The 143,250-nt window shown below is 43.8% G+C and overlaps 4 protein-coding genes and 1 pseudogene across 9 annotated transcripts; 1 reads left to right on the forward strand and 4 right to left on the reverse strand.

The window, feature by feature from the left end:
* Positions 1-17,510: 17,510 nt before the first annotated feature.
* On the reverse strand, positions 17,511-46,751 carry Mob4 (MOB family member 4, phocein). Of its 3 annotated transcripts, none has more exons than XM_076550380.1 (9): positions 45,959-46,205; positions 39,303-39,365; positions 30,058-30,158; positions 24,532-24,574; positions 24,263-24,349; positions 22,608-22,687; positions 20,458-20,569; positions 19,337-19,488; positions 17,784-17,979 (listed from the first exon to the last, which is right to left on the reverse strand). In XM_076550380.1, exons 2-8 carry the CDS (start codon positions 39,327-39,329, stop codon positions 19,357-19,359), a joined length of 582 nt encoding a protein of 193 aa, XP_076406495.1. In that variant the 5' UTR covers positions 39,330-39,365; positions 45,959-46,205; the 3' UTR covers positions 17,784-17,979; positions 19,337-19,356. The 3 variants fall into 3 exon arrangements, with proteins under 3 accessions (XP_076406493.1, XP_076406495.1, XP_076406494.1); XM_076550379.1 differs by lacking the exon at positions 45,959-46,205 and adding an exon at positions 46,591-46,744 and having other exon boundaries at positions 17,841-17,979; XM_076550378.1 differs by lacking the exon at positions 45,959-46,205 and adding an exon at positions 46,591-46,751 and having other exon boundaries at positions 17,511-19,488.
* A 5,483-nt stretch (positions 46,752-52,234) lies between these two features.
* On the reverse strand, positions 52,235-52,495 carry LOC102923984 (MICOS complex subunit Mic10 pseudogene; annotated as a pseudogene).
* Positions 52,496-75,068: 22,573 nt separating this feature from the next.
* Hspe1 (heat shock protein family E (Hsp10) member 1) lies at positions 75,069-77,647 on the reverse strand. The gene is made up of 4 exons (XM_076550381.1): positions 77,523-77,647; positions 76,746-76,910; positions 75,487-75,576; positions 75,069-75,237 (listed from the first exon to the last, which is right to left on the reverse strand). Exons 1-4 carry the CDS (start codon positions 77,523-77,525, stop codon positions 75,187-75,189), a joined length of 309 nt encoding a protein of 102 aa, XP_076406496.1. The 5' UTR covers positions 77,526-77,647; the 3' UTR covers positions 75,069-75,186.
* Positions 77,648-77,724: 77 nt separating this feature from the next.
* Positions 77,725-87,074, forward strand: Hspd1 (heat shock protein family D (Hsp60) member 1). Of its 3 annotated transcripts, none has more exons than XM_076550376.1 (12): positions 77,725-77,798; positions 79,236-79,411; positions 80,575-80,827; positions 81,608-81,690; positions 82,399-82,494; positions 82,999-83,092; positions 83,311-83,479; positions 83,907-84,006; positions 84,539-84,784; positions 85,596-85,770; positions 86,196-86,374; positions 86,463-87,074. In XM_076550376.1, the coding sequence occupies exons 2-12, from the start codon at positions 79,238-79,240 to the stop codon at positions 86,613-86,615; spliced, it is 1,722 nt and encodes a 573-aa protein (XP_076406491.1). In that variant the 5' UTR covers positions 77,725-77,798; positions 79,236-79,237; the 3' UTR covers positions 86,616-87,074. The 3 variants fall into 3 exon arrangements, with proteins under 3 accessions (XP_076406491.1, XP_076406492.1, XP_076406490.1); XM_076550377.1 differs by having other exon boundaries at positions 77,759-77,985; XM_076550375.1 differs by lacking the exon at positions 77,725-77,798 and adding an exon at positions 78,151-78,297.
* A 17,914-nt stretch (positions 87,075-104,988) lies between these two features.
* Positions 104,989-122,802, reverse strand: Coq10b (coenzyme Q10B). Of its 2 annotated transcripts, none has more exons than XM_006974875.4 (5): positions 122,526-122,802; positions 113,300-113,449; positions 111,631-111,823; positions 109,576-109,677; positions 104,989-106,033 (listed from the first exon to the last, which is right to left on the reverse strand). In XM_006974875.4, exons 1-5 carry the CDS (start codon positions 122,633-122,635, stop codon positions 105,866-105,868), a joined length of 723 nt encoding a protein of 240 aa, XP_006974937.1. In that variant the 5' UTR covers positions 122,636-122,802; the 3' UTR covers positions 104,989-105,865. The 2 variants fall into 2 exon arrangements, with proteins under 2 accessions (XP_006974937.1, XP_042116301.1); XM_042260367.2 differs by lacking the exon at positions 122,526-122,802 and adding an exon at positions 117,840-118,116.
* Positions 122,803-143,250: the final 20,448 nt, after the last annotated feature.

Raw genomic sequence — 143,250 nt, forward strand, 5'->3', positions numbered from 1 at the left:
AGCCTGACTGTACACAGGGCTATGTGTACATTGGACATGACATCTGTCAGTGCTATGTGTATGGGGTTGCCTTCTTTTTCGGATGAACCCGGGTTACATATCCAGATTGGCAGGTAGGGTACAGTGGTGCACACCTGCAATCTGAGCACTTGGGAAGCAGACACAGGAGGAGCCAAGCTTCTGGTTGTGTTTGTTTGTGAGGCTTGCCTGCGCTATAATGAACAGCTGGTGGGCTTCTGAGGAAAACGCTCATTACTTCAAAACTCTGCAACGTATCTGGAACTCTGAAACATAGGGACATGCTCAGAAAGACAACGTGGCGAGAGAGAGGCTTTTATACTTCTGTTGGTGTACAGACACGATCCGAAGCATTAAGAACAGAACATGCAGCAAGCAGTGTGGACGGTGGAAGTGGAGGGCAGGAGAATAAGAATAAATAAACCGGGCAGTGGTGGCGCACGCCTTTAATCCCAGCACTCAGGAGGCAGAGGCAGGTGGATCTATGAGTTCCGGGCCAGCCTGGTCTACAGAGAGAGTTCCAGGACAGGCAGAGCTGCTCAGAGAAACCCTGTCTTGGGATTGTCGGGCAGGCATTCCCCAGCACTGGGAAAGTAAGAGACAGCAAGATCCTAAGTTTAAGGTCATCTTCTGCTACATAGCAAGTTAGAGGCTAGCCTAAACTACATCGGTCCCTGTCTCAAAAAAAGAAAAGAAAAAAGAAAAAGACCCAGGTGTAATTGGTGGCATACCTGTAATTCCAGAACTCCAAAGACAGAGACAGGGATTCAGGAATCCAAGGTTATCTTTAATTATTTGCTAAATTCAAGGCTGGCCAGCCTGGGCTACATAGCCTTGTCTTTAAAAAAAAAAAAAGGAACAGAGAGATAGAAATTTACATATAACTGAAGGAAAACTTAGAAATGTGTCAATTACTTTAAATTTTTTTTTAATTTGTTCAAGCAGCCAGCAGAGTGGCTCATGCCTTTAGTCCCAGAACTCAGAAGACCAAGGGAGGCAAGATCTCTGTGAGTTGGGGGGTAGCCTGGTCTACTCAGTGTAACCCTATCTTGAAAAGAAAACTGTACAAACACACTTTGTTACTTTTAAATTAAACTCAGGATCTTGCTTCTTAGCCCAGGGTGTCCTTTAACTTAAAATCCTCCTGCCTCTACTTCCAGATTTCTGGGACGACGGGAGGGCTCCATCACACCAGGCTTGCACACTTTCTTTTCTAATTTGCTTTAAGGGCCAACAGGATGGCTCAGCACGGAAAGGCGCTTGCTGGTGACCTTGACAGCCTGAGTTCAGTTCACAGGACCCATGTAGCGGAAGCAGAGAACTGACTCTTGCAAGCTGTCCTCTGACTTGCACGCATGTGTGCACATGCAAAAACACATGAAGTAAATGATACAGTCATTGCTTTTATTTTTGAACTGCCAATCTTCCCAACTGCATCTCCCAAGTGTTGGGATTCTTTTTTTTTTTTTAAGACTTATTTACTTATTATATATACAGTATTCTGCCTAGGGCACCAGATCAAATTACAGATGGTTATGAGCCACCATGTGGTTGCCTGGGAATTGAACTCAGGACCTCGGGAAGAGCAGCTAGTGCTCTTAACCTCTGAGCCATCTCTCCAGCCCAAGGATTCTTTTCTTTTCTTTTTCAAGACAGGGTTTCTCTGCAGCTTTGGAGCCTGTCCTGGAACTCACTCTGTAGACCAGGCTGGCCTCAAACCCACAGAGATCCGCCTGCCTCTGCCTCTGGAGTATTGGGATTAAAGGCGTGCGCCACCACCACCTGGCAGCCATTGCTTTTAATCTAAGGGTTAAAAATTCCCTCCCCAAACACTGTGGTCTCAGCTACTTGAAAGGTTGAGATGGGAAGTTCACTTATGCCCAGAAGTTCCAGACCAAGCTGGACAACTTTCTCTGTAAGTGTGCATGTGTGTGTGCATGTGCGTGTGCATGTGCGTGTATGTGTGTGTGTATTTAGACCTTTTTTATTGAAATAAACTTGGTACTCTGTTGTGTTCACTGAATTGATCTCGTATGTATTTATTCCTGCAGTTATCCTCATCTGAGTGCTAAATATGTATGAATAAATCATGGCCTTGCCAATCTAAGGCATTTAATTATACCTAAGGAGCTTTAAATCTATTTATTTTAAAAAAGAAATTTTTTTACTGTGTCTCCTTTAGCCAAGCTGGCCTCACACTAATGTGGAGCCAAGGCTGACCTTGAACCCCTGATCCTCTACCTCCACCTTATAATAGGGGTGTACCTCTACACCCAGCTTGAGCCTACTTTTTAACAAACGTTTGTTTTAAAGCTGCGCCTGTGAGCCCGGTTACTAAAGAGAACCGCAAGTTCAAAGCCTGCCCACACTACAGTGAGCACCTAGGAGCAGGCTGGAACTCCGCAAGACCGCCCAGGTGTACTGGAGAGTGGATGTTACTAAGAAGCTCCAGCATTGCTCTGCCAGTGGATCAGGCAATTCACAGGTCCTCTGGAGCTGCCAGGGACCTGACTGGATGCTAAATAGCCAAGAATAAAAGACAGTGAAGTGTCTACAGAAGACTGTGCTACCACACTCGTTATAGGCACTCTTGATTATCTTTCCCCCAGTACCAAGGACCTGGGGTTTCAACCAAGGGTTATTTATTTATTTATTTATTTATTTATTTATTTATTTATTTATTTATTTATTATGTATACAGTGTTCTGCCTGCATGTATGCCTGCAGGCCAGAAAGAGGGCGCCAGATCTCATTACAGATGGTTGTGAGCCACCATGTGGTTGCTGGGAATTGAACTCAGGACCTCTGGAAGAGCATTCAGTGCTCCTAACCTCTGAGCCATCTCTCCAGCCCCCAACCAAGGGTCTTTTGCATGCAAGTCAAGAACTGTACCACTGAGCTATATCCCAGGCCCCTAGCAACCCCCACCCCACATACCCTTTTTTTTTTTTTTAGACAGGGTTTACTATAGTCCAGGCTGGCCTTGAACTATGTAACTGAACCCCTGATCCTCCTGCCTCTACCTCCCATGTAATAATCCTCTTTTAGTTTTTGAGACAGTTGCTAAGTGGCCCAGGCTGGCTTTGAACTTGCTACACAGACCAGGCTGGCCTTCTACTTGGTAACTCCTTACCTGAGCCTCCTGAGCACGAGATTAAAGTCTTTCACCACCAGGCTCAGGCTTAATAAGAGACGGAGGAGGCTATGCCTGAAGCACATTCTTTATTCTCCAAGGCTCTGGCCCTTGTCAGGGATCAGCCTGAATCCCCGAGACAGGATGCATGTCCACACTCTCACAGACTCACTTATGTAACACACGCTAATGGATTCATGGCCAGGTGCGTTGCCAGACACTTTTGCCCTTGCAGAGTCAATAGGTTGACTACCAGGAGAGAAAATATAGTGAATAACAATTACACAAGGCCGGGTGTCCTGGTGCACGCCGATAATCTCAGAACTAGGCAGACAGATGATTGTGCTGCACATAGGAGGCCAGCCTGGTCTACATAGCAAGTTCCAGACCAGCCAGGGATACATAGTGAGATCTTGTCTTTAAAATAATAATAATAATACAAGCCTGGCATGGTGGTGGCGGCACATGCCTTTAATCTCAGCATTCGGAAGGCAAAGGTAGGCAGATCCCTGAGTTTGAGGCCAGCCTAGTCTACAGAGTGAGCTCCAGGACAGCCAGGGCTATACAGAGAAACCTCGACTTGAAATTAATAAAACAAGCAGTTACGCCACTTCAGGTGATAAAGACAAGCTAAAACGTTTAAGCACAGATCACAACAGAGCCTTGCATGCTCGGGCTTAGGGAAACTTCTGGAAGCAAACAGCGTTTGATACCTGAAGCCTCTGATGAATGTAGTTGTGTTGCAGGGTGAACAGCTGAGAGCTTTCTTGTTCATCCCAGGGCTGTGGCTGGTACCCTCACAACAGGCAGAAGAGCAAGAGAAAAGCAAAAGCAACCTCTTCAGTAAAGCTTTCTGTGACCCAGAAGCATCCAGAAGTGAAGGCTCAAATACGCAGGGAAAACTGGGGTGCACCCTAAAGCTGATGAAGGAAGTGGAGAACGTTTTATGGACTACGATCGATCAGCAGGTGACAAACCGGTGAGGTCTTAGCAGGACCCACTTGTTTGGATCCTTCCTTCCTGTGCGGTGTGGTGCAGGCTGGCTTTCAGGAAGGCAGGTCAGAGCTATCCTTCTAGGTCTCATGGCTGCTTTAGGGGACAGGGATTGTGACTTCTAGATCACAGTAGTTGGGGAAGGAAAGGAAAAAACAGAAAACAGAGGTTAAGAAGTAAGAGAAGCCTTGCTTCTGAGGCCCTCCAAGTCTCCTGCAGTTCAAAGCGTTTAGCATGCTATCGTTTGATGAGCCCACAGTGTTACGAAATTACAGGGCATTTTAAACACAAGCACCAATGGGATTTTCAGGACCCCCAATGCTTTTAGACATGAGAAAATATCTATGTTGGCTTTCAGATAAGACAACCATAAAACTGAACATTTTAATTATATACATTTAAAAAATACAGCTTTAAAGCCAGACATAGTGGTTCAGAACCTGTAATCCCTGCACTCAGGACACTGAGGCAGGAGGATTACCACGTGTTGGAGGCCAGCATGGGCTACATAGTAAGTTCTAGGCCAACCCAGATTATAGAGACTCTATGTAATAAGAAAGGAAGTAAGGAAGAGAGAGAGAGAGAGAGAGAGAGAGAGAGAGAGAGAGAGAGAGAAAGCTGGGCACAATGCCTCACACCTGTTATTCAACTACTTTGGTAGTGGAATCAGAAGCATCTGGAGTTCAAGATTAACCTTCCCTACACAAAGAGTTCAAGGCCAGACTGTGCTACATGAAATGCTCTCTCACAAAACAAAACAGAAAAAGCACACCATGTGCCAAGTTTTTTTGAAATGGACATAGTGGCCTAGGCCTGTAATCCCAGCTAGAAGAAGGCTGAATTGGAGAGACAATGAATTCCAGGTCAATCTGGGCTGCAGACAAAAACCTCCTTTTTTTAAAAGAAAATCTGCCATATTAATTAGAATGTCAATAATTTTGAAAACAAGTTGTTGAGCTTTTCTCATTTTAAAGGAACTTCCAAGAATATGTTATGATCAATGTCTGTAACAGAGTCCAATTCTTTCTTTCTTTCTTTTTTTTGGGGGGAGCAGTAAATTTATTTATTTGTTTGTTTGTTTGTTTGTTTGTTTGAGACAGGGTTTCTCTGGTAGTTTTGGTGCCTGTCCTGGATCTCACTCTGTAGGCCAAGCTGTCCTCAGACTCACAGAGATCCGCCTGCCTCTGCCACCCGAGTGCTGGGATTAAGGATGTGTGCCACCACCACCCGGCTTAAATTTATTTATTTATTTATTTATTTATTTATTTATTTATTTATTTATTTATTCATTCATTCATTCATTCACTCATTTATTTTTATTTTCCCAGAGCTGAGGACTGAACCCAGGTCCTTGCGCTTGCTAGGCAAGCACTCTTACCACTGAGCTAAATCCCCAACCTCTTAAATGTATTTTTATGTGCATTGACATTTTTGTCTGCATGTATGTCTGTGCAAGGGTGCCAGATCCTTTGGAACTGGAGTCACAGACATTTGTGAGCTGCCATGAGGGTGCTGGGAATTGAACCTGGATCCTGTGGAAGAGTAGCCAGTATTCTTAACTGATAAGCCATCTCTCCAGCTCAATTCTTTTTTTGTTTGCTTGGTTGTTTTTGTTTTGTTTTGTGACAGAGTCTCACTATGTAGCCCTGGCTGACCTAGAACTCACTATGTAGACCAGGCTGGTCTCAAACTCACAGAGATCCGCCTACTTCTGCCTCTCTAGTGCTGGGATTAAAGATGTGAGCCACCAGAGATGGTTTAACATACAAAAATCTGTCCATGTAATCCACCATATAAACAAACTGAAAGAAAAAAACCACATGATCATCTCATTAGATGCTGAAAAATCCTTTGACAAATTCCAACACCCTTTCATGATAAAGGTGTTGGAGAGATGAGGGATACAGGGAACATACCTAAACAAGAAAAGCAATATACAGCAAGCTGACAGCCAATACCAAATTAAATGGAGAGAAACTCAAAGCAGTTCCACTAAAATCAGGAACAAGACAAAGCTGTCCACTCTCTCCACAGCTATTCAATGTATTATTTGAAGTTCTAGCTAGAGCAATAAGACAACTAAAGAAGATCAAGGGAACAGAAATTGGAAAGGAAAAAGTCGACGTATTCACAGATGATATGGTAGTATACATAAGCAACCCAAAAAAATCTACCAGGGAACTCCTACAGCTGATAAACACCTTTAGTCAAATGACTATGTATTAAAAAAAAAAAAAACAAAAACAGTAGCTTTCTTATATACAAACGATAAATGGGCTGAGAAAGAAATCAGGAAATCAACACCCTTCACAATAGCTCAAATAATATAACTCTAACAAGCAATTTAAAGACCTGTATTGCCAGGCGGTGGTGGCGCACGCCTTTAATCCCAGCACTCAGGAGGCAGAGGCAGGCGGATCTCTGTGAGTTCGAGGCCAGCCTGGGCTACCAAGTGAGCTCCAGGAAAGGCGCAAAGTACGCAGAGAAACCCTGTCTCGAAAAACCTAAATAAATAAATAAATAAATAAATAAATAAATAAATAAATATCTGTATGACAAGAACTTTAAGACTTTGAAGGAAGAAATTGAAGAAGATATCAGAAGATGGAAAGATCGTCCATGCTCTTGGATAGGTAGGATTAACATAGTAAAAATGGCAGTCTTACCAAAAGCAATCTACAGATTCAATGCAATCTCCATCAAAATGGCAACACAATTCTTCACAGACCTTGAAAGAACAATAAACTTCATATGGAAAAACAAAAAACCCAGGATAGCTAAAACAATCCTGTACAATAAAAGAACTTCCAGAGTTATCAACATCCCACTGTCCTGTTGCCTTCTGGACTGACACCTTCTTACCATGGTGTCTCCATATCTGAGAACTGATATTCAGTTAAAATAATGACTCAGTCTCTCCCCTGCCCTAAAAGTTGACATCTTATTCAGAAGCAGCAAACCCCGTTCATTCCATGCAAAATTCCCAGACCAATTTCTTTTCTTTTTTTTTTTTCTTTTTTTTTTTGGTTTTTCGAGACAGGGTTTCTCTGTGTAGCTTTGCGCCTTTCCTGGAACTCACTTGGTAGCCCAGGCTGGCCTCAAACTCACAGAGATCCACCTGCCTCTGCCTCCCGAGTGCTGGGATTAAAGGCGTGCGCCGCCGCCGCCGCCGCCGCCGCCGCCGCCGCCGCCCGGCCCCAGACCAATTTCTAACGACTGAATGTCCCACACTCTAAAGCAGTGATTCTCTATCTGTGGGTTGTGATCCCCTCAAAGAGCATTGGAAAACACAGATGTTTATATTACGATTTATAACAGTAGGAAAATTACAGTTATGAAGTAGCAACGAAAATAATTTTATGGCCGGGGTCACCACATAAGGGACCGTGTTAAAGGATCACAGCATTAGGAAGGTTGATAACCACTGCTCTAAAACAACACTTGAAGAACCTCTTCAGCCAGGCAAATGCCTATACCCCTTGTGCCCTGGTGGTGAGGCAGGAAGTTCTGATGTTCAACGCCAGCCCAGGCTACATAGCAGAGGCCTCGCTCAGGAAAAGAAGAGGAAAAAGGGAGGAGGGGAATGGGGGGTTAGAGGAAGGGAAGAAAGGAAGAACAAAGGAAAAACATCTCTCCTCCCGACTCCTCCAATCACTGTTAATGACTTGAAATCATATTGTATTAACATATTTAACTGTGTTCAATTATACAAAATAACCACACATAAATACAGTATTGAGCCAGGTGTGGTGGTGCTAGCCTGCAATCCAGTACTTGAGAGGCTAAGGAAGGATTGCCTCAAATTCAAGGCAACCTGGGCTGCAGTCGGGGACTGTCTTCAAAAAAACAAAACCCAAAACACCAGGCATTAATCCCAGCACTCAGGAGGCTGAGGCAAGTGGATCTCTATGAGTTTAAGGCCAGCCTGCTCTATACATGGAGCTCCAGGACAGCCAGAGTTACATAGTAAGACCTTTCTAAAAACAAACAAACACACTGTAGGAAGATCTTCATTGACTTCTCAATAGTCAAGTTGTGAAGACATCCATGGAAAGCCTTGACTTGAGTCAGGGTCTCCCAGCATTGCTGCTTAACTCACCGTCTTCCTTCTCAGCTTCTGAGCAGACAGAACTAGAGGCCCTCCAGGCAAATGCAGCACCAGGCTGGAAAACACCTTTATTTTGTTGATCAAGACAGTCTCACTAGGTAGCCCAGGCTGGCCTCAGACACAATCCTCTTGCGTGCTGGGATTCCAACATGGGCTTTCTGTGGAGAGAAAGACCTAACCCAGGGCGTTGCTCACGCTAGGTAAATACTGCCTTGAGCTATGGCCCCAGCCCTGAAAAGGCTTTATTACAGATTATTGCCTAGAATTACAGCTTCTTTGTATCTTGGCACAAGATACCAACATAAGCTACCATTGTAAAATACAACTTACAAGCCATTCAGTGAAACATCTTTATGGACAAAAGTAACTAATCTGATGGGGGGGGGAGTTGTGGGGGGCTGGAGAGATGACTCGGATGCCTCTAGTTCAAAATCAACAAGACTTGGAGGGAGGGAAGGAGGGAAGGAATCAGAGGAATCATGACTCGGTGGGAAAAGGCACTTACCACCAAGCCTGATGGCCTGAGTTCAGTCCCCAAGACTCACATGGAAGAAAGAATCGACTCTTGCAAGTTAACCTCTGACCTCTCCATGTGCGCCCATGGCATGTGTATACCCTCCCTCCACATGCATTAAGTAAATAAATACATATTCTTCTTGGGGTGGTGGGGTGGGGTTGTGTGCACATGTGAGCACAGGCACCCAGAGTCCAGAGGAGGGCATCAGACCCTGGGAGCTGGCGTGGCGGGTGGATGTGCGTCACCTGAAGTGCTCACTGGAATCTCCCTCTGGAAGAGAAGCAGACATTCCTAAACCCTTTGAGCCATCTCTCTAGCCCTTCTTCTTCTTCTTCTTCTTCTTCTTCTTCTTCTTCTTCTTCTTCTTCTTCTTCTTCTTCTTCTTCTCCTCCTCCTCCTCCTCCTCCTCCTCCTCCTCCTCCTCCTCCTCCTCCTCCTTCTTCTTCTTCTTGCTTTTTAATAACTATTATTTCGGGAGTGTGTGCGTGCATGTGTGCACATGCGTGTGCATCGAAGTCAGAAGATAAGTCACTGGAGTTCTCTTCTTCCATCGTATGAATCTTAGGGATTGAACTCAGGTCACCAGGCTTGGCCACAGGTGCCTCCAGCCACTGAGTCACTGTTCTTTTTTAAAAAGGGCCCCACTGACTTGAACTTGAGGGCCTTCCGCTTTGTTCTCCAGTGCAGGGATAAGAGGCACTCACCATCACACCTGACCCTTCTGTATCCTTTGGAAGTCACAGGCATCCTGTCCTATTTCTTCCCCGTGAGTCACAGCTGTGGCTTCAAGACTGCCGGGTCATTTGCATAGCTGTTCTCTGACACTTATTTTCAGATTTGGTTCCGAAGCCACAAATGTGGTCTTTAAGGTGTTTTGCATTCATTTACCTATCCTGATGGATGCAAATATGTTCCTAGCGAGGGAAAAGCTTCTACCGTGAGAAATCATTCACAGAATACAATGCTCCCGCACTGAAATTACAATGGCTGATTCATTCCCTCGGTCGGATCCGGACCATTACAGACTGGATTTCTTTGGGGCAGTGAACTGAGGCTTCATCTTCATATGAAATCACTTGAGGCATAAACAGAAGGCCAAGTGATGAACAACTTCCATGCCCAGCTCTGACTCAGAAGCACATTTGGGTCCAACTTAAGGAATCACCCAGTCAGGGCTTGCCTGTGTAGGAAGCTCGGCGAAGAATGGCTACATTGTGAAGCTTCTGGCATCGTTAGAAACCAGCCAGTGTGAGCTAAAGGCAGATGGGACCACCGCCAGTTGAGGACTGGACTATTTTTAATTTAGAATTGTAAGCAAGAGAATGGAGCTGTTTATAATCAGCCAAAATCACAGTATGATTCAGATAGGCCCTGGAAGCAAATCAGGAGCTTTGGAAGTCCGGGACACCCTGGACACCCTAGCGCACTTCACTCTGCTGGACCGACCGCCGCGGCCACCGCCAAACTCTCACCTACTCCCGACTCAGAGTGACCCAATGTTACACTTTGGAACACACGGGGTCCAACTGGAGGATCATGTTGTTTCCTGTTGGGATTGCAGCATCTGGTAGAAATGCAAATTAGCTGGGGCTGTTTAAGATTTGAGACCACCTTGATTTGTCTTTGCACTACTGAGAGAGGTGAGGTCAGACCCTGCATTCTCAGTGTGGAACCCCTCCGAGTTCATGTCCATGCCTTGCAGGGATCTGCAGATCCAGCTCTGCTGCCTGTGCAGGGAAACTTGGTCTACACAGGGAGTTCCAGTCCAGCCAGGGCTACAGACACAGCGTGGCCCTGTCTCAAATAATAAGCAGATAAATAAATAAAATAATTTCCACAAAGATGAGAAGAGGGAGGCTGAAGGGGCTGAGGCATGAGCCACCACCTTTTTGCTCTATATTTTTATTTCATTTTTTTGGGATGGTGTCTCCTGTAGCCCAGGCTGGCCTAGATAATGATGACTTTGAACCGTTGGTCCTTGTGATCTACTTCCTGAATGCTGAGGTTATTCTAACTTCCCAATTTACATGGTGCTGGGATTGAATCAGGGTTCTGTGCATTCAGGAAATGGTGGCTCATGCCTTTAATCCCAGCAGGCAAGAGGCAGAGGCAGGCAGATCTCTGGAAGTTCAAGACCAGCCTGATTTACAGAGTGAGATTCTGAACAGCTAGAGTGACACAGAGAAATCCTGTCTCCAAAAAACAAAAGAAAAAGAGAGAAAAATTCACTGAACACACACACACACACACACACACACACACACACACACACACACACACACAGTTTTCTTATCCTGCCATTAGGATTACTGAATACCAGCCGAACTAAGCCCTTTTAGCTACACCGAAAGTTACCAACACACAAGTGAATGCCTGTTCAGGTTTTTTGTTTTGTTTTGTTTCTGAGACAAGGTGAGGTCTCCCCACGCTGCTAAAGCTAGTCTCAGACTCCCAGACTCCCAAGCAGCTGGACTACAGGAGTGAGCCTCCACTCCCAGTACTGACTTCTGTTTGAGGTTCAGTTCCTCCCAAATAGGTAAATCTGGGAATTCAGTCAGTAATGGTGCTTGCTGCCAAGCCTGGTGACCTGAGTTCTAACCCCGGGAGCCTCACGGTAGGAGGGAACCACTCCCAAAAGTTGTTTCTGAACTGCCCGAGTGCACCGTGGCACGCATCCATTCACACACACAAACTAGCACCTTTTGTTTAAAGACTTATTTTGTGTGTATTTGGGTGTTTTGTTGACATGTGTTTCTGTGCCCCACGTGCATACCTGGTGCCCACACAGTCCAGAAGAGGGTGTTGGGTTCCCTGGGACTGCAGCTATGGATAGTGGAGTCATCATGTGGGTGCTGGGAATCAAACCCAGGTCCTCTCAAAGAGCAATCAGTGTTCTGAGTCAGTTCTCTAGCCCCACAAAAACTTTTTTTTAAAGAAAGACTTCTGCACAGCAAAGGAAGATAAAAAGACAACCCACAGAATGGCAAAAATATTGGCAAACACACACAGCTGATAAAAGGTTAATCTCCAAAATAGATAAACATTTGTCTATAACCCAATGGCTTTTTTTTTTTCATTAATAAGCTAAGGAATTGAATAGAATTTATCCAAAAACAACATAGAAACAACCAACAGGTATGTGAAAAATCGTTCAGTGTCATCAGGGAAATGCACCCTCACACTTGCCGGGGTGGCTGCTGTCCCCAGAATGGAGATGATGTGGAGACATTGGAGTCTCTGCCCAGACACTCTAGTATCTATGAAAACAGTATGGGGAGGAGATGCCTCAAAAGTTAAAAATAGAGCCAGGTATGGTGGAATCCGAGCACTCAGAAGGCAGAAGGGCCAGTCTGGTCTACAAAGTGAGTTCTAGGACAGCCAGGGTTACATAGAGCAACTCTATCTCGAAAAACTACCAAAAAACATTTAAAAAAAAAAAAAAATAGAAGAGCCACAGGATTCAACATTCCCACTCTGGCACTTTTGTAAAATAAAATAACTGAAATGGGGACTGGAGAGATGGCTCAGTAGTTAAGAGCACTGGTTGCTCTTCTAAAGGACCCAGGTTCAATTCTCAGCACCCCCATGACGATTCACAACTGTCTGTAACTCCAGTTCCAGGGGATCTGGCATCCTTACACAGACATCATGCAGGCAAAACCCCAATGCACATAAAAATAAATAAATAAGTAAATAAATCTTAGGGGGAAAAAAACCTGAAATGAAGATCTTGAAGAGAAGGACTGAAGAGATGGCTCAGGAGTTAAGGGAACTCTGCTCTTCTAGAAGACTGGGTTGTGTTCACACATTCACACGGTTTCTAACAACCACCCCTAACTCCAGGCCGAGGGATTGGGCACCCTCTTCTGGCCCTCACAGGCACACGAAATACCCATACACATAAAAATAAAGTGTGTGTGTGGGACTAAAGGGAAAAGGGGGTTCCCCAGTGTACAGTAACATGGATGAGCCTGAAGGAGGCAATGTTGGCTGAAATGAACTAGTCCCAAATGCTGCATGGTTTCACTAAATGAGACACTGCTGTGGAGTCATCCTCTTGTACCCTGTAAAGCTCTGTCACTCAAATCTGTTTAATAAAACGCTGTAGCCAGGCAGGAAGTATAGGCGGGGAGACCAAACTAAGAATGCTGGCAAGAGGAAGGGCAGAGTCAGGAGTCACCAGCCAGATGCAGAGGAAGCAAGATGAGAATGCTGTACTGAGAAAAGGTAACAAGTCACTAGATAAGAATTATGGGTAAAGTGTAAGAGCTAGTTAGTAATAAGCCTGAGCTACGGCCAAGCATTTATAATTAATGTAAGCCTCTGTGTGGTCATTTGGGAAGTGGCTGCTGGGTGTTTGGGAGTGCTGGAAGGACAGAAACTTCTGTCTACCAGACACCTCGCTCTGGTATGAGGTATCTAAAACTTGATAGACTCTGAGCAGGACAGCAGTTACCAAGAGCCAGAGAAGGGGAACTGTGCAGTTACTCATCAATAGACAAAGTTCCAGACACATGAGATGAATATGCTCTGGAGGTCTGTTAACCTACAATGCACCTACAATCATCACGTTGTAGATTTGCTGCGGGCCGCAGGAATATATCATAAGAACTCAGCTGGTTATGGCAAAGTCACTACCTGGAGGGATCAGGGAATTCCTCCAGAGGAAGCCAAATCCCAAGGAGTTTTTGGTGTTACTTGGCTTGTTATAGATCAGCTGTCTTCTGTTATGAAAATCATGTGTGCCTTCATAGCTTTCCCAATTGACTTTTCCCTAAGAAGGGCTAACAGTGTAGACTGATCACTCTCTGGACATACACATTCCAGGTATTTGGAGAACAGCCTCAGGAAAGGCTTTCTCTGGAATCAGATTATCTCCCTTGGCCACTTTCAAGAACTACAGGAAACACCACCCAGGTGGGCGCCCATTGTTAGTCCCAGGTGGACTAACAAGGATAACAGCCCACATGCAAGTCTTCTGATTTATGGTAAATTCTACAAGGAGACACCGCCTAGGAGAGGTGGACGTTAAGTAATAGCTTTACACAATTTAGCTCGGACCCTCCCTTTATATACCGAGACTTCCAGGAGGCAGGGGCAGAGGAGAAGAGAAAAGAGAATGGAAGAACTATATGGGTAAGAACTTGAGAGGAACGAACTGAGATGGGGAAGAACTAGATTGAAGGGCTAAAAGAGAGGACAAGAGGGACAAGATGGAAGATGAGGAAGAGCCAGATGGGGAAGAACAAGATGAGGAAGAACCAGATGAGAGAGGAGACGAGAGAGGAGCTGATAGGGGAAAGAACCAGATAGATGAGAACCTAGAAGGGACAGAACTAGATGAAGGAATTAAGATAGAACCTAGAGGGGACAGTAGATAAATATAGAGAGAAATCAGGCAAGAAAGGAGCTAGACATGAGAACAGAACTGAAGCTGTGTATAAAGGATGTTATGCCAGAGGAATTAAAGCAAGTGGACTATAGAACTCGGTGTGCTGAGATTATATTTCCTGATAATAGTCCTCACCGTTAGTAGTTCTCTCTCCTGAGCCCCTGGGATGTATAATATTAAGGCTGGTCCCTTTAATATTATACAAGATAGACTTTGAAGTTTAAGTGTTTCTTCTCACTGAACTGGGAATGCCCAAACTGTTCTGAGCTGGGGTCAGTTGGGATTCCACAATGCCAGGCCCACCTGTTGTGGAATATTAATTGAAGACTTGTTAGATTTTTTTTTTTATGCTCTGGAACATTTGTTTAATGATGCAAAGATGTGTTGCATTCTTTTTTGTTGCATTTGTTAAACTCTGTGAAGCTGTGTTACTGTGCCTGTCTAAAACACCTAACTGGTCTAATAAAGAGCTGAATGGCCAATAGCTAGGCAGGAGAAAGAATAGGCAGGGCTGGTAGGCAGAGACGCTAAATAGGAGGAGAAATCTGGGGAGAGAAGATGGGGGGGAGGGAGTGGGGAGGAGGAGGCCAGGGGCCAGCCACCCAGCTACACAGCAAGCCACAGAATAAGAAGTAAAGAAAGATATACAGAAATAGAAAAGGTAAAGGCCCAGAGGCAAAAGGTAGATGCTATAATTTAAGAAAAGCTTATTAGAAACAAGTCAAGCTAAGGCCAGGCATTCATAAAAAAGAGTCTCTGTGTGATTATCCGGGAGCTGGGTGGCAGGCCCCACAAAGTAAAGAGGAAAAAAACAAAACAAAAAACACCACCACCCATCAGTCCACAGCATTTCTTATGGAAAGAGACTGCATGCAGTCAGTCCTCTGGACAGAGGTCAAGAAAGAATGGATGCCCCACTGAGGTCTGTCTACAGCTGAGAGTCAAGTTATCAAGCTCCACTGACAGTTTGCAGGATGTGGCTGATTCCTTTCACCATTTTGGGAAGTAACTTAAATGTTGCTCTCAGTGTCTGGGAATGCCCACGGACCAGGCTGGAGTTCAGACCTGCATCTGGCTGGGTTACAATGCAGACTAGGCATGCTGACTTTGGGTCAGAAAGCAAAAGGGGAGCAGCTGTGTATGTGACAACAGTCAATAGCAATACAATCATGGATTTCTACTTCTATTTAGACATTAAAATGTTAAGTCACTAAGAATTTAACTGACAAAGCTGGGCATGGTGGTGTAAGCCCCTCATCCCAGCACTTGGAGGCAGAGGCAGACAGATCTCTGTAAGTTCAAAGCCAGTGTGGTCTAAATAGCAAGTTCCAAGACTGCCAGGGCTAGAGACCATTTCAAAAAGAGAGAGAGAGAGAGAGAGAGAGAGAGAGAGAGAGAGAGAGAGAGAGAGAGAGAGAGAGAGAGAGAGAGAGAACTGAGAATAGGAGAAAGAAACATGGAATTGCTAAATAGTGCTGTCATACAATCCCAGCACGTGGGAGGTGGAGGGCAGACGAAAGGAACTCAAGGCCAGCCTGGGCTACATGAAATCATTCTCCAACTCCACCCCACCCTCCAAATAATTTAACCAAGAAACTGTTCTAGCCAGTTAAAACAAAATGGACACACCCAAGTGTGTGCTGCTTATGGGAACACAAATGGTTAAACGAGCGGCTTTCCCAGAGGAGGGAGGGTGAGTTGTCTTTCTTATGCCTGTTTTGCCTGCATGTATGTATGTGCACCGTGTGCAGATTGGAAGAGGGCTCAGACCCCTCAGAATGGAACTCTGGATGCTTTTGAGCTAAATGGGTGCTGGGAATCAACTTGGGTCCTCTTCAAGAACAAGTGTTTTTTCCTAACTCTCTCCTGCCCCATCAATATGGTCTATATAAAAAGAATATACAAAGCTTCTTTTCTCACTCTGTAAGCCGGGCTGGCCTAGAGCACACTATATATAGCCCAGGTTGGACTTGGATTTTCAGCTACCTTCCTGCCTCAGCTTCTCAAGTTTCAACATTAGAGGCATTGAGCCATCATACCCAGCAGGAGAATCCAACCTTCGGGATCTCTACATAGATCATTAAAACACAACGAGCCTGACTTCCCTTGCACACGTAACCGTGACTTTGTACTTCTTTGTAAGATCCATGTTTGCCAGAGCCAGGCTTGATAACCTTGTGTGTGCACATGAAGGCCAGAGGACATCTCAGTAATGTTCCTCAGCAGCACTTCAGTGTGTGTGTGTGTGTGGGGGGGGGGGGGGGGTGCTGTTTGTAGGCGTCACCTGCCAGCAAGCCCATGCTGTGTCTGTTCTACCTCCTCCACTAGAGGATTGCAAGCATACCATGTGTGCAGGGGACCCAACGCCCGTCCTCACGGTTGCAAGGCGTGGTATTTTATCAACTCAGCTATCTCCTCAATAATCTTTTCAAAAGTTTACATTTCCTTTCATTTATTTTGGGGCTAGCCCATGCCAACGTCTGTAGAAGGTGGAGAACAACCCACAGGAGTCCGTTTTCTCCTACTGCCTAACATGTGGCTTCTGGGGACTGAATCGAGGCCATGAGGCCGGCAGAAGATCCTTTACCCACTGAGCCATCTCCTCCGCCTCCCCTCCCATCCTAACTTTTCTTTCTTTCTGACATTTACTTAGCTTCATTAATCATTTACTTTTTAAAAACTTGCGTTGGGGGATATAGGTGCACGTACACCATGGCAAGCACTGAGGTTTGAGGACAACTTGCAGGAGCTGGATCTCTCCTTCATACACCCGGGTTCTGGGAACCCAACAGGTCACCAGGCTTGGCAGCAATCACTTTTACCAGCTCAGCTATCCTACCAGCCCTGTATTCTTGTTTTTAACGATTTATTTATTTGCATTGATGTTTCCCTACAGGTCACCTGTGTGAGGGCATCGGATCCCCTGGAACTGGAGTTAGAGACAGTTGTAAGCTGCCATGTGGGTGCTGGGAACTGAACCCAGGTCCTCTGGGAAAGCAGCCACCTCTCCAGACCTGTATTTTTGAGACAGGATCTCATGTAACCCAGGCTGACCTTAAGCTCAGAAACCTACCTGCCTCTGCCACCTAAATGCTGGGATTAAAAACGGGCCCCACCACTCTGGATCTAGCCACTTTAAAAATACTACTCATGTACATGTGCATTTTCAAAATTATGCAAACAGTATCAAAACACAGCTGTTTCCCTGAGATCTTACCTACTGTAATAATCAACAGTGCAATAATAGTGAGTGTCCAAATGAACACAAAAGCAAGACTACAAACTGACGCTTTTGGAGATTATTTTTTCTTTTATGATCAGTTTCAAAACACACTACAGGGAAGGGGAATGAGTAGGAAAAAAACCATACTTTATTTTCCTGTTAACACTAAGCCATATATTCACAAAGTGTTCCAATTACTCAGTCAGATCTACAGCCCAGTCACTACCTTAAATGTTCACTGAGAAATAGTCAAGTGACAGAAATCACTATGAGGCTCCCAACTGGAGAACAGCAACATTGCTACATATAATTTATGACCTTATCCAGTCTCTCAGATATTTACCCCGTTTTTTTAAAAATTACTAACCCCAGTGGTTATGGTAACAGTAATATAAACACCTGATTTCAGTCGATGTTCTAGTCACTGTGAACATAAAACTTCAAGGACAGTTGCAGACTACGGTGCAGTGGTGACCGTGACCGCAGGCACAGGGCAGGCTGGGACAGGCATCAACTGTACACTCTCAGTATGCTGTCATTTCCCACACTGTTCTGTGCACACTTGTCTCATAATATAAACCATTTCTTCAAATAACTAGAAAAACAAACAAGATGAATGCATTTTTCAATTTCATTTGAAAATAACTTAAAAAAAGAAGTTCCTCGTTGTCAAGTCAGTAGAAATGGCTGGCTCCAACTGTCCCAACTGAGGCCCAGTCCCATCCCGTCTTACTGCCATCACAGCGTGGCACTGAGACCCCAGCATGTTAGGAGAACTTCACCAAATACGTTGCACTAAATCTGCACTTAAATTTTTAAGACAGAAGAAATCAAAAAGTATGACAATTCATCAACACCACTGGAACCTGTGAATTATTATAAATAATCTTATATGTGCATATAGTTCAAACAATAAGCTTCTGGAGGGAGAATAAAATAAATACACTCTTTTCCATATGTATTTAATGCTGCCTAGAGTTAGATGAAAAGATTAATATTACTAACAGGAAGAACCAAACTATATTCAGGACTATTTTCTAAGTAGTTACAACAATTTCCCAAAACAAAGGTAGGCAGGAGCCTCTGCAGTACAGACTTCCTGTAGTGTAACGTCACTTGCTAGTATGAGGTATGCTCTGTAAGCAATTAATACGAATATAAATAGGGAGAAGCCACCACTAACCATAGGTTGGTAAATAAATGTCTTGACTAATATAGTTTAGGGAAAGGACCAAGGGAAACAAGAAGGGGTAGGTAACCATGGGAACATCATGTATGTGCCTTATTATCACCAGGGGCAGGTGTCCATGGGAACATCATGTATGTGCCTTATCATCATCACCAGCTATTCGACAATCTACTGTCACAAAAAAAGATAATGTTTCCAAGTACACTGACCTAGAATATACTTTATGTAGCAGAGTGAGATTATTTAAGTATTACTAACACCTCCTTGCATTTCTCTGAACATATACATAATTGGTTATGCATATCAAAAATTATAAATAGACCTTTTAAACACTTTTATCTCATTTTGGAAAAGTTAGCAGTACAGATGGAATACTACTGAATTTTCTAAAATATCAAAACTTACAGGGTGAAACTAAAGAAAATATCTCTTTAGTAAATGGCTTGTGTGAAACCCAAGCTCACTCTTATAGATTTGAAAGGATTGTGATCCAATGATTGTTTAGCAGCAATTTTACCAAACTGTAAATTCTTTTATTAACAAGCATTATAAACAGATAATACTAAACTTATTTAAAAACCATGAGTGCCACACCAGTGAATATACAGCTCATGAATAACTTAAAATGTATTTCCCATTTTAAAAGGCAACACATAGCATACAAAAACCTATCCTAAACAAATAAGCTATACTATGGATACATGATTGACGTGTCTAAAATGATATATATACAGTACATAATTGTTAATTATGTGATCAGTACATTGTTCTACACAACTCCCTTCATGCTTCACTTTCTCCAGAAACTGAATTCTGAACTTCCTCTTCTAAAATTGGTACAATCAGGTTATCCTTTGACATCAAATTATATTTCATCACAAATTTAGTAAACCGATGACATAAAAATGTTTCATTCTGTAGAAAGAAAAAGAAAAAAGACATTTTACTATCAAAAAACAAAAGGCTAGAAATAGTACCAATACACTATCATCGTCTTGACAAGAATGTATTAAGATAATTACTGACATACTGTGCTGCTGGTTAGTTTTCGGTCAACTTGACCCAAGCTAGGGTAATTTTTTTTTTTTTTTTCGAGACAGGGTTTCTCTGTGTAGCTTTGCGCCTTTCCTGGAACTCACTTGGTAGCCCAGGCTGGCCTCGAACTCAGAGAGATCCGCCTGCCTCTGCCTCCCGAGTGCTGGGATTAAAGGCGTGCGCCACCACCGCCCGGCGCTAGGGTCATTTTTGAAGAGGGAACCTCAACTGAGAAAATGCCCCACCAGATTAGCCTATAGGCAGGCCTGTGGCGCATGTGTATGTATATATATATATATATATATATATATATATATATATATATATATTTTTTTTTTTTTCCCTTGATTTATGTGCACAAATCCCAGCCCTTGGGATTTCTAAGAATTCAAAGCCATCCTGGCCTACATAACGAGCTCCATGTCAGTCAAGGCTATATACAGTCCCAAAACAACAAACAAGCAGCGTAAGGCGTGGTGGGCACACCTTTGATCTTAGCGCTCAGGAGACAGAGGCAGGCAGATCTTTGTGAGTTTGAGGCCAGCCTGGACTACAGAGAGAGTTCCAGCACATCCAAGGCTACACAGTGAAACCCTGTCTCAAACCAAAAGAAATAAATAAAGAGAAAGAAAGCAGGCAGAGCAAGCCATGAGGAGCAAGCCAATAAGCCGTGTTCCTCCATGGCCTCTGCTCCAGTCCCCCTCCTACCCCACCCCCACCCCGTGAGTTCCCTCAGGGATGAAATGTAACCCAAGAGTTGTAAGCAGAACTAAACCTTTTCCTATTCAAGTTGCTTTTGGTCATGATCTTTATTGCAGCAATGTAAAGCAAGCTAAGATTTATACTTACTTCATATTCATCAAATATCTGCCGGTGATGAAAATAGGCATGTGAAAATATTCTATAAATCCTACGGCACACTGACCCTAGTTTTGCTACAGATGATTCTTTTATGCTAACCCTAAAAAGAGAAGAGAAACCAGAAGTTCACAGGCTGAATAAAACGTTAGACATATATAGTCCAATCTTCTCAATTCCCACGTGTGGAGACCAACACCCAGAGAGAAGAGTGTCTGGACCAAGGCTACAGCGCTGTAAGTGGGAAGAGCGGGCCGCTCCTTGGTCCTGGCCAGTGCCCTCTCCACTCAGCCACAGCACCTTAGTTAAACGCAGGGTTACACTTCTGAAACGTTGTTAAAGGATAACGCACTTAAAACGCATCATTGACACCTCAAAACTTACTAAAACAAACCCAAAACAACCAGACTTTAAAAAATATTTTACACTACACTATTAATATTTTGTCTAATGCAGGTAATTGAACTACTAAGAGGACTCATTATTTTATCCATAGAACCTGCTTTTGCTTCCTTTGTATTTTTAAAAATCAAAATATGCATATTTCTAATTCTCTTTTAAAATATGATAGAGAAAAATCAGATGTTTTCTGTGTTTTTTTACTCCCCCATATTTTAGATGAGGTTTTTGCAGCTAATCATATTTTAAAGGGGGAAAAAACTCGAATTCCGTCTACTTTGTAACAAATACCCAATTCCTTAGTAGAATAAAAGACCAAGCATGAGCCAGGCATGGTGCAGACACTTGTAACCCCCAGTCCTTACAAGAATTGGCAGGATGAACCAAGAACAGCTTAGGCTAGTTCAAGGCTAGCCTGGGCTACACAAACCCTGTCTCAAAACACCAGTCATGCTGGGTATGGTTGCACATGTCTTTAGTCCCAGGACTGGGGAGAAAGAAGCAGGAGGATCTGTGAGTTCAAGGTCAGCCTGATCTACAGAGTGAGTTGGATGCCACCCAAGGCTATAGAGTGGGACTCAAGTCTCAAAAACAATAATTTTTTTAAGAACTCATAAACCATGGGAGAAAAAAATCCATTTTCAGTTTTTAAAAAGTGGGGGAAGGGAGAACTCATAACCTCACCAGTAACACAATACACGCAGTTTCCCCCCAGATCTTAGAAAAATCTACAAAACAAGGCATGATATGATATGCCTGTCAAGTTGCCTTCTAAATAACCGTTTATACTGCCAAATCTGGTTTTGCAGAACTCAGGAGTAACTAGAGACTCACAGTGGTCAGAACACTGAGAAGAAATGACTGCTGATTGCTCAGTCATAAGTGGTGCCTCTCTCACCGCCCCCTCAAAGCTCAGGGACTATGGCGGAGGGGAAGTAGTAATACAAGTCAGAGGAAGGAGGAGAGGTGCAGATGCTGACTCCAGGCGTGCGGTGGGCGATGCACTCTCGAACTCACAGCTCTGTGGCTCCCTGTCGTAATGGAGGAGGGAAGCCCCACGCCTCCCTGAGAACCCCATCCACTCTGTTGATTGTTGTTGGGGAGAACACACTAGGGTAAAGTGCACATGCTCTTGTAAACACACTCCTCCACATCCCTAATGAAACTCTCTGGGGGACACACAGGAGGGGGGGCAGGGGCAATAGAGGGAGAGGGAGAGAAATGAGGAGAGAGGGAGAAGAAAGCAAGGAAAGAGAGGGGGGATGGTTGGGGAAAAAAGGGACGAGAGAAGAGAGGGGCATGGAGTGAAGAGCATCAAAATATATTACGTATATAATAAAACACATGCTCTACTTGTATGTCATAATATGTCCATTATTATGTGTAATTAAATATATGTTAAAACTTTGCTTAAAACTGCTACAGGCGAAAATAAGCAAAAACAAGCAGCCTCCCTTAAGAAAGTCTGCTCTTGATCTCTCAGAGCTCATCCAACCGCTGGTGCAGAGGCCTGGAGAAGGAACAGCACGCAGCAGCAGCAGGGACCAGCACTGACTAGACTGCTCTCTGAGCGCTGGGAAACAAGGCCTGACATTTAACCACAACCTTCACTGCAAACTCAAAATAATCGGAGCAAGTCAACTTACACTTATAAAAAATTATAACCAAAACACTATTTTCAAACCTCAATCTTGTAAACGAAACCCCAAAAGCTCAATATCATGTTTAAAAGTTTTGATTACCTGCTGGGAAAATATTTATTGCTATTCAGAAGACATGCAGCACCATCAAGCGTGTGTCTTGTGTAATCTATAGCAGGACACTAGAAAAGAGACAATTTTAATGCATTAACCAAGAGGTCTCCTCTTTTATTATGTCTATATTCTAGCTTCCTTCCTATTGTAACCAAATTCCTGAAGAAGCAATATAAAGGAGGGTTGCTTCTAGCTCACTATGGTGGGAAGACTGGGTACAGAGGACCATCACCTCATGGCAGCCAGGAATCACAGAAACAGCAGGAAGGGAGCAGGTAAGAAAATGCCCCTCAGAGATGAATTTCCAGTGTTCCGTTTCTTCTCACCAAATTCAAGCCTCCAGTTCCCACGGTCTCTCATCAAGGTATTAAGCCATTTACTGGGCCTGGGCTCTCATGCTTTCAGCCTCTGTGAACGCCCTCCACTACACCTGCTTACACTCTATTGTCTCCTACCTCTCTTCCAGGACAGCCAGGGCTGCTACACAGAGAAACCCTGCCTTGAAAAACCAAAAAAGAAAAAGCCCCTTCTGATTTCAGAATGAAATACAGCACTTGGGAGGCAGAGGCAGGCAGATCTCTGTGTGTTCGAGGCCAGCCTGGTCTACAGAGTAAGTTCCAGGACAGCCAAGGCTAGGATACACAGAAAAAGCAGTTTCTGTCTAAAAAAAATAAAAATTAAAAAAATAAAAAAGCTTGGTTATTGGTGAATTATATTGTCAGGCTTCTAGAAGACAAATTAACTACTTTCCCAATTTCATTCCCAACACTGAACCTAATGAACACATTTAGGAACAGAAGAACACTGGATTATCTACTCTAGTGCTCAGCAGAACTGGAGAACCAGAGGCTTTGAATGATCAGTAACTTACATGGGTTATAGTTAACATACAGAGAGAAGTCTGATCTCCAGACAGGTACACACATATACACACACACACACACACACACAAATGAATAAATATATTTTTTAATTATGGTCAGTAGTTCTGGATGTCTGGGGAGATGATCAGTGGCTAAGTGTAAGTATGAGGACCTGAGTTCGAATCCCAAGCACCCAGGTAAAATGCCAACATGACCAGATACCTAGAACCTAAGTATTGTTTGGGGGGCAAGGGGGAGGGAAGTGGGGAGGGGAGGGGGGGAGGGAAGAGAAAGAGGATCTCTGGGGCTTGCTGGTTGCCAGCCTAGCTCCAGGTTCAAGAGACCCTGCCTCGTAGAAGTAGGGTTATAGCATCCTCTGGTTTCCACAGACACACGTACACACCTGCATACACATATTAAATTCAGCAGTGTTACATATACTCATAAAATTATACAACTATGTCCACTGTATTCTACAATGTCTCTGTCCCAATATGGATATGAAATGTCCCCCAAAGGCTCATCGGTTGAAGGTTTGGTTCCCATATGGTCTCTCAGGGGAGTGGTAGAAACTTTGGAGGTGGGGCCTAGATGGAGGAAGCAGCCATGGGGCAGGGTCCTTGAAGGGAATGCTGGGACCCTGGCCCCTTACTCTCTGTTCTCAGACGCCATGTAAGCAGACTTGCTTCACCAAATGCTCCCTTCTGAGAGCTCTGGCCTCACCTCAGGCCCAGAGCGGTGGTGTCAAGTGACCAGGTACTAAAACCTCCCAATCCTCACCTCTTTTGGAGTTTTATGAGCTGCACAAAGAAAAATCCACTGTTCAGTTGCTGTCATTTGAGTACACGTATCTGGATGGCATTCACTCTGTTAAAAATAATTGTGTTGTTTAATATGTAGAATAATGAAAGGATTTGTCATTTGGGTTACTACATTTCTATATAAAAGGTAAAAAAAATAGTTAGAAACTTTGGGTAAATCTAAGCAATACGAAATTACTTTCAAAAATCAGAACTTGAAACTATAGTTCTAACAATAACAAAAATTACCTGAAGTTTGACAGCAAGTCCATTTAGTTCAAGACAGAATTGCCTAAAAATGCAAAAATCACATTTATTATCCAGGCTTTGTTTATTTTCTTGTTTTATTTCATAAGGCTGCCAAGCTGGTTACCCTCTAGGAATTGGTTTAATTTTTTTGGAAAGTAGCTTAGAAATTTCACCAAGATTCTAGGAAAGCATGTACTTTTTGAGCAGTCAGTCCTCTGAGATTCAATCTACTGTAATGCAATTGTCAGCACTGTGCACAGTTCTGTTACAAAGACGCTCACATTACCTGTGTACACATGAGAAAACTTCTGACTATGACTGACAACTGGAAGGTAGTAAGTTGTTGATATGCGTGATGAGACATGAAAGAAGTTTCATTTATGTAAAAAATGTATTTATTTTTATATACAGTTACACACACAAAAAGACTAAACATTTCTGCAAACTAAAATTTCTTTTTTTGTTTTTGGGCTTTTTCATTTGTTTGTTTTTTAGAGAGGGTTTCCCTGTGTTGCCCTGGCTATCCTGGAACTCGCTCTGTAGACCAGACTAGCCTCAAACTCAGAGATTCTCCTGCTTCTGCTGAGTGCTGGAATTAAAGGCATGAGCTACCACCACTGGGCTTAAACTAAAATTTTTAAACTTAGCCAGACATGATGGTCCATGCCTTTAATTTCAGTATTCCACACTGCTGTGGAATGTCGTTCTGTATGCTGTGAATGTGTGTTGCTCTGATTGGTTGATAAATAAAGCTGTTTGGCCAGTGGTGAGGCAGAATAAGGTTAGGCGGGACATTCCAACTAGAGAGAAGGGCAGAACAGAAGAGATGCTGCCAGCCACAGCCGTAAGAAGCAAGATGTAAAGTACCAGTAAGCCACAAGCCACGTGGCAAAGTATAGATTTATAGAAATGGTGAGGCACATCTTTAGTCCCAGCTCTCGGGAGACAGAGCTAGGAGGATCTCTGTGAGTTTGAGGCCAGCCTGGTCTACAGAATGAGATCCAGGACAGGCACCAAAACTACACAGAGAAACCTTTTCTCAAAAAACTGAAAAAGATAAAAATAAAATAAGAAATGGGTTAATTTAAGATGTAAGAGCTAGGTAGTGAGAAGCCTGAGCCATGAGGCCATATAGTTTGAAAATAATATAAGCCTCTGTGTGTTTATTTGGGTCTGAGTGGTTGCAGGACCAGGCAGGACACAGGAAAATTTCCAGCTACACTACACCTTTAATCTCTGTACTCAGAAGGCAGAGGCAGGTGGATACCTGAGTTTTAGGCTACCCTGGCCTACAAAGTGAGTTCCAGGACAGCCTGGGCTACACAGAAAACCAAAAGTGAATCTTTATACATACATACAGTTTCCTTGTTTTATTTTGTTTTGATTTTTTAAATGAATTATTTATTTTTTTAAAGATTATTTACTTAGTTTATGTTATGAGTGCTCTGTCTGCATGCACAACTTTATGCCAGAAGAAGGCATCAGCTCCCACTACAGATGATTGTGGGCCACCATGCGGGTGCTGGGAATTGACATGACCTCTGGAAGAAAAGCCAGTGCTCTTAACCACTGAGCCATCTCTCCAGCCCCTACATTAGTTATTTATTTTATGTACATTGGTGTTCTGCCTGTATGCATGTCTGTGTGAGGGTGTCAGGTCCCCTGGAACTGAAGTTACAGTTGTGAGCTGCCATGTGGGTGCTGGGAATCAAATCGGGGCCCTGTGAAAGAGCAGCCAATGCTCTTAACAGCTGAGCCCTCTCTCCAGACCTTTGTTTTGTTTCTTGAGATAAAGTTTTGCTCTGTAGTCTGGAGTAGCCTGAAAATCAGTCTTCCTGCATCAAGCTCCCAAGTGCTGGGACAATAAGCAGGCACCTCAAGGTCTACCACCAGCTTGTCCTAACTACAATCGTACACTTTTTTTTTTCAAGACAGGGTTTCTCTGTGTAGTTTTGGTGCCTGTTCTGGAACTTACTCTGTAGCCCAGGCTGGCCTCAAACTCACAGAGATCTACCTGGCTCTGCCTCCCGAGTGCTGGGATTAAAGGTGTGTGCCACCGCTGCCCAGCCTTACACTTTTTCTTAAAAAACAACAACAACAACAAAAAAAAAAACCCACTTATTTTTATTTATGAGTATGTAAATAAATATGAGCAAAGTGCCTGCTATGAAGTGTGAAGACCTGAGTTGCAATCCCCAAAGCCCATGTAAATGCCAGGTGAGCATGGCAGCCCACGTGCACTTCTAGCACTCAGAAGGTGGACGACAAAGGGATCTCCTGAGCAAGGTCCAATTGAGAGACTCGGCCTCAACAAAGAAGGTGGAGAGAAATTCTTGATATCAACTTCAGCTCTCCACATGAATATGCACATCCAAACTCAAATACACATAAACATGCAAACAGGCATACACACATGAATGCAAAAAAAGGTAACAATAGATGGTTCCGTGTGTGTGTGTGTGTGTGTGTGTGTGTGTGTGTGTGTGTGTGTATACACACCCACAAGGGAACATACACCACTACACAGAAAATAAACAGTCCAGTGGCCCCAGCAAGAATGAAACCTGGTCTGAGACAGTAACTCAGAGGTAGAGCACTAGTGAACCTAGTGTGTGCGAGGCCCTCAGTTCAACTCCCCGCACAACAAACACAGAAAGAGCAGAGGAGCCTCAAGAGCTACCTGACACAGTGTACAAAATTTAAATTCTCCATTTCATACCTCCTCCAAAAAGACACTGTTCTACATGAACAAATTAACATATGCTAGGATCACAGCCCATGTAATTTCCTAACTTTTCTTAGAATTTGGTGATTTTTTTCATGATATTCTCTTCTCTGAAACTAAAAATTATAAGGTCTATACAATGCCTGAAATCCAATAAGTACTCTTTTTAAAAAACAATGCTTTTTGAGATCGTCTCATATAGCCCTTAAACTCGATATAGCTGAGGGTGACCTTGAGCTCTTCATCTCCTGTCTTCACTTCCCAAGTTCTGGGACTAATGATGTGCCAACTATGCCCAATTCTCAATGTTTTTAATAGAGTGAAAATAAAGGAAATTATAATGACTGCCATACAGTTTTAGACAGACATGTGATATAAGACAATCCTTTGCAATAAAAATAAATTTATTTTACAGTTGTTAAAATATTGAATGGGTTCACTCTAAAAATCCTACCTGGGGGGGGGGGGGGGCACGGTGGCGCACACCTTTATTCTCAGCACTGGGAGGCAGAGGCAGGGGGATCTCTGTAAATTCAAGGCTGGCCTGGTCTACAGAGTGTGATCCAGGACAGCCAAGACTACACAGAGAAACCCTGTCTTGAAAACAGCAACAACAACAACAAAAAGAATTTAAAAAAGATAAAAATCCTGCCTAGTGATATGTATTCCACTATATCAAGGTAGATAACCCTGTTTCCTCATCAAACAGAAACACCTTGGTTCCCCCAAAAATACAGTACTAAAAAAAGCCTTATGTTTAGGAGATGAAACAGGTACCAGAAAGAAATAAAAAGGAAAAGGACACATATGAAACTAATTAACTAAAGACACTATTTATTGAAGTACACTTTCATTTACTGCTTTGCTGAGATAGATTCCTACTATGTAGTCCCAGCTGGCCTCAAACTCACAGAAACCTGGCTTTGCCAGCACAGAAGAAAACAAAAGGCAAAGGATAAACTTTCATTTTCCTGTGATCTACTTCCTTTCCACATGCTGGAGTACCACCACAACAGAGGAACTATTTCTGAATCACCTGCCACCTCCATTGCTCCAGGTCAGTAAACTATTTTATGCAATTCTGAGTGACTGTTCACAGAGAATAAAGGCTGGCGATGATAAGCAATGGCTTACCTATCCAACTAACTCATCTGACAGTGAGTGCTGCAGTTATAACATGGCAACTTCAAGTTCATCTACTACAGAGCTGCATGTTGTGGAATAATATTTTAACTGTGCAGACATGTTACATTTGTTTTGTGTGGAATAGTACTTTAACTATGTGAATATGTGTTACACTTGTTTCTTCTGCCTTTGTTAACAATGTAAAGGTGTTCTATTTGTTCTGCATGTGTTAGTTATGTAAAGATGGGTTGCATTTGTTTCACCTTGCCTGCCTAAGGCACCTGATTGGTCTAATAAAAAGCTGAAGAGCCAGTATCTATGCAGGAGAGGGAAAGGTGGAGCTGGTGGGCAGAGATAAGGAGGAGGAGAAATTCAGGAGCGGGGTAGGGAAAGGAGAGAGAACAAGGGAGAAAAAGATGTCTGAGGCCAGCTAGCCAGGCAGGTGCCAGCCTGTCTACTCATGGAGTAGGACATACAGAAGAAAGGTAAAAACCCCAAGAAAAAACGTAGATAAAAAGAAACAGGTTAAGTTATAAGAGCTAGGAAGAAATGAGCATTCATAACATAAGAAGTCTCCATGTCATGACTTGGGAGCTGGTTGGTGACCTAAAAGAAAAAGCCTGGTACAGCTATACAGTGAACAGACAATCCAGAGCTAAAATCCACACATCCCGCCATGGGATCCAGCCTTTCAAAGGGGCACTTTATCTCCTAATCCCAAAGATTCAGTAGGAGCTATCAGAGATTTGAATCAACTTATGACTAAGTCAGAATGAACAGTATTTTCATTTATTTATTTATTTATTTATTTATTTATTTATTTATTTATTTATTTATGTATTTATGTATTTATTTATTTATTTTTTAAATTACACTCATGATATTCATTAATTACACTCATGATATTAATCACATTTGTGGTATTCATATATTACATTGGCAGTATTCATTCAATTTTATATATATATATATAAATTTTAAATGCCTAATGTCATTTCTTGAAGAGGGGAGGAGGTCTTAAATACAGGCTTAGAACACAATGGGAGGACCCCAGAGGGCAGAAGTTCACTACTGATGTTTTACAATCTTGCATCTAAGCTGTTAACACCCATTATTCAGGATACACAGACAAGGAACTTCCCTTAAGCATTCAGGAGGGTGAAACCTGGCAAGGAATTAGCATAGGGAGGATATCAAGGTCAAGGTCCCCAAGCAAGGCAACAGTTACCCAAAACAGGGGCCAGGGCCCTACAGGTTCCCCTTTTTTTTAAAAAAATGAGCTTCTGACTTGGGTTGCGTGGGACGTCAGCAGGTCACCTTACCCGTCATGGAGACGCCTACCCAGTGAACAGTATTTTCTAATCAATTGCACGCTTGTTAGTCTAGTTCTCAGGAGGCTGATGCAGGAGAACTGAGAGCTTGAGATCAACGCTAGCTCTGATAATGCTTATCTCAACCCCAGCATTTAGGAGGTGGAGACAGGTGGATCAGGAATTGAAAGCGTGACCTACTACATAAGACCTCTTCTCAAAATAACCAAAAGACACAAAAGCTGTAAAACCTGGCATTCTGCTTTACCCAAATTTAATTTGACTCATAATTATCATTAGGAGGTACTTATTAGTATATTCTTACTAGAACTGTTAGTACTATTCTGAAATTTCATAAAGACCTACCTTAAATGTTCATACTTCCATACACCTTCATCTTGGCCTTCAGGTGGTTCAAGAATTTTGTCAATATTGGAGCAGTCTGCCCTTATATTCTGCTGAATATACTATAAAGAAAGAAATCTTATGGTTACTTAAATTTTACTGGATGCTAAATATTTCTAATATTTTTGGTTTTTTTGAGACTATGTAGCTCTCTGGCTGCCCTGGCCTCCAATTCACAGAGATCAGTCTGCCTCTGCCTTTTGAGTGCTGGAATTAAAGGCATGCACCACCAAGGCTAGTTCAAACATCAATTCTTGGCCTTCTTAGTGATGGAATTATAGGCATGTGCCAAAACATTGGACTTGAATTCCTATTTAAGCCTCTTGTATTATGGTGGTTTCGGGGAAGGGAACGGGTTCTCACTGTGTTGCCCAAACTGGTCTGGCAATCAAGTCATCCCATCTACCCCAGCCTCTCAAGAGACTCTAATATAAGCACAAGATGACTGAAATTTTCTCACATTTTTTTTCCCCACCTCATCCTAATGATCTTAAGTTTTGATGTTCCCAAATAAATGCAACTAATCCTGAACCACTTCAAATTCCACATAACACATAACAATTCTTTCCAAATCACTCCCTCCACCAACATATTTATAACACATTTATTTTTTATTTTTTGATATTATAATAAAATTATACCATTTCCCCCATCCCTTTCCACCCTCTAAGCCCTCCCATATGCCCCTCCTTGATCTCTTTCAATTTCATGGCTTCTTTTTTTAACTAATTGTTGTTATATACATACATGTATATTCATATATATTCCTAAATACACACATTCTGAATAACTCATTTTATTGTACTTTACATTATTACACTTTTCAGTCCTGTGGGTTTATTGCTGCTGCTGCTGCTCCTGCTGCTGTTCTAACAAGTGAATGTGGCTAGCCTCACAGTGTATTGGCATCCTTTCTCTAACAGTAGTTATATACTTTACGTCTTGTCTCTGCATCCTGTTTTCATAGTCTCATATTTCAAATTTTTTCATTATTATGTCTGTTGCACTGACCTGTGATCAATGATCTTTTGGTGTTACTATTTTAATTGTTTGGGGAGACACAATGAATTATGCTCATATAAGATGGCAACTAAAATTAACAAATGTTTTATGTTCTGAATATTTCATTGGCCAGCCATTCCCCTATATCTCCCTCTCCTCAGGTCCCTAAAAGATAACAATATTAAAAATGGAACAATTAATAATAGCCTCTAACTATTCAAGTAAAAGAGGAGCCAACGGTCCATCACTTTTAAATCTAAAGCTAGAAATTACTGAGTTTCCTGAGGAAATCTTTTGAGAAAGCTGAGGCAGACTAGATGTCAGGCCTCCTGTGCTGGTCGGAGCCCCAAGAATGGAAGGAAAAGCTCTTGAAGGACTACAATGCTGCCCAAGTGACTACACAGTGACAGCAGTAAAATAAGCTGGGCATGCAGTCAGTGGTAGGATGCTTGCACATCTAAGGCCGTTCTAGAGTACACGACCACAGCCTATAGCATTCTAATGCATCTCTATTTAAATATATATCTATATATGTTCATTCTACCAGTCTGTTCTTTGGAAAACCTTGACTAATACAGTAGGTGATGGCTAGTTTTACCTCGACTTGATATACCCTAGAGTCTTCAGAGAAGAAGCCTCAATTGAGAAAATGCCTCCATAAGATCAGGTTGTCAGCAAATTTGTAGGGTATTTTCTTAATCAGTGATTGATGGGGAGGGCCCAGCCCATTGTGGGTGGTGCCACCCTTGGGCTGGTGGTCCTGGGTTCTGTAAGAAAGCAGGCTGAGCAAGCCATTAGGAGCAAGCCTTATGAAAGCAGCTCCCCTCCATGGCCTCTGCATCAGCTCCTGCCTCCAGGTTCCTGCCCTGGTTGAGTTCCTGTCCTGATTTCCTTCTTCGGTGATGTACTACAGATATGGAAGCATAAGCCAAATAAACCCTTTCCTCCCCAACTTCTGAATACGGTGTTTCATCACTGCAACAGTAACTATAGTTAGGACAGTGACTGAGGGGGCTGAAGAGAGTATCAGGTTCCCTGGAACTAGAGTTACAGCAGGTGGTTGAGCTACCTGATGTGGGTCCTGGAAACTGCACTCTGATCATCTGCAAGAACAGCAACTCTTAACCTCTAAGCCAGCTCTCCAACCCCAGGATTTAATACTCATTAAATATGCTACCAAAACGTTGATTATTCTTGGTAAGCCACAAAGTCATTTGTTACTAATTCTTAAAGTTTATTATATTAATACTATGTAATTAATATAAGAAATTTATCTGCAATCAATAAAACCACTATTCTTAGTATCAAGACAAAAACAGTCATCACAGCCAGGCATGATGGTATACACATGTAAACCTAGTACCCTGGAGGTAGAGTCAGGAGGATCAGAAGCTCAAGATCTTCCTCAGCTGTGTATCAAGTTTGAAGACAGCCTAGGCTACAGTGAGACCCTTACCCCCCCCCCCCAAAAAAAAGCAGGATGTGGTGGTAGTGTGTTCCCCAAAATATTGTGTACCTTAATAAACTTATCTGGTGTCAGAGAACAGAAAAGCCATTAGATACTTAAGATAGGCAGTGATAGCACACGCCTTTAATCCTAGCATTCCAGAGGCAGAAATCCATCTGTTCAAGGATACAGCCAAGCATCTCAAGAAAGCCTTTAATTTCAAGAAAGCGAGCCTTCAATCCCAGGGAGTGGTGATAGAAAGCAGAAAGGTATATAAGGCGTAAGGACCAGAAACTAGAAGCATTTGGCCTGGTTAAGCTTTTAGCTGGTTAAGCTTCAGGCTTTCGAGCAGCACAGTTCAGCTGAGAGCCATTCTGGATGAGGACACAGAAGCTTCCAGTCTGAGGAAACAAGACCAGCTGAGGATGTGGCGAGGTGAGGTAGCTGTGGCTTGTTCTCGTTCTCTGATCTTCCAGTTCACCCCAATACCTGGCCTCAGGTTTGATTTTATTGATAAGAACTTTGTAAGATTCCTGCTACAAGGACCTGAAGATGTGACTGGACTGCTACAACATCATGATTAGAGATGAGTTTTGCTTCTTATGAATGAGCAAAGAAAACTGCTGGGGATCTTTACATTTTTCCCATTTACTAATGTACCATGGGTATGTGGAGGTCAGAGGACAATCTGTGGGAGTCAGTCTCTACTTCCACCACCACCAGGCAGGCTCGATGACAAGTGCCTTTACCCAGTGAGTCATCTCACCTGCCCTATTAATCTGTTTTGAGACAGTTTCTCCCTGCCTCCACCTCCTGAGATGCCGGATACCCTGAGGTCAGAAGACAGCATCCAATCCCCTGGAACCGTACTTTCAGACTGTTGCGACATGTGGGTGCTGGAAACTGAACCCAGGTCCTCTGCAAGAGCAGCAAGTGCTCTTGACTACTGAGCAATCTCTCCAGCACCAAGAGTTTTGGATTTTTTAAAAATTATTTTCATGTGTATGTGCCTAATTTATACAAACCATATGTGTGGAGGGGCTCTTGGAAGCCAGTGTCATAGATACCCAGGAACTGAATTACAGGTGGTTGTGAGCTCACACATGGGTCCTGGGAACCTAACCTGGGTCCCCCTACAAGAGCAGTAAATGGTCTTTTCTTTTTTTTCTTTTTTTCTTTTTTTTTAGTTTTTTCGAAACTAGCTTTGGAGCCTGTTCTGGATCTCACTCTGTAGATCTCACTCTGGCTTCAAACTCACATAGATCCACCTGCCTCTGCCTCCCGAGTGCTGGGATTAAAGGCGTGCGCCACCACCGCCTGGCCATTAAGTGGTCTTAACCACTGAGTCATCTTTCCAGTCTCTATTGAGAGCTCTTTAAATGATGTAGTGGGAGCAGGGAGATGTGGTTAAGAGCACTGTCTGCTTTTTCAAAGGACCCAGGTTAAATTCCCAGTACCCACGTGGCAGCTCACAACTATCTGTAACTTCAGTTCCACTCTCACATACACACAGGCAAAACACCAATACAGATTTTTAAAAACACAGTAGAAAAAGGGGTAATGAGTAGGTCAGTTAGGTAGTATTTAGGTAATAATTTTATTCAGGTAGTAGTTTGGGTATTATTTATTTACGTAGTAATTTAGGATAAGAATGAGTAGGTTACTTAGTATTTAGGTAGTAATTTAGGGTATATAAATGACAAATTTGGTAGGAAATCAAATGGAGTTTTGTCTTTTTTTTTAAAGGCAGAACATCTTTCTTCTTGTTATATTTAACCCTCGAGCTATAATTATAATGACCTATACTCTATGTGAGAATTTCTAAAGCAGTTTTTAGAAGTAATGAGGCCACTAAGCACATAATCTAACTCAGACAAAATTATTTTTACTGTTTCCAGTTGGGTGACGATGGAATGAAGGCGTACCACCTTCTCCCACTGAATGAAAATTAACTGGACAGACTAACTGGCTCTGCATCTGAGTTCTCTGAAACATGAAGAGCAGAAGGAACAGAGCACCACTGAGCTGCAGTAAGCTTGCCAATGACTGCTCTTTCCAGCATCCCTCCCCAAAAACTGACAAACCCCAAAGGGAATACTACGATGCTGAAATCAGTCTAAGACAGCAGTTCTCAACCTGTGGGTCGTGACCCCTTTGGAGGTTGAATGACCCTTTCAGAGGGGTCACTTGAGACTGTCAGAAAACACAAATATTTACATTATAATTCATACCAGTAGCAAAATTGTAGTTATGAAGTTTTATAGTTTGGAGTCACCACACATGAGGAACTCTATTAAAGGGTCACACACAGTATAAGGAAGGCTGAGAACCACTAGTCTAAGGACTATTTCCAGTTCTGGCACAGGAGTGAAAAAAGCACTCTTTCCATGTGGGGGTAAATTCTCTTCTGGCTTGAATAGGAATAATGTCCCCAAGAAACTGAGTGGTGGGGTTGGGGATTTAGCTCAGAGGTAGAGTGCTTGCCTAGCAAGTGCAAGGCCCTGGGTTCGGTCCTCAGCTCTGGAAAGAAAAAAGAAGAAGAAGAAACCGAGTGGTTTGGTGACCCAGCTGTCATCCAACACCTTCACTGAGGCACAAAGCAACAGGACCCTCCAATCTCAGACTCAAACCTGCAGAACCCCCGGGCGGTGGAGGCGCACGCCTTTGATCCCAGCACTCGGGAGGCAGAGGCAGGTGGATCTCTGTGAGTTCGAGGCCAACTTAGTCTACAAATTGAGCTTCAGGACAGTGAGGACTACACAGAGAAAAGCTGTCTGGAGAAAAAAATAAAAAATAAAGTAAGACCTCCAGAATTATGACCTAAATAAACCTTTTAGACTCTGAAGCATTTCATTGTGGCAATGTTGAGTAATAGAAAAACTAAAGGAAAAAAGACACATGACCTATAGGATTCAATTAGCCACTTCTTCCTCATCAAAAACTATAGAAGCGGACCAGAAAGATGGCTCATCCACCTGCCAAAACTGAGTCTGATCTCTAGGATCAACAAGTTGGAAAGAAAGAAACAATACCCTTCAAGCTATCCTCTGACCTCCACGTGTACCCACACATCTCCCCCAATAAATGTGATTTTACAAAATGAACGGAGTACTAAGAGAACTGTCAACCCAGAATTCTCTATCTATCAAAATACAAATAAAGATATTTTCAAATTAAAGAAAACTAAAGGCTGAGGCCACAGTGTTTGATGGTATGTACAAAGTTCTGGATCCCTCCCAACATCAAAAGGCAAACAAGCAAGCAAAAAAAAAAAAAAAAAAAAAAAAAAACCTAAGAGAACCCCTAGAGAGCAAACTCTGCTAAAACAAAAAATCACTAAAAAGTTTTTCAGAGAGAGAAAGACAGAAATTTGAAACATCAGAAATAACAGAAATACAAGGCAGGGTGGTGAAAACCTTTAATCCAGAACTTAGAAGGCAGAGCAGGATGATGTCTTGTTTGAGATCAGCCTGGTCTACACAGTAAGCTCCAGACCAGCAAGGACTACATAGTGAGAACACATCTCATCTCAATAAAACAAAAGTAACACTGAAGTTGGGTATGGTGCCTCATGCCCCCAATTCTAGCACCTGGGAGTCAAGGCCAGACTACGCTACAGGATGAAACTGTCTCAACAAGCCAAAACAAAAGACACACTGTGTCAGTGAAATGGGTCCTGGGTAAAGGTGCCTGCTTCACAAATCTATACCATGAGTTCAATCCCTGAAACCAAAAGAAGGTCAAAGGGGAGAACCAACTGTGTAAATGTGTCCTTCTGACCTCCATACATGAACCATGGCCTACATTACCTTTACCCACACACATATACACACACAGTAAAATCATAATCTTTAAAAAAGAGTGAGTTAGGGATATACAGTTAAACGGTAGGGAAATGGCCTAGCATCTGTGAGGTCTTAAATTCAATGTTCAGTGTTACCAAAAGAAAATATCACTGTCTGACTGGGTTTCAATGACTGTCTACAGTTATATAAGGCAACAAGGAGGAAGTAAAATGGTAAGGGTCTTTCAACTCTAACAACAAAATACTGATTCTGCTTAAGTAGACTATGTAACATAAGACTTTAGTAATCTCTGCAATCACCAAAAAATCATAGATACAGTCAAAACTATAATTAAAACACAATGCTAAAATGTTCCAACAACCCTTCAAAGGGAACAAAGGACTGACTAGAACAGAAAGACAGACACAACATCATGCATGTAACAGTTCAGAACCTAGCACTATGTAAACCAGACAGAGTTGCTGCATACCTCTAATGCTAGTACTAGGAAGGTGGAGGGTTGGTCATCCTCGGCTATATTTCAAGTTTGAGATCAGCCAGGCAAATGTGAGAGCGTACCTCAAAAAAGGGCCCCTAGTTCCCAACTCCAGCCCCATTAGGGAGTAGACTCAGTGGCTAAGAGCACTGGCTGCTCTTGCAGAAGAATGGTTCAGTTCCCAGCACCCCCATGTGGCTGACAAGTGCCTATAACCCCATTTCCAGGGGATCTAATGTCCTCTTAAGACCTCTGCAGGCTGCTACACAACGTACAATCACACACCCTCAGGCACACAAACACATACACACAAATAAATTAAAATTTTTAAAAGAGAGAACAAAAACAAGTAATAAAAACTAACCTAAGTCTATTATAATAATCTTATATAACGTAATAGAGAAGTAGACAGAGACGAGTAAAATAAAAATGACCTGATTCTACGTTGGTTACAAGACATTTACTTCAGCTATGATGATGTGAGGAGGTTAGCTAGAAGTCTGGGCACAGCTCAGTAGAGAGTGCTTACTTAGCATGTGTGAGGCCCTGGGTTTCAACCCAACACAGTGACCTACCCAGGCCCCTAAAAAATAGTACAATAAAAATGTTACTTACCCCATACCTAATCTAATCTACTATTTTACACCAACCTCTTTGGGTTTTGTTGCTGTGACTTTACACACATCTTTTTCTGTTTTTACTGCAGTGCTAGGGAATCAAATAGTTCCTCAGGCATACGACCCAAGTGCTCTACCCCTGAGCCACACCTCTTCCTCCTCTATATCCCAATTTCTGCCATTCTTTTATTATTTATTTTATTAACTGAGAACTTCATACAGTATGTTTTGATTTTATTCACCCCAACTCTTCCCAGATACAACCCACCTCCTTACACCCCCCACTTCATGGCCTCTTTTTAATTTAATAACCCATTAACTCCAATTTGTGCAGTCCATATACTTCTGGGTATAGGGCCATTCACTGGATACTGGCTGAACTACCTGAAGCCACAGCCTTAAAGAAAACTACAGCCTTAAAGAAAACTAACTTTTCTTCCCTAGAAGCTATCAATTATCAATAACACTTAAGTTAGGGGTAGGGTGCTCATGAACCCCTTCCCACTCCATGCTAGAGTACTGACTGGCTTGAACTTGTACCAGGCAAACACAAAACAATTAACCCCTCAATATTGTTGTGGTTTGTTTTTGCTCTTTTTTGGGGGGCCGCCACCCAGCTTCCAAATAAATCACACATGGAAACTCATTCTTAATTATAAATGCTCAGCCGGGCTGGAGAGATGACTCAGAGGTTAAGAGCACTGACTGCTCTTCCAGAGGTCCTGAGTTCAATTCCCAGCAACCGCATGGTGGCTCACAACCATCTGTAATGAGATCTGGTGCCCTCTTCTGGCCTGCAGGTGTACATGCAGGTAGAATACTGTATCCATAATAAATAAATAAATCTTTTAATAATAATAATAATAATAATAATAATAATAATAATAAATGCTCAACCTTAGCCTGACTTATTTCTTGCCAGCTTTCCTTAACTTAAATTATCTTGTCTCTCTTTGGCTCCTGGGCTTTTCCTTTTCTATTCCTGTATATCTTTATTTGTGTCTTACTCCATTGCTTGCTGTGTAGCTGGGTGGCTGCCCCTGGGTCCTCCTCCTTCTCGGGCTCTATATCTCTCCTCCCAGATTTCTCCTTCTATTTATCCTCTCTGCCTGCCAGCCCCACCTATCCTTTCTCCTGCCTCACTACTGGCCGTTCAGATCTTTATTAGACAATCAAGTGTTTTAGACAGGCACAGTAACACAGCTTCACAGAGTTCACTTCACAAATGCAGCATAAACAAAAGTAACACACCTTATTTCGATCTTTAACAATTAACCATGAGTATTATTACTTTCACCAAGTTCCTGACTCTGTTCAATAGGAAAGCACCACCATTTTTTCACTGGGGTTGGAGCGTTGAACCTAACACAGTGTATTACGTGATTCTCAGCACTGTGTCTGACAACCTCCTAATATGCTGTCTCACACACACGCCATGCTATGGAAGCCCTCCTTGGAAATCCAGTGCTGTCTGTAGTGAATTATGTGATAGCAGTAATGAGCTAAAGGGAAGCATCTCAGTTTTCACATGTACTGAGGGTGTGAGTTATGAACTAAAATCATTATAAAGACATAACTCTCAAAAGCATGTTATCAAAGATTTAGTCACCAAATTAGCATTTTATTTCTATTTAGTTATTCTAAATTTGTCATTCAATTAATTTTAATTTTTAATTCATTATACATTCAAATTCCATAACATACTAAAATAAAATAAGGTTTGATTACAATGTTAAACGAACATTCCATTAACCCAGGGGAATCTGGTTTGTGCTCCCCACACACATAAAATGGGACTATTTAATACACTAAAGATATAGAATGCTTGTTATGAGGGTTGTAAAAGAAATTGTTATTACCTGTTGAACAGCAAGTGTACTGTCCATTTCATCAAATGATTCATCAGGCCAATTATAGAAATCCTATAAAAGTAAACTCATGGTTAAAGCACATACAAAGTTACAAGGATATAGTAATGCTACTATAAACATCAATCTTAATAAAGATCCAAAGCTTACACGAGAGTAGGAGAAAGACTTTACAATGTGATTACCAGCAAAATAATCTTAGCCAATATTCTTAAATAGATCCCAAGATTGTATTTAATTGAACTATACATTATTTTTTTTGCAACCACAAATCCCTCAAATACATTTCTCATTAATCTTTCATGGATTATTTAACTGGAAAGAAAAGTTCATCACCTTTTTTTGTTTGTTTGTTTACAATTGTGAGATAATACCCCTAAAAGTTGCACTGGAAAAATATGTCCAAACATAAAAAAAACTAAATCAAATTTTTGAAGAGCTAGCATTATTAGTAAGCAATTTCTAACTCCATAATATTATTTTAAACAAACAGCATAAATTACTATTCCAATTACAAATAAAGTTTTAAATTTCTAAATAGAAATATGACTCCCATCAAAAAGAATGTATCTAGGGGTTGGAGAGATGCTCAATGGTTAACAGCAACAACTGCTCTTCCAGAGGTCCTGGGTTCTATTCCAAGCACCAACATGGCAGCTCACAACCGTCTAGTCCTCGAGGACCCAGTGCCCTCTTCTGGCCTCTGTGAGTACCACATGCACATGGTGCAGGCAGCTGCCCAAACACACAAAACTAATTAAAACTGTAAATGTTTCTATGCAGAACTGAATGAAATGGAACAGCAGGCATGTACAGAGCCCTGGGAGTCATTCAATGTTTTCTTGTTGTTGTTTGTTTGTTTGCAGTTTGTTTTTCAATACAGGGTTGGTGTGTGTGTGTGTGTGTGTGTGTGTGTGTGTGTGTCTGTGTCTGTGTCTGTGTCTGTGTGTGTGTCTGTGTGTGTGTGTCCGTGTCCTAGCCGTCCTGGAACTCAGAGACCTGCCTGCCTCCTCCATCAAGTGCTGGGATTAAAGGTGTGATTAACCGGGAATATTTCTGTGGAGCACCTTGCAATGGTCTCGAATCCCCTTCTATCTGAAGCAGCAAGGTTTACTTACATATCCCACACCTTCCTTTTCCTTGTCAGTACTGGAATGAACCTAGGGTCTTACATATGCTAGGGAAACACTCTACCATTGAGCTGTATTTCTGGCCTTTTTTATACTTTTCATGTTCATTAAATGTTACTGACTGACCTTGAACTTGCAATCTTCCTACCTCAGACTCCTCCATAGCTGGAATTACAGGCCTGTGCCCAGACATGGCTCCTATGTATCTTTAATAAGCAGCACAGTTTCTGGCATAGAACTGTTCCTCAACCAATGTCTCTAGGCTAAAATGCAGGGGAGGGGGGAGTGTTATTAAGCCAATGACCTATTATAAACCTTTACTAACTAACAAAAGTTAGCGGAGGTTGGGGAAAAAAAGAAAACTCTAAGAATGCAGTGTATAACACCATGTGATTAAAGCTTAAGAAAATGAAAAGTGGCTAGGTAGCTCATGTCTGTAATCCCAGAACTCAGGAGGCTAAGGCAGGAGAACCACTGTTCAAGTTCAAGGCCAGCCTGGGCTACAAAGTGAATTCCAGGCCAGCCAGGACTACAGTGTGAAACCCTGTTTCAATTCCCTCCCTCCCTTCCTACCTACCCCTCAAAACAGGGAGAAAGAAGGATGGAGAAAATGACTTAGTCGTTAAGAGTACTGGCTGCTCTTTCAGAGGACCCAGGTCAGATTCCCAGCACCCACATGGTGGCTCACAACTGGCTGTGATTCCAATTCCAAAGGACCCGATGCCCTCTTCGGGCCTCCTCAAGCCAGTACGGGAATGTGGTGTACAGGCAGAACACTCATCTACCTAAAATAATTAACTTTTCTAAACTTAAGGAAGGGCCACTTGGTGGTGGCACATACCTTTGATCCCAGCACTCAGGGAGGCAGAGGCAGGCGGATCTCTGTAAATTCAAGGCCAGCCTGGTCTACAGAGCTAGTTCTAGGACAGCCAAGGCTACATGAAGAAACCCTGTGTGTTGGGGGAAGAGGGGAGATTAAGGAAGGAAGCACATTTATGGATATAATGCATATATTAAGCCATGTGTGGTAGTGAACATCTAAAATCCCTATACAGAAGAGGCTGAGACAAGAGACTGCCTCAAGTTGGAAAGCCAGCGTAATCTAGATCAAATACCAGGCCAGCTGGGGCTACACAGCAAGACCCTGTCTCAAAAAAACAAACAATTCAGGCATGGTGGTACATGACATAATCCCAGCACTTGGAAGGTGGAGGGCAGACGACCAGGAGTTCAAAATAATCTTCAGCTACACAGATAGTTCAAAGCCAGTCTGAGCTATGTAAGACTCCATCTCAAAAATGAGTTGGGGGATGAGGGAACACATATAGTAAAAAAACAAAAAGAACAAGTAAAAAAACAAAACAAAACAATTGCAACACGCAGGAGTAATGGCAGAGACCCCTAAGTGATAAGAATAAACTGAATGTTCAGCCATAAATGGACATCTATCTATATAGACCCTCCAGTGCCATAAGTGGATACCTCTATCCTCCCTCCAGTGCCATAAGTGAACACCTCTATCCTCCCTCCAGTGCCATAAGTGGGCATCTCTCCGTATCTCCCCCAATGCTGAGAAAACTTCATGGAAGAGGGAACAAAAAGAATCATAACAACTAGCCAGGGGGTGGTAGCGCACACCTTTAATCACAATACTCAGAAGGAAGAGGCAGGTGGATCTCTGAGTTCTAGGATCTAAGAACTGGAGGAAGGAGTAGACTGTTGTGGGACACTGTCCTGGGCATGATATGGCCACTGCTCTCTTAAACTCAAAGCATACTGGGTCTGTCATGGTGAAGGCTTCCAAGATTCTTCCTCAACCAAGCCCCAAGTCTACAGGCAGTTGTTGGGTGAAGAGACATCATTATCTCAGTAGTATAACAACTGTTAAAGGTGTCCCCAACCAGTAAACAACCCTAATGAAACTCATCTCACACACACACACAAAGAATACGACTGAAAACTGAAGGTATGAAAGTAGAGGGGGGCTACTTGGGAATTAGAGTGGATGGAAGGCGAATAGGGAAATACATTATACATGTACGAAAATGTCATCAAGAAACACATTATTATGTACAATTAATATTTACTAATAAAAATGTAAGAGCTAGGGAGATGGTTCACTTGATAAAGTGCTTGTCATGAAATCATCACAGAGTGAGTTCAGATCCCCAGTTCCCGTGTAATAAAACTGTGCACACTGCTTATAAGTGTGCATGTGCTAGGGACAGTAACATGAAGATCTCTGTAGACTGGTGGCCAGGCATTCCAGGTTTAATGACAGACTCTGTCTCAAAAAGGACGGGAGAAAGTGACTGAGGATCACAACGGAAGTTAGCACTCTGGCCTCAACACACACATACACTCTCAAATCTTAAAATAACTTGAAGCAAATTAAGAATGTTACCATAATTTAAAGCAAATAAAAATCATTTTAAACATTCTAAAGGTTCTAGGGGCTGGAGAGGCTCAGTGCTAAGAGCCCTTACTGATCTTACAGAGGACCTGGGTTCAGTTCTGGCATCCCATGAGGTGGCTCACAACTGCCTCTGACGACAGTCCAAGGGATCAAATATTCTCTTCTGGCTTTCATGGGCACCTGCGTTCATGTGGTACACAAAAACTCACACACACATACACATAAATAAAGAATAATTTTTAAAATTTAAAGATTATAGAGGACTTGAGTTGGAATCCCCAGCACCCAATTAAAAGGGGGGGGGGGCATGATGGTACTGGAGGAAGGCAGAGGCAGGAAGATAGATCTGTGAGTTCAAGGCCAGTCTGATCTGCATACCAAGTTCTGAGTAAGCCAAGACTACATAAAAAGACCCAATCTAAAAGCCACAAAACACTAGGCTTGATGGCTCACATCTTTAATCCCAACCCTGAGGAGGCAGAAGCAGGTAGAACTCTGTGAGTTCCAGGTCAGCCTGGTCTACACGTGACCTGTCAAAGAAGACAGAGAGAGACCACCAAAGACAGAAAGAGAGCAGAGAGCACATGGGCTAGCCAGCCAGCCACAAATGCCTGTAGTTCCAGCATGGGCAGAGGGAGGCAGTTCTGGGAGCTTCCTAGCTAGTCAGTCAGCCTTTCTAATGAAACCATAAGCTTTGGGTTCAGAGAGACCCTGTCAAAAGCAATAGGCAGAGAGGGAGAGATAGCTTTCTCTGGTCTCCATGAACACATACAGAAGACACCCACTCATGCACACACAAAAAACTTTTAAAGGTTAAAATTATTAGCGAAAATGAAAATATTAGCAAACCAGGAGTGATGATACATGCCTGTAATCCCTTCATTGTGGAAGCTGGGGTAGGATTATCAAGAGTTCAAGGCTTACAGGAACTATATGGTGGTTTCCAGGACAACCAGGCTTCTTTCTATCTAAGGCCCTGCCTCAAAACAAAGTCAATAGTGTTGGCCCATAGAGGAAGGAGGACAGGGAATTCAAGGTCATCCTTGGATATACAGAGTTTCAGGCCAGCCAGGACCACATGAGACCCTAAATAAATAAATAAATAAATAAGCAAGCAAGCATGCATGGTGTGTTTTTATATAGATAAGATAGATAGATAGATAGATAGATAGATAGATAGATAGATAGATAGATAGATAGATAAAAAATGGTGGGGAAGCTATGGCAGAAGAATCAAGAATTCAAAGCCAATATAGACTCCACAGAAAGTTTAGGCTGGCCCAAGATATAAAGCAAAATTATCTCAAAAATAAAAATAAATTAGCTCATAATTAAATGTTTTGACACATAACTGTACATTCATTAGACACTTAGGGGGAAAACAAAATCTACCTTAATAAATGGACTCATTTAATTCAGTCAATGCATGCTAAAAACCAACCATGTATTGTCTATATTCTAGTCTAACCAATTTTAAAACGTTCCACAGCACACGCCTATGACTAGCACTCAGGAAATGCAGGCAGGATGAAAAGTTCAAGGTCATTCTCAGCCACTTAACTCTGTTCAACACAATATACATCATTTTAGAACAGATCTATTTCTTTTTTTTTTTTTTTTTTTTTTGGTTTTTCGAGACAGGGTTTCTCTGCGTAGCTTTGCGCCTTTCCTGGAGCTCACTTGGTAGCCCAGGCTGGCCTCGAACTCACAGAGATCCGCCTGGCTCTGCCTCCCGAGTGCTGGGATTAAAGGCGTGCGCCACCAACGCCCGGCAGAACAGATCTATTTCAATGAAGAAGAGTTGTGTGATAAACAGGGAAGGCTGCTTAAAAGCAGGGTTTTTTTTCCTTTTAACCTCATTTTTCCTATTACATTTTACTTAATCTTAACTTATAATAAAGTGGGGAAATGTAAAATTGTTCACATGTGACCTACTCATAAAAGCATAGCCAAAGGACATGTTGCATTATTTATTCTAAATAATTTTTCAAATTTTTAAACTTTCATCTAAAGATAAAGCTGAGAGACAATGTGCATGCTTAATTTACCACAGGCAAAGTCCTGGATTTAATCCCAAGCACCAAGAATTTTTTTTTTTTAAGGAAGTGATCACTTAAGAATTAGAAAAAAAAATGTTGCCTATGTACAATAATAGTTATTTGAAAAAATAACTCTTAGAAAGAAAAGCTGTCAAATAGTAAAAAGTATACATAGTATACAAATTTCCAACAAAACGAAGACAAAATGTCAACAGAAGGAACTGACAATTCATGACTCCATAAAGGCTTCCAAAGCAATTCTCTAGGGCTAGGGATGTAGCTCAGTTGGTGGAGAGCTTGTCTAGCAGGCACAAGGTCCTGGGTTCACCATTCCCCAACACTGCATAAGCCCTGCACGGTGGTATGTATGCACTGTGGAATTCCAGCCCTGGAGTGGTGCCAACAGGACGACCTACGAGTCCAAAGTTATCTTCAACTACATAGTCAATTCGAGGGGAGCCTGATTTTGAGACCCTTCTCCCAAACAAAAAAGAACAACTCTCTAAACCAGACGTGGTGGCCGGCCGCAGAGGCAGGCGGATCTCAGGTTCAAGCCAGCCTAGTCTACAGAGCTCCTACCAGGACAGCCAGAGTTACACAGGGAAACCCTGTCTTGAAAAACAAACAAACAAAGGGCATAATTATCTAAAACTCAGTAGCATGAAGTACCTTGATTTTCACTTTTCTTAAAAATTACGTTTTCAACAGAAAAGGTTTACTCAGTACACGGTAAGAGGCAGCAGGCTAGGCAGCAAGAAGGCTGCTAAAATTACATTTTAAACGCATCTCTTCTGATTTTAGAACATCAACACTCCGTGACAGGCCGTTTCCGCTGGCCGATTAATCCTATCAAGTTCCAACGTCAATTCGTTGTTATACCGGGAAGCAGCCCACGTTTGCACTTCCTAAGCAGCACCAATTGACTCCCCAATACTGCCCTACTAAAAGGGCTATTAGGGTTTTGTTTTTTTTTTTTTTGTGGGGGGAGGGTTCGGTATATTATCATCAGCTCGCTCCGACGACTGTCCACACGCATTAGCAGGGAAATTCGCAAGGACGGACCTGTAACAAGTCGCAACCTGGTCGGTGAAAAAACTTGCTGGACCAGTGCAGGGGGAGCAGGAGGGAGTGGTGGAAAAGACGAACCCCGGGAGGAGAAAGCAAACCCTCGCCACCTGCATCCGGCTAGACCAACTGGATGGAGCCGATCGGCAGGTACGTCACCGGGCAGTGTTTACAGCCCTCGACGCCGGCGGTCGGGACGCGGGCGCGGGCACGGCCCCCCGCCGCCGCCGCCGCCACCGCCACCGCCACCACCACCACCACCCCCCGGTCCCCAGCTGGCCCACTTGACGCCCCGGCGCCGTCAGCTGCCACTCACAGCAGGCAGCGCCGCCAGCGCCGCCGCCGCCGCCGGTGACAGGCTTCGGCCCTGGGCCTCGGCGGGCACGCCAGGGCCCGGCTCCTTGCAGGCCTCCCCCCACCCCCCAACCAAATCCCGGGGAGGCCGCCGCCGGGGCCGCGCGGCTCCGGAAGCGCAGGCCGGGCCACCAACCACGGCCCCGGGCCACCAACCACGGCCCCGGGCCGCCCCGAGCCCGGCCTCTCCCGGGCCCGGCCTCCCGCCAGCAAGGAGCGCCTCGGCTCGGCCCCCGCGCGGAGCCGCGGGGCAGGGAGGCCCCGGGAGACGATACCTGCGCCTTCGTGCCTGGCCTGTTCCGCCTCAGCACTGCCGTCCCCTCCGCCATGACCATAGTGCCAGCAGCGTCTGGGCGGCTGGCGTCGGGACCCGGATGTGGGGGGGGGGCCGGCGGCTTGCGCGGGGGGCGGGGCGCTCCGGGCGGCGGCGGCGGCGGTGGCGGGGAGGGGCGGCGGCCTGCGCAACAGCCGCCGCGCACGCGCACGCGCGGGGCACGACGGGAGGAGTCACCCAGCAGGCCTCCGGTGGCGGCGGCGGCGGTGGGAGGGGCCCAGCAGGGAACGGCCGGGGAGTTTCCGCCCGCCCCTGGGGCTGAAAAGGAAGGTGCGACCGGAAGCTGGGGTCCAGAGCCGCTGGCGAGGTCTGGGTCGCCGCCGGGTGGCCGGAGCGGGCGTCACCCGTGGGCGTTTGTCCTCCCCACGGCCTGGACGCTGGAAGGGCCGTGGGCACCGCAGTGGAAAAGCTGGCCATCTCGGGAAACGCTGTGTGGGAGCCAGGGCCTCCCCGGAGCACCGGGGCTGCGACACCACCCCGGAAGTTCAGGGACAGCAGCCCATGCCAGACGGTCTGGGATGTTTGCACGGAGCCTTGGTGGAGTTAACCCCAAATCAGATGGGCTGGGGCCCGTTAAAGCGAGGGGAAAGACAGGAGGCACTGATAAGCGTTGCTTCTGTGGGCCTCTCGCTTAAAAGCCAAGGACTCTCTCAATGACAAGTTGGTGTCCGTAGATAAAAGACCCAGATTCTAAATTTAAAAAAAATAAAATAAAAAGATGCCCATCATGAGCTAGAAAGTGCACATTTGTTATTGTGCTTTAGAAAGGGTTCAAGTCAGCTCGGAAGCAGGAGGCAATGGCTAGTCCGGCTTGATGGGTGTTATAAATTTTTATAAACAAAATTCCAATTCTGTTTTTAAGCATTGTGGGTTTTTTGTTTACTTGTTTTTGTTGTTGTTTGCTTTTTCTTTTTTGGGACACACGGGCTCATTATGTAGCCCTGCTGTTCTCTGAGATCTGCCTGCCTCTTCCTTGAGTGCTGTCCCACCACACACAGGCTTAAAGGTTCACACCTGTAGTCCACCTCTGGAGTTCCAGGTGATCTGACACCTTTTTCTGAACTCCTTGACACATGCAGATAATAAAAAAACTTGTACACATAAAATTAAATAAATAAGCAAGAAAAAGTTAAAAGAATTCTTTAGAATTCAAAACCAGCATGGTCTACATAGAGTTCTAGACCAGGCTGAAGAACCTCTGTCTTCTCTCACTCCTCTCCAAAATAATGAAAATAAAAAATCCACAGCACTTTTTACCAGAATCTTTTTTTTTTTTTTTTTTTTTTTTTTTCCCAGAGAAGAAAGGTTTTGGCTTACAGTAGCAGGGGATTTCATTTAATCGTGCTGGGGAAGTTGTGGGCACTGGGGAGACTCCCTTTATAACTGCGAGAGCCTGAGGTAGGCAGACCCTCACATGGCAGCTCGGAAGCACAGGGCTGGAGCTGGAGCCAGAAGTTGGTATCACCACCAAGGCCCACCCAAAGTGACCCACTCATTACACAACCTCCAAATAGCATCTCAAGCTGAAGACCAAGGGTTCAAACACAGGAACTGGCCAGGCATTATGGTGCACACCTTTAATCCCAACAGATGCAGGCAGATCTCTGTGAGTTCAAGGTAAGCCTGTTCTACAGAGAAGACACTATCTTTTAAAAATAAGACAAATCAGTGGAGGAACTGCCTCTCAGACTGTCCTATGGGCATGTCTGTGGAGCAGTGTCTTAATTAATGACTGGTGTGGTGAAAGGACCAAGCAGACACCATAACAGACTGCTCAGTCCTCTCTCGGAGACCAGGCCTCAATTTCAGTTTCCTGAGACTTGAGCAAGCGGTTTCTGGGAGGGCTATGAACAAAAGACATAGTCCTTGCAGTAGCTCCCTTTCTGCACGTACTCTGACCGCTCAAGGTTCAGTCAGTTGTTTACTGTCTGGGATCCCTCACCAACTTAGAGCTACATGCATGAGTCAATGTGAATTTGCTAGGCCAACCAGCCCCCATGGCAGCTCAAGGACAAAGCCTGGGACTTGTCCAGGCCTGCTCAAAAATGATAACTGTAACCCCCCAACCAGTAAATTCAAAGGTTACACACCCTCACCCAATCATATGACACCAAGGCTTGTACTACCCTGATTGCGGTTTTTCCCTTTGAAAACCCCTCACCCTGAGAGCTCAGGGCCGTCCTCCTCCACCTGCTGTGTCAAGTGTTGGACGAGGACCAAGCCCGAACTTGCTTGTTATCAATAAACCCCTGTGTGTTTTGCATCAGATATCAGCTCTGTGGTGGTCTTGCTTGGGGGTCTTAAGATGTGGCCACAACAGTAGGAGGGCCCAGCCCACTGTGGATAGTACTAGCCCTGGGCAAGTGGCCCAACATTGTTTGAGAAATTTTATAAGCTGAGCAAGCCATGGGAAGTGGCCAGAAAGCACTGTTCTTTCATGGGCTCTGCTTCAGTTCCTTCCTCCAGGTTCTCACCTTGAGTTCCTGCCCTGCCCTCCCTCAGTGATGGATTGTTACCTGGAAGTGTAATATGAAACAAATCCTTTCCTCTTCTAAGTTGGTGTTGGTCACAGCAACAGAAAAGCAAGCTAGGAAGTGTGTCTGTGTGTGTGCCATGTGTGTGCATACAGGTGTCCTTGGAGGCCAGAGAGGGTGTCAGATCCTCTGGAGCTACAGTTGCAGGTGGTTGTGAGCTGCCTGGTGTGGATGCTGAGAACCAAACCCAGGTGCTCCAGAAGAACCAGGAATCACCAATTCTTACCACTGGTGCTTACACTAATGCACTGGGAACTTCGGGCAAATAAAACTTAAATATCGTCTCTCTACCAGAGACAGAGGAGGGATCTATAAGACAGCAGAGGGCTGCAGATGTCTTCCATCTTTAGGCAATTCCATTTCACTCCTAGTATTAAGTTTAAAATTTCAGGATTTATCTGTACGTTCCCTGAGTATAGATAGCAATTAATTTACAATTGAAGATCATCTTAATGTTTTCTCTCTCTCCCTCCCCCTCTATCTGTGTTTGTTTCTGTTTGTTTGTTTTATTTTGAGAAAAGGTTTCTCTGTGTAGCCCTGGCTATCTTTGAACTCACTCTGTAGACTAGGCTGGCCTCAAACTCACAGAGATCCATCTGCCTGCCTCTGCCTCTAAGTGCTGGAATTAAAGGCGTGAGCCACCACCGCCCAGCATCTAAATGTTCTCTTAATTCCAAGTTTGTTAAATTATTTCAGTCCATTTAAAGACAGAAAGAGAAAGGAAGGAAGGAAGGAAGGAAGGAGGGAGGGAGGGAGGGAGGGAGGGAGGGAGGGAGGGAAGGAAGGAAGGAAGGAGAGAGAGAAAGAAAGAAAAAGAAAGACAAAGAGAGAGAGAGAGAAAGGAAGGAAGGAAGGAAGGAAGGAAGGAAGGAAGGAAGGAAGGAAGGAAGGAAGGAAGGAAGGAAGGAAGGAAGAAAAAGAAAGAAAGGTATATAGCAAATGTTAAATTCTGGAGCACATGCTATTTGGGAGGAAGAGGCAGGAAGATCAGGAGAAGTGCAAGGCCACCCTGGGCTAAAAGAGACTGTCTCAAGACAATAAATTCAGTTCATTCCCTTTGAAAAGTCCAACAAGTTTGCATGGTGATGTCAACTGTGACCTTTCTCACAGAGAGAGCCTTGCTCTTTGGAGTGGGCTGAAATGTTTCTACTTCATAACCTTCACATTTTCATTCCTGTCAGTCTACAGATAAGATCTCCACACAGGAAAAGTTGACAGCAGAGTAACTTGAGGGAAGGAGAGGAGAGAACTATAAAAAGAATGAAGTCAAGGGTACAGGTACAGCTCAGTGGAAAACCTGGGAGGCTGACTTGGGGTTGATCCTCAGCAATGAAGAGAGAGACAGGGAGACAGAGGAGAGAAGGGAGAGTGGGGGAGATAAAGAAAAATTATCTTAATCATCAAGCTAGAGAGACAGCTTAGTAGTTAAAAGTACTTACTGCTCTTACAGAAGACTCAGCTTCAGTTCCCAGCACCCACAAGATGGCTCACAAGTGCTCATAACTCCAGCTCCAGAGGATCCAGTGCCCTCTTCTGGCCTTTATGAGCACCTGCACAAGCATGCCCATACACATACACACAGACACGCCCCATACACACTATCTTAGTGTTATTATTGCTATGATGAAATACAATGACCAAAAACAATACAGGCAGGAAAGGGTTTATTTGGCTTACATATCCTGAATCACAATCTACTGGGGGAAGCCAAGGCCAGAACTCAAACAGAGCAGAAACCTGGAGGCGGGAGCTGATGCAGAGGCCATGGAGGGGTGCTGCTTACTGACATGCTCCTTATGGCTTGCTCCGCCTGTTTTCTTATGGAACCCAGGACCACCAGCCCAGGGGTGGCAGCAACCACAATGGGCTTGGCCCTCCTACATCAGTCACCAAAAAACAAAATTCCCTACAGATGTGCCTACAGCCCATCTTATGGAGGCATTTTCTCAATTGAGAGTCCCTTCTCTCAGATGACTCTAACTTGTGTGAAGTTGGCATAAAAACTATCCGGAACATGCACACACACATGAATAAAAATAAAATAAAATCTCTAAAAAAAATCCTGATGTTTGCCAGGCGGTGGTGGCCCACGCCTTTAATCTCAGCACTCAGGAGGCAGAGCCAGGCCGATCTCTGTGAGTTCGAGGCCAGCCTGGACTACAGAGTGAGTTCCAGGAAAGGCACAAAGCTAAACAAACAGGGAAACCCTGTCTCGAAGAAACAAAAACAAACAAAAAAAATCCTGGTGTTCATGCCTGTTAATAATAGTTTGAAGAAACTATTAAGTGTTTCTTCATTTGAAATGAAGATTGTGTTCAGCAGTTCTCTTCCTCGTCTTGTGGAGTATGAAAGCAATAATTAAACATTAACAGAAATTTAGAAATGTTTATAACAAACCATGCCTGCCAGAAAACCAGGGAGGCTGCCTATAGACCTCTCTCTGTTCCCCCAGATCCAACCCCCCTATTTCATCCCCTACTCTGCTGCCGAACACCCTTGGCATCATTCCCTGCCCCTCTGTTCCTATTTCCTGTTGTCTTAGGATTTTCATTGCTGTGAAGAGAAATCATGACCACAGCAACTCCTACAAAGAAAACATTTAATTGAGGTGGCTCACTTACAGTTTCAGACGTTTAGTCCATTGTCATCATGAAGGGGACATGGCAGTGTGCAGACAGACAGATGGTAGCTGAGAGTCCTACATCTTGAAGGCAACAGGAAGTTGACTGAAACACTGGGTGGTATCCTGAGCACAGGAAACCTCAAAACCTGCCCCCACCGAGACATACTTCCTCCGTCAAGGCCATACCTGTTTCTTTTGGGGGGTGGGGGACTTCCCATTTTTAATTTATTTAAGATTACCTCCTTGCAATTTCCAAAGAGAAAATACAAAAGAAACAGACCTGGTTTCAAACACATAAACAGTGGCTTGAGTGGAAAGCATTCCTGGTGACACTGTCATCGGAGGTCAGCACACTCCAGGGCACGTCGGCGTTCCTGAGGAATAAACTTGGTTTCTCTTTCCTCCCACTGGGAGGTTCTCAGCGTGCGTCACTGCCCTTTGACATAGTTTCCACGTAGAAGATACGGGGCCTGCACGTCATCCTGACGGTGGGATAGGCCATCCCCAGTCCCACGCCGGAACCGAAGGCTAATGGCCACATTCTTCTTTTAAAGGAGGTGAGAGAGAAAACAACTCCTAATCCAAAGCCAGTACCGAGCTTCACCTCCACATCGGCCATGCAATGGTCCCACTTTCTGGCGAGGTCGGACTCGGACATGTTCCCCACCAGCAACTCCAGAGCTCCTCATGCCCACGCCCCCCCCCCAGCTGATCTCTTGGCCACACCTATTTCAACAAAGCCACACCTCCTAACAGTGCCACTCCCAATGAGATTATGGGGGCCAATGACATTCGAACTACCACACCTGTGGATCCCGTAGCTCTTCCCCCCAACCTTCCTCTCCTCACTTGCTGCTTTGTCCCAGACCTGAACCAAAGCAGGCACCCCCTGCTAACCCAGTGGATGCTCCTCCCAGGACAACAAGTAGGCTGGAGATGGACCTACACCTCTCCGACTGCTCCTGAGATCCAGTCCCCCCAGCTCTGGCACAGAAATTTGCTGTGGTCTTCCTTCCCTCTCTGACCGCATCCCCAAGGGATCACAAAGACCTTCTCCAACCTTCCCTCCCCCAACTCATCCCAGGACCCCAGCCCCCAACATCAGCAGTCGGTTCCTGTTAACACACTAGATAAGCAGGCCAGAAAACGGGCAACACACAGACATTACACTCTCCAAAAATCCAGAGAGAAAACAGAAACCAAGGAACAAAATACCCACCCAACAAAGACAATCCAGAAATCAGCATCTACACCAATAATCATCCCAAACCCAGTTGCCTAGACACCAGTGTAAAAACACAATCAATAACAGTCAAGGCAATGTCTCCTTCATAGAGCCCAGCTGTCCTACCACAGAAGACCCTAAATATTCCAACATAACTGAAGCAAAAGCAAAAGACCTTAACACCAACTATATGAAGATGATAGAGGTCCTTAAAGAGGAAATTAATAAATCCAAGAAAATTACAAATAGTTGAAGGAATTGAATAAAACTGTTCAAAACCTAAAAATGGAAATAGAATCAATAAAGAAAACACAGAGAGAATTCTAGAAATGAGAAATTTCGAAATTCAAACAGGAACTATAGAAGATACAATAGATAGAAGAGAGATCCTCAGGAGTTGAAGACACTGTCTTCACTGGGCGTGACTTGAGCATGTATGAGACCGCAAAGCTCACCCCCACAGTGACACACTTCCTCCAACAAGACCACACCTCCTAATAGTGCCATTCCATATGAGCTTATGGGGGCCAATTACATTCAAACTACCACAGATACAATAGGAAGAAGTGGATACATTGGTCAAAGAAAATGTTAAATCTAAAAACTCCTAACACAAAACATCCAGAAAATCTGGACACTATGAAAAGATGAAACCTAAGAATAATAGGAATAGAGGAAGGAGAAGAATCCCAGCTCAAAGGCCCAGAAAATATTAATAAAATCATAGAAGAAAAATTTTCTAACCTAAAGGAGATGCCTATCAAGGTACAAGAAGCATACAGAACACCAAACAGACTGGACCAAAAAAGAAAGTCCCCTACCACATAATAATCAAAACACTAAACATTCAGAACAAAGGAAGAATATTAAAAGCTACCAGGGAAAAAGACCAAGTAACACATAAAGGCAGACCCTGTTAGGATTATACCTGACTTCTCAATGGAGACTCTAAAACCCAGGAGAACCTAGAAAGATAAGCTGCAGATTCTAAAGACCACAGATGCCAGCCCAAACTACTATACCCAGCAAAACTTTCAATCACCATAGATGGAAAAAAAACAAGATATTCCATGATAAAGTCAAATTTTAACAATATCTATCTACAAATCCAACCCTAGAAAAGGTGCTCAAAGGAAAACTCCAACCTAAGGAGGTTAACTGCATCCGTGAAAAAACAGGGAATATATAATCTCACACCAGCAAAATCAAAAGTAGGGACACACACACTACCAACCACCACCAACCAGCAGTAACAACAACAAAATAACAAGAATCAACAATCATTGGTCATTGATTTCTCTCAATACCAATGGTCTCAATTCCCTAATAAGAAGACACAGACTAACAGAATGGATGTGAAAACAGGATCCATCCTTCTGCTGCATCCAAGAAACACCTTAAACCAAGGATAGACATTACCTCAGGTTGGAAAAATGTAGCAGGAATCCTAATTGGTCTTAATAAAAACCCAGAGCCGGATATCAGGGTAAATGCTGAAAGACCAGAGAGACAAAGGAACAAGCCACAGCCACTTCTCACCTCACCAACTCCTCAGCCAAAAAGATTGAGCTCCTTTCTTCTCCTGCCTTATATTCCTTTCTCCATCCAGCCATATCACTTCCTGTCTCAACCTCCCTACTTCTGGGATTAGGCATGTGTGCCTCCCGAGCACTGGGATCAAAGGTGTGCACCACCACATCTGGCTGACATTTCAATTTTTAGCATCTATGCCTCAAATACAAGGGCTCCCAACTTTGTAAAAGAAACACTTTTACAGCCTAAATCATATATTGACCCTCACACGCTGATAGTGGGAGACTTTAATACCCCACTCTCACCCATGCAGAGGTCATCCAGAGAAAAACTAAACAGAGAAATGCTTCAGCTGACTTTATAAACCCAATGGACCTAACAGTTATTTATAGAACATTTCACCGAAACACAAAAGAATATACCCTCTCTTCTGCACCTCTGCATGAAACGTTCTCAAAACTTGACCACATGCTTAGACACAAAGAAAGATCCAACAGATAAAAGAAAATTGAAATAACTTCCTGCATCCTATCAGACCATCATGGATTAAAGATGGATATCAGAAACAACAGAAATCTTTTTTTCTTTCTTTCTTTTTTTTTTTTTCTTTTGGTTTTTCGAGACAGGGTTTCTCTGTGTAGCTTTGCGCCTTTCCTGGATCTCGCTCTGTAGCCCAGGCTGACCTCAAACTCACAGAGATCCGCCTGCCCCTGCCTCCGGAGTGCTAGGATTAAAGGCGTGCGCCACCACTGCCCAGCTACAACAGAAATCTTATAAACTCATGGAAACTGAACAATTCTCTACTGAATGAAAAATGGGTCAAGACAGATATGAAAAAAAGAAATTAAAGACTTTCTGGAATTGAATGAAAATGAATACACAAAATACAAAAACTTGGGGGACACAATAAAAGTGCTGCTAAGAGACAAGTTCATAGCACTTGCTGTGGATATCATTCTATATAAATAAAACACTGATGGCCAGGGACCAGACAGGAAGTATAGGCGGGACAAGGAGAGAGGAGAATTGGGGAAACAGGAAGAAGGGAGGAGAGACACTGTAGCCACCGCCAGGACAAGCAGCATGTAAAGACGCCAGTAAGCCACCAGGCATAGATTTATAGAAATGGGTTAATTTAAGATAGAAGAACAGTTAGCAAGAAGCCTGCCACGGCCATACAGTTTATAAGTAATATAAGTGTCTGAGTGATTATTTTATACGTGGATTGTGGGACTGCGGGGTTTGGTGGAACCTGGAGAAACGCTCTCCAGCAACAAGCACTAAGTGCCTACAGAAAATAAATGGGGAGATCTCATACTAGCAACTTAATAGCATGCCTGAAAGCTCTTGAACAAAAAGAAGTAATCATACCTAAGAGGAGTAAATGGCAAGAAACAATCAAACTGAGGGCTAAAATCAATAAAATAGAAAAAAAAAGAGAATAATACAATCAATGAAACAGAGTTAATTCTTTGAAAAAATCAACAAGATAGACAAACCCTTATCCAACTAACTAAAGGCCAAGAGAGAATATCCAAATTAACAAAATCAAACATGAAAAGGGGGACATAACAACAGATACTGAAAATCCAAAGAATCATACTTTAAAAATCTGTACTCCAAAAAATTGGTAAATTTAAAAGAAGTGGGTAATTTTCTTGATACATTCCACTTACCAAAGTTAAGTCAGGGTCATATAAACAGTTTAAATAGACCTATAAACCCTAGTGAAATCGAAGCAGTCATTAAAAGTTTCCCAATGACTAAAAGCCTAGGGCCAGATGATTCTATCACAGAATTCTACCAGACTTTCAAAGAAGAGTTAACACCAATACTCCTCAAGATAGAAACAGAAGGAACATTGCCAAATTCATTTTTGAGGCCACAGTTAGTTACCCTGATACCCAAACCACATAAAGATTCAACAAAGAATGAGATTTACAGACCAATTTCCCTTACAAACCTGGATGTAAAACTACTCAATAAAATACTTGCAAACTGAATCCAAGAACACATCAAAAAGATCATCCATCATGATCAAGGAGGCTTCATCACAGAGATGCAGGGATGGTTCAACCTATGAAAATTAGTAAATATAATCTACCATATAAACAAAATGAAAGAAAAAAAAACATGATCATCTCACTAGATGCAGAAAAAACCTATCACAAAATCTGTCATTTCTTCATGATAAAAATCATGGGGAGATTAGAGATACAAGGGACATACCGCAACATACATAATAAAGGCAATTTACAGCAAGCATATAGCCAACATCAACTTAGAGAGAAACTCATATCAATTCCACTTAAATCAGGAAGAACACAAGACTGTCCACTCTCTTCATATCTATTCAATATAGTACTTGAAGTTTTAGTTAGAGCAATAAGACAACTGAAGGAAATCAAGGGAATACAAATTGGAAAGGAAGAAGTCAAAGTATTGTTATTTACAGAGGATGTGATAGTCTACATAAGTGACCCTAAAAATTCACCATCAAATTCCCACAGCTGATAAACATTTTCAGTAAAATCACTAAATGCAAGATTAACTCAAAAATATCAGTAGCCCTCCTATATACTAATGATAGACTGAGAAAGAAATTAGGGAAACAACACCTTTCACATTAGCCTCAAACAATATAAAATATCTTGGGATAACTCTAACCAGGCAAGTGAAAGACATATATGATTAAAAACTTCAAGTCTTTGAAGAACATATATGTTCATGGATCGGTAGGATTAATATAGTAAAAATGGCCATCCTACCAAAAGCAATCTACAGATTCAATGCAATCAAAATTCCAAAACAATTTTTTACAGACCTTGAAAGGACAATTCTCAACTTCACATGGAAAAAAAAAAAACAGGACAGCTAAAAGAATCCCGAACAATAAAAGAATTGCTGGAGGTGTGATGGCTATTCTTGGTTGTCAACTTGATTATATCTGGAATGAACTACAATCCAGAAATGGAGGGCACACTTGTGATCTGGATCTTGAGGCTAGAAGACACAAGCTTTTGATCTGGATCTTGAGGTGGGATGACACACCTTTAATCTGGGCCACACCTTCTGCTAGAAGGACAATGGAAGAAGGAAAGGGGTGGATTCATTCTTTTCCTGTTAGCCCTCACCTTGTCAGCACATTCATTCCTTCACTGGCATTGGAGCCTCCTTCTTCAGGACTCCAGCATATACAAAAGACCAGCTGAGACACCCAGCTTCAGGGGACTGAGGAACTACTAGATTCTTGGACTTTCCATTCACGACTAGCCATTGTTGGACTGCACCCGGTAAATCATTCCAATAAATTCATAGATAGATAAATAGATAGATAGATAGATAGATAGATAGATAGATAGATAGATAGATAGATAGATAGATTGGCAGGTAGGTAGAGATAGAGAGATTCATTCTATAAGTTCTGTGACTCTAGGGAATCCTAATACAGGAGGTCTCAAGTTGTACTCCAGTGCTATAGTAATAATAACTGCATAGTATTGGCACAAAAACAGACACATTAATCAATGGAATCGAATTGAAGACCCAGATATAAATCCACACACCTATAGACACCTGATTTTTGATAAAGAAGACAGATACACTGTGTGTGGGGGGGAACCAGCATCTTCAACAAATGGTGCTGGTCAAACTAGATGTTTGCATGTAGAAGAATGCAAATAGATTCACAATTATGAAGCTGCACAAAACTCAAGGCTAAGTGGATCAAAGGCCTCCACATAAATCCAGTTACACTGACCCTGGAAGAAGAGAAAGTGAGGAATAGCCTTGAACACATTGGCATAGGAGACAACTTTCTGAACAGAACACTGATAGTCCAGGCTCTAAGATCAACAATTAATAAATGGGATTTCATGAAACTGAAAAGTTTCAGTGAGGCAAAGGACAACAGCGATAGGACAAAGTGTCAGCCTACAGAACAGGAAAAGATTTTTACCAACCCCACATCTGATAGAGGGCTAATATCCAAAATACATAAAGAACTCAAGGAACTAAATATAAAAACCCTAAATAATCCAATTAAAAAATGGAAAGATCTATGGGGCTGGAGAGATGGCTCAGTGGTTAAGAGCATTGGCAGCTCTTCCAGAGGTCTTGAGTTCAATTCCCAGCAACCACATGGTGGCTCACAGCTATCTATAATGGGATCTGATATATTCTCCCGGCATGCAGATATACATGCAGATAGAACATCGTATACATAAAATAAATAAATCTTTTTTAAAAATAGAAACATCTAAACAGAATTCTCAATAGAGTAAACACATATGGCAGAGAAACACTTAAAGAAATGTTCAACATCCTCAGCCACCAGGAAATGCAAATCAAAACAACTCTAAGATTATATCTTACACCTGTCAGAATGGCTCTGATCAAAAACACAAATGACAGCTCATGCTGGAGAGAATTTGTAGCAAGGGGGAACACCTCTCCATTGATGGTTAGAGTGCAAACTTGTACAGCCACTTTGGAAATCAATATGGCGGTTTCTCAGAAAACTGGGAATCAATCTACCTCAAGATCTAGTATACCACTCTTGGGCATATGCCCAAAGGATGCTCAATCATAGCACAAGGACATATTGTAGATATTACTTAAACTAGGCAAAGATTGTTACATTTGTTTATGTTGCGGAATATTAGTCTAACTATGTAAAGGTGTGTTACATTTGTTTATGCTGCATTTGTTTAACGATGTAAAGATATGTTGCTTTGCCTGCCCAAGGCACCTGATTGGTCTAATAAAAAGCTGAATGGCCAATAGCTGGGCAGCAGAGAGATAGGTGGGGATGGCAGGCAGAAAGAATAAGTAGGAGGAGGAATCTAGGCTATGGAGGAGAGAATGGAGAGAAGAGAGAATGAGGGAGAAAGTGAAGGAGACACCTGGGGCCAGCCAGCCAGGCAGCCCCCAGCCAGTCAGACCCAGAAGAAGCAGGAAAAGTAGGACATAAAGAAGGAAAAAAAGGTAAAAAGCCCTGAGGCAAAACACAGATGAATAGAAACAGGTTAAATTAAGTTATAAGAGCTAGTGGGACAAACATAAGATAAGGCCGAGCATTCATAACTGATAATAAGTCTCTGTGTCATGATTTGGGAGCTGTTTGGTGGCCAAAAGAAAGCCTGATACAAGGACACTTGCTCAACTATGATCATAGCAGCTTTATTCATAATAGTCAGAACCTGGAAACAACATAGATGCCCCTCAACCAAAGACTGGATAAAGATAATGTGGTACATTTACACAATGGAGTATTACTCAGCTGTTTAAAAAAATGACACCATGAAATTTGCAGACAAATGGATGGAACTAGAAAAAAAAAATCACCCTGAGTGAGGTAACGCAAACCCAGAAAGACATATATGGTATGTATTCACTTTGAAGTGTATATTAGGAGTTAAGTAAATGATAACCAAGCTACAGCCCATAGATGTAGAGAGGTTAGGTAAAGAGGAGAAGTCTAGGGGACACACATGGATCTCTGTGGGAGGGGGAACTAGAATAGATTTTATGAGAAGACTGGAGATAGCTGGGGGTGAGAGTGGGGGAGGATCATGTGGGTGGGGAGATGATGTAGAAGGAGAGTGTGAGGAAAAATGGCTGGAACTGGGGACTGTGGTGTTTGAAAGAAAATAGTACCCATAGGCCCATTGGGAATTGCTGTGGATATGTTCTGTATACTGTGAATGTGTTGCTCTGATTGGTTGATAAATAAAATGCTGACTGGCCAGTAGCCAGGCAGAAAGTATAGGCATGACAAGCAGAGAAGAGAATTCTGCGAACAGGAAGGCTGAGTCAGGAGTCACCAGCCAGACACAGAGGAAGTGAGATGTAAAAGTACCGGTAAGCCACGAGCCACATGGCAGCTTATAGATTAATAGAAATGGGTTAATTTAAGATATAAGAACAGATAGCAAAAAGCCTGCCATGGCCATACAGTTTATAAGTAATATAAGTTTCTGTGTGTTTACTTGGGTCTAACCAGCTGGCCATGGAGTGAATGGCACTATTAAGAGGTATGGCCTTGCTGGAGTAGGTGTGGCCTTGCTGGAGTAGGTGTGGCCTTGTTGGAGGAAGTGTGTCACTGTGGAGACAGGTTTTGAGGTCTCATATATGCTCAAGCCATGCCCAGTGACACAATCTCCTTCTACTGTGAGCAGATCAAGATGTAGAACTCTCAGCTCCTCCTCCACCACCATGTCTGCCTGTACACTGCCATGTTTCCCACATGGAGATAATGGATAATTTACTAAGCCTCTGAAATTGTAAGCCAGATCCAATTAAATATTTCTTTTATAAGGGTTACCATAGTCATGGTGTCTTTCACAGCGATAAAATTCTAACTAAGACAGCGGCCTTTGAGGGGTGGTGTGGAAACATAGTGCCGTGGAAACTTCCTGGAATCAATGAAGGCAATCTGCAGTTGGAGTTTCTCTGTATCCCAGAAGCTGCTCCCAAATAACCAGACTGAGACACTTTTTTTTTTACATTTTTTTTTTATAATTTATTTAACTTTATTTTATGTGACTTGGTGTGAAGGTATCAGATCCCCCAGAACTGGAGTTACAGAGAGTTGTAAGCTGCCATGTGGGTGCTGGGAATTGAACCCAGGTCCTCTAGAAGAACAGCCAGTGCTCTAAACTGCTGAGCCATCCCTCCAGATTTCTGAGACTTATTAATTGTAAATGCTCAGCCAATAGCTCAGGCTTGTCACTAACTAACTCTTGCATTTTAAATTAACCCATATTTCTTATCTATGCTCTGCCACATGGTTCAATACCTTTTCTCAGTACGACAAGTTCATCTCCTTCTCTCCTCCTTCAAGCTCTCTTTTTTCTGGAAGTCCTGCCTAACCTCTACCTGTCCAGCTATTGGTCAGTCAGCTTCTTTATTAACCCAATCACAGTGACACATATTAACACAGTATAAAGGAATATTCCACATTCCCCCTTTCTGTCTAATTAAAAAGGAAGGTTTTTAACTTTAACATAGTAAAATTATATACAACAAAAAACAGTCATCAAGTAAGAATAACAGCTACAATATCCAGTCCATTTGTATTTGGCAAAATAGAGAAAATACTCTATCAGCTGTCCTCTCCTGAAGAGTCCAGAGTTTTGTATCTAATTTACTTTCTACCATTATTAGGGAGAATTGTAATTGTTATTATCTAGTCTTCTACCTCATCAGAGACCTGAGAAGGACATACTATCACCTGAGTAAACTCAAAGTGCAGAGCAACAACTTCCAACATTAAGAGATGACAGTCACTGCCTGGACAGTCACCCAAAATTCTTCTGTAATGTTGAGGCATCCAACTTTGGTCTACAGGCCTAGAATATCTGACAAACTTTTCTGTGAAGCAGGAAGTTTTGAAGGACTTTCCTACCCTGTCTATCTATCATATCTGTGTATGACCTTGAAAACATACCTAACATGACTATAAGTTTGACTATTATAAATGACTATTAATTATGGTGATATTTTATTTGTACTGAAATGTAATTTTAATTTTATGTTAATAAATAAAGTTGCCCTGGGGTCAGAGCTATTAGAGCCATAGCAAGAGCGTGGTGGTTAGAAGAGCTAGGTAGATTTCTGTGTGTTCAGGAATACAGCCAGTATTGGAGACATACGCCTTTAAGACCTGGAGGGCGGTACTTACAGGCAGTGATGAGGCAGTCATGTGGTTGGGTTTACAACCAATGAGAAGGCAGAACAGAAAGACTATTTAAAGACAGACAAACAGGAAGAAGCTCTCTCTCTCTCTCTCTCTCAAGTTAGGAGCACTGCAGGAGGTAAGATTTTATCTCTGAGCTCTGACCTCTCGGCTTTCTCTTTTACATTGGCTCTGTGTTTCTTATTTGATTGGTTATATCTACAATTAATCTGTATTTTTTTTATATTTATTTATTATGTATAGAGTTCTGCCTGCACATATCTCTGCAGGCCAGAAGAGGGTACCAGATCTCATTACAGATGGTTGTGAGCCACCATGTGGTTGCTGGGAATTGAACTCAGGACCTCTGGAAGAACAGTCAGTGCTCTTAACCTCTGAGCCATCTCTCCAGCCCCCTAATCTGTATTTTTTAATTATACATTACATTTTGTTGTTGTTGTTGTTGTTTGAGACAGGGTTTCTCCGTGAATTGGTCCTGGCTGTCATGGAACTCACTCTATAGACCATGCTGGCCTTGAACTCACAGAGATCCATCTGCCTCTGCCTCCTGAGGGCTGGGATTTAAGGTGTGTGCCATCATCACCTGACTATATTACATTTCAAATGAGCTGCACAAACACAATACCCCAAACAAGAGTAGAAACATACCTACAGTATAACAAAATTAACTTTAAATTTGTATCAATAAATCAAAATCCATACCAATGTAAAATATTTTGAAATTAATGGTTGTTTTTTGGATTAAAGTAAATTTAATAATCTACCCTTCCCCCCCATCATTTCTATATAATATCCTCCTTTTTCCTTTAGAAAGAGGTCTTTGAATTTAACTCCTTTGTTTAGTTTTTTTTGGTTGTTTTTGTTTTGTTTTGTTTTGTTTTGTTACTATGACCAATAACAACTTCTAACCAATCTCCCTTAAATGATAACAAGCATGCATAACCCATCTTTTGGGAATGTGGGCACTGTATTCCCTCAACTGCTTCCTGTTGTCTGGGGGTGCTGGAATCTTTGGGGAACCTTGAGGAAATCAGGATAATTGTTAAATCTTGACTGGAATAGTCTGTGAGACTGCATCATCTCAGCCAGCAGCCTTGAAGTTGTTCTGGATACTGGATCACCTGAGCCATTCATTTTTATTGGCGTCTGGTCCCCTTGCTCTGAAAATACATAAACTTTAAAAGGCAACATACATACCAGCATTAATATAAGTATATACTATGTATTATACAAAAGTCAGCCAAAGGTGATTTTTTTGTTCTATGTTTGAGCAGGTTTATACATCACGTGTTTCTTAGTTTTTCTAGGTATATTTCTTTATGTGTGCAGTCAGGATTTTCAGGGTGTCTTCCCAGATCAAACCTCATCCATATCAACCTAAAACAAATCCACAGCCTCTCATCTCCTGTGGAAATCAAAACATAACCTCTTCCCCAAAGTAACATATCTTTTGACTTCCGTTTTGAAGTCATTTAAAAAAAAAATATAGGTCGGTTTAACCCAGCAGTTTTCATAATCCAATGTGTCTTAGCAGCTGTCATTCCTTCATTAGCAATCAGAAAATCAAAAGACAACACAGTAACATACAGAATCCAGACTCTGTGTATTTCCTACCTTTAGGAATCTAAATGGAAGGTCTCCATCAAATCCCTCCTCCCCTCAGAGCTCAGGAAAAACTCAAGGAAGAGGGGATGGAAGAAAGATTGTAAGAGCCAGAGGAGGTGGAAGACACCAGGAGAACAAGGCCCTCTGCATCAATGCAGAAGACACAGAGAACAGCAAGCACAGGGCCTGCATGGGTCTGCACCAAGTCCTCTGTGTATATATTACAGCATTACTTAGTATTTTTATGGGAATCCTGACTATGAGAACAAGTGGGCCTCTAACTCTTGTGCCTGCTCCTGGGACTCATCCTCCTATTGGTTGCCATGTACTTTGATATGACAGTTTTTGCTTCAGCTCATTATTTTTATTTTGTCATGTTTGGTTGTTGTCTCTTGGAAGCCTGTTCTTACTTTTTTTTCCCCTTTGGGTTTTCGAGACAGGGTTTCTCTGTGTAGTTTTGTGCCTTTCCCAGAATTCACTTGGTAGCTCAGACTGGCCTCAAACTCACAGAGATCCGCCTGGCTCTGCCTCCCAAGTGTTGGGATTAAAGGTGTGAGCCACCACTGCCCGGCTCCCTTTTGCATTCTCTTTACAAGCAGATTTTTTGTTTTTTTGTTTAATTTTACTTTAAGTTATATGATTGTGTGTGTGTGTGTGTGTGTGTACATGCAAGTGCAGGTAGCCGCAGAGGCTAGAGGCATCGGATCCCCTTAGAACTGGAGTTCTAGTCAGTTGCAAGCCAACTGATGTGAGGGTTGGGAACTTAACTCTGGATCCCTACAAGAGCTGTATGTGCGCTCCTAATCACCAGCCTATGTCTCTAGCCCCACAAGCAGATTCTTACTTTGCTCATTTTCCATTTGTTCTTCTATGACCAATGTCTTAGTTACTTTTCTGTTGCTGTGATAAGACATCATGACCTAGGCAACTTATAGAAAACAGAGCTTATTTGGGGCTTGCCGTTTCAGAGGGTCAGCTTCTGTCTTAGTCAGTGATCCATTGCTGTGAAGAGACACCATGACAACAGCAACTCTTACAGGAGAAAGCATTTAACTGGGGCTGGCTTACAAATTAGAGGTTCAGTCCATTATCCTCATGGTGGGGAGCATGGTGGCATAGATGCAAACTTGGCAGCTGAGAGTTCTATATCCTGATCCACAAGCAGGAAGAGGCGAGAACGCTACTGGGCCTGGCCTGGGCTTCTGAAACCTCAACACCCACCCCCAGTGACACACTTCCTCCAACAAGGCCACACTTCCTCCAACAAGGCCACACCTCCTCCAATAAGGCCACACCTCCTCCAACAAGGCCATACCTCCTCCAACAAGGCCACACCTCCTCCAATAAGGCCACACCTCCTCCAACAAGGCCACACCTCCTCCAACAAGGCCACACCTACTCCCACAAGGCCACACCTACTCCCACAAGGCCACACCTACTCCCACAAGGCCACACCTACTCCCACAAGGCCACACCTACTCCAACAAGGCCACACTTCCTAATCCTCTCAAGTAGTGCCATCCTCTATGAGCCTGTGGGGGCCATTTTCATTCAAACTACCATAGAGTACATGACCATCATGGCAGGGTGTATTGTCAGAACATGGTCAAAAGAATGACACATGGTGAACAGTGCCTTGGGGGACTGTGAGGAAAAAGGCAGGGAAAAAAAAAAGGCAGAGGGCCTTTTACCTCAGGTGCATTTGTTCCCTGGATTGTTCTTGGACGTGATTTTATGCCTCCTGTGACAAATGTTTCCATTCAATATATAAGACATGCTTATTCTTGTCTGGTGTCAGAACACAGCTCTAGAACCCAGTCTGGTGAAAGGATATGCTGAGTGCTGTCCTCAGTGTACCCTGATTCTGGTTATCATCTTCTGCTCACAGATTGATTTCATGCTCACAGATATATTCTATAGTAAGTACATCATGCCAGATAATTGTGTTTAAATTGGTCTGTCCTGAGAAAATTCTGGAAAGGGCTGTTAATATTTAGTTAAGTGTTAATTAAAATATCTGCTAATAGCTAGTATGTGCATTTATTGACATGTTTTTCTGGACTCAAACCACCTTCCTTGGCTCATTGCTTTCTTTGTTTTATTTGTGTATAAAAGTCCACTGAAACTGAAGTGAAGCTGTCTGCAGCATTAGACTGTGGTCCACCCCATTCTTTAAGGTCTTCACATCCTAGGTCTCGAAGACATATCTGCATAGGTGGACAACGGTTAAGTATGGTGGCAGGCATGCTACTGGACAATTAGCTGAGAGGGATTTTGTTGTTGTTGTTTGTTTTTGTTTTTTAAAACAGGGTTTCTCTGTAGCCCTGGCTGTCCCAAAACTCACTCTGTAGACCAGACTGGTCTGGAACTCAGAGATCTGTCTGCCTCTGCCTCCCAGGTGTTAAAGGCATGGGCCACCATGCTCAGCCCAAAAGCTCACATCTTAAGACACAACCACAAGGCAGAGAGAGCTAACTGGGAATGTCATAGGCTTTTGAAACCTCAAAGTCCTCCCCCAGTGACATACCTCCTCCAACAAGGCCTCCTAACCCTTCCCAAACAGTTCCACCAACAGCAGACCAAGTATTCAAATACATTAGCCTATGAGGGCCGTTCTCATTCAAACCTACAACCAGGAAATCCATCTCTACAGCTAAGGGATAAATAAGTGTCTACCAGCCTAAGCCAATGATTACTTAGGGGGAGGTTTATGACCCCAATATAGCTCTGAAAAATATTAAGGGACATATGATCTGGACACTTTGGAGAAGGGTTTTCTTTCTGTTTCTTAAAACTCTGTCCCTGTGCAGCCTTGGCTAGCCTGTATGTAGACCAAGATGGCCTGAAACACAGAGATCTATTTGACCTGTCTCTCAAGTGCTAAGATTAAAAGTGTATACCACCTACCTCTTTCTTTCATTCCTTTTTTAAAATTTATATTTGTTTATTTTTATTTAATGTGTATGAACATTTTGCCTACACATTTTTGTATGTGCAGCCCATGTTTGCCTGGTGACCACAGAAGTCACAAGAGGTGTCAGATCCCCTGGATTAGATTTATGGATGGTTGTGAGCCACCATGTGGGTGCTGGTAATCAAACCTGAGACCTCTGTAAGAGCAACAAATACTCTTGACACTGAGCCATCTCTCCAGCCTCCAAGAAGGATTTTCTTACTCTAAATGGAGGCACCAAGGGTTGAGGAGATGGCTCAGCAGTTGAGAGCACTTACTAGTCTTCCAGAGGATATATGGGTTTGGTTCGCAGCACCCACATCAAGTGACTCAGAATTGCCTGAAACTCTGGTTCCAGGGGATCTGATGCCTTCTGGCTTCTTTGGACACCTTTTTGCAAGTGCACATAAACAAATAAAAATGAATAAATGAGGGGCTGGCAAGCTGGTTCAGTGGGTAAAAGGGCTTGTGCCAAGCCTGACCTTGGTTTGATCCCGGAACTCAATAGGAGGAGAGAACCCACACAAGCAAATTGTCCTTTGACCTCTACACAAGCACCATGGAACGTGAATACACAGACGCACACCCGATGAAAAGATAATAAAGGAATAGTTAAAGGAGAGACCAAAAGAGAATAGCTCCATTTTCCTGTCATTAGCCATTACTGTCTGGTACTGCAATAACCACCTTGGCTTGACGGTGGCCAGGTGTTAAGTTTTCCTGGGGAGAGGTGAGCAGATGTCTATTCCTACTGATACAGCATCAGCAACAGACCACAGAAACAGTTCTACCCAAGTCTGGTTTGGTGAAGTACGGAGTCTGGCTGGGATTCCCTCCAGGTACCTGCAGGAGAGGTTACCTGCAGGAGTGTGGGCAGATGGTTATGCCACCATAAAGTAGAGCCACCTCGAGTGCTAACCAGGTGTGTGTCCTTGGAGTGGGGCAGGGCCTTGTGTGTCCTCAGCCTCCACAGGAAACTGTTCATGGCCCAGTCCTGTGAAGGGTTTGTGCAGGTAATTTCAGCTGCTCCAATGGCAGCACAGCCATGACCATGTTTCTCCTGGTTGCTAGAGTTCCACACTCCAGGCTTAGGAGCGGAGTAAACCTACTGTAAACAGTGCAGGAAGCTGGTGAGACAGAGGGAACATCAGTGCAGACTGAGCAAAACTGAAGAGGGGAAACATGGGAATGCACGTTCACAGTGAAACCCGTTAGGACCTAAAGGTGTTTATACAAACTCAACCAATGTTTCCTTTATGTTGATGTTGTGGGAGACATAAGTGTGCATTTACAGAGTATGTAAAATTGACTGAAAATGAGTTATTGAACCCTCCTGGAAACTCTTATCACACTTAGCCACTGTGTTAGTTTGAATGAAAATGGCCCCATCGGCCCATAGGGAGTGGTACTGTTAGGACGCGTGGCCTTTTTGAAGAAAGCATGCCACTGAGGGTGGCTGCTGAGGTTTCAGAAGGCCAAGCCAGGCCCAGTGCCTCCCTCCCCTCCTGCTGCCTGTGGATCTGGGTGTAGAACTCTCAGCTGCCATGTCTGCCCCTGTGCCACCTGCTTCTCATGAGGATAATGGACTAAACCTCTGAAACTGTTCGCAAAGCCTCAATTAAATGCTTTCTTTTATAAGAGTTGCCATGGCCATGGTGTCTCTTCACAGCAATAGAACACCGACTGAGAGCGCAACAGTCAACAAGATTTGATGTTAGTGCTATGGGAGCCGGGCTCCAAGTTGGTCGCAGTGATGCTCATCTTCTAGTATATATGCCCTTTTGTGATTATTTTCCACGCTGACTAGAACCAATAGGATAGTGTGGAAGTAACTGTGTCTTGGTTTTGTTTGTATTGACACATGGGCTGACATGTAGCCCAGGCTGGCCCTGACCTCTCAGCAATCCTGTTTCAGCCTCCCAGCCTCTGAGCTTGCAGGCCTGGGGTTCCATGTGTGATCTGTAGTGTCAGATCCTAAGAGAGAGACAGTGTAGCTTCATCTCATCCTGTGTGAAAAGCTGACAAGAAGGACATTCAAGTGGCCTTAAGGGGAATATGTGTAATAAGAACCGAGGCTTGCCCAGAGGTGACGGTGCATTCCTTTAATCCCAGCACTGGAGAGGCAGAGAGACAAGTGGATCAGAGGCCAGCCTGGGCTACAGAGCAAGTTCCAGGACAGCCAAGGCTACACTGAGTAAACCCTGTGTTGAAAAAACAAAAAAGAAAAACAAGAAGAATTTAGGCTTTTACTCCTTTAATATCAGAACTCAAGGCAGAGGCAAGTGGATATCTATGAATTCAAGGGTCAGCCTGGTCTACACAGCAAATTCCAGGATGGCCAGGACTGCAAAGAGAGATCCTGTCTCAAAAACAAAACAAAACAACAACAAACAAACAAAAACCAAAACAAAACTGAGGCTTTCTCCCAAATACAAGTATCAACATCCCATCATTAAGAATATACCTTATTTTTTCTTTGCCTGAAAATGTACTTTTAATCTAGGGAAGTAGAGGCAGGAAGTCATCTCATCTGAGTTCAAGTGCAGCCTAATCTATATAGTGAGGTCCAGACTAGACCAGCTGCATAGTGAGACCCGGCCTTAAAAAAAGAATATTTAGCCGGGCGGTGGTGGCGCATGCCTTTAATCCCAGCACTCAGGAGGCAGAGGCAGGCGGATCTCTGTGAGTTCGAGGCCAGTCTGGTCTACAAAGCGAGTTCCAGGAAAAGCGCAAAGCTACATAGAGAAACCCTGTCTCGAAAAACCAAAAAAAAAAAAAAAAAAAAAAAGAATATTTAAGAATAATATCTTCCAATTCAAGTGATGCTCTCTGATAATGGTGGCTTCGAATAAGAGCACCAAATTATGACTATCCAGTGAAACTGCTACTAACTTCTGACTTATGTTTTCCTAATTTTTGTGCTGGATAGTTTTATGTCAACTTGACACAAGCTAAAGTCATCTGAGAGGAGGGAACCTCAACTGAGAAAATGCCTCCACCATATCAGGCTGCAGGCAAGCCTGTAGAGCATTTTCCTTCTTTCTTTTTTAAATTTATTTATGTATCAGTGCTCTATCTGCACGTATGCCTGCATGCCAGAGAGGGCATCAGACCCTATTACAGATGGTTGTGAGCTGCCATGTGGGTGCTGGGATTTGAACTCAGGTCCTCTGGAAGAACAGCCAGTGCTCTTAACCACTGGACCATCTCTCCAGCCCTGTAGGGCATTTTCTTACTTAGTGATTGATAGTGGGGAGCAGCCCATTGTACGTGGTTCCATCCCTGGGCTGGTGGTCCTGGGTTCCACAGGAAAGCAGGCTGAGCAAGCCAGGAATTAGCACCCCTCCATGTCCTCTGTATCAGCTCCTGACTCCAGGTTCCTGCCCTGTTGGAGTTTCTGTCCTGACTTCCTTTGACAATGAACAGTGATATGGAAGTGTAAGTTAAATAAACCCTTTCCTCCCCAAGTTGCTTTTTGGTCATGGTGTTTTTTGGTAGCAATAGAAATCTAAGACAATTTTTAACTTTTGTATTTAATGCGTGTGTGCGTGCGTACATGTGTAGGCACGTATGTGTCATGGTGCATGTGTAGAAGTCAGAGGGTAATTTGAGGCAGTCAGTTCTCTCCTTCCACCGTGGGGATCAGCAGGAATTGAACTCAGACCACGAGGCTTGTTGGCAAGCTCCTTTACCTGCTGAGACATCTCAGCAGCCTCCTGACCTATGTATGTATTCTGTGTGAAATGTTTACTGTCTTGTGGTTCAAGACAGGGTCATCTTGTACAGCTCATGCTGGCCTCACTCTGGGCCTTTTGCCTGAGCCTCCAGAGAACGGGGATTACAGGCATACCACCACAGCTGGGCTCACTTTCCTGTTAGAATACACCGGAGGCTGGAGATAAAGCTCTGTGGTAAAAGCCTAGGTTCAATCTCTTGCACCAGGAAGAAAAATGAACAAATAAGGGAATGAATCCAACTCCTCTATCCTTTTACAGATTAAGTTAAATTTAAATCTCATAAAGAATTAAACTTTAGCTGGGCATGGTAGAGGACTCCTGTGATCTCAGGATTTAGAAGATGGAGGTAGGAGGATTGGGTTTCAAGGCCAGGAATGACTGCTTAGTTTGAGGCCAGTCTGTGCTACCTGAGAGCTTCTTAAACAAAACACCACCACCACCCTGCCCCTCCACCCCACCCCACCCCCTCCACCCCCCCACCCCGCAAAGAAAGAAAGAAAGGAAGGAAGGAAGGAAGGAAGGAAGGAAGGAAGGAAGGAAGGAAGAAAAGAACAAATGAAAAGAGGCTTTGAGTGTTACGAAATACTTTTCAGTTTTATTTAACTTTAAGATATAATTTGGAAGCCGGGTACAGAGGCCCATGCCTGTAAAGCCAGCACTCTGGAGGTAGAGGCAGGAAGATCACTCACATTCAAGTCTAGCAGAAACCATATTTCTCAAACAAAAAAGAAGGGAGGGAGAAGGGCTGGAGAGTTGGTTGAGTGGTTAAGAGCACTTGTTATTCTCATAGACGACTAAGGTTCAGTCTGTCGTGTGTCGTCGTCATCATCGTCCCCGTCCCCCCCCCACGCATGGCTAACAACCATCTGTAACTCCATGTCTAGGTATCTGAAGCTCTGTTCTGACCTCTGAGGGCACCAGGCATGAAGGCAAAACACTCATACACATAAGCTTTAAGAATCACTTTTTTAAAAGCCCTGGAAAAATATCAATAGGTATTACTTGGAGAGCTGGAAAAATGGCTCAGTAGTTAAGAGCACTGGCTGCTCTTCCTAAGGACCCATATTCTATTCCCAGCACCCACATGGCAGCTCGTAACTGTCTGTAACTTGTCTCAAAAGATCTGATGCTGTCTTCTGACCTCGTAAGGCACTAGGCATACATGTGTACAGACATACAGCCTGGCAGAACACATATACACATGCCGGGCAGTGGTGGTGCACGCCTTTAATCTCAGCACTCGGGAGGCAGAGGTAGGCAGATCTCTGAGTTCGAGGCCAGCCTGGGCTACAGAGTGAGATCCAGGAAAGGCTCCAAAGCTACACAGAGAAACCCTGTCTCGAAAAACAAACAAACAAACAAAAACTACAGAGGAAGCCAACATAAATTATCAGATCCCCTGGAACTGTAGTTAATAATAATAAGCTAGCATGCTGGTGCTAGGAACTGATCCTAGGTCATCTATAAAAACAGCAAGTACTCTTAACCATTAAGCTTTAAAACACATGCCAATCACTATTTTAAGAAGTGGTAATGCCGGGCGTTGGTGGCGCACGCCTTTAATCCCAGCACTCGGGAGGCAGAGTCAGGCGGATCTCTCTGAGTTCGAGGCCAGCCTGGGCTACCAAGTGAGCTCCAGGAAAGGCGCAAAGCTACACAGAGAAACCCTGTCTCGAAAAACCAAAAAAAAAAAAAAAAAAAAAAAAAAAAAAAAGAAGTGGTAACATAAAGTTGATAAAATGAGAAAACACAGAAACAATATTATGAAACTACCATAAAAAAGGCCTGGTGTGCTAGCGTAAGCCTGATTCCACAACTTGGGAGGCAGAGGCATGTGGATTTCATACTGTGAGGTTTGAGGTCAGCCTGGTGTACATAGCAAGTTCCAGGACACCCAGGGCTACTTAATAGAGACTCTGTCTCAAAACAAACAAACCAACCAAATCAACCAACCAAACAACAAAAACTGTAAGAGCTGGGTGGTGGTGGCATCTGAGTTTGAGGCCAGCCTGGTCTACAATGCAAGTTCCAGGACAGCCAGTGCTGTTACAGAGACACCCTGCCTCGAAAAACAAACCAAAAACCCCAGAACATACCATAGTATTAGGTGCCCCATTGAAAAGAGAAATGCTGTCACTGTATTGTTGACGTGTCTCTTCTGATCACATCCTTCCTCTCAGAAAGTATTATCTACTAATGCATACAATTCTACCCAAACACGACGGCTTCAAGACTGGTGAGATGACTCAGCAGGTAAATCTCTTGCTGCCAAGCCAGATGACCAGAGTTCAAGCTGAAGGACCCAGCTGGTAGGAGAATCAACTCTCCCAAGTTGTCCTCTGACCTCCACATGAGCACTATGACACCAACACAGACACAAACATGGAAATAAAAAAATAAAAAAACCCAACAAGAGTCAAGCACCATAGCACGTGCCTGTAATCTATCTCAGTCACTCAGAGAATGAGGCAGAGGGAAGCTGAAGGCCAAACTGGGCAATGTTGCAAGAGAATTTGAAAATAAAAAATTTCAAGGGTCTGGAGCCAGACGTGGTGGTGGCGCAAGCCTACATGTAATTCCAGCACTCGGGAGGCAGAGGCAAGGCTGCTGAGTGTGAGCAAGCCTGGGCCACAGTATAAAATTGAAATTCCCAGCAGGCCTTTCGCTGTGGGACCGAGATAGGAGTGCTAGCCAGCGTGTAGCTCCAGGTTCAGTGAGCCCCTGCTCAGAGCACAAGGCAGTGCTCACAGCCTAGACCCCATCGTCCTCCTCTGGCCTGAGTGTGCATATACACAAACCGAAGGAAAGTGGATCACAAAGCAAAAACTGACTTAGGTGTGATTTGCCCACATCGAAGCTTTCCTACTACTGCTATTAGTAAACGTTTTGAGATCCAAGGTTCCGTTCTAAAGCTTTGATTTCATTCCCAGAATGACTCGGTATACTTCAAGACCCCAACCACGCCTACTAGAAGTGTTGGGCCCCTTGTGATACTTGCCTAGAATAACTGCTAAAAAAGCCATTTTAGGAGGTTATATTGGTAGTAGAGAAAGAACTGTCATGAGTGTAGGTTGAGCCCAGTGTATAACACCTATAACCCAAGCACTCAAGGAGACCAAAGCAGCAGGCCCTGTGTGTATCTGCAGAGTGAACCACCGAAAAAACAGGGCATTGAGAACATGGGCCAGCATTGCAGACGGAATGTTGCTGTTTATCTTTGTCCAAGAGGAAAATAAAAACAGAACTAAAACAAAAACAGCTAAACATAAGTACACAGCTTTAATTCTAGCACTCAAAACACACACAGCTGACTTGGGTCCCACCTGGTCTACACAGCAAATTCCAGGCCAGCTAGGATTGTGCTAACAAAATTAATTTGCAAGTACATTGTTAGCTACATCTCAAGTAGAATATAAATACTGATGACCCAACTGGATACTCTAAGAACTAAAGTCTTTTTTCTTTCTTCTAAGAGTTTTATTTTGTCTGCATTGGTGTTTTGCCTGTGTGTATGTTTAAGGGTGCCAGATCCTCTGAACTGGAATTATAGTCAATTGTGAGCTGCCCCATGGGTGCTGGGAAATGAACCCAGGGGCCCCTGGAAGAGCAGCCAGTGCTCTTAATCACAGAGCCATCTCTCCAGCCCCCAAAACTTCCTATTTTTTGTATCTAAATTTGATAATTAGGCCTTGACATATCAAAGGCAATAAACATGTAAGCATCCATACACATACACATGGAAAGCACACACGACCTTATGATGGAGGTGGTGACCATTTTTCACCCTTGTTCTGAAATCAACTGCACTCAAATTATGGAAAGTTTATGGAGTCTACTGTAGTGGCAGAAAGCTTCCCTAGCACACAAGAGACCATGTTAGATCCCTTGGGAACCACAAAGAAATGAACCCCTGGAGTGCGCTACCACCCAGGTTCAACCAAATCTGGTAAAACAGCCCGTGCTTTTAACCGCTGAGCCATCTATCTGGCTTCCTGTGTTGTTTTGCCAAAACAAACCTAACTATTTTGGTGTGAGATTTGGAAATTAAGACACGCTGAGGAAATAAAAAACGAAGAGGGTGAGAACCACACACCTTTGTAACAGAGGACCGGCACCAGGTTATACTTTACAATGTTGCTAACTTTTGTCAACCTCACACCAGCTAGTGTCCCCTTCGAAGAGGAACCGCAACTGAGAAGTTGCCTTCATTAGGAAAGTCTACCGTGCATTATCTTTATGATTGATGTGGGAGGGTCAGCCCACTGCGGTCCTCCCACCCCTGGGCAGGTGGCCCCAAGCTGTGTAAGAAAGCAGCCTGAGAAGGGGAGCAAGCCAGTAACATCACTCACATATGTAATAATGCCAAATTCATCCAGAAAACTCAGTTACCTAGAAATACCTTATTTCTCAGGACTCTAAATTACTAAAGAATGCCCATTCATTTACATATTTTATTTGGAAATGTTTATAACAGTACAGTGAAACTAAACTCCAGAGACAGTGTCTGTCATTAGTTTGGGCATCATCAGTTTATTATAAAAGGGAGGCATGGAAATAATTTACATGATGAATAGTTCAGACTGTCAGCGGAATGGGCAGCTTCATGTGACACCATTTCAACAGTGATTTCATTCCACATACTTTCCAAGAATGTCACCATCTCTAAATAAGAAGTAATCCTGTGAATAAAGAAACCACTGGTTAAGACAGTAAAAGCAAATAAATCAATTTTTCTATTTATTTATTTATTTTTTTGTTTTTCAAGACAGTTTCTCTATGTAGCTTTGGTACCTGTCCTGGATCTTGCCCTGTAGACCAGGTTGGCCTCGAACTCAGAGATCTGCCTGGCTCTGCCTCCCGAGTTCTGCGATTAGAGGCGTGTACCACCACCGCCCAGCTAATTTATTTAAAATCACAGCCTTACTCACCTTGTCGTCTAGAACTACTTTGGTGCCTCCATATTCTGGGAGAAGAACTTTGTCTCCGACCTTCACACTGACTGGCTGAATCTCTCCACCCTTAGGAAAACAGTAGCCGGTTAGCCAGGGCATCTCGTTCACTAGATACACAGTGGACTCTTTGTCTCAGTATGTACACCAGGAGCCTCCCGCCTCAGCTTTTCAAGTGTTGATAATTATAGGCATGCATCAACCACACTCCACTCTACAGACAACTTCTAAGTCACCAAATGAAATGTGCTCACTCAGATCCAGTATGTTATTAGGTACCACATTCGTGGTTAAGTAATGTAATTTACATTAGATGTAGGTCATCGCAATATAAGCATTACTAGTTACAAGGTGAAATAAACACCGTGGCTTACACTAAAACCACACTTCAGGGAACAGCGAAGGCTGGCTAACTTTTTAATTGTTAGATATTAACACACCCTCTAGACCATGTGAGGTAAAGCAGCTTTTCATACCAAACAGTAAATGGTCATGTATAACTTCTATCAATGAACGAAAACTTGGTATTCGTTTCAATATACCTTTATTGATTTACTGTCCTTTGTCCTGAAGGCACAGACTTGGTCAGGTTACAACACAGCTACCGAAGAACTCATTTTGTGAGGTTTGGTTTTTCCTTTTTTATGATACAGTCTCACCCTGATCTTTCTGCTAGCCTAGAAGGCTCTACAATCCTGCCTCGGCCTCCAAAGCACCAGGGCCACAGGGCATGAGCCACCATCATGGCAGGCACGTTTTGCTCTCTGGAGTGCATGGCACCGCAGAGAAAGCCCACGAGTAAACGGACTTGCTGAGTTAGTGCGGGAATCCCAACACTAACTAGTAAAATGGCTGTCACCCCGACATACCCAGGGCTGGAAACCAGGCTCGTTCAAATCAGAGACCTTGTCCCCAAGGGGTAAGGTGATGACTCTGCAAGCTAGCAGACCACACACACACACACACACACACACACACACACACACACACACACACACACACGGAAAATACCCGTGTGTACTTTTTGCCTTTTTTAAGAGTCCCTCTCCATTTCTTATAAAAATAAAAAATTCTACAATCGTTTTCCTTTAATGCGAGGTTCTCCGTGAACTGAAATTATTTCAAAGACGACACCCGCTATTTAAAAAGCCCCTTCGGATAACCTAGGACTGGCTTCTCCTTTCCTTCCGCATCACACATTAATAATACTCGGTACCCCTGTCGCAGCTCCAAGTTACCTTGCCTTTGGCGCCTGATCCCACAGCCACCACTGTGGCTTGCAATACTTTTCCTTGAGACTTTTCCGGAAGCATGATGCCACCTTTGGTCACGGTTTCGGCGGCACTCCTTTCAACCAGTACTCTGTCAAAGAGCGGGAGAAACTTTCTGAAAGCCTGTCCAGCCTGCGGAGAGAAACGTGTGTTCAAACAGGGAGCACCACGTAACACACTTAAACGCCTTCAAACACTGAACAGGTCAAAGCGTCCCAAACCGACAGGAAAACCCAGGCTAGGAAATATTACTGCATTTTCCACTCTATATAAGCCAAGTTGAATTTCCACTCCCTTATTATTGTGTGTGTGTGGTCTTCATTGCTCATCAGCAACCACACTACCTTTAGCCACAACCTTGGTCTGCTCCAAGGTCACCCGTTTTCCTTCCTTAGGACTTTTTTTTTTTAATCCCACTAACGCGGGGTGGAGGGGGTGTTGTCCATTTTTTGAGCCTGGGTGCCACGTTCTCCACCGGAGCACCCATCCACTCTAGCCCTTGCCAGGGCAGGTGGGCTCCTGGGGGTGCCTCGGGGTCCCCGCCCCCTGCCCGGGACGCACAGGCCTTGCACACACGTGCGCGTGCAACGAGGCCATGGTGGAGACAGACACGCGGACGGGCCTCGCTGCTGCGGGCGCCGGACACTGCAGAGCCCCCCCACTTCTCGTCCTGCCAGTCCTCAAGCGGTTCCCCGGGGCCCGCCGTGGGTCTACCCCGACCAGCCCCGGGGGGACCCCACTCACCATGACTCGCGCCGCCGCAGCTCGGACTCTGCACCCGCGGCCGCCGCTGCCAGGAGAGGAGTCCTGCGGGCCCGGCTGGGGGACACGTGAAAGAAGAAGAAGAAAAAAAAAAAAAAAAAAGGGCCGGGCAGCGCGCAGGCGCACTCAGCGCCGGAGCGTGCGAGGGGGCGGCGACGGCAGCGCGCGCGCCGATTGGTGGCGGCGGCCCCGCGCAGGCCGCGGGAGGCGGGAGGCCCAGGGGCGCACTTTCTAGGCTTTTCCAGGCGGCCGGCCGAGGTGAGAGATCCGAGCCCTTCCTCCTCTCCCTCCAGGAAGTGACGCCACCTGACCCTTGGCCCGCCCGCCGGGGAGCGCGGCGCCCTTCCGGAAGGTTCTAGAAGGGGAGCCCGGCCCGGGAACGAGCTTTTACGACGGCGGCGCGAAAGAGGCCGAGCCCAGCGCCGGGCCGAGGCCGCTGGAAGGGGTAGGGGGCGGGGCCGCGGCCGCGCGCCGTATGCCGATTGCCGGGCCCGGGCGGGGCAAGGGGGCGGGGCTCCTCCCTCCCTGTCCGTCCCCGTCCGTCCCCGCCCCTCTGCGCGCGCGCACACACGCGCACCGCACACACGCACGCGCGCGGGCCCGCGGGGCGGGGCGGGGCCGCGGCGGGGCGGAGGGAGGGGACTCGGGGCTCATTGCGGTGCGCGCCCTGCGCTCGGTCCCTCACTCGCCGCCGACGGCCTGCTTTGCCTCGTGCGCTCCCGCCGCCGTCGCCGCCGCCGCCGCCGCCGCCCCGCAGGTACGCGAGCCTCGGCCGTGCATGGTCGCCCCGGCCTGCTGCTTCCAGCACGGGCCGAGCACGGCGGGCCAAGGGTTGCGGCAAGCCTGGCAGGCTCGGCCCGCCTTCGGCTCGGCTCGGCTCGCCCGTCCAGGCCCCGGCCCCGGCCCCGGCGGGGCCACGCGGGCTCCCATCACGTGCGGCGGGGACCACGCGGCCCAGGCCAAGCGCGGGAGCGAGGACGGACGGGCTAGGGTGGGGGCCCTGGGGCGGGCCGCCTGCGCCCGGCGCACCGCAGGACTCTGCTGGAGGAATGGGGGGTCGCGGTCCCTTCTCGCCCCCCTCCGGCTGCGGGGATCCGGCGCCTCCACTTTGACCTTGGTCGGGAAGACACGTGGGGCCGCGCGGCTGGGCTGAGCTGCGCTCCTGTATTATTATTACTATTATTATTATCATTATTATTACTATTTTGCGGCCTTGCTAGCTGCTGTGCCCCTGTAGATCGGGGTGGACACCTGGCGACACTTTTTTCTCCAGCGGGGTTTTGCACCGTCACGAATACTTACACAGTTCCCTATGCACTTGCATTTGGAACCTGCCTCGCTTACGCCAGCTTGATTTTTTTTTTTTTCCTCTCTTTCCCTCTCCCGGACACTTTCGGAGTGGATCTGCTCCCAAGGCCGCTTTGGCAGTGAAAGATTAACCCGCGATGGCATAGGAGCCGGTGGCCATGGGGAAGTGCTTTGTGCCCGTGCTGTAGGTCAGGCCTGGGGGCGGCCTCTTCAATCCTTTACGAGCAAGTGATGTCCTGGAGCCACAGCGCCGTGGGTGGCCCAGGCGTGGCGGTTAGCAGAGGACGGCGGAGCTAGTCTCCATGTTCTGAAGCACAGGTGGACAAGTTTGTCCTTAGCTAGTAATGATCCTTTGCTTTTTCTTTTTCTTTTTTTCCCCTCCCCCAGAAATGCTTCGACTACCCACAGTCCTTCGCCAGATGAGACCAGTGTCCCGGGCACTGGCTCCTCATCTCACTCGGGCCTATGCCAAAGATGTAAAATTCGGTGCGGATGCTCGAGCCTTAATGCTTCAAGGTGTAGACCTTCTAGCCGATGCTGTAGCTGTTACCATGGGGCCAAAGGTCAGTATACTTACAACCGTGCTAATTAAAGAAGAGTGTTCTGTAGCTGCAGATTAGGATTTTGTTGTCAAGTTCTGTGAAAATCTGATTTGGATATGGTACATGTTAGTGTTTGGGGGTGTTATTTAGGAGTTTTGTTAGTTGGTGGCCGTACCTGCAGCTGATTTGGAGGACTTTCATGCAGTATGATGCAATAGAGAATAATAGCTCAAGGAGGGTTTTCAGACTTGAGGAGTAACTAATATTCTGTGCATACCGGCATTAAATTTTGGATCCTCTCCCAGTAATGAGAGGGTATAGAGGGGAAGTACAGCTCAAAGTCCAGTAACACCTCAAAGTATGTTGTAGGTGTGAGGTTTTGCTCATTGTACTGAAATGTTCCTGTATGCATAAAGTAAATGCACTAGCATAGAGTTTAGATTTATTTATTTTTATATGCATTGGTGTTTTGCCTGCATGTATGAAGGTGCCAGAACTGGGATTACAGTTGTGAGCTGCTGTGGTTTTGGGGTTTTGAGAGAGTCTCAATAGCTTAACTCCCATTGTATGTACCAAGACTATCCTTGAACTCCTGATCCTACTCCTACCTCCTGAGTGTAGGAGTTGAGCATACTGCTCACCTGGTATTTATTTGTTGAGACCGGGTCTTTAGCCATAGCTGACCTGGAACTCCTGTAGACCAAGCCAGCTTGAACAGTGCCGGGGTCAAAGGCTGGGGTCACACTATCTGTGTGGACATCATTGGCTATGGGGCACGGTCATTTTAAGTTGATGCTAAAGCTACCTAAAGAGCTGCACACGGTGCTGTTTATATAGCTCAAGACAGAATGGCTTGGTTCAAATCCAAGTGGCCAGTACTGTTGGGGCCATTTTTGAAGTTCTGTATTGAGTGAACAGGAAACTATTCTTAACTTACTGGCTGATGTTTAGTGAATGAATGTTAAAGTAAGTCATACTTTAAAAATAACAGTTCATACCAAAATTCAAGTAGAGTTGATGTGAAGAATGTTCCAGGATTTGGTGATTGTTACCTGTGCTTTCTTGTTTTATAGGTGGCATCGGTTAGTGCCAGGGTTTTTATCTCCTGTTTTTGAGATTTCATGTTGCAGGACTGTGACAACTTTGGGCTTATCCCTGAGGGGTGCTATGTTCTGTCATTGCAGGGAAGAACAGTGATTATTGAACAGAGTTGGGGAAGTCCCAAAGTAACAAAGGATGGGGTCACTGTCGCAAAGTCAATTGACTTGAAGGACAAATACAAAAATATCGGAGCTAAACTTGTCCAAGATGTGGCCAATAACACAAACGAGGAGGCCGGGGACGGCACCACCACTGCTACTGTTCTGGCGCGGTCTATTGCCAAGGAGGGCTTCGAGAAGATCAGCAAAGGGGCCAATCCGGTAGAAATCCGGAGAGGTGAGAGTGCCGGGTCACTGACCCTACAGAAGGGAGAAATTGCAAATTCTCATCTTTGTCCTTTTTTATTGCATTTGCTGGTGTGTGTGCACAGATTTACTGGAGGTGACCTCTCCTGCCTTTGCATCATTTCATCAAAGTGAATATACTGGGGTGCCATACTGGAAACAAGAAACATGCTTGGATTAGCATTAACTTACAGAGAATGAATTGAATAGTGGGTTTTTTTGTTTTATTTCTAAGATTTCATTATTTTTATGGGCATTGATATTTTGCCTGCATGTATGTCTGTGCAAGGATGCCAGATCCCCTGAGACTGGAATTACAGACCTTTTTGAGCTACCATGTGGGTGCTAGGAATTGAACTCCGGTCCCTTTGAGGAGCATCCTGTACTCTTTAACCACTGAGCCATCTCTCCAGCCCACAGGCAGTAAGGTTTTTGAAACTGTTATCTGCATTATCTTCATTCACTTCTGTTAGGAATGAGTGGCGGTCCCTCGTAGCCCTCCCTGGCTTGGCCCCCTATGGTCCGTGCTGGCCTTAAAAACAATCCTGCCTAAGCTTCCTGGGTATTGGGATTCAGGTGTGAACCCCCACTCCACATCTTGATCACCTTTTCACATGCTTCTGGTTTTCAACTTCATTGTGAAACTGCAGGTGGTTGAGTGCATGCCATGTCACTTGGGACTGGGAGAGTGCTGAAGGAGAGCTTGCATGTAAATGTGGGAATGCGTTTGAGTTTGCACTCGGCATTATAGTAACACATGTTCTTGAACTAGGTGTCATGTTGGCTGTTGATGCTGTGATTGCTGAACTAAAAAAGCAGTCTAAACCCGTGACAACCCCTGAAGAAATTGCTCAGGTAAGGATGTGATTGCCTGTTTGAAAAGAATTGAGTGACTAATTTAATTTGGATCTTTTTTTGGCTTTTCAAGACAGAGTTTCTTTGTGTAGCCTTTTGGCTGTCCCAGAACTCACTCTGTAGCCCAGGCTGGCCTCAGACTCACAGAGATCTATCTGCCTCTGCCTCCCAAGTGCTGGGGTCAAAGGTGTGTGCCACCACTGCCCAGCCAACTGATTTGGATCTTAGTAGATCCTTTTAAAAAAAAAAAACATGATTGTAAAATAAAGATTGTGTTATTTGTGAAGATGTTCTTAGGTGTGGTCAATGTTCCTTGTCCTGTATGGGATCAGTCCTAGTGTTTGAAGCATGGTAGGCAAGTAAAGTGTTTTTTATGTACGTGCCTGGGTTTATGTGTGTGCCCGTGTATTATGAACCCAGAGAAGTAAATGTTAAGACAGTTACCAGGCACTGTGATGCTGGGTACTGACCTGAACAGTAAGTCACCTTAACACTGAGCCATCTCTCTAGCCCCTTGAGTATGTTCTTACTGTGCCAAAGAATGGAAGGACAGAGGATGCCGCTCCATTTAACCAGTACTTCTCTTAAAACTGTTAGCTGTAAAATGTCCCTCTCCCCTGGGTGGAAGTATCATATCAGTTTAGAAGGTCAAAGGGGAAGAGGATTGAAAATACCAATCTTACCATTTAATAATTTTGGTTATTTCAGGTTGCTACAATTTCTGCAAATGGAGACAAAGACATTGGAAACATCATTTCTGATGCAATGAAAAAAGTTGGAAGAAAGGGCGTCATCACAGTGAAGGCAAGTGTGGGATTTGATGTGTTTTGTTAATACCTTCAGTGAAGTGTTTGTCAACTGTTGTCCAAACAAAAAGCTTGACCAGCAATTCATTCTGTGCTGAGTGTGGTGCTTACTATTGTCTGAATTGGGAGCCTTGCCTCCCAGGATGAATCCGTCCAATTAAATAATCGTCCGCTCAGGAGGGAGGATGAAGCAGGGCCTGGCTTTGTAGCCCTGGCTGGCCTGGAACAGTGGGCCTCGACCTTCAGGAGATGGCATTCCTCTGCCTTCGCCATGTTGTGGGGACTAAAGGCGTGCGTGCGTGCGTGTATGTACCATGTGCCTCAGAGGTGCCTCAGAGTCCAAAAGAAAATCTCTGGAACTGCAGTTGTGAAGCACCGTGTGGGTGCCTAGAACCTAACCAGCAATGGCATCAAGTGTTCTTAACCCCCAGCCATCTCTAGACTTAGCTGTCAAGTATTGTTTCTTCACTAAATCCATTCATCTAATTCTTGGACTTCATAGGATGGGAAAACACTGAATGATGAATTGGAGATTATTGAAGGCATGAAGTTTGACAGAGGATATATTTCCCCATATTTTATTAACACATCAAAAGGTAAGAGCAAGTCAGTAAATGAATCTTAAAATACACTTTAAAGGTGTCTGTCACCTGTAGGCAGTGGGTTGGTGAAATATGAACAAATTTTTTTTTTTAAGGTGAATGGTTCAGTAAATGAGAAAAACATGAGTTACTAGTTTATTTGTGAAAGTAAATTGACAGTTTTCTCAGTACTGGTAGGATTTGGTTTTATTTTACTGCTCACTGTTTTACAGGTCAAAAATGTGAATTCCAAGATGCCTATGTCCTGCTGAGTGAAAAGAAGATTTCTAGTGTCCAGTCCATTGTACCTGCTCTGGAAATTGCTAATGCTCATCGGAAGCCCTTGGTCATAATTGCTGAAGATGTGGATGGAGAAGCCCTAAGCACACTGGTTTTGAACAGGTGGGTTGGGTGGTTCATGTTTTGAGGTGGGAGATGATTTGTGTTGCTGTTTGAAGTTAGTTCCATGCTTGATCTACTTGTGTATCTTAGGGTAGTACATAGCAGTGCTCTGCGCATTAGGAGTCAGATGCACGTACCCCTTCAGCCTCTGCCTCCCACAGCTTCCCAGAGGGAACTATCCATGTGTCCTTTAACACTACAGCTGTCTGTCTGCAACTTAAGGACGTAGGTGGTTGGCTTGGAACAAATTTATTAGATGAGGGCCCCATATCATCGTTCTTCAGACCAGAAGTTGCTGGGGAAGGAGTAGGGCTCCTGAGTAGTTCAGGGGCGCCAGAACTTACCGGGAGCCAAGCTAGACATTTACTGCTCACTATATCCCACCTGCCCCTTCAGTTTAAATCTCACAGTTACATGTTCTTCGCAGGCTCAAAGTTGGTCTCCAGGTTGTGGCAGTCAAAGCCCCAGGGTTTGGGGACAACAGGAAGAACCAGCTGAAGGACATGGCTATCGCCACTGGTGGCGCGGTAAGTCCCTCGCTGTGGTGCCGCGGTGCTCAGTGATGCACAGCAGGATGTGCACTTCACAGGTGGATGAGGCGGCTTCTTTCAGTTGGGTATCTGGGACACTAGACATTAGAGTAGGTCGCATTGCTAATTTGCTGAGTCTGGACACGATTAAAGTTTGTCTCAAAATTCAAATAAACTAGTTCCAACTTGTATAACAGTGATTTTAACCAGACCTTGTTCTGGGATACATCAAGAAAAACAGTGTTGTTTTTTTCTGGATTTTTTTACTTTTTGTATAGGAGTATTTTGTATGCACACCAAAAGGCGGCATCTGGTCCCATAGGACGTAGTTAGAGACAGTTGTGAGCTGCCACGTGGGTGCGGGGGGGGGGGGGGGGGGGCACCGGGAAGAGCAGAGCAGCCAGCCAGTGTGCCATCTCCCGTCCTGAAAGGCAGTATTTCAAGCTATTTCTCCTCACAAAGTCCCTGTGTTCAATACAGTAATAAGCTTGCTATGACAGAAGGCGCTGATAGCACACTGCTCTTACAGGTATTTGGAGAAGAGGGGCTGAATCTAAACCTTGAAGATGTCCAAGCTCATGACTTAGGAAAAGTTGGAGAGGTCATTGTCACCAAAGATGACGCCATGCTTTTGAAAGGAAAAGGTGACAAGGCTCAAATTGAGAAACGCATTCAAGAAATCACGGAGCAGCTGGACATCACGACCAGTGAATATGAAAAGGAGAAGCTGAACGAGCGGCTGGCTAAGCTCTCCGATGGAGTAGCTGTGTTGAAGGTAAAGCTGTGATCTTGGCGGCTAGTGACCATCCAGGCTCTGAGCCTAGTGATTTTGATTCTGGGGTATTTACCAATAGTAACAAGCAAGTACCTTCATTCCTGAAATCTGCAGCTGTGCGTGTGTGCTTGGGCCAGCACACTTTCCGTCGGGCACATGTAGCCGTCAGGAGCAGCTATCAGCGGTTGGCTATAATTTTCAAGGATTAAACTCAGGTCGTCTTGTGAGCCCTTTGACCCACTGGGGCTATATCCCAGAGCCTGAGTCTAAAATAGATGTCTGTCCCTGACCAGTATGAAGCTTGAGATGGAGACTGTTCCTTGTCCTGTGTAGTTAGTGCCACCACCACATTTCCCAGCCTTGGATGCTGCTTCTCTGTGTTGCCCTGGCTGCCCTGGAACTCACTCTGTGAGATCCGCCTGCCTCTGCCTCCTAAGTGCTGGGATTAAAGGCGTGCGCCATCCCCCCTGGCCAGCATCCTTTTCTTAAACTACAGTTCAGCTTGTGCTGTGGGAAATTGTGGAAAGGATGTTTTGTAGTGGGATACGTTCATCAGAAGAGGCAGCCTTACTGTGACACTTTATCACAGAGGGCTAGTCACTGAACACATAACCTCTTATTCTAGAATTGCCTATTTTGTTGTTTTTGTTTTGAGCTCTTTAGCCCAGGCTGGCCTTAGTTAGGGTAACCCACCTGCCTTAGCCTGCTGGGGTCCTAACTGCCACCATACCCAGCTCAGGCTTGCCTTCTAAGTGACTTCCGGGGGTCATAGTGGGAAAGATCTTGCTAACAGAGTTCTTTCCCTCTTTAGGTTGGAGGAACGAGTGATGTTGAAGTGAATGAGAAGAAAGACAGAGTTACAGATGCTCTCAATGCCACACGAGCAGCTGTTGAAGAAGGCATCGTTCTAGGAGGGGGCTGCGCTCTGCTTCGGTGCATCCCGGCCTTGGATTCCTTGAAGCCTTCTAATGACGATCAGAAAATAGGTAAAAGTTATCTTCCGATGAGTTGTGGCATGATTTCTTTCTGTTGAAAAGTAGTATTGTTGGTGCCCAGAGAGATAATAATGGACCACATTTTTTAGGGGTAATTCTCTTATCTGTGGTAGGATTGGATGAGTCCTCACACAGACTGGGCTTTTTTGTGTTCCTATTTTAATTTGTGTGTGTGGGTATTTTGCCTGCATGTCTTGTGTGCTATGTGTGTAGTACTCTCAGAAGCCAGAAGAGGGCATCAGATCCCCTGGAACTGGACTTAAATAATTAAGACTGTGGTGAGCCACTACATTGGGTGCTAAGGATCAAATCAGGTCCTTAGAAAGGGCAGCCAGTGCTCTTCACCATTGAGTGATCTGGGACACCCCAAAAAGGAAAAACCAAAATAAATTTGTGAAAATGTGTTTGCTTTGTAGGTATAGAAATTATTAAAAGAGCACTCAAAATTCCTGCGATGACTATTGCCAAGAATGCAGGTGTTGAAGGATCTTTGATAGTTGAGAAAATTATGCAGAGTTCCTCAGAAGTTGGTTATGATGCTATGCTCGGGGATTTTGTTAACATGGTGGAAAAGGGAATCATTGATCCAACAAAGGTAAATCATTCAGCATTTCTTAAACAGATGACTTGCCCTGTGGTGTGTAATTTTCATTAGCTAATCACTTTACAAAAATTTTTTCTAGGTTGTGAGAACTGCTTTACTGGATGCTGCTGGGGTGGCCTCCTTGCTAACTACAGCAGAAGCTGTAGTGACCGAAATTCCTAAGGAAGAGAAGGACCCTGGAATGGGCGCCATGGGTGGAATGGGAGGGGGTATGGGAGGTGGTATGTTCTAACTGCTAGAATAGTGCTTTGCCCTAATCAATGAACTGTGACAGGAAGCTCAAGGCAGGTTCCTCACCGCTAACTTCGGAGAAGTCACCTGAAGAAAGTGACTGAAGAGAGAGAAGGCTGGCTGATCACTCTGACCATCGGTTACTGGTTTCCATTGATGATCTATAATGGTTTACTGCTGTCATTGTCCATGCCTACAGATAATTTATTTTGTATTTTTGAATAAAGACATTTGTACATTCCCGATACTGGGTGCAAGAGCCATATACCAGTGTCCTGCTTTCAACTTAAATCACTGAGGCATTTCTACTATTCTGTTACAGTCAGGATTGTAGCTCTGTGTCACCAGATGAGAAGTTCAGAAGCAGCCTTTCTGTGGAGAGTAAGAATAATTGTGTACAAAGTAGAGAAGTATCCAATTATGTGACAACTTTTGTGTAATAAAATTTTGTTTAAAGTTCCTGGTTGTGTCGTTGTCTTAACGATGGAAGAAGTGAAAGCCAGTTGAAGAGGACAGTTGAATCACCACATATAGTCTGTATCCCTGATTGATTGGTCTAACCAGTTTGGGGAGTATTAAGACCTACCTGCCCTCAGAGGGGAACATGGTACTTGAATCTGGGAACTGACCTGTTCGGGTGTTTGCTATGCTGGCAAGGGTACCAGAATTTGATCCCCAGTGCTGAGGTAGAGAGATTCCTGCAGCTGGGTAGCCAGCCAGTCTACACAATTGAGCTGGATTCAGGCCCTGGGACCCAGACTCCAAATTGTCCTTTGGCTTTGGTGCTTGCATGCCCATATCATTTTTTAATTTTTCCTGAGACAGGGTTTCTCTGTAATGGTTGATTCTAGGTCACCACCTGGCTAAGCAAGCACCTATTAACTTAATTGAGTCCAGAATTAGCAGGGATCTACCCAAATGAATAGGTAATGTGAGGCCCTGGATTGAATCCCCAACCCCAACTTTACAAATATCCCAAACGGTGAAAGCTACATTCTTTAGTGTGAAAAAAAAAAAAAAGATGGCTAGAGTTAAAAGATGCCAGGATGCAGATGAAGCGGGATAGTACCTCAGTTTCCAACTCTGGCCATTCTGTGAGAACAAAAACTGGTAGTTTTCACAAACGGTTTATTTGAACAAAGGATGGAAATTTCCAGAATCAGAATGAATCAGAAATGGAAACGGGGAGCCAACACTGGTCCAGTATCTAGTTTGCTGTGGAAATGTACTTAGATCTACTTGGAAAATGAGTAACCTAGAGAAAGGAACCCTGCTGTACAGTCACCCTGCCATCAAAAGGGAAAATCAATGGTGTTTACACTGGCAGAGAGCTCCAAGTAGTTAGATGTGGGCAGGTCCAAGACCCCTGCAAAGCAAATAACAGGCCTGACCCTCAAACAGCTGTGGCCCAGTCTGGCAAGTGTCAGTGTCAATGTTGAAATAACAGGAAATGCTTAAGAAAAGCCTTGTGGGTTTGTGTGTGTGTGTGTGTTTAGAGACAGGGTTTCTCTGTGTAGCCCTAGCTGTCCTGGAACTCTGTAGACCAGGCTGGCCTTGAACGCATCTGTGTGTCTCACCCTCCGGTTGCTGGGATTAAAGGTGTGCCACCTCTCAGTTTGGGGTCAAATTCCCAAGTACTGTTACACTTCATGTTTTACTGGCAGATAGCTTTACTCTTCAAAGCACAAGGAGCTACTACTGACTGAGCCCAGCCTTTTAAAATTAACTCTTGGTTACAGTTCACCAATAAATCTGGGGTTTTTTACTATAAGAGTGTCAGGTGTCCCCGTCTTTCCTATGTGATCAGTAATAGTGATGGTGCACAGACAAAAAAGTCTTGAAAAGGTGATGCACTCTGCATCTTGTTGGTCATAAATGAGGACCTCAGATACTTTGGTCAGACAGTTGGGGTCTTCTATATTAAAACTCCCTGAAACCATCACTGCCCCGTGTTTTTTATAATGAAGCCAACTCATGTGAATCCATAAACATGTCTTGTTGGGGTGTAACGATGGTGCTAGAAGTGTTAGTGGTGGTGGTTAAGTTTTGTTTTCCTTTTTCAAATATTCAACGAAAACCACTAACCTCACACGACCATCACCTTGTTGAATATGTAGGTCAGGCGGTGGCGCACGCCTTTAATCCCAGCACTCGGGAGGCAGAGGCAGGCGGATCTCTGCTCTACAGAGTGAGTTCCAGGACAGCCCAGCAGGGCTACACAGAGAAACTCAAAAAGTCTCAGTCTGGGACCCCAAGGGATAGCACCTTCCACATTCAGAGTGAGTCTCTACTAAACTGTTTTATAGGCTGTGAGAGACCTGTCCCCACCTTTTCCCCCAGGGTACGCTTGCTTGAGGAGTGAGGGATTGGAGATTTAGATAGAAATATAGAGGGGAGAGAGAGACAGAAAACACAGGATAGCCCCAGGAGGGGCTGAATCCTTATTCACCAGCCCCTTCCGTCTCTTCTAAAGGGCTTTTTAAAGGACTGCCAAGGGGTGGGGCAAAGACCTCCCCCTAGTTCAGCCAAGTGCAGACCCTTCCAGACACCTGGTAACCAGGCACGTGGTCAGTCCATGCCCTTCTGCAGCCCTGCTGGGTAAAGCAAGCTCGGGTCTCACTAGGACACCTCTGTGGGCTCCCACAATAGGCACACCTGGAGATGTGTTTACAGTTTGATTCTAAATTCCGTAAGGGCTGGGCATGTGGCTTAGCTGGCTGAGCGCTTGCCTGGCATGCACGAGACCTGGGATTTGATCTCCAGCACCACACACAGGAGGCAGGGCGCACACCTGTGATCCCAGTACTGGGGAGGTAGAGGTTAGGAGGATCAGACATGCAAGGTCTACACAGTGAGTGGGAGGCTGGAGAGCTGGAAACTGGGCTGGGATACAGGAGACACCCATCTCAAAACCCCACAAGAACCAACAAGACGGCTCAGTGGGTAAAGGTGGGTGCTCGCCAGCAGGCCTTAGCATCTCAGCTGAATCCCTGGGACCCACAAAGTGGAAGGAGAGAACTTCACCGTCACAGGCACTTGGGATGCTCTCACCTCCACCCCCGCCCCAATAAATAAACGGAAGACTTTTATTTTGGTGGTTGTTTTTGCTGTTTCCCAAGACAGGGTTTCTTTGTGTTAGCTCTGGTCATCCTGGAACTGGCTCTGTAGACCAGGCTGGCCTTGAACTCACAGATCCGCCTGGCTCTGCCTCCCAAGTGCTGGGATTAAAGGCATGCTCGGCCACTGTCCGGCTACAAATGTAAGATTTTTAAAGACAGCACAAGCTGGTCAGTTTGACAAGGTAACACACAAGGGCACGCACACACCACAGAAACTGTCCTGATGCCACATGAAAAGGAGACAGGACTCCTTACTTGTTGTCTGTGCCTTGGGACGTGAAAAAGCGTTAGGAAATCAGGATGGATCCTGAACACCCAGTTGCTGCCTCACGGCAAGAAGCCAGGGCAGGGGATTCCCACTGAGGACAGCTGAGCATCAGTGGCAAAGCCAAGGGTCCTAGTGGCACTCGGAAGAATGAGTGTCAAGAGGAAGGTCCTGCTGATGGAGCACCCATGTAACCCAGGACTCCGGAAGGGGAGGCAGCATTGCTCAGTAAGAGGTCAGCCCGGTGGAGAGATGGCTTAGAAGTGAAGAACACTGACTGCTCTTCCAGAGGTCCTGAGTTCAATTCCCAGCAACCACATGATGGCTCACTGCCATCTATAATGAGATCTGGTGCCCTCTCCTGGCCTGCAGGAATACATGCAGGCAGAATGTTGTATACATAATAAATAAATAAATAAATAAATATTTAAAAAAAAAAAAAAAAAAGAGGTCAGCCCAGGGCTGCCCAGGCCCGTCCCCGGGAAACAACTGGTAAATCCTCTGTGTTAGTGTCTTTACTGATAGGAATAAGCAGGCTACGGCATGTCCGCTCTCAGTACTCCTAGTGTGTACATGGAATGGAGCACCAATTGGAGGAGAACTCCTTCCACTCTTAAAACGGGGGGAAAAAGCAGAACTCTACCAACATGAACTGAGCAGCTTCAGGAGGCTGAGGCAGGAGAATCAAAAGTGTGAGGCCAGCTATGGTTAAACAATAAAACACTGTCTCAGAAAATATAAAAACACAACTAATACTCCCAAATACTAACCGGCAGAAGGGGAGTTCAGGAACTGCCTGCCATTGCCGTGAGTAATCAACTGAAAACAGTCCAGAGCGCTGAAGAGACGTTCACCAGCTAAGCGCACTTTCTGCTTTTCTGGATGGCCCAAGTTGAGTTCCCAGTGGCCGTAGGCATCCCACAACTGCCTCTAACTCCAGATCCTGGCTGTCTGTGGGTACCTGCACACACACCCACAAACCTATGCACATATGCATAAGTTAAAATAAATCATCATCATCATCATCATCATTTTGGTGTTTCAAGACAAAGTTTCTTGGAGAGATGGCTCAGCAGTTAAGAGCACTGACTGCTCTTCCTGAGGATAAGGGTTCAATTCCCGGCACCCACATAGCAGCTAACAACTGTCTGTAATTCCAGTTCCAGGGGACCTGACACCCTCACACAGACATGCATGCAGGCAAAACACCAATGCACATCAAATAAAATTAATAAATTATTAAAAAAAAAAGACAAGGTTTCTCTGTGTAGCCCTGTCTATCCTAGAACTCACTCTGTAGACCAGGCTGGCCTCAAACTCACAGAGATCTGCCTGGCCCTGCCTCCTGAGTGCTAGGATTAAAGGCATGTGCCACGTTCTCTAGTCTTAAAGCAAATTATTTTAGAAGTCCAATAGTGGGTTCCAAGATGGTAGATTATCCAAATTCTGAAAGAAGGCTATCTTTCAATAGAGTTAAGCTTTTGAGTATGAGATTAAGTATATTAAATTAAATTAACATAAAATAACAGAGTTAGGCACTGAGAACCACATACTTCAGTGAACACTGAATTTCAGCCCCAAGAGATGACTGTCTGCAGGTAAAGTGACTGCTAAAAGCCTGGTGGTGGTGGCACATGCCCTTAATTCCAGCGCTCAAGAGGAAGAGGCAAGCAGATCTCTGAGTTCAAGACCAGCCTGGTCTACAAGTGAGTTCAGGACAACCAAGGCTACACAGAGAAATCCTGCCTTGAAACAAAAACAAAAAATGTGCCTCGATAGGATCCCCTGGACCCATATGGTAGAAGCTGTCCTGCAACTTGTCTTCAGACTAGAATATGAACTGTGGCACATGGGCACAATGCCCTTATACACACACGCATGCACGCACACACGCACGCACTAAAAATGTGATTAAATGATTAAATGTGATTATAAATTAATGTAATTTATAAATGTATGTCTTAGTTTCTATTGCTGTGAAGAGACAACATGACCATGGTAAGTCTTACAAAGGAAAACATTTAATTGGGGCTCACTTACAGTTCAGAGGTTCAGTCCATTATCATCCTGGTGGGACATGGCTGTGTGCAGGCAGACATGGTGCTGGAGAAGGAGCTGAAAAACCCTGCATCTTGCAGACAACAGTCTCACTGTCTCACTGGTTGGTATCTTGAGCATATAAATGAGACCTCAAAGCCCCAAGATGATATACTGCCTCCAAGGAAGCCATACCTCTGCTCCAACAAAGCCACACCTCCTGACAGTGCCACTTCCTTTAGTGGCCATTTTGTTTCAAACCACCACAATGTGTAAAAGGAACATTGCACTTCCAGGAAGGAGACAAAGTTCCTAACCCAGCCCCTTCATCTTCTACAGGACTAAGGTTGAAGTCTTTGTGAGAACCAAAGTTACATTTTAAGTTTGAATGTCTAGGTCTTAGAGATCCATAGAACAAAACATGCCTCTGGGGGCTTAGAGGTTAAGAGCACCGACTGTTCTTCCAGAGGTCCTGAGTTCAATTCCCAGCACCCACATGGTGGCTCACAACCATCTGTAATGAGATCTGGCACCCTCTTCTGTATGCATAATAAATAAACCTTAAAAAAATATTTAAAAAAAAAAAAAAAAAAAAAAACATGCCTCTGACCCCCAAGTCCCTTGCTCCAGGGCAGAGAGTTCCTGAAATGCTGGAGGCTACTGTTTATGGGAGATAACAAGCTACATGTTTTCACTCCCCTACACAAGTTTGTTTGACCCATCTGCCCCGGATGTGCGTGCGGGAGGTTCACAGGCAGGAAATATATCAGGGTATAAGCTAGCCCCTGATTAGATAGAGGCTGGAGGCAAACCAGGATGTATGCTTGCCTCTGATTGGACCTGATGGGAAACCTTGTGAATTATGGGTTTTCCTTCTTCAGCCCTTGCCATACTTGATTCTGGGCCATTTCCCAGGAACCTGGGCATGGACCTGGCCAGAGCCCATCCACCTGGCCAGTATTAATTAAAGCTTGCTTCAAATTTGCCTTTAAACTGTGGTAGTGACCTTATTCTTGATCAGTGGGATTAACAGTCTTGAGTCAATTCCCTCCCACTGTGATGGTTAATATTAACAACTTGATAAAAAAAAACAAAAAAAACAAAAACAAAAAAACAAAAAACGATGCTCAGTAGCAGTACATGCCTTTAATCCCAGCACACACATGGCAGGAGCAGGCAGATCTCTTGAGTCTGAGGCCAACCTGGTCGACAGAGTGAGTTCCAGGACAGCCAAGGCTACTCAGAAAAACCCTGTCTCAAAAACCAAATGAAACATTAACAACTTGACAGGGTATACGATCAACTAAGAGACAAACCTCTCACATGACTGTGAGGGGTTATCTTGGTTAGGTAAAGAGAGGACCACCCATCCTCTGCTATACAGCACCATCCCTAAGCTTGGGTCCTGGACTGCATAAAAAGGAGAAAGCTACTTGAGCATAAGTATTTATCATCCTTTGCTGACTGTGGAGATAATGTGACCAGCTGCCTGAAACCCGTGCTCATGACTTCACCATAGCCTTTACCCACAAACGGTGAGCCATAACGATCCTTTCTCCCTTGAGTTGCTTTTATCTGAGTCAGTAGAGAAGTAACCAAGCACCTGTAATACCCAGAAAGGCATAAAAACTGCCCTAGAAAGGCAACTTTTGTAGGCTAAGCACAAGGTGAAATAGGAACTATGGTGGATTGAGTAAAAGAATGGCCCCATAGACTCATGTTGGAATACTTGGCCCCTGGTGGGTGGAACTGTTTTGGAAGGATTAGGAGGTGTGGTCTTGCTGAGGTATGCAACTGGGAGTATGCTTTGAGGTTTCCAAAGTCATATGCAATCCCCATTGTGCTCTTTGCCTGCTGGCGTGCGGTCACTCTGTCATTAGACACTAACTCTCTGCAGTTGTGAGCTTTCTTTTGCAAACTGCCTTGGTCATGGCGTTTTATCACAACAGAAAAGTAACTAAATCAGTAACTCATATTCTATCTACACATAAACATGTTGGCTATTTTCATAATCAGGGTTCTGTCCCCCAAATATTTAAAGCCTCAGTGGTGGTGGCACAAGCCCTTAATCCCAGCACTTGGGAGGCAGAGAGAGGCAAATCTCCAGGTTTGAGACCAGCCTGGTCTACACAGTGAGTTCCAGGACAGCCAGGGCTACATAGGAAACCCTATTTTGTAGATGTAACCATCTTGTTAAATAAGAAACACAGAGCCAAATACAGAGTTAAAAGCCAAGAGGTCAGAGCGATAGCTAAGAGCTGAGATTAAAAACCTTACCCTTCACTTCCGCTGCTGTCCTACCTCTCTGCAAGAGACCTACTTCCTGTGTGTTTGTCCTTTTTATTGACTTTTTGTTCTGCTTTCTCATTGGATGTAAACCCAACCACATGACCTCCTCGTCACAGCCTGTCTGTACAGACCTCCAGGTCTCTATGGTTGGTATTGAGATTAAAGGTCTGTATCTCCATGCTGGCTGTGTCCTTGAACACACGGAGATCTGCCTGTTATGTGATCGGGATTAATTTATAAGACCTTCTAAGATTCCTGCTATACTATTTCAAAAATCAAAACAAACAAACAAACAAAAATTAAAGCATCCAAAGAAATCGGTATATTAGATTTGAATTTTTACATTTTTATTGTTTTTGTTGTTGTTTTGTTCATTTGAGACAGACCTCGCTATGTAGCTTGGCTGGCCTGGAACTTGCTAGGAGACCAGGCAGGCCTCAAACTCAAGAGTTCTGTCTGCCTGAGTGTTGTTTTGGCTCTTTTGGGGGGCTGCCACCCAGCTCCCAAGTAAACACACATGGAAGCTTACTATTTTACTTATGAATGCCCGGCCTTAGCTTGGCTTAGTTTCTGGCCAGCTTTCCTTAACTTAACTTATCCCATTTACTTTTTGCCTCTGGGCTTTTCCCATTCTCTCCCGTAAATCTTATTCTTACTCTGTGGCATGCTGGCTGTGTAGCTGGGTGGCTGGCCCTGGAGTCCTCCTCTGGCTCCTTCTCTTCAATTCTCCTTCTATTTATTCTCCCTGCCTGCCAGCCCTGCCTATCCTTTCTCCTGCCTTGCTATTGGCCAGTTCTTTATTAAACCATCAGGTGTTTTAGACAGACACAGTAACACAGCTTCACAGAGTTAAACAAATGCAACATAAACAAAAGTAACACACCTTAAAATAATATTCTACTACATTTCCCCCTTTTTGTCTAAATATAAATTAAAGGGTTTTAACTTAAAAATAGTAAGACTATATACAATAACAATTATCAAGTAAGCATTGCATTCACAATATTCTGTCTATTTGTAGTTAGCATATTCAGAGAAAATAATGCATTATCTATCCTATCTTAGTGAATCTAAAGTTTTATATCTAATTTACTAACTACCATAACTAAGGAAAACTGCGGAAGAGTTAATGAAAACAAGCTCTTAATCAAGAGCTTGGAACAGGGATGCCTCTAATCCCAACCCAGGGAAGGAGCTATCTCCGTGGGACGGAACCCGAACGGATCTGAACACTCTGTCTGAGGCCAACCCAGGGCCCAGCTGCTGATCCTGCAAAAACCAACAACTTGGAGGTATTGGTGAGACTACCCTGCTCAGCTGAAATCCATCCGGGAGAGAATTCAGGACCCTACAGTTTGAAGTCTGAGGAAACAAGTTGAGCTGAGGAGTTGACGAATGAGCAAAACATGACCTGAGAACACAGAAGAAGGCCCTGCCCAGCCACTGAACCAGATCACCAGAATCGTAAGTATATACTTCACTGACAGAACAGGTAAGCTCCCATCTCCTGACCGACAGATCAGGTCTCTAGCCCCTAGGCCCTACCCATCAGAGTCCCAAGGACCAGACAGCTACCTTTCCCTGCTCCCCCACCACAAAAAAACAAAACAAAACAAAAAACTAACCCTACCAGCCTAACAACCACTGAAGCCATAAGCACACCCTGCACCAACTGGGAACAACGGTTCCCAGAGACAGAACCTACTAACATTGATTTCACTAAGCTGCTCCCGAAGAAACAGCCCAACAGCATGAATTAAACCAAGAACTCCTAGTGAACCAAGACTAAAAATTAGAACAAGACAGGCACCTTCAGACACAGACACTGCCTGTACCGAGCAGAGGAAGAGATGAGTAGACGCCAGTGCAAAAATTCAGGCAACAACATAAAGACGTATATGACAACATCAGAACCTAGTGATTCTACACCCGCAAGACCTGAATATACCAAGACAGAAGAAACAGAAGAAATCAACCCTAAAAATGACTTTAAGAAGATGATAGAGGCCCTTAAAGAAGAAATAAAAAATTCCCTTAAAGAGGAAATAAAAAATTCCCTTAAAGAAATGGAAGAAAAAAACAAAAAAATGGAAGAAATCAAAGAAAGCCAAGAAAAAGTAATTAAACAGAAGAAAGAAACATTCCAAGATCTGAAAAATGAATTTGAGACCATAAAGAAAACACAAGCTAAGGGAATGCTGGAAACAGAAATCCTGACTAAACTAACAGGAACTACAGAAACAAGCATAACCAACAGAATGCAAGAGATGGAACAGAGAATCTCTGACACTGAAGACACAATAGAGAAAATAGATTTGTCAGTCAAAGAAAACACTAAAGACAAAAAAGTCGTAACACAAAATGTCCAAGAAATTTGGGACACCATGAAAAGACCAAACCTAAGAATAATAGGGATAGAAGGATAAGAATACCAACTCAATGGCACAAAAAATATATTCAACAAAATCATAGAAGAAAACTTTCCTAACCTAAAGAAAGAAATACCTATGAAGATACAAGAAGCTTACAGAACACCAAATAGGCTGGATCCCAAAAAAAAAGTCCCCTCACCACATAATAATCAAAACACTAAACACACAGAACAAAGAAAAAATATTAAGAGCTGCAAAGGAAAAAGACCAAGTAACATATAAAGGCAAACCCATTAGGATAACACCAGATTTCTCTAAAGAGACTATGAAAGGTAGAAGGTCATAGACAAATGTTATGCAGACACTAAGAGACCACAGATGCCAACCCAGACTATTATACCCAGCAAAACTCTCAATCACCATAGGCGGAGTAAACAAAATATTCCATGATAAAACCAGATTTAATCAATACCTGTCCACAAACCCAGCCCTACAGAAAACACTAGAAGGGAAAATCTAACCCAAAGAAGCTAAACACATCCATGAAGACTCAGGCAATAGATAATCCCACACCAACATACACCAAAGAAGGACAACACAACACAAACACAAAAAAATAACAGGAATTAGCAACCACTGGTCATTAATATCCATCAATATCAATGGTCTCAACTCACCTATAAAAAGACACAGGCTAACAGAATGGATAAGAAAACAGGACCCATCCATCTGCTGCATACAAGAAACACACCTTAACTTCAAAGACAGACACTACCTCCGAGTAAAGGGCTGGGAAAAGGCTTTCCATGCAAATGGACCTAAGAAACAAGCTGGTGTAGCTATCCTAATATCTAATAAAATAGACTTCAAACTAAAATCAATCAAAAGAGATCAGGATGGACATTACATATTTATCACAGGAAAAATCCACCAAGATGAAGTCTCGATTCTAAACATTTATGCTCCAAATACAAAAGCACCTACATTCATAAAAGAAACACTACTAAAGCTTAAAACGCACATCAAACCCCACACATTAGTAGTGGGAGATTTTAACACACCACTCTCACCAAAAAATAGATCTACCAGACTGAAACTTAACAAAGAAATAAAGGACCTAACAGATGTTATGACCCAAAAGGACTTAATAGATACCTACAGAACATTCCATCCGAACACAAAAGAATATGCCTTCCTCTGAGCACCCCATGGAACCTTCTCAAAATTGACCACATGCTTGGCCACAAAACAAATCTCAACAGATACAAAAAAATTGGAATAACCTCCTGTATCTTATCGGACCACCATGCCTTAAAGTTAGAATTCAACAACAACAAAAATTATAGAAAGCCTACAATTTCATGGAAACTGAATAATGCCCACCTGAAACATCAATGGGTCAAGGAAAAAATAAAGAAAGAAATTAAAGATTTCCTAGAATTCAATGAAAATGAAAGTACAACATACCCAAACTTATGGGACACTATGAAAGCAGTGCTAAGAGGAAAATTCATAGCTCTAAATGCACACATAAAGAAGATGGAGCAATCCCATACCAATGAATTAACAGCACAACTGAAAGCTCTAGAACAAAAAGAAACAAACTTACCCAGGAAAAATAGATGCCAGGAAATAATCAAATTGAGGGCTGAAATCAACGAAATAGAAAACAAGAGAATAATACAAAAAAAAAAAAAAAATCAATGAAACGAAAGAGTTGGTTCTTTGAAAAAAATCAACAAGATAGACAAACCCCTAGCCAAATTAACCAAAAGGCAAAGAGAGAGCACCCAAATTAACAAAATCAGAAATGAAAAGGGAGACATAACAACAGACAATGAGGAAATCCAGAGAATCATCAGATCATACTTCAAAAACCTGTACTCCACAAAAATGGAAAATCTGGAAGAAATGGACAATTTTCTGGATAGATTCCACATACCAAAATTAAATCAAGACCAGATAAACCATTTAAATAGATCAATAACCCATAAAGAAATAGAAACAGTCATCAAAAGTCTCCCAACCAAAAAAAGCCCAGGACCAGATGGTTTCAGTGCAGAATTCTACCAGACTTTCAAAGAAGAACTAATACCAATACTCTTCAAATTGTTTCACACAATAGAAACAGAAGGAACACTACCAAACTCTTTTTATGAGGCTATAATTAATTACCCTGATAACCAAACCACACAAAGATGCAACAAAGAAAGAGAATTACAGACCAATCTCCCTCATGAACATTGATGCAAAAATACTCAACAAAATATTGGCAAACCGAATCCAAGAATACATCAAAACAGTTATCCATCACGACCAAGTAGGATTCACCCCAGGGATGCAAGGATGGTTCAACATACGAAAATCAGTCAATGTCATACACCATATAAACAAACTGAAAGAAAAAACCACATGATCATCTCATTAGATGCTGAAAAAGCCTTTGACAAAATCCAACACCCCTTCATGATAAAGGTCTTAAAGATCAGGAATACAAGGAACATTTCTAAACATAATAAAGGCAATTTACAGCAAGCCAACAGCCAACATCAAATTAAATGGAGAAAAACTCAAAGCGATACCACTAAATTCAGGAACAAGACAAGGCTACCCACTCTCCCCATATTTATTCAATATAGTACTAGAAGTTCTAGCTAGAGCAATAAGACAACAAAAGGAGATCAAAGGGATACAAATTGGACAAGAAGAAGTCAAACTTTCACTATTTGCAGATGATATGATAGTATACATAAGTGACCCCAAAAATTCTACCAGGGAACTACTACAGCTGATAAACTCCTTCAGTAAAGTGGCAGGATACAAGATCAACTCAAAAAAATCAGTAGCCCTCCTATACACAAATAATAAAAGGGCTGAGAAAGAAGTCAGAGAAACATCACCCTTTACAATAGCCACAAATAATATAAAATACCTTGGGATAACACTAACTAAACAAGTGAAGGACCTTTTTGATAAGAACTTTAAATCTCTAAAGAAAGAAATTGAAGAAGATATCAGAAAATGGAAGGATCTCCCATGCTCATGGATAGGTAGGATTAACATAGTAAAAATGGCAATCTTACCAAAAGCAATCTACAGATTCAATGCAATCCCCATTAAAATCCCAACACAATTCTTCACAGACTTGGAAAGAAAAATACTCAACTTCATATGGAAAAACAAAAGACCCAGGATAGCTAAAAGAATCCTGTATGATAAAGCAACCTCTGGAGGCATCACCATCCCTGACCTCAAGCTCTACTATAGAGCTATAGTAACAAAAACAGCTTGGTACTGGTATAAAAACAGACATACTGACCAATGGAATCGAATTGAAGACCCTGACATTAATTCATGCACATATGAACACCTGATTTTTGACAAAGAAGCCAAAACTATACACCAGTTTTACAAATAGATCCATATCTATCACCATGCACAAAACTCAAGTTCAAAAGAATAAAAGACCTAAACATAAATCCAGTTACACTAAACTTAATAGAAGAGAAAGTAGGAAGTACTCTTGAATGCATTGGCACCGGAGACCACTTCCTAAATATAACACCAACAGCACAGACCCTGAGCACAACAATTAATAAATGGGACCTCTTGAAACTGAGAAGCTTTTGCAGGGCAAAAGACACGGTCAATAAGATGAAAAGACAGCCAACAGAATGGGAAAAGATCTTCACCAATCCCACATCTGACAGAGGATTGATCTCTACAGTATATAAAGAATTCAAGAAACTAGACATCAAAATACTGAACAATCCAATTGAAAAATGGGCTAAAGAGTTAAACAGAATTCACAAGAGTCACAAATGGCTGAAAGACATTTAAAGAAATGCTCAACATCCTTAATTATCAGAGAAATGCAAATCAAAACGACTCTGAGATACCACCTTACACCTGTCAGAATGGCTATAATAAAAAACACCAATGACAGCCAATGTTGGAGAGGATGTGGAACATAGGGAACACTCCTCCACTGTTGGTGGGAATGCAAGCTTGTACAACCCCTGTGGAAATCAGTATGGCGGTTTCCCAGAAAATCAGGAATCGAACTACCTCAAGACCCATCCATACCACTCTTGGGCATATACCCAAGGAACGCTGATTCATACCACAAAGATACATGCTCAACTATGTTCATAGCAGCACTATTTGTAATAGTCAGAACCTGGGAACAACCTAGATGTCCGTCAACTGAAGAATGGATGAAGAAAATGTGGTACATATATACAATGGAGTACTACTCAGCAGAGAAAAACAATGAAAGCATGAAATTTGCAGGCAAATGGATGGAACTAGAAAAAATCATCCTGAGTGAGGTAATCCAGAAGGACAAACATGGTATGTACTCATTCATAAGTGGATTCTAGATATAAAATAAAGAACAATCAGACTACAACCCACAGAGCCATGGAGACTATATATATGTAGCATGGGGGACCCTAGGACGACTGTGACTTATAATAAGTTTTGGTTTTACTCAATTACTGGGAAGCCTCAATAAAACATTTCACAATTAAGATGGGAATACATACTGTATCAAGCTGATAATCAAAAGGTGGATAAATTGATTAATTTGAAAAAGTGAAAAATGAAAAAAAAAAAGAAAATTTTGAACTGTTTAAAAAGGAGTCAAACATTATTTTGCTGGAGTAAAAAAAAGGGAACTGGGGACTCATCTTTCCTCTCCACATTCTATTCTTTCCCTTGTTTTATATATTTTAAATTTTTTATCGGTGGTTTCTGCGGGAGTATCCACTGCAGATAAGCACTGGAGGTCTCCTGTTGCAAATCACCCTCTGGAAAGATGGAAGGATCTTTCTACTAGCACTTGAAGGAGATCCGATCTGGTGTTGGTGTAGGCCTGGAGTTCTGTTTATGTCTTTCCTCAGGACAATGAGGTTCCTCTTTGGATTCCTGAGCACTGAACGCGCCCTGTGACTGCTGCTGAAGCCCAACATGACAGAGATCTATTGGGTCTTCACGAAAAACTCTACCTTTCTGATGCCAATGGGGATTGAGAGCCCAATATGGCCAGCTTTGGCAAGCATTAATGCAAGCCTAGGAACTGTAGCCATGAGGTTGGATTCTCCAGAAGAGCTGCCAGCTTAAGTCGTGCTGGGATCAAGAAAAATGGGCCTTGGCGGTTTGTATTACTGGAGTTGTATCCATGCCAGTGGATGTCCACACGCTCCAGAAGAGAATTTGACATTGCTGCTGCCGTTGTTGCTGTTATAGCAATGGCGGCCACCGCTGCTACTGTTTCTGGGATTACCATTTCATAATTGTTTACTACAGGTAGCACAGTGGAGACCCTGGCAGCAAAAGTAGCTACCACAGTTAGTTAATCTTCCATTCTATTGGGCATGACAAATTTAATTCAATAGTTATATACATTTCAATTGGCTTTGAAAATTATAAATTTATAAACTCAAGTTCCATTTGCTTTTGGGATACCATCTTACAAGGACTCCCATTTGCAGTAAAGCTCGTTAAGGAAGAGAATGGCTCAGTTGCCTTTAGCCTACTGGCTATGGGTGGGATAGGACCTCTGTTGGTCTTTTCTGTGTCAAATACACAGATTGCAAGCCCAGTGCCACTTTGAGATCTTTGGCAGCAGTTAATTCTGCAGCTCACACACGATTGAGTCTGTATGATAATGAGTATTCAGAGATGGGTAATGCCTGGGGGGCGCTCACCAACCTAAGACAGAGTACCCGTGTGGCCTGGGCAGGCTTCTCCATGACGGGTAAGGTGACCTGCTGACGTCCCACGCAACCTAAGTCAGAAGCTTTTTAGTAAAAGGGGGACCTGTAGGGCCCTGGTCCCTGTTTTGGGTAACTGTTGCCTTGCTTGCTGACCTTGATATCCTTCCTATGCTAATTCCCTGCCGGGTTCCACCCTCCTGAATGCTTAAGGGAAGTTCCTTGTCTGTGTATCCTGCATAATGGGTGTTAACAGCTTAGATGCAAGATTGTAAAACATTGGTAGCGAACTTCTGCCCTCCGGGGTTCTCCTATTGTGCTGTAAGCCTGTATTTAAGACCTTTTCCCTCCTTCAATAAGCAGCATTTGGCATTAAAAAACAAACAAACAAACAAACAAACAAACAAACAAACAAACAAAAAACCCTGCAACTATAACTATCTAGTCTTCAACTACATCAAAGGCCCAGAAGGATGTAACATTATCTAAGAACAGAGACATTTGGCTGCCTGGACAGTTACCCAAAGTTCATCTGCAACAATGGGGCATCCATCTTTAGCCTACAGGCCTAGAGTATCTGACAGACTCTTTTATAGAGCAGGACTTTTGAAGGACTGTCCTGTGGATGATGGAAAGTGGATGTCCTCCACCTTGTGTAGCTGTGGGTTCCTGAGAGCTGAGGCCATGTCTTGTCCAGACATTCCTTCAGCACTCCCCATCTCCCCTCATCAATCTTTCCACTCTTTCTTGCAAGATACTCCCTCAAGCCTTGGAGAAGGTAATATATATGTCCCATTCAGGGTAGGGCATGAGTCACTTATTCACAGCACTCTGAAGTTATAAGTCTCTGCATTAACTACCACCCATGGCAAAAAGCTGCTCTGATAAAAAGTGGCAAAAAACAGGTAAAAACAACTATGTAGAAGACAATTTGATGACATGTCTATTTAGCAAAATAGCAGTAGGCTGTGGTATCAGCAGGATGCTCCCCAGGGCTGGGTGATGGCTCGAAGGATAAAGTGTGGGCAATGCATAAGTGAGGACCAGCATTCGGATCTCCAGCATCCACGTAAAAAGTCAGGCAGGAGGGCAGCACCTGTAATCCCAGCACTTGAGAGGCAGAGACAGGTTTCCCAAGCATCCCGTCTAGCTCGACTAGCCAGAATCAGTGAGCTCCAGATTCAGCAAGACTTTTACAATAGCCTGAAGAGCCCTTAGGAGAGACAATGTCAACTGCAGACCACCATATGCACACATGCACCCAACACACACACAGACACACAGACACACACACACACAAAACCATAAAAGTAGTAACAACAAAAAGAACCCAAACAAGTACAGAGGCTCACATCTATACCTTCAGCATTTGGCAAGATGGGCAGGAACCTCAGTCATAACAACATCTCCTGTGCCACATAGTGAGTTCCAGGCCAGCCTGGGCTAATGACACCCCATCAAAACTAAACCAAATACCAAAACCTAAATCAAATGCAAGGCACACGATTATATGCAGACCACTTTGCTCTGGACATGTGCCAGTGGGAAGATCCTGTTTTCCTTGTTAAAGGCACAGCTACAGTCATGTGAGTAGAAAGCATGAGCTCCTCACAGCCACACAGCCAGGGCCTGAGAGGTCGGGACTCCAGACTACCTAGCAAACTGCCACAGCACTCACTAAAGTTGAAAGCACCGCGACTAGAGGTTTAGGAGGAAGAGGTGACTGGGGTAGAGTGAAGGGGGAGTTGATAAAAGACAGAATGAGTTTAATTCACATTTGTCAGGCTCTATGGAAGGATTTTTGTTGTTTTGGCAGTGCTGAGGATCAAATTGAGAATAATGCATCCACAGTAATTTTCTTAAAAAGATCTATTATATATAGTGTTTGGGCTGCATGTAGGCCTGCAGGCCAGAAGAGGGCACCAGACATTACAGATAGTTGTGAGCCACCATGTAGATGCTGGGAATTGACTCACGATCTCTGGAAGAGCAGCCAGTGCTCTTAACGTCTGAGCCATCTCTCCAGGCCCATGCAAGTATTTTTAAGACATGAAATTCTATAGTACTGTATTTCTGTTACTACAGCTGTCAATCTGACACACACCCAGGAAGAGGGAGTATCAGCTGGAGAACCGCTGCCATCTGACTGGCCTCCTGAGCACCAGCTGAAGGACCGCTGCCATCTGACTGGCCCCCTGAGTACCAGCTGGAGAACCACTGCCATCTGACTGGCCTCCTGGTTCACCTGTGAGATACTTTCCTGACTGCTACTTAATGTAGGAGGTGTCACCCTAGGGCGGGCGGGTCTTCATCTCTAAGAAAGCTAGCTGAATAGGAGCCGGGATGAGCGAGCAGCAGACCAGGGAGGAGCAGCAGACCTTCTCACCCCTGCTTCAGTTCCTGCCTCTCGCTCCTGCCCTCGATTCCCTCTGTGATACACACTGTGACCTGCAAGCTAGATAAACACATTCCTCAAGTGCTTTTGCTCACAGTGCTTGCAATAGCAATAGGGACGCAAACCAGGCCACTGTCAGAACACATACGGAAACAATACAGAAAAGATTAATAATCAAAGTCACTATACAAAAATAAACAAATTAACTTTATTAAGTCACGACTTCAGCGCTTACATTGATTTGTTTAAAAAAATATCGGTTTAGAATAGTATTGAAAGTGAATATGCACAATAAATAGAAAATGGGTGTACAGTGCTGGAGGCATATTAACTAACTTATCTGTTGCCTACAGTGGCAGACCAGACTCTGACAGGCGACCAGCATTTTGAAAGTACAGCTGAAGCACCCGAAGGAGGTTTCAAATGTCTAGAAAAGTAGCTTGGAGCTCTGGACCTCTCACCAAAACAAAAAACCAAACGAAAACCTACTCAGTGTACCCGGGAAGCAACTTCCCAACAACACTGAATTATCTACTGTTACCCATACGAACAACTTAAAATACCATAAGTGCTAAGACTTCATTAGCAGTACTTTAAATCAAAGTTTGAACATTAAATATATGATTACTCAAATATCCTAAGCCATATGGCAGGCCCAATAACAATAAGTTACAAATACTCTGCACCTAATAACTTAAACATGATACAGTTAATATAGCACACATTGTATCTCAGCTAACCTTTCGTGTAAGGTGATAACTAAAAGACGTGTTACCTTCACTCTGCACTCAAACGAGGGGTGCAGTATCCTAGCAACAGTGATGACACCATTATTACAAAGGCAGAACCTGCAAATGTACACATTACTTTGAGTTACACTTGATTGAAGAAATAATTCTATGTACAAGTGGGTCCACATTCAATCTACAAATTTTCAACGGCGCGGGCTTAGAATCACGGCAGACTTAACGAATGCTCTGACTTCTGAATAGCGGTAGAGGGCTTCCTAAAGTGAACACACTAGTCAAGATAGGTGGTGCGGGTTCTTATTTCCCTCTCAGGTATGGTGAATTTCGTGAAGCATTAATTCCCGAGGTATATTTGTTTCTGGACCGTAGAGTTTACACGCTCTTCTTTCAAAGGCAGCCACCATCTGTTTCACTACTTCATCGAAGAACAACGTAGCAAGCTGAGAGTGCAGAAGTGAGCGGAATTCAAAAGAAATCTGCAAGACAATGTTCACAATGATCTACACAGATCCGGATGCTGGGCAGAGTGACACACGTCTACAATCCGAGCATTCAGGAGGCTGAGGCAGGAGTACTGGAACTTAAAACTTGCCTACTACACACTGCAAGTTTCTAAGGTGCCGTGTGGGTTACCTGTAGGGGAGATCTGGCACCCGCTGGAAGATGGGATCATTTTATAGTAGTGCCTCACAACGAGCCTTAGTCAATAAGGCCAAGGAACCTTCTTTAGGGGAGAGAGTTTCACTGGCTTCTACAGGAGAGAAAAATTTTAACTTTTTGCTTTTTTTGGTTTTTCGAGACAGGGTTTCTCTGTGTTGCTTTGCGCCTGTCCTGGAACTCACTCTGTAGACCAGGCTGGCCTCAAACTCACAGAGATCACCTGGCTCTGCCTCCTGAGTGCTGGGATTAAAGGTGTGTGCCACCACTGCCCAGTGAAAATTTTAACTCTTTCACATTTACTGTAGGGAAATTATGCATGGCACACAAATGGAGGTCAGAGGTCACCTTCAGAGTTGAGGTTCTCCTTCCTCCACCCCCAGGGACTGAACTCAGGCTGCCAGTTGTCACTGCATGTGCCTTTACCCTCGAGTCACCCTGCCAGCTGCACTGTCAGTCTACTTTAGGAGGGCATACGGAGAGGTCAGAGGACAATCTGCTAGAGGAAGTTCTCTCTCCACCATGTAGGTCCTGGCTGGCGAGTGAACTCAGGTCTCAGCATCTTGCCAAAACTCTTCTGACGTCTTATTAGCACACTTGGCTTTACACGAAGCCTTCTTCACAAGAGGAGGTAGGAAGTGCCTGCTCTGAGAGCGACCACTCCTATAGGAAGTAACGGCAGGAAGTTGATACTTCCTGTGTATGCACATGCACGTCTCCCACAAACCAGGCGGCCAAAGAGTTAGAGCTTTAGTAACGCCCTCTGTTGTTTGGGACAGAACTCAAGGCAGTTACTGTAAACAACAGTACTGTAAGGACCCGGTATCCTCTGAGTTATGACATACTTTACTTGCCTCTATCAGCTGACTGGTGCTGGGGATGAAACCTAGAGCTTCCATGAGCCACGTCCTAAGTCCTAACCTTTTTTCCCTTATCCTAGGACTCGATACTCGAACCTCTCACATACTGGACAAGGTCTCCAATTTTCTATTTTGAGATAGGGTCTCATTAACTTATCTAGGCTAAGTTCAAACACACCAAGTGCAGGCATCTAACTCATGACCTTCTTATCTTAGCCTCCTCAGGAGCTGAGATTACAAGCCTATACCATGTCTGACTCCTAGCTTTTTATCCTTAAATAACTTTTTAAAAACAAGGTCTCTCTATGTATCCTTGCCTGTCCTGGAGCTAGCTATGTATTCCAGACTTGCCTCAAACTCACAGAGATCCGCCTGCCTCAGCCTCCCCAGTGCTGGAATTAAAGGCATGCGCCACCACACCAGGCTAAATAACTTCCTTATAATTAAAAACATATAATTATATTTGCTGAGATGGCTCAGTGGTTAAAAGCACCTGCTACCAAGCCAGATGACCTCAGTTTCATCCTTAGGACCTGTGGAACATTCCTTTACACTGTGTGAATAATGTCACTGTGATTGGCTTAATAAAGAAGCTGACTGGCCAACAGCTGGACAGGTGGGACTTGCAGACAAAAAGAGCATGAAGAAGTAGTGGAGGAGTCTTGAGAATCGAGAGGAGCCATGGAGAGGATGATGAACTTGTCGTACTGAGAAAAGGTACCAAGACACATGGCAGAGCGTAGATAAGAAACATGGGTTAATTTAAACTGTAAGAGTTAGTAACAAGCCTGAGCTACTGGCTGCATATTTATAATTACTAATAAGTCTCAGTGTAGTTATTTCGGAACTGGCTGGTGAGACAGAAAGGTCCACCTACAAGGACCTACATGGTGGAAGGAGACAACTAACTCCCTGAAGTTGTCACACACACAATAAATGAAAATGTAGTAATAAAATAAAATAACCTATTTGTTAAAAAAAAAAAAAAGTAGCAGAAACAACATAAAGGAGTTTCACATGCTCATCACCCCAACGTTTCCTATTTGTCTTATAACAATCTAGCCACAGTACAGTTGTCAAAATCAGAAAACTACCAGTTGCTAGGTAATAAATGCTAAGATCTAAACTGTAGGCTGTTCAAATTGCCAATTGTCCTATAAACATCAAATTTTATATTGAATCCAGGGCTTTATACATGTGATAATTAGTAATTTTGTTTTTGAGACAGGGTTTAACTGTACAGCTTTAGTTGGCCTTCAATTTGTTATTCTTCTGCCTCAGCCTCAACAGTGCTAGAATTACAGGCATGCCCTGGCTCTCATTTTTTTAATGAAAGTATTCAAGAGCTGAAAAAAAGAATATCATTTACCTAAATTACCGCCATTTCTTATGATTTAATGCCTGAATCACAAGCACAGAAAGAACCCATTTCCTATTGGGAAGGCAGTTAGAAACATGTTAAGTTTCCTACAGCAAAAGTGATATGAACAAGACAATTAGGAGTCTCTATGTTATTTATTTATGTATTTTTATGATATAGGGTCTCACTATGCAGTCTTGGCTGGCCCCAACCTCACAGAGATCAGTGCCTCTACGTCCTCAGTGTTGGAATTAAAGGTATGTGCTACCATACCTGGCAGGAGTTTCTAGATTCTCTTTGGAATTTCATTTCTGCATCTATTATGTAATGTACAGACTTAACTTGGTACTAATTTTAAACCTCTAATGGGCTTAAATGTCTTTAGTACTGAACAGACAGTGAAATGATAAATGTTGGGTTTGGCTGATTTGTTCTCTAGTGCTTGACGATTACCCACCTCGTCTTCATTTTATAGTTAAATCTGTGAGCTTTTGCTGTTGGCAGAAAGCTCAATGCATAAGAGGATCTGAAACACTCAAAGACGTAGGAACAGACTGTGTGGTGAATGGTTTTTCCACTTCTGAATCCACACTGCCCTAGTGTTAAAAACACACTGGTTCGCTAACTGAGCTATCCTAAAGCCATGATTATCAATTCCTGCATTCAAACAACTATTGGGACTGGGCAGTGGTGGTGCACGCTGTTGATCCCAGCCCTCAGGAGGGCAAAGGCAAGTGGATCTCTGTGAGTTTGAGGCCAGCCTGGGCTACAAAGCGAGATCCAGGACAGCCAGAGCATATAGTGAGACTCTGTCTCGAAAAACAAAACAACCAAACAAGGGTGTTATGTGTGGCAGAATCTGCTGTAATCCTAGCACTCAGGAGGTTGAGGGAGGATAGTGAAGCGGAGGCCAGCCCAAGTTGTGCAGTAGACTGCAGTCCAGCCCAGGCTACAAGGTAAAACACTGCCTCAAAAACTGCATAAACTGGGCTGGGAAGATGGCCCCATGGCACCTCCCACCAAGCCTGAGGATCTGAGTGTGACTGACAGGAGGGCAGGAGAGACCTTCGGAAACTGTTCTCTGACCTCCACCTACGTGCTGTGGTGTACACGAACAAACCAGAGCTTATAACAGACTTACTGAGAAATCCAAGGTACAAGTTCTTGGGTAGCCAGGAAGACCTGGGCTAAAACGCCAAATAGTCTCCAGATGATTGAAAAGTTTCCCATCTGTACAAGATGCCTAGAACAAAAAGGAAAGAGAAAAAATAAATACCTTCCATACGAGCAAACTCAACCATGACTGGGGCTTACTTCCTTGAAAAGTAATTCTCTTTATCAGCTCAGAGTACAAGAGGTGAAGAGGTCTAGTAGCTGGGAACAAGGAAGTGACTTCTTACCACAGTCAGTCCTTTTCTCTTCCTCTAGGATCCAGACTGTCAGCTCTTCTCTTTCATGTGCTCACCTACTGTGCTACATAGCTCTATTAGACCTCACTCCTCTAGTCTGTAGGGGATGCAACTGCTCATGTGTGCTGACTACAGGTGTCTTCCTCCATCCCTAGCCATCTTTCTGAGACAGGGTCTCTGTGATGTAGAATCACTTTGGAGACAATCTCTGGCACGTCTATAATATTATGGGATTAGGTCCACATGAAGACCCACCCTCACCGTGGGCAGCATGGTTCCCAGAACTGCATAAAAAGGAGAAAGGAAGCACCCCCATGCATTGCTCTCATCTTCACTGTCGATGCCGTGTGGCCCGTGGACCTCAAGCTTCTGCCGCTACAACTTCACCTGCTGCCATGGTTTTCTACCATGACCAAAGGCTCACGTCAACCGTGAGCCAGAATCAACTCCTCCTCCCTTGAATGGCTTCCCGTCAGGTGTTTAGCCACAGCAACAAGTCAGTGAAACATCCATCACTCTGGCTAGGCTGGCTGACCAATGAGCTTCAGAGACCCAGCTGTCTGCCCTCCAGCACTGGGGTCACAGCCCACACCACTCCCGGTGCTGGGGATCCAAACTCGGGTCCTTATGCTTGCACAGTAAGTACTTTACCAACTGGGCAATCTCCCAACCCCAGGGAGTGATTTAAAAAACAAAACAACAACAACAAAAGAAACTCATTTCCAATTCTGCTACTTACAGGTACTCCAGAACAAGTTAAATAGCACACATTTCTTCAGGTGTAAAATAACATAGACTTTATACCATCACTCTGAAATGACTGATATATTCATAAGGTATCTGGTACATATTTCCGCGAAAAACTGTTTTGTCTGCCTGCATGTCTGTTTACCACAGAAGTCAGAAGAGGGCATCAGATCCCTTGGAACTGTGGGTACAGCCAGCTGCAAGCCACCATGTGGGTGCTGGGAACTGAATCAGGTCCTCGGAAAGCAGCTTAACCACTGAGCCATCTCTCTGTTCCACATTTAGCCATTTAGGTTATTTTCTTTAACCTTTCACTGTCTTACCATGTCTCCTGGAACTTAAAAAAAAAGTGTGCCTGGGAGTGGTGGTGGCAGTAGTGTACACCTTTAATCCCAGCACTCGGGAGGCAGAGGCAGGTGGATCTCTGTGAGTTCGAGGCTAGCCTGGTCTGAGTTCCAGGACAGCCAGGGCTGTTACAGAGAAACCCTGCCTTGGGAGGGAAAAAAAAAAAAAGTGTGTGTGAGCATTAAACAAACTGATCTTTTTCTCAGTGGTAAAGTAATATACTAAAAATATTAAATATATTAATTTTTCTTTTCCTTTTTTTTGTTAAGATAGGCTCACTTTATAGCCCAGGCTAGCCTCAAATGCACAGTCCACTTGCCTGAGGCACCTCTTTACTGTTAGGATTGCAGGCATGTACTATCATACCCTATTTTTTTCAAATCATACCCTATTTTAATAGTACAAAGATGAAAACATTTCTCACTTCTGTGGCCCAAATGATCTATCTTGCAATTCAGTAGTCTTTAGCAGAAGAAAAACAGAAAAAAAAAACTTCTCATTTCCAAATTTTACTCAAACTTCTATTTGGAAAGAATAATGCTAATGCTGTATCAATGAACACAATTAGGAAATACAGTGAGTGGCTTTTCCCCTCTCCTCTCACTAGATGTATTTTTTAAGCTGTTACACGTTATTTAACTCATTTAGTATAATAAACATCTAGGGAATGTTCAAAACAAAAACACCAAACTTACCTTTACCAAATGTGGTTTGACCAAGGTTACAATTGATGTATATCGCTCCACAACAGGTGGAAATCCAACTTCTAATTGGGTTTTACAATACCCAGATCTCCTAGATAGTATGTCTGATTTTTTACACCAAGGAACAAAATGCTTATAATCTTCCATTCCTGATACCACATCATACATTTCTTGCATTGAATATCTTAAAAAGAGAGATAAAGAATATTAGCAACTGATTCTATGAGTTTTAAATAGAATGTAATAAACTATCGTAAGTCATATGGCACACATTGAACCACATGATGGAATGGAGGAGTTCAAACAATACAGAAAGTGAAGGACTCTAAATACATATGGCAGAGGTCACAATGACCATAGTGACTTGAATACGAATGGTCCCCATAAACTCATATATCTGAATGCTTAGTCATCAAGGAGTGGCATTATCTGAGAAGGATTAAAACAATTAGGAGGTAAGGTGCCTTGTTTGAGTAGGTGTGGCCTTATTGGAGAAAGTGCGTCACTGGGGGTAGGCTCTGAGGTTTCAAAAACCCATGCTAAGCCCAGGTTCTCTCTCTACCTGCAAATTAGGATGTAGCTCTCAATCACTTCTCCAGCACCTGCTGCCATGATGATAATGGACTATAAACCTCTGAAACTGTAAGCAAGCCCCCAAATAAATGCTTTCTCTTTAAGATTGCCTTGGTCATGGTTCTCTTGACAGCAATAAAACACTAAGAAAATCACCAAACAACAAAAATAAAACTCTATGAATATATGTAAGAGGCAACCTGACTGAGAACCAGGTATTTACTATTCTTACTCATAAAGGCAAGGGAAGCCAGGCGGTGGTGGCGCACGCCTTTAATCCCAGCACTCGGGAGGCAGAGCCCTGCGGATCTCTGTGAGTTCAAGGCCAGCCTGGGCCACAGAGTGAGTTCCAGGACAGGCATCAAAACTACACAGAGAAACCCTGTCTTGAAAAACCAAATAGAAAAAGAAGAAAAAAGAAAAAGAAAAAAGGCAAGGGAAGGATGGGGGCACATGCCTACCACCCAACACCCCAGAGGCTCTGGTAGGAGGACTGACAAGAGTTCAAGTCCAGCCTGAGCTATATAGTAAGTACCAGGCTAGCCAACGAAACCTTGTCTCAAAACCCAAATAAATAAACAGATCCTGGACACAGCTAAAATATAACCCACCATAAAATTATCATTAATCATAAATCACAAAAAGATATTCTGGGCAGGGTTGGGGTGGCTCATACCTTTATTAATCTCAGCACTCAGAAGGTAGAGGCAGGCAGATCTCTCAGTTCAAGGCCAGCTAGGGCTACACAGAGAAATTCTTATCTTCAAATTCACCACAAAAGCGGGGAGGCATTTTTAGTTACAACAAAATTTGAACCTCCATATATGTTTTAATTAATTTTTATAATCATGAAAGAATAACAAAGATGCAATAAATTATTTCCTTTGAATGTCAAGGTTATTTCTATCCTATACAGTTAATGTAATATTACAGTCCTTCAACAATATATATAAATCAGCAAGAGTTATAGATAGATTAACCTAGAAAAAAGTTTGATCTTCAGGAAGATAATTCAGAGAGAAAGCAGCATGGCACTCCATAGAAAAGTATAAGCGTGCTTTTAATAAAATTACTATTATATACAAACCCTATAATTCTTCTCTCCGAATATTCTTTTCGTTTATTTACTAATGGCGCAGTGATTTTGAAGAATGTTCTTGCATAGATCTCTTTAGGCAAAACTGAGGAATGTGGTGGAAGAGTTCTGTTCATCAATATACCACAGGAAGCTAAGTATCTAAAAAACAATTTGTAACATTTAGGATAAAAATTAAACCCAAATTATACAGCATTATAAAAAGCAACCATATTTTAGAAGAGTTTGCAATTTTAGTGTAATGCTGAAAACAGGCATGGATATTGTAAATGGACGTTTCCTGTCCTAACTGCCCAGTCCCAAATACCTGACTTAGAGGCTGAATATCAATTATAAATGCTTGGCTGATAGCTCAGGCTTGTTCCTAGCTAACTCTTACACTTAAATTAGCCCATATTTCTATCTGTGCTTCGTCACGTGGTGGTACCTTTATTAGCATAGCATATTCATCCCCTGCTCCCTCTGCATCTGGCTGGTGACTCCTGACTCCACCCTTCTCCTTCCCATCACCCTTAGTTTGGTCACCTTGCCTATACTTCCTGCCTGGCTATGGCCAACCAGCATTCTACTAAACCAATCTGAGTGAAAAATCTTTACTGTGTACAAGAGGATTATTCCACAGCAGATTCAGAAAGATAAACTTTTTAAAAGAGGTTTATTTATTTATTATGTATACAGTGTTCTCTCTACATGCCAGAAGAGGGCATCAGATCAAATTATAGATGGTTGTGAGCCACCATGTGGTTGCTGGGAATTGAACTCAGGACTTCTGGAAGAGCAGCCAGTGCTCGTAACCTTTGAGCCATCTCTCCAGTCCCAAGATAAACTTCTAGGTAGCATAAAAAAAAAAAACTAAAACAGGCTGTAGAGATAGCTCAATGGAAAAGCACTGGCTGCTCTTCCAGAGGATCCAGGTTTAATTCCCAGAACCCACATGGCAGCTCACAGCTGTCTGTAACTCCAGTTCTAGGGGATCCAACACACACAGACTTACATGCAAACAAAACACCAGTGTACCTGAAATATAAATAAAAAAACTAAAACAACAGCCAACAGAGTGGTCAGAAGCTTCTGGCACAAACACTATGTCCTCAGGAGCTGGCTTTCAACTGGCAGCTATGTATGACATCATGCCATAGGCTTGCCTGTGCACTCTTCATCTATTACTCAGTTCACCTTATTCAACAAAGTGGTTTCCCAGTGGGTTTCCCGGAGTTGGCTGGACTCCTGCCCACACCAATGAGACCTAAAAGCAGGTCTGTGTCAGATCTGGACTCTGACATGTCAGAACTGCTGCTCCTCTGACTTCCTCATCATTTATTTCAACACGCATGTGTTATGGTATGTCCTGTTACAAAGTGAGCCCATGTACAGATGTCAGCTATGCTCCTGTTCCCCTTTTTAAAACATTTATTTATGCACAAGTGCTCTGTCTGCAGGCCAGAGGAGGGCATCAGATCCCATTATAGATGGTTGTGAGCCACCATTCACTGTGTGGTTGCTGGGAACTAAACTCAGGACCCCTAGAAGAGTAGCCAATGCTCCTAACTGCTAAAGGCCACGGGGATACAAAGTAGGAACTCAGCTATATATGGTAAAGTATACCTGGAAGAAATCAAGGAATTCTTCCAGAGGAACCCAAATTTCAAGGAGTATTTGGTGTTATTCTGCTTTTAATATATCAGCTGTTTTCTGCTATGAATTTCTAACAGTATGGATTTGATCATTCCTTGGGCATACACACCTAAGGTACTTGGATAAAATATAAAGCATATTACAGGTATACCACACAATCCCACAGGCTGAGCAGTCATAGAAAGATCTAACTGAACTTTAAAGGATATGATAAATAAACAGAAAGAGGTAACAATGACCCCTAGAAATAGATTGCATAGTGCTTTATTAAGCCTGAATTTTCTCAATGCTGATGAGAAAGGGACAACAGCTGCGGAGAGACATTGGACAACTGAAAAAACTCCTGAGCTAAACCAAATGCTTTACTTCAAAGATGTGTTGACCCCAGAAAGGAAACCAGGATACATCCTATGCTGGGGAAGGGGTTTTGCTTTTGTTTCTGCAGGAGAAGAAAAGCTGTGGATAACAACAAAATTAATAAAAATTCGATTTGAACAGGAGAAACCTCGATGAGGAGAAGTAGCAGTACATCCACCCATGTGTCAACTCTACAAGTTGTGAGAAAAACCCAACAAACAAGGGTGGGGACAGGTTTCTGTTTTGTCTTTACGGGATAATAGAAATACCCGTCTTCCAGAACTCATAAGGCCTTAGATACCCGACATCTGCAGCAGAAGGGATGAACCTATTGGTACCAATATACACAGAGTAATATCTCACTGCCTAGCATCTATCTCTTTAACTCTAGAAAAGTTGTGGTCCCAGTTCAATTATAAATCAAGCTGGCTTTGGAGTTAGAATGTGGCTCTCTCCTTCTCTAAACCCAAGCATGCTGCTAAAAGAAAAAATTAAGAGATTCTGTCTCATATCAGAAGAGCTGCCTGGTGTGGGACAGAAAAAAACCAATAAAAAGGTACCCTTGTCAAGATTCTATTTCTTTCCATGCTTGTCCTTGCTTTTGGAGAATCCCTTCTCTATCCAGAATAAATCCAAACTTTCCATTTTGATATTAATAGTGTTCAAGTTTTCCACAATAAAAAAATAAGTCTTTCCAATAGCAATCTCTGCAGCTTCCAGAAGATGGGGCCCCACAACGACTCTACCCAGTCCAGAATGATGCCATGGTACCCATGAACATTAATAAATGATCAACTTTGGACTGAAAACTCTTCAGGACAGTTCCACGATGAGACGGTCCATCATACTACACTTCTAGCCAGAATCTCAGACAACCTTATCCATTGCTGAGACTGGCTGCAGAATCTACAGCTATTCCTATTGACACTTAACTATTTGAGCTTTCTTTTTTTTTTTTTTTTTTTTTTTTGGTTTTCCGAGACAGGGTTTCTCTGTGTAGCTTTGCGCCTTTCCTGGAGCTCACTTGGTAGCCCAGGCTGGCCTCGAACTCACAGAGATCCGCCTGCCTCTGCCTCCCGGGTGCTGGGATTAAAGGCGTGCGCCACCACCGCCCGACCTATTTGAGCTTTCTTACAGGACCCCACAGAGATACTATTGCCCCCAAACAGCAGGAAGCAATTCTAAGAAAAAGATACCCTGATGCCCCATCTCCCAGAGGTTTCATTATACTCTGGGCTATGGATAATGGTTATAGGGTTGGGGGTGGAACAATAAAAATTAAGCCTCAGTATTCTCCTTAAGAAAAGAAAAATGGGGCGGGGGGGGCGGTGGTGACGCACGCCTTTAATCCCAGCACTCGGGAGGCAGAGCCAGGCGGATCTCTGTGAGTTCGAGGCCAGCCTGGTCTACAGAGTGAGATCCAGGAAAGGCGCAAAGCTACACAGAGAAACCCTGTCTCAAAAAAAACAAAAAAGAAAAAAGAAAGATGGGGACTAGGTAGGTATAGGATAGATTATTGTATATATAAACTAATTTAGTAAAATATCAGCCTTAGATAATTTGCACTGTTATGGATTCTTGTATATTGACACAAATGTAAAATTGTATTTGTCATACTGTATGTATGTTCTTCCTCTGTTTAGGATATTTTGTATATTGATACGTATTTAGGATTGTTGTCATACTGCATACTGCAGTATACATTTCTACCTCTAAGGTATTTTGTGTATTGTCACAATTTTGAGATCATTGTTCTTATATAGAACATCTGCTTATAGACAGTTTATCTTGTTAATATGAAGCCTTAATCCTAAGATTACTTAGGTAGAGAAGACTTACAGATTTATAGTCACTCATGCTTGTCATTTCTATAGTTATGTTAGTTAGGTTGTCCAGATTTACAGAAACATAGGACAGATGGATAGGTAATCTTCAAACACTTCATAGACCTAGAGAACATGGCATTTAAATGTTTTGATAACTTAGAATTCTGTTGACATGAGACACAATTGCTCCTGGCAGCACCAATCTGATCCTGAGATAATGCTGGGCTTCTAAGACATTCTGTTTGGAAGTTTGTCTTCTTCTTGGTGCAAAATGGCCTGCTGGGCAAAGAACTGTTCTTGCCTCAACTGCTGACAGTACAAATGCTGTTCTTTCTGGATGCATGGGACACAAGGAAAAGCGACTACTGAACTCTGCCAAGACAGGGTAAGATGTACTTTCAAAATTCCTGCTTCTGAAAATGCTCTGTCAGATATTCTAGGCTTATAGCTAAACTGGATGTACCAATGGTGCTGAGAAATGCCTAGTCTGCCAGCTGCCTCTCTTTATTCCCGTAAGTTTTCTGAAAATTGCTTGCATGCTTCTGCCATTTCCTCAGGTATTATTATACCCCTTCTCAGGTCTTTGATGGGGTTGAATACTAACAGTTACAGTTACAATCTTCTCGTATCTTAGCTAGAACATATTAAGTACTGGATTCAGATTCTTCAGGATAAGACAGCTTTTGGAATAATCTCTCTAACATGCCATTTACCTGTGTTCTGGACTTCTCTGGATTTTAGTATGTGTCTCTTGCTTGATATTGTTCTTGTTGGTTGTTGTTCCATTTTGTTTAGGTCATTACCCTTTCTTTCTCCTGGACAATACTTGATAATCATTTCTATTGTATATAATTTTGTGTTAGGTTAGAACTTTCTTATTTAGACAAAAAGGGGTAGATGTAGTGGGTAGCTATTCTAGCTATGATCTTGAAGCATCACCCCTTAGTGAGGTAGCAGGTAACTGTTACACCTGCCTATGACCTTGAAGTACATGCCCCTGGGGCGTGGCTGCTGGGGACCCTTAAGACCTGGGATGCAAGGATGCACCTCTCTCTTCGCTCCCCTCGTGGTTTTGGATGCTGGAGACAGACCAGGCGAAAGAACAGCGTGGGGCTGGGCCTCAGCCTTCCAGGACCCTGCAATAATTTCTCTGTTCTGTATAGTGAGTTTTCTTTCTCTAATAGATTCCTTTGCTTTATAATCAGACTCTATGGATTACAAGCAATATCAGGACCCATTAGGTTGGGGCTATAGCTCAATGATAAAATGTATATACATATGAATACAGAAAAATACTCATATGTAGATAAATGGGGGGGGGGGGAGGCATTCCTGGTGGTAGGGAAAGAGCTTAGCAATATTCAGAAACTAAGAGACTAACAGCCTGGCTCAGCAGTACACGCTTGCAACACCAGCACTTTTGGGAAGCAGAAATGGAAGACCAGCAAGAGCTCAAGTACAGCCTACTTGATAGGTATTCTATCACACAGTGAATTCCAGGACGCCAGAACCAGATAGGGAGACTCTGGCTAACAAACTAACCAGCACCCAGGCACAGGGACAGACACTTGTAATTTCAGTCCTAGGGAGGATCAGGGACTTAAGGCCATCCAATGCCACATAGAGTTTGAGGTCAGCTGGGACTACATGAGAGTCTGTCTCAAACAAAACAGAACTCAAAAAAAAAAAAAAAAAAAAAAAAAAAAAAAAAAAAACCAGAGATGTAGCAGTATAACAGGCCAGGAGGACAGTATTAAAAAATACTGCAGACTGAAGAGATGGCCCAGTGGGTAAAGCTCCTGCCATGCAAACATGAGGACCTCAGTTCTCAAGAATGCACATAGAAGTCAGATGCACACTTAGAAGCCCTGGGAGCTCACACACATAGAACGAACACAGACAACAAATGAAGAAGAAGGAAGCTAACTATATGGTTGCAGGACATAGAGAAATCAAGCCAGACCTGAGCTGGGAGCCTCCTCTTTACTGATGGCAAACTTTCACAGTGCAGGAAGGTGCTGTGGCAGGCTGCTATGGATCAAGTCATTAGTAGTACTGCCCAGCTAAGAGCACTGTGAGCTACACTATCAGCTTACCAGGCAGGATGTGCTCAGTGGTACAACAATGGCATGACTACTATGTAAGTGATGGACCGTTCTTGTGGCTGGATTTGAGGCCCACGCTACAGAAGAAATTCATGCCTAGTATTGTGAATCTGGGAGGTCACAGGCCTGAGCATGGAACCTATCACTCTTGTTTTGCTAAATGGACATATTGTCAAACTGTTTTCTAAATACTTCCAGTTATACCTATAACTCACTGCTACATTCAGCCTGTGAGACATACAGAAAGTGCATACAGAAACTCACAACCAGTTCAAGTACTAAGAACAAGTAACTACTGAGCATTAAGCCCTAAATGGGCCCTCTACATCACTTGCTCCAAGGCTCAAGGAACATAGCAATAAAATGGGTAGTATACAATCTAAAAACTGAAGGACAAAGAGGGACGCTGCAAAACAATGTCTTCTGGACAGGAGACGGCTGTCACACTCACAAACGCCCCGTAGCTATGGTTGCCTGCCACCACCTCCCGAGTGCCGAGATTAAAGGCATGCAACACCACACCCGGCTTCTTTTATATGGGGTCACAGAAATGTCTCAGCAAGTAAAGGGACTTGTCACCAAGCCTGATGACCTGAGTTCAATTCCAAGGACCCACGGTGGGAAAACCGGCTCCCTAAAGTTGTCCTGACTTCCCCATGTACACTCATCATACTCTGCACCTACACTAACGCACACAGTAATTAACAAAAAGCTGATAAAGGCACAGCACACACCTTTAGTCCCAGCACTCTGGAGGCAGAGGCAGTTGCATCTTTGTGAGTTCAAGGCCAGCCTGGTCTACAGAGTGAGTTCTAGGACAGCCAGGGCTACATAGTGAGACCCTGTCTCAAAAAATAAATAAAATTTTAACAATGAGAATTTACAAAAATGACTTAAATATGTACCAAACTAATGTATGCTCCCCAAATAAGAACAACAACAAAAACCTAGTATGCAAAATGCCTAGTTATTTATGTTCTCTATGCAGTCCTGGCTAGCCTGGGACTTGCTAGGTAGACCAGGCTGGCCCTGAACTAGCAGAGATCCACCTGCCTCTGCCTCCTGTCTCTTTTCTTGTTTGCTTTTGTTTTAGAGACAGAGTCTCACTCTGTGTAGACCAGGTTAGGATTGAGCTCAAAATCATATGTTTCAATCAGTCTCCTCTGGTGCTGGAATTGTAGGCATGCATCACAAATCTTGCTAACAAGCCTTTTTGAATAACATGCATGTGAAGACTGGTGACTGAGGCCAGAGGCCTTGGATCTCCTGGAGCTGGAGTTGAAGGTGCATGTGAGATTCCCAATGTAGATGCTGGGTGCTGTAAGACTTTTGTTTTGAAGATAATAGAGGGGCCAGGTATGAAGGTATACCTGCCTTTACTCCCAAGACTTCACTCTCAAGAGGTGAAGCAGGTGGATCTCAGACAGCTTCAGGCCAGCCCAGCCAAAGCTACACCATGAGAACATGTCTCAAAAAAAAAAAAAAAAAAAAGCAGCTTACAGGTAGAACACGCCCAGCATGCACAAGACCCTGAGCTCCTGCTGGAGGACACATACAAAAAACTACAAGATGCCTGCTCCCAAAGAGAAGTACTGGTGTCAAGCTGAGCAAGAAACTCACACATTGGTTCTCTAAGCCCCTCAAGACACCCTTACACAATCTGATCATACTCCTAAGAAACTGTGTGTGAGTAAAACAATAAGAGATTTCCTGATCAGTATGCCTGCTTTAGTTACAGTGTCCCGGACACACGTCTATGTTCACGCGTGAATAAGGGCTAGGGTGTAGAGCTAAGTGACAGAGCTGCTTAACATGTTCACAGCCCCAGGGTGGCTCCAGCACCTGCCATGCACCTGCCCCAAGGGGCTAGGATTGCAACGTGGAGAACCATCCAATTAGCTGCTTGCACAGCAGTTAAACCAACAAATAAATACTGAAACATACTGCAAACACACTTTTTAATCACTAATACTCCAAAACTCTCCATCCAAATAACCTATTACAATAAGGGCCAGAACACTAGCTGATGTAACACTTTTATGTATTCACAAACCATTTTTGTTGTTGTTTTTCCTTTTTGGGATCCAGTAGCTAAATACATCCCAGGCTGGGCTGGACTTCTTGAGCACAAGCCTCACTCCACAGGTAGCAAACTGGCATTTAATGAAGAATATAAGCAGTTGTGAGGTATGAGGAGATTATGTCCTGCTTGGAAAGCTATCTGTTGAGGATAAACTATCTGAGTTCACCTTAAGTTCACTTAGTTTCAACAAGTGTTCCTGTGGGGTTCGGAGGTGAAGCATTGCTGATACTTTCTGTTTGTTTTTGAGGCAGGATCTTATCTTACAGCTCTGGCCGGTCTGGAACTAGCTAGCTAGGCAGAGCAGGGTGGCCTCAAGCACCAGGCCCCGCCCCTTTGTTGCTATTTTAAAGTCTTCAGTCAAATGAAATGTCCTGGAGCTCAGCAAGATTTGTGCTTTCTCCCCTGTATACACACATGATCCATTTCAAATGCTAATTTTGCTTTTGGATCTTGAGACGTCCGTGTGTGTGTGTGTGTGTGTGTGTGTGTGTGTGTGTGTGTCTCACTTTGTAGCTTAGGCTGGCCTCGAACTCACAGCAATCCTCCTACCTGAGCCTCACTGACAAGGCTACAGATGTGAGCCACTACGCCCAGCCGATTTTAATTTTTGAGACTCACTGATCACAGTATTACTCCCCTAACAGAAAACTGCGTAGTAAACTTAAGAGCACCGTTCAGGCCTCTTCTACATCCATCTCCACCCTCAACCCCCTTAAATGGACCAACCCGGAAAACGGGAGGCAGGGCCACCCATCTTCAAGGTTACAGGACCTCTAAGTTCCAGTGGCGTGGAAAACAACAGGTCGGTCCTCTTTGTTGGCTGCGTTTCCCTGCTGCGAGGGCCGAGCGGCCGGGGTCAGTGAACTCCGCGGCCAGTGAGGCAGCGTCTGCCAGGCGGTTCACCGCCAGGACACGCACTCCCACGGCCCCGGGAGCCCGCAGCCGTCGGCGCCAGGAGACCGGAAGGGCGGGCGGGGAGGGGGAGGCGGCGGCCCGGCTGCCACTCAGCTGCTCCCACGGCCGCCCCGTCGCTGACTCACCCCGAAAACACGAGGGGCACGCGGGCGGGAGGGCGGGCCGGCCTCTCTGCCGAGCGCCGCGCCCCAGATCTCCCGGCCGGGCCGGAGCCCCGCGCCTCGTTCAGGAGTCAGCGCCCCGGCCACAAGCCCGCCCCGCGCCGGCCGCCCGGAAAAAAACCCTCCGCTCGCTACCTGACGTTGCGCGCAGGCCCCCGCGCCGGGGCTTCCGCTACGGTGGTCGACTTCGAACGGCACCCCGACACCACCCTGGCCAGCGCCCTGGGACCGGTCCGAGCTGCCATGATCGTCTTCCCGAAGCCGGTAGCCGCCGCCGGCCCCAGGCCCGAGGCCCCGCCTTCAGGCCCGCCCGGTGGGAGGGCTCCTGCACCTCCCCAGCCAATCCGCAGGCCCCGTGGGCAACAGGACACGCCCCTTGGACTCGTTTTCTTCCCCACCCCTCCTCCTCCCCGTGACGCCAGGCTGACGTCAGACTGACGCACACGCCCAGCGCCGGCCTCCCGCCGGCCAATCAGAGAGCCGCGGGTCTCCAGGACGTGCGCCGCTTGGGCCGCGCGCCTGCGCACTTATGTAATCGTCGTGACGCACTCCCCCGGGGTTCGCCCGCCCATCGCCCAGCCCCGCCGTGCTGGTCCGCGGCTTCCCGGGCTCGGGGCTGTCTCGAGGCTGCAGGGGGAGGAAAGCTCAGGAGCTGGTTAATTATGTAACTGTCCCCGTCCGTGCGTCTGTCCGTTCCTCCCACCCCCCCACTCCGTCCGGCCCCGTGCCGAGCCCCGCACGTTGTCGCGCCTGCTGCTCAGCCTGGCAGACCTTTCCGTGTGTAAGGACGGGGTGTAACAGTACCTGCTGTCCCGACCCCGAGGGGTGGTTCCGGGTCAGTGAGGGCAACGCCGGGTCATGCTGTCCGGGAACAGGGACCAGGCAGTTCTAGCTCCCTTTTTCCTACGTGGCCAACATTTGGTGTGGTGTTGGTTTTATGGACTAGGTTTCCCCCTCGTTCCATACAAAGCAACAAAAGGCATCGCCGTTTTCGGGATAGCCTGAGGTCCTGACTCTTTGTTCCCAAGCCCTTGTTTAACTTCTGTAGCCCCTAGCTTCTCGTAAAGGTAGAGTAGTGCTTACTATTTGAACACACCTGGAGAAAAAAAAATGTGTATTTATTTATGAGGGGGCACACTTCCCAAGCGCATGTGTGAAGGTCAGAGTCCGTTCTCTTTCCGTCCTTAACAGGCTTGCGCTTGCATAGCAAGTAGTTTTAACCACTTAGCCTCTTGCTGGTTCTAATACAATTTTTAAAATGTTAAATTGTGTTTTATTACTCTGTGTGTGTGTGTGTGTGTGACTGGTGTGAGATATGTGTCTGGCACACGGAGGTCAGAGGACAGATTGTGAAGTCCCTTCTCTCCTTCCATCTTGGTGTGGCTTCCGGGGATCTATTAACTTGGTTAATAGAGTTTTGAGGAATAAACGAGACTGTCAGTGAAACACAGGCAACAAATAATTTTTTGAAGAACTTGCTAGCTGCTGGAGGAGTGAGTGAGTCTGTCTCCTCGGAGAGCGTGTATTCCAAAGTAGAAGAGGGAATTGGTATATAGTACAGTATCAGATAATGTCATATCATGTGGGATAAAAAGATAAAACAGGGAGTAGGGCATAATGGCACCTGCCCGCAGTCCTGCACGGGGGAGACTGGAGGAAGAGGTGCTCCAGGCTAGGCTGAGTTATGCAGTATGACACAGGGAGTGGACTTACACGGAGGGAAAGCCTGCCTGCTGCCCGGTTGGTGTGACTAGCCAACCAGGTGGGCCTCTGAGAAAGCGATACTGAATACATACTGATGTACAACCACACGTGTGTGTGTGTGTGTGTGTGTGTGTGTGTGTGTGTATACACAAATATACACAAAATAGATGTAAAAAATATAATAGCATTTACTGGATTCCTTGGTTTCTGTTCTCTCCCATCTCTGTTGCTTCCACCTAACCCCCCTTTGTCTTGGAAGACTGACCCAGGGTTACAGTACTGTGTTCATCTGTTTGTGTTGTCATGACAATACCTGGACTGAGGGCTTGACACCAGTGGTAGAGTCCTTGTCTAGGGTGCATCCTCTCCCTTTCCCAAAAATGACATCTGAGACTGGGTAATTTCTGAAGGCAAGAGGTTTATTTGCGTCTGCGTGATGGCTGGCATCTAGGTGGAAAAGCTGGCGCATACAGAGAGGGATGTCACGTGGTGGGGGGAAGCAAGAAGCCAGGTGTGGTTTGAATGAGAATGACCCCCATGGGCTAAGATGGTTGAATACTTGGTCCATAGTTGGTGGAACTATTGGGTAAGGGTTAAGAGGTGTGGCCTTGTTGTCATTGGATCTGGGCTTTGAGGTTTCAAAAGCCCACATCATTCTACTTAGTTCTCTGTCTCTGTCTCTCTGCCTTTAACTTTTGGATCAGAATGCCAGGATGTAAACTCTTAGCTACTGCTGCCATGTTTACTGCTATGACGGATATGGACTGACCTTCTGAAACTGTAAACAATGAAATGTTTGGTCATGGTGTCTCCTCATAGCAATAGAACAGTAACTAAGATACCAGGGTTAGGTCAGGCTTGTTATCTTTTTATTTTAATGGTTTTGTTTTATAGGCGTGCTCATGTATATATGAATGTTGCCTGTACAGGCCAAAGGACAATCTCAGATGTCATTCCTCTGAAGCCATATACCCTATTTTGGTTCTATGTAAGCGGAAGTTTTTGTCCTGCCAGCAACTCCCAAATACCCAGCAGCCACTTCCCAAATTACCACACAGGGGCTTACATTAATTGTAAGTGCTCAATCAGTAGCTCAGGCTTAATACTAACTTTTACACTTAAATTAACCCATACTTCTTATTTATGTTTAGCCATGTGGCTTGGTGCCTTTTCTCAGTAAAACATTCTCATCTTGCTTCCTCTACATCTGGCTGGTGACTCCTGACTCCACCCTTCTTCTTGCCAGAATTCGTAGTTTGGTTGCCCTGCCTATACTTCCTGCCTGGCTACTGGCCAATCAATGTTTTATTAAACCAATTCAAATGACAAATCTTTACAGTGTACAAGAGGATTATCCCACAGCAGTTCTGTTTTTTGTTTTTAATTATTTTATTTTATGTGTGGATGCTTTGTCTGTGCACCGCCTATGTGCAATGCCTTTAGAGGCCAAAAGAAGGCTTTGGATCCGCTGGAACTGGAGTTACAGACAATTGTGAGCTGCCATGTGGGTTCTGAGAATTGAACCTGGGTCCTTTGGAAGAGCAGCCAGTGCCTATAACCTCTGAGCCATCTCTCCAGCCTTTGTTTTCGTTTTTTTTTTTTTTGTCTGTTTTTTTGTTTTTAAATAAGTTCTCTCACTGACCTGGAGTTTTTCAAGGAGCCTAGGCTGGCCAGTGAACCCCAGGAATTCACCTGTGCCTACTTCCTCAGCACAGGGATTATAAAAGCTACCATGCCTGGCTTTAAAAACAAACAAAAATGTGAACTCTGGGAATGTAACTCAGTTCCTCACGCTTGTGCCCCAAACACTTTTATTAATGGGCCTGTCTCCCCTTTGAACATGTGTGGCTAGGGATGACCTGGAACTCTCGATTCTCCCACCACTGTCTCTAAGTGCTGGGATTTCAGGCATGAACCACCACACACCCAGTTTGGATTGTGCTGGATTGAGCTCAGGATGTCTTGCATACTCACTCGTCAAGCACTCTAAACAGCTGAGCCAACCTTCCTAGCCCAGGAGCCCACTCTTGAAAGGATAGGTTGGATTGTGTGAGGTATAACCTACTCTAAATCTCCAGTGTTTTGGGAGGTGGAGGCAGATGGATTAGGTGTTCAGGACTCTGGTTGTTTGGTTGGTTATTTTTTAGGTAAGCCAGTGAGGTGGCTGAGCAGGTAAGGGTGCTTGCTGCCAACCCTGAAAACTTGAGTTCAACCCCCTTTACCTACATGGTGGGTGTTGCTGGAGGGCTTCTCTCCAGGTTCCACCAAGCTCCGCAGTCCCACATTCTACATATAAAATAATGACGCAGACGCTTATATTACTTATAAACTGTATGACCGTGGCAGGCTTCTTGCTAACTGTTCTTATATCTTAAATTAACCCATTTCTATAAATAAATCTATACCTTGCCACGTGGCTGGTGGCTTACCAGCGTCTTTACATGTTGCTTGTCCTGGTGGTGGCTGCAGTGTCTCTCCTCCTGCTTCCTGTTTCCCCAATTCTCTCTCCTTGTCTCACCTATACTTCCTGCCTGGTCACTGGCCATCAGTGTTTTATTTATATAGAGCGATATCCACAGCAGGTGGGAGAAGAAAATCAACTCCTGAAAGTTGTCATGTGACTTCTAAAGGCTTGCCGTGGCACACAGACATATGTACACACTCACAAACAAAAAATAAAAAAACATTTAAATGTCAGCAGTCACAGTTCCTATCTGGAGTGATTATGACAATGTTGCACGAAGTCTGAACATGGGCTGGGCATGGTGGCACACCCCTGTAATCCCAGCACTCAGGAGGTAAGAGGCAGGTAGATCTCTGTGAGTTCAAGGCCAGCCTGTTCTACAGAGAGAGTTCCAGGACAGCCAGAGCTACATGGTGAGACCTTGTCTACAAGTAAAAATAGTTAGGATGAGGGTTCAGTCCTAACTGCAAAGAGAGGACACAAGCACACTTGGCTAGCATGAGTGAGGCCCTGGTTTGGTCCTTGGGGGAAATGGAAATGGTTGGGAATGGTGGCAGACCTGCAGTCACAACCCTAAGGAGGCTGAGGGAGGAGGCCGAGGGAGGAGGACTGCAGGGTTAAGGCCAGCCTGAATGATGTGGGAAGATGCCTATAACAAAACAACCCTTGAGAGTCTGTGGGATTCTCTGAGGAAGCCTGCATGCAAAATCTCTCTCTCTCTCTCCCTCTCCCCCTCCCCCTCCCCCTCCCCCTCCCCCTCTCCCTCCCCCTCCCCCTGCCCCTCTCTCCCCCTCCCCCTCCCCCTCTCCCTCCCCCTCCCCCTCCCCCTCCCTCTCCCTCTCCTCTCCCTCTCCCTCCTCTCACGTTTTTTGAGAAAGGATTTCTGTGTAGCCCTGGCTGTCCTGGAGCTCACTCTGTAGACCAGGCTGTCCTCAGACTCAGAGATCTGCCTGCCTCTGCCTCCTTCATGCTGGGGTTAAAGGTGAGTACCACTACCTGGCTGGGATATCTCTTTTTGAAAGTATCCCTTAAAATGGGTTTAAGGGGGATGCTGGAGAATTGGTTCAGCAGTCAAGAGTACTTGTTGGGTTTGAAGAGGATCTGGTTTTGATTCCTAGCACCTGCATGGTGCACCAGCGGATCTAAAGAATGGGGGGATCTGAAGCCCTCTTCTGACTTCCATGGTATCGGTCACACACATGCTGCATATATACACACTTTAAATGATAAGGTAAGTACATCTAAAAAAAAACTCTTTTTAAATGAAAATAAAATTGGATTGAAGTGGGGCTGGAGAGATGATCCTTAAGGACTCCCTGCTCTTGCAGAGGACTGGAATTCAGTTTCTACACTCATATCAATTCCATATCAACTCACATGTACAGACACATGCACACATATACACATAATGCTGAGGTGATTGCAGGCTTATAATCCCAGCACTCAGTAGGCAGAAGCAGGTGGATCTCTGTAGATGTAATTCTAAATGGTCTTATTAAATAAACACAGAGCCAAATGAAGAGTTAAAAGCCCAGAGATCGAGCAGTAGCCAAGAGCTGAGACCACCTTATCTTACCACTCGCTGCCATCCTTCCCCTGAGAGAGAGACCTTCTTCCTGTGTCCTGTCTTTTATTACCTTTCTGTTCTGCCTTCTCATTGGTTCTAAACCCAACCACATGACTTCCTCATCACTGCCTGTCTATACAGACCTCCAGGTCTCTATGGTTGGTACTGGGATTAAAGATTCAGGTCACCACTTGGCTGTGTCCTTCCTGCACTTTCTTTTCTACCAAGGCCAATTCTTTCTCAGTTTCAGGCGATAATTCTCTTGGACTATTTATGTCCTTGTCACCTTCTAAGGTTTTGAGCAAATTATTCAGTTCATCATTTTTTACCCCAACAATAGTTCGTAGATGAGAAATATCTCCAAATAATGTTTGAAAGTCATTAAGAGTCCATAATCAATCTCTCCTAATTTGCACCTCTTGGGGTCTAATTTTTTGTAGACCTATTTTATATCCTAAATAATTAATAGACTCTCCTCTTTGTATCTTTTCAGAAGCAATTTGTAATCCCCAGTAAGGCAAATTTTTCTTTACTTCTTCAGATCTCTGTGAGTTTAAGTCTAGCCTGGTCTAGACAGAAAGTTCCAAACTATATGAGGCTACATAGTGAGACCTCATCTCAAAAAGTAAAATGGTTGAAGGTCATTTGTTTCTATAGTTCCAGAGATCAGGCTTTGAGCTTTACTTGGGCTAGACAAGAGCTCTACCCCTGAGCTACATCCCTAACCATGGTGGAAGTCTGGGTTACAGCTGGGTGACTGTCCAACATCTCTGCCCAATCCTGCTTCCCTGTTCACCAATATGGATAGGAAGGGCATTCCTACAGACAGCTTACATTCCGATCTTGACCTCAGAGACTAGTTCACAGGAAACCCAACATGATACTATTTAGTTTCAGGAATGACCCAAAGAAACAGACTCTAAAATTGTTTGGTTGTTTGGTTGGTTCTGTTTTGTCGAGGTGGGTCTCATGTAGTACAAGCTAGCCTCAAACTCATTATATCAGTGGTTCTCAACCTGTGGGTCATGACCCCCTTAGGGGTCATATAGCAGATATCCTGCATATCAGATATTTACATTATTATTCATAACAGCGACAAAATTACAGTTATAAAGTAGCAATGAAATAATTTTATGTTTGGGGGTCACCACAGCATGAGGAACTGTATCAAAGGGTCGCAGCAGTAGGAAGGTTGAGAACCACTGCATTAGGTAGTGAAGCTGTCCATTATCCTGGACTTCCTGCCGCCATCTACCAAGTGCTGGGATTGCAAGGCCAGAACCACCACAGCCGCTTACAATGAGATGTTTAGATCTGGCCATTCGCCCTCTAGCTGGCAGCGGTGATGAAGCACGAACAGCCTCTACTGAGCTCCTGGACAAAGAAAGACTCGAAAGGTTGGATGTGACTAATCACTAATTAAAGCGTTAAGTGGAAAAGCTGGAGGGCATTCTTGGCAGCATATGAATAGAGTCTTTTCCTGCACTGGAGACCAGAAAAGGTTGATGATCGGGTCCAGGACTTGGGTAGCATGGCTTGGAACGGGGAAATTTCAGCTTCCACCTACCTGTTACACAATGTTGCCCTGACTGAGCCGGGCGGTGGTGGTGCACGCCTTCAATCCCAGCACTCGGGAGGCAGAGCCAGGCGGATCTCTGTGAGTTCGAGGCCAGCCTGGGCTACCAAGTGAGTCCCAGGAAAGGCGCAAAGCTACACAGAGAAACCCTGTCTCGAAAAACCAAAAAAAAAAAAAAAAAAAAAAAGCCCTGACTGGGAAGGATTGTCATCCTGGAAAAGGACAGGAACAACTAAGGCTCCAGATCCTCTGGACCAATGGAAGTGGGCTAATCTTCTTTGTGGAACATTTTGAGTTTTCCTCCTTTGGGTGAAGATGCAGAAACCTCTGCCTCATAAGACAAGTGTCAGAAACTTCTATTCAGTAGTTAGTAGTAGAAAGTCCTATGTGTACTTGTGAAGAGGAAAAGGATAATTCAAAGAAGATAAAAGATCTGGCCAATGCATACTATTATGCTGTAGTAAGCCGGACATGAAGGACTGAGGGGTGGGACAGGAAGGGGTTAAAATGCCACTTCAATCATTTTACATTTAGAGCTAGAAGCTCAGAGGGGAATAACATTGTACAGCGGTGGCTGTCAATAATAAGTGTGTTTTAACGGCTTGCACAGGAGCTGCCTAGTGCCTCGGTAGCAATAAATATAAGAGCCCTTGGCTATGTAGGGAGTTTATGGCCAGTCGGGATACAAGAGAGCCTGTCTCAAAAGCCAAAACAGGACTTGAGAAACGGCTCAGGAGTCATGGAGAGGGCACCAGATCTCTTTATAGGTAGTTGTGAGCCACCTTGTGGGTACTGGGAATTGGACTCAGGTCCTCTGGAAGAGCAGCCAGCGCTCTTAACCACCGAACCATCTCTCTCCAGCACTTGCTTTGTTGTTGTTTTTCCAGACAGGGTTTCTCTGTGTAGACCTGGCTATCCTGAGACTCACTCTGTAGACTAGCCTGGTCTCAAACTCAGAGATCCACCTGCCCCTGACTCTGCCTCTTGAGTTCTAGGATTAAAAGTATGAGCCAGCTGGGCGGTGGTGGCACATACCCCAACACATAGTCAAAAATTAAATCTTAGGCCAGGCAATGGTGGCACACTTTTAATCCCAGCATCAGGAGGCAGAGGCAGACAGTTCTCTAAATTCAAGGACAGCCTGGTCTACAGAGTGAGTTTCAGGATAGCCAGGGCTACACAGAGAAACCCCATCTCTGAAAAAAGGCTACCTAGCAGGGGGGACCCTAGGATGACTGTGGCTTTTAAGTATGCCAATCACTGGGCATACTTCAGTGAAACATTTCACTATTAGGATAAGACTTTGTACCGTTTCAAGCTGATGAAAGAATATGCTGGCCATACTTTCAGGAGGGGAGGCTAAAATCTTTTTAGATTATGGATTAGCCTATAGAAAAATGTCTGCCCTTAACCAAACAGTGAAGGGGAAGATGAATAGGAATCCCACTTACACAACTTAAGTAAAGCATAGCACTCTGAACAGATGAAGATAGGTTTCTTCTGTATTCCAGAATCTAATCAATATTTATATGTATAATTCAGCTATTATTTGGCTTAAAAGGACTTATTGGGAAATGTTATCGTTGTTACTATTTTCTACAGAAAAAATATTTTCCAGTTTCAAATAACTCTGGACTTTGGAAATATAACTTGTTTTTATGCTAAAAAAAATTTTTTTTGGTGGAAAATGCTGAAGGACCACTGAACTCGATGTTGTATTCACATATCTTTATCTGTATAAAATAATGATTATAAATGTTCGTTTAAAAAAGGTGAAGTGCAGGGGGCTGGAGAGATGGCTCAGAGGTTAAGAGCACTGGCTGTTCTTCCAGAGGTCATGAGTTCAATTCCCAGCAACCACATGGTGGCTCACAACCATCCATAATGAGATCTGGTGCCCTCTTCTGACCTGCAGGTGTATATGCAGACAGAACACTGTATACATAGTAAATAAATAAATCTTAAAAAAAAAAAAAAGGCGAAGTGCAAATGTGAATTTAACAAGAAGTTGTAGATTTTCAAAAACTGTACACAAACTCCTTTGTTACAAATAAATATTTATGTTTCATATACATATGTATGTATGTGTACACACACACACACACACACACACACACACACACACACACACACACATATAAATAAATGGCTTTGGCACCCCAGGGGAGGAAAAAAAGAAGAGCTGGCAGGAAAGAAGCCAAGCTAAGACCAGGCATCCATAAGAAAGAATAAGCCTCTGTGCATGATTTATTTGGGAGCTGGGGGGGGGCAAAAAGCAAAAACGAACAACAAACTTCTGGATCTGATATTATTCTGTTTACCACTAAAGTCAATCTTTGTAAAAAAAAAAAATGAGTAAAGGCTTCTTTTGGGAGTTGTGTAATTTTAGTAAATGACTCAGACCTCTTTCCTGATTCTTCAACCCTGCCCCAAGCATTCAAAGGTGCTGTATGGCATAGAACCAAGGTCTGGTCATCAAATATAGACTGTCTTTGCAAACCATCATACTGGCCCTCACCAGGAAGCTGACCTTGGGGAATTTTCACACCTCTACCCCTACCTCATTGTTCTATGACCCTAGCTTCCTCTCACATTGTAACTGAGGACCAGCTTCCAATACTGCTGTGGCTAAATATGTCCAGTCTCGTGGAATAATTCTGTTCCTAGTTGCCCATGAATTGAACATCTGCTTCACAAAGGGTGAATGTATACCATATGAAACCACTGCTTTCTTAAATCTCATCCAATCTAACATTTCTACAGGATTCCAATTAACTTCCACATAGCCTTGGGGGTGCCTGTCATCTGGTAGTCATTCTTGTATGGTAACTGGATAAATTAAAGTTGGTTTTCTAATAACCTTAGGCCACTCTTCTTCAGTCTCATAATGCAATGGCGTAGTAGGTTATGCTCTAAATTCTTCTGTCTGTGTCTGAGTATTTTTTTTTTTCATTAGTAGGTCTTTCTAAGGCCTTATTAATAATAAGTTCTTCAAAGACTTGTGTCTTAACAGTCAATTTTTTTCTTATTTTTCATTAGTAAGTCTTTCTAAGGTGTTGGAGAATATTATTTTAAACTGTGTTGCATTTTTTCCTTCTACTTTTGTTAACAATTCAAAGATGTGTTTGATTAAATAAAATTAGCCTGCGAGCAGGAGTCGGGAGTCAGCAAGTAGCTGACAGGAAGTGGTAGGGAGGAACCACATGTAGCCAGGGTTTTTTAAGTGGGGGCTGAGAGAAGGGTGTGTTTTTTTTTTTTTTAAAGATGCCAGCAAAGGGAGAAGGTTAGCTACTTACTATTTAGCCTCTCTGAGTGAGCAGAATTCCACCTAAAGCATTGAGTTGTGAGTCCTTTAGGTTTAGATAAGGTTTCCCTTAGTGTCTTTGAAAGAGTCAGTGCCTGAGGGAACAGAGTTCTCGGCCCTGCAGCCCTGGCAGCAACGGAGGTGCAATCTCTGTTTAGGATAGCCATTGATTGCTTAAGGGTCAACCACTGTAGGTAATAACAATAATAATAATAATAATAATAATAATAATAATAATAACAGTTAACAATATTTTGGCGTACCAACCTTGGCCTGAATTTTCATGTAGGGCCTAAGAAAGCTGAAAAGAAAAGGAGGAAAAAAAGAAAAAAGAAAAATGGCACAGATCCCTTAAGGGGCATGGCTGTTGAGCCAGCAGTGCTAAATAAAAACAGCAAGCTGAGGAAGAGTTGCTTGTGGCCATGCGGGTACCGGCTTCCTTAGCTAGGAAGGTTTAATGCAGTTCTAGGTCACAAACCTTCAACCAGGCCATGAGCTTTAGGCTTGGCTTCCCCCAACCCGAGAAGAGGACAGAGCCAGCCATCAGATCTCCGCAGAGGTCCTAGCCTCACCGTTTAGCAGTTTTTTGCTCTGCAAAGAAAGGGTAAAAGACACAGTAAAAGAGATCCTGATGGAAAAACCTCTAAACAGGTTCCAGTGTGTTGAACAATGCGTGTAGGCTTAAGAAAGAAAATGGGTATAGACAGTCATAAAAAGAAATAGATTAAAAATAATAAGCAAAGTCTTTAAAGAGACAGTAAAAGAAAAAGGCCAGGTAGAGATAGGAAACACACAGGGAGTCTGGATCCTGTATAGTATTGTGTTGATTTTGAATTTTTTGATGGCTGATGGGCAAGAGACAGCTGCTGGGAGATATGGGATTGTGAGCAGGAATGTAGGACTGAGCCAACCTAGATACATTAGGGCTACCTTAACTTTAAAATGGAAATCAAAATTGTATTTGTCAAATGAAAATTAAAAAAAAATGCTTTGGAGTTTTGTTCCCACAGGAAACAAGAGGTTGTAGATTCCTTCAGGAATGAGATGGATCAAGTTTGATCAGGGGAGACCTCCTGAACCTTGACAGGTGATATCTATCAACAAAGATCATAGCTGGTCTTCCCGACACTTGGTCATCATCTCAAAATTTTCTCAGGGACCCCTTGGGGTGCCTTTGCCCAAAGACAGCAGGAAGTGTTGCAGCTCTGAGGGGAAAGGTGTCCTGGAAGTTGGGAGCCAAAGAATACCACAAAGTCACACCACACAACAGACTTCACACAAGAGATTTATTAGGAAAGACACAAGAGGGTGGCTGCCTCTGCTCAGGTGAGAAGCAGCAGGGAACTGCTCAGCAGAGAAGAGGCAGGCTTTATATAGGTTTCTTGGTGAAGAGTTTTCCAGGGTGGGGATTGCTGAGATTTCAAGTCCTGAGATTTGGGCCAGCCCAGGAATTGATCGGTGTTCCAGCTCATGGATTGGTGGATTTTCAAAACCTGGAAGTGAGCTCTGACTTTTTTTTCCCTACATCCCCTTTTTGTTTATTATTAATCAATAACCAGGGGTCTGGAAAGAGGGCAGTGTCATCATTAAACTGCTTCCTGTTGTATGGGGACAGCAAGAACCAAGGGGCAAGCTTGGTCTTCATAGTCAGAAAATAATCGGGAATTGCAGGCCGCTATCTCTGTAGTTAGGGGCTGGTAATCCCGTAATAGTAACTGGTTAAAAGTTTGGTTAAAATCTTTTGGATCTCTTAAAGAAATTTAGAAAAGAAGACTGTGGTACAATTAGTAGGATTAGGAAAAGAAGAAGAAAGGGTTTAAGAAAAGCAGTATGGGGGCTGGAGAGATAACTCAGAGGTTAAGAGCACTGACTGCTCTTCCAGAGGTCCTGAGTTCAATTCCCAGCAACCACATGGTGGCTTACAACCATCTGTAATGATATTTGGCACCCTCTTCTGTATACATAATAAATAAATAAACCTTAAAAAAGAAAAGAAAAAAAGCAGTTTCCAATTCCACATTGTACTGTCAATGCATTGAGCTGTTTCTTACATTTTTGGAGACTAGTCTGAAGTTGTGGGATCTTGTCTTTTACTATACCTGACTAGTAGACATAGAAGCAACTTTCCTCCCTGAGCAAGAGGCCAAGACCACCTCTCTCTGCTGAGGTGAAGCCATATATACACAGTCAAGAAGAATGGACAGCTGAATTCAAAAACCGTCAACAATTTCCAGAATTTAAAATCCTGAATCATGACATGACACTAGTGGAATTCAGGTGTTTCTGGTAAATGGACTGCTCTCACCCAATGTGAGGTTGAACTGTTGACTTTGTGTACAACCTACTTCACAAATGAGTCTGTCAGATACGATAAGCCTATAGGCTGAAGATGATGCCCCAACATTGCGGAGAAACCTCAGGTGACTGTCCAGGCAGCTGGCTGTTTCTGTCAAGTCACAAAATTTTTGGAAGTTGCTTTTGTGCACTTCCTGTTTTTATTTTTGTTAGTTAATATTATTCCCTTCTTGGGTCTCTGAGGGAGTTGAAGATTAGTTAGTTATAGTTGAAGATTAATTAGGATAGAAAGTGAATTAGATACATTTTGGACTTACTAAAATAGGATAGATAAGGGAATTATTTTCTCTGATTTGTCAAATACAAATGGACTAGACATTGTTTAGGTATTTGTTATTTGTATATATCGTATATAGTTATTGTACTTTTGTGTATAGTTTTTCTTTTGTTAGTTATAACCTTTTGCCTTTTTTCTTTTTATTAAAATAGAAAAGGGGAAATATGGTAATATTTTATTTGTACTGAAATGTAATTTTAATTTTATGTTAATAAATAAAGTTGCCCTGGGGTCAGAGCTATTAGAGCCATAGCAAGAGTGTGGTGGTTAGAAGAGCTAGGTAGATTTCTGTGTGTTCAGGGATACAGCCAGTATTGGAGACATACGCCTTTAAGACCTGGAGGGCGGTACTTACAGGCAGTGACGAGGCAGTCATGTGGTTGGGTTTACAACCAATGAGAAGGCAGAACAGAAAGACTATTTAAACACAGACAAACAGGAAGTAGCTCTCTCTCGGGGAAGTTAGGAGCACTGCAGGAGGTAAGATTTTATCTCTGAGCTCTGACCTCTCGGCTTTCTCTTTTACATTGGCTCTGTGTTTCTTATTTTAATAAGACGATTGGTTACATCTACATCTCTCTCTCTCTCTCTGCTGTTAGTAAATCTAATCCTCTCCAGTTTTGAAGCACCATGGCAGCTGGTGAGTCTATTGGCCCTGGAGGGTAAGGAAGGACTGAACTACCCATTGTAAGTCCTGGATGAACTGAGAGGAAAACTGATAGCAGATGGCGGTTTCACCCAGGACTGCGAGACGGGGCAGGAGAACAAAACCATTCATTTGTTATGTTGTGCTGTTTTATAAACTCTGTGATGGGAACCAGCAAGGGTTCTTCACTGGGCACCACCCTTAGTTTTGAGTCTCATGCCAGGGACAGATCCTGGTCCCATTGCTAGGGGCCCCGCAAACAGACCAAGCTACACAACTATCACCCGCATGCAGAGGGCATAGGTTGGCCCCATGTATGCTCCCTAGCTGTCAGTCTAGAGTCCATGAGTTCTCATGGGCTTGGGTCAGCTGTCTCTGTGGGTCTCCCCAACATGGTCTTAACACCTCCCCCCATCCTACAATCCTTCCTCCATCTCTTCAACAGGACTCCTGGAGCTCAGCCCAGTGCTTGGCTGTGGGTCTTTGCATCTGTTTCCATCATTGACTGGATGAAGGTTCTATGATGATAATTAGGGTAGTCACCAATATGATTATAGGAGAAGGTCAGTTCAGGTACCCTCGCCACTACTACTAGGAGTCAAGGATGGCTGGGGTCGTCCTTGTGGATTCCTGGGATTTTCCCCGGCACCAGGTTTCTCCCTAACCCCATAAAGGTTCCCTCTATCAAGATCTCTTTTGTTGCTCTCCCTCTCCATCTTTCCCCCAGGTTGATCATCCCTATCCCTCGTGTTCCCATTCCCCATCCCCTCCCCTCTATCTCCTCCCCTTCCCCCCAGTTTACCTAGGAGATCTCATCTATTTCCCCTTCCCAGGGCCATCTATGTGTCCCTCTTAGGGTCTTCCTTGTTACCTAGTTCAGAGATCATCTTTAGCTGATTTGTGCACACTGCACATTCCACACTTGTGTTAATGCAGATATGTATGTCATCCTTAAAAGTTCATGTGTTTTCAGAAAAAAAAGGATCAGACCCCACTGAATACAAGTAGCCAGCTGATCCAGCCTCATAGAATGCCTCTGTTACGTTTCCTCAAAACTCTGCATCCAGAATAACTTCAAAGTTTCTAGCTGAGATGGCACAGCCTCACAGACTACTCCAGCCAGAACTTCAAATAAGCCCTGTATGTTCCCATCACACCGAGATGGACAACAGCTAGCTCTCTGAGGACCTGACCATTATCTCAATTTTCTCAGGGTCCCCTAAAGATGCTGTTGTCCCCAGACAACAGAAAGTAATTTTAAGAACATGATGCCCACATTCCCAAGAGGTGGGGTGGGTGGTTTTTGGTCCATTAATGGGTTATTGATGTTTGTCATTGTTTAGAAGGCTTGGTTGCAAGTTGTTATTGGTCATGATCAGGGAGGAAACTAAGCAAAGGAGGTTAGATTCAGGGATCTGAATCTGATCCTGAAAAAAAAAAAAGAAAAGGGAGTAATATAGGAATGAGAGGATAAAAGGTCAGATTATTGAATCTACTTTTAAATTAAAAAGCAACTATTAATCTGAAATATTTTACTTTGGTGTGGATTTTTGTATATTGATATAAATGTAAGATTATTTTTGTTAGAATATGCTGTATATATGCTTCTACTCTTATTTGAGGTATTGTACCTATACAGCTCATTTAAAAATGTAAAGTTCTAGTCTTTGAGCTATTATTACAAATTGTTTAGTATAATTAAGAAATATAGTTTAGTAGTTAATCATCTATGACAATCAAACTTGTAGTCATGTTAGGTATGTTTTCAAGGTTAAACAGATATATTTTTAGATAGATAGGTGGTCTTCAAACACTTCAGAGATCCACAGAATATGGCATTTATGATGCTTTAATAAGAAGAGGCTTTTCATAACAGTGAGACAGGTCTGCTCTTGGCAGCACCAATCTACTTAAAAAAAAAATGATGTTGGGCATTGAAGAACCTCCATATGGAGTTTGCTTGCATTGTGGCAAATGTAAACACTTTCTAGCCACTGTGTAAGAAAGTGCCCTTGCCTTTACTCCTGACAGTATGCTGTCCAAATTGGATAAGCAGGACACAAAAGAAGGTGACTGAGCTGGGCGGTGGTGGTGCACACCTTTAATCCCAGCACTTGGGAAGCAGAGGCAGGTGGATCTCTGTGAGTTTGAGGCCAGCCTGGTCTATAAAGAGAGTTCCAGGACAGCTAGGACTGTTACACAGAGAAATTCTGTCTCTAAATAAATAAATAAATAAATAAATGACTGCTGAACTTTGCCAAGACAAGGTAGGACAGTCCTTCAAAATTCTTGCTTCACAGTAAAGTCTGTCAGATATTCTAGGCTTGTACGTCAAAGATGGATGCCTCAGCATTGCAGAGGAACCTTGGGTGATTGTCCAGGCAACCAGCTGCTTCTGTCATTTCTATAGTTTGGGAAGTTGTAAACACTTCCTGTTTACTTATGAAATGTTTCATCCTTCTTGGTTCTCTGGTGGTGCTAAAGACTAGATAGTTTTAACATTTTTCTTTGTTACCAAATTCAAAAAAGAAACTTACAAAAGAGATTTAACGTTTATAAGGTTGAGAGACATAAAAGCTTAAGTTGTTTATCTAAGAAAATGTTTTAAGGTCTAAAAAGATATTTTTAGGCTGGTAATTCAAATTATGATAGAAAGTGGCTTAGATATAAAATTTTGGACTCGTCAAAATAGAACAGATAATAATTTCTCTGAATTTGCCAAATGAAAATGGACTGGACATTGTGAATGTAATCCTTACTTGATAATTGTTTTTATTATATATAGTTTTACTGGGTTAGCATTTCCTTTTTATTCAGACAAAAAAGGGGTAATATTTTAGGATATTTGTTTACACTGTGTGAAGATGTGTCACTGTGGTTGGTGGTGATAGGCACCAGATACTGGGCCTATTAAATACCTGATGGCCTACTAAAGAGTTGAACAGCCAAAGGTGAGGCAGGAGGAAGGGGCTAGCAGGGAGAGAGACTATGTAGAGGAGAAATCTGGGAGGAAAAAAGAGAAGTAGCCAGAGGAGGAGGAGGACCCCAGGGGCCAGCCACCCAGCTACACAGCAAGCCATGGAGTAAGAGTAAGATTTACAGAAGTAAGAGAATGGGAAAAGCCCAGAGGCAAAAGGTAGATGGGATAATTTAAGGAAAGCTGGCAAGAAACAAGCCAAGCTAAGGCCAGGCATTTATAAGTAAGAATAAGCTTCTGTATATGATTTATTTGGGAGCTGGGTGGTGGGCCCCCCAAAAGAACAAAAATAAACAGTCATTATTTAGGGGTTGACGGTCCAAAGAAAGTCTGACAAGAATGTCCTACTACAAATGGGTACCAATGACGTCTATCATAAAATGTAATTTCTTTAGTCATCACAGGATGGTGAACAATCCCAGACTCACTCTGGTAGTGACCCTGTGACAGATGTGATATCTAGAGCAGATTAACATGACCTCAAGTGTGTGGTATCAAGCTGACCCGTGAAGACTCCTTTTGTTGTTTTTGTTTGCTTTGAGACAGGGTTTCATGAGATCCAGGATGGTCTCAGACTAAATATGTAAGCAAGGCTGCCTTCTGGCTCTACCTCCCAGGTGCTACCAGGCCTAGCGAAGAGTTCATTCCCATTCTCAATAGTGAGGATTCAAGTTTAGTTGTGTACATTCTCTGGGGCTGAATAACAGTATACATTTTATTATTGTAGTTTCTTATTTTTTTAAAAAATATTTATTTATTTATTATGTATGCAGAAGAGGGTGCCAGATCTCATTACAGATGGTTGTGAGCCACCATGTGGTTGCTGGGAATTGAACTCAGAACCTTTGGAAGAGCAGTCAGTGCTCTTAACCTCTGAGCCATCTCTCTAGCCCCTTATTTTATTTATTTATTTATTTTTTTTTGAGATAGACTCTCATGTAGCTTAGGTTGGCTTTTAAGACTTTTAGATTTTTCTTTTAATTTTGTTTGTATGAGTGTTTTGTCTTCATGTATACCTATGTATCACATGCATGCCTGGTACCTAAGGAAGCCAGAAGAGGGTATTGGGTTCCCGGTACTTGGGTAGCAGACAGTTGTGCACCACCATGTGGGTGCTGGGAATCAAACTTAGGACCTTTGGGAAAGTAGCCAAGTGCTCTTAACTACTGAGCCATCTTTCCAGCCTCCTTTTTTAAAATTGTATGTGAGTAGGTGTTATTCCTGCATGTATGTCTGTGCACCACATGTATGTGCCTGGTTTCTTCGTAGGCTAGAAGAGTGCACCAGGTTTCCTGGAACTGACTTACAGGTGGTTGTGAGCTGCCATGTGGTTACCAGGAATTGAACCTAGATCCTCTAGGAGAGCAGCCAGTGCTCTTAGTCACTGAGTCATTTCTTCAGCCCCTATATTTTAATTTCTAAAAACTGTTACTTGCCTGCCTTCCCCCCCCCCCCCCCAAAAAAAAGCTAGGCAGTATTGCATGAATCCTAATTGGACTTCATAAAAACCCAGAGCCAGATGTCAGGGTTAATGCTGAAAGATCAGAGAAGCAGAGCAGCCAGCCACCAAAGTTCTTACCTCTACCGAATCTTCAGACTGAAAGAGACCGAGCTCCTGCCTCCTCCTCCCTTACATTCCTCTCTCTGCCCAGCCACATCACTTCCTGTCTCCACCTCCCTGGTACTGGGATTAAAGGTGTGTGCCACTATTGCCTGGATCTGTTTCTCTTTTAGACTGGATCAATCTTGTATAGCCTAGGGTGGCCTTGGACTCACAGAAATCCCTCTGCCTCTGCCTCTGGAATGTTAGAATTAAAGGTGTGTGCCACCACTGCCTGGCCTCTTTGGCTAATTAGTGGCTTAGCTCTGCACTCTGATCTTCAGGCAGGCTTTATTTGTTAGATCACAAATAAAATATCACCACAGGGCCCAGCACTTGGGAGGCAGAGGCAGGCAAATCTCTGTGAGTTCAAGGCCAGCCTGGTCTACAGAGTGATTTCCAGGACAGCCAGAGCAATACACAGAGAAACCCTATCTTGAAAAACAAAAACAAAAAAAGCTGTTAACTCTCCTATTAACATATCCTATCATAACATTATTACAGTTACCCTCCTTCTGTCTCTCTTTTTCTCCTTCTTCTTCTTCTCCTCCTCCTCCTCCTCCTCCTCCTCCTCCTCCTCCTCCTTCTTCTTCTTCTTCTTCTTTTTGGTTTTTGGAGACAGTGTTTCTCTGTGTAGTTTTGGTGCCTGTCCTGGATCTCGCGCTCTGCAGACCAGGCTGGCCTCAAACTCAGAGATCCTCCTGGCTCTGCCTCCCCAGTGCTGAGATTAAAGGCGTGCACCACCAACACCCAGCTCTTCTCTCTCTCTCTCTTTTGTGAGACAGGATCCCTCCACATAGTTCTGGCTGTCCAGGAACTTATTGTGTAGACCAGGCTAGCCTGAACTTGAAGAGATCTGTCTCTGCCTTTGAGAGCTGGTATATTTCTCTCTTAAGAAACAAATCATATCAGCTGACAAATGTCATTATGTTACTAGTCAATGTTTAATCATGTTAATCAACCCAAGAATAATTAGATACATTTACAACCTTGGAAAAGTCACATGCCCCAGGGAGTGGTAAATACACCTAGTGAAAATTAAGGTGCTATTACATTCACGATACTTTTAGAACAGGGGTTCCTTTCCAGTGGCACTTTTGGCTCTGTAGGCCAGATAATTCTTTGTTACAGGAAGCGTATGTAGGATGTTGAGCAGTATCCCTGGTGTCTTAGTCAGTGTTCTATTGCTAAAAAGAGACACTATGATCACAGCAACTCTTATAAAAGGGTTTACAGTTTCAGAGGTTCAGTCCATTCTCGTCATGGTGGGACATGGCAGCATGCAGGCAGATGCGAAGCTGAAGAGGTAGCTGGGAGTTCTACATCTGGAACCACAGGCAGCAGGAAGACAGACACACGGGGGCACCCCAAAGCCCACCCCCAGTGGCATACTTCCTCCAAGATCACACCTCCTAATCTTTTCAAATTGTGCCGCCCCCTGGTGACCGGGGGCGTTCAAGTCTATGAGCTATGGAGGGCATTCTCGTTCAAACCAGCTCAGCTGACTTCTAAATTCTAGGAGTCCAGTATTAGTTCATTTTCTGTGATTCAGATATAAGCAATTCGTGAAACAGTTTATTTTGGCTTACCTTTCTAGAGACCTAAGAGTTCATCACAGCCATCTAAATATAAATTGTTACCTGGGAGTGGTGACATAGTCCTTAATCCCAACACTCAGGAGGCTAGGACAGATTGGAGGCCAGGCTTGTCTACATAGAGAATTCCAGTCTAGGCAATGCTACATAAACGAGACTTCGTTTCAAGAAACACACAGAGCCCTTAAGGTCCGTTTTCAGTGAATTCACAGTTCATCAAAGAGTTCCAGATAAGCAGGAGGCTCTTACACTCGACCCCTAGCTGGAGGGGTGGCACCTGCTTTTCTTAGGGAGTTACTGGTGGTCTGCCACGGGACTGAGCCCAGGATGAGAACAGCGAGTGAGTCTCCAGCCTCCTGAACCATAGGTTGGGGGGGAGGGAGCTGTGCTAGCATGACTCTCTAAAGTCCCAGTCTATGGGAAAGCCAGAGCAGCGATTTCTCTCTCCACCAGGGACTTTTATTTTTTATTTTATTTTATTTTTTTGGTTTTTCGAGACAGGGTTTCTCTGTGTAGCTTTGCGCCTTTCCTGGAGCTCACTTGGTAGCCCAGGCTGGCCTCGAACTCCCAGAGATCCACCTGGCTCTGCCTCCCGAGTGCTGGGATTAAAGGCGTGCGCACCGCCCGGCACCACCAGGGACTTTAAACCACTGTTTTGCTGGGTGGGTGTGGTGGCGCACACCTTTAACCCCAGCAATTGGGAGGCAGAGTCAGGCAGATCTCTGATATATGCCCTCCCCTCATTGTGGACCTCTGATAACAAGGCTGGTTGCACTCTGAGGGCTTTTTCTCCAT

Source organism: Peromyscus maniculatus, chromosome 13, assembly GCF_049852395.1.
Source record: "Peromyscus maniculatus bairdii isolate BWxNUB_F1_BW_parent chromosome 13, HU_Pman_BW_mat_3.1, whole genome shotgun sequence".
NCBI classification, from domain to species: Eukaryota; Metazoa; Chordata; class Mammalia; order Rodentia; family Cricetidae; genus Peromyscus; species Peromyscus maniculatus.

Excerpts from the sequence above, each read along its gene's own strand:
- Hspe1 (XM_076550381.1), bottom strand. Across the intron at positions 75,577-76,745 it reads GATCAGGCGCCAAAGGCAAG|GGTGGAGAGATTCAGCCAGT; the intron begins GTAACTTGGAGC and ends TGTTTTCCTAAG. Across the intron at positions 75,238-75,486 it reads AAGTAGTTCTAGACGACAAG|GATTACTTCTTATTTAGAGA; the intron begins GTGAGTAAGGCT and ends CTTTATTCACAG.
- Mob4 (XM_076550378.1), bottom strand. The coding sequence starts at position 46,650 with ATGGTCATGGCGGAGGGGACGGCAGTGCTGAGGCGGAACAGGCCAGGC. Across the intron at positions 30,159-39,302 it reads GTACACTTGCTGTTCAACAG|TATATTCAGCAGAATATAAG; the intron begins GTAATAACAATT and ends CTTTCTTTATAG. Across the intron at positions 19,489-20,457 it reads AGATATTTGATGAATATGAA|AATGAAACATTTTTATGTCA; the intron begins GTAAGTATAAAT and ends TTCTTTCTACAG.
- Coq10b (XM_006974875.4), bottom strand. The coding sequence starts at position 122,635 with ATGGCAGCTCGGACCGGTCCCAGGGCGCTGGCCAGGGTGGTGTCGGGG. Across the intron at positions 111,824-113,299 it reads TCGGAGAGAAGAATTATAGG|ATATTCAATGCAAGAAATGT; the intron begins GTTTGTATATAA and ends TCTCTTTTTAAG. Across the intron at positions 109,678-111,630 it reads TCAAACCACATTTGGTAAAG|GCATCTTGTACAGATGGGAA; the intron begins GTAAGTTTGGTG and ends TTTTTGTTCTAG.
- Hspd1 (XM_076550376.1), top strand. The coding sequence starts at position 79,238 with ATGCTTCGACTACCCACAGTCCTTCGCCAGATGAGACCAGTGTCCCGG. Across the intron at positions 84,785-85,595 it reads ATGGAGTAGCTGTGTTGAAG|GTTGGAGGAACGAGTGATGT; the intron begins GTAAAGCTGTGA and ends TTCCCTCTTTAG. Across the intron at positions 85,771-86,195 it reads TAATGACGATCAGAAAATAG|GTATAGAAATTATTAAAAGA; the intron begins GTAAAAGTTATC and ends TTTGCTTTGTAG.